The sequence below is a fragment of the Durio zibethinus genome, chromosome 14 (genome assembly GCF_047325235.1).
Source record: "Durio zibethinus cultivar Kanyao isolate XHJ-2024 chromosome 14, ASM4732523v1, whole genome shotgun sequence".
Taxonomy (NCBI): Eukaryota; Viridiplantae; Streptophyta; class Magnoliopsida; order Malvales; family Malvaceae; genus Durio; species Durio zibethinus.
The window spans coordinates 14,935,820-15,079,998 of NC_143175.1; the positions used below are offsets into that span (position 1 = coordinate 14,935,820).

General features: G+C 31.5%; 3 protein-coding genes, 3 non-coding genes and 2 pseudogenes across 15 annotated transcripts; 7 read left to right on the forward strand and 1 right to left on the reverse strand.

Annotated features, from left to right (window-relative positions):
• The first annotated feature begins 10,241 nt into the window (after positions 1-10,241).
• On the forward strand, positions 10,242-14,196 carry LOC149515072 (uncharacterized). The gene is made up of 5 exons (XM_089742973.1): positions 10,242-10,627; positions 10,711-10,860; positions 11,533-11,539; positions 13,838-13,927; positions 14,173-14,196. The coding sequence occupies exons 1-5, from the start codon at positions 10,242-10,244 to the stop codon at positions 14,194-14,196; spliced, it is 657 nt and encodes a 218-aa protein (XP_089599099.1).
• Positions 14,197-18,949: 4,753 nt separating this feature from the next.
• LOC149515073 (uncharacterized) lies at positions 18,950-19,379 on the reverse strand (annotated as a pseudogene).
• A 21,258-nt stretch (positions 19,380-40,637) lies between these two features.
• LOC149515074 (U2 spliceosomal RNA) lies at positions 40,638-40,833 on the forward strand. Its single transcript, XR_016327897.1, has one exon. It is a non-coding gene; the product is annotated as a U2 spliceosomal RNA (small nuclear RNA).
• Positions 40,834-48,446: 7,613 nt separating this feature from the next.
• LOC149515075 (uncharacterized) lies at positions 48,447-52,609 on the forward strand. Of its 9 annotated transcripts, XR_016327578.1 has the most exons (7): positions 48,452-48,871; positions 48,956-48,991; positions 49,117-49,355; positions 50,067-50,183; positions 50,290-50,418; positions 50,609-50,708; positions 50,836-50,873. XR_016327578.1 is itself a non-coding variant. In XM_089743587.1 (6 exons), the coding sequence occupies exons 1-5, from the start codon at positions 48,746-48,748 to the stop codon at positions 51,353-51,355; spliced, it is 576 nt and encodes a 191-aa protein (XP_089599713.1). In that variant the 5' UTR covers positions 48,447-48,745; the 3' UTR covers positions 51,356-51,387; positions 51,967-52,609. The 9 variants fall into 9 exon arrangements, 4 of the variants coding, with proteins under 4 accessions (XP_089599713.1, XP_089599712.1, XP_089599715.1 ...); XM_089743587.1 differs by lacking the exons at positions 50,067-50,183; positions 50,290-50,418; positions 50,836-50,873 and adding exons at positions 51,281-51,387; positions 51,967-52,609 and having other exon boundaries at positions 48,447-48,871; XR_016327576.1 differs by lacking the exons at positions 50,067-50,183; positions 50,290-50,418 and adding an exon at positions 51,281-52,609 and having other exon boundaries at positions 48,450-48,871; positions 50,836-51,045.
• Positions 51,630-51,821, forward strand: LOC149515076 (U2 spliceosomal RNA). The gene has a single exon (XR_016327900.1). It is a non-coding gene; the product is annotated as a U2 spliceosomal RNA (small nuclear RNA).
• Positions 52,610-75,299: 22,690 nt separating the features above from the next.
• LOC111294279 (uncharacterized) lies at positions 75,300-78,813 on the forward strand. Its single transcript, XM_089743591.1, has 5 exons — positions 75,300-75,733; positions 75,817-75,852; positions 75,978-76,216; positions 77,471-77,570; positions 78,145-78,813. Exons 1-5 carry the CDS (start codon positions 75,629-75,631, stop codon positions 78,217-78,219), a joined length of 555 nt encoding a protein of 184 aa, XP_089599717.1. The 5' UTR covers positions 75,300-75,628; the 3' UTR covers positions 78,220-78,813.
• On the forward strand, positions 78,476-78,671 carry LOC149515077 (U2 spliceosomal RNA). The gene has a single exon (XR_016327898.1). It is a non-coding gene; the product is annotated as a U2 spliceosomal RNA (small nuclear RNA).
• A 7,497-nt stretch (positions 78,814-86,310) lies between the features above and the next one.
• Positions 86,311-111,336, forward strand: LOC111293622 (uncharacterized; annotated as a pseudogene). Its single transcript, XR_016327581.1, has 10 exons — positions 86,311-86,707; positions 86,791-86,826; positions 86,952-87,190; positions 88,444-88,543; positions 89,114-89,472; positions 89,862-90,183; positions 90,618-90,825; positions 91,797-92,017; positions 93,385-93,571; positions 110,823-111,336. The product of XR_016327581.1 is annotated as an uncharacterized LOC111293622 (transcript).
• Positions 111,337-144,179: the final 32,843 nt, after the last annotated feature.

Genomic DNA, 144,179 nt, shown 5'->3' on the forward strand with positions numbered 1-144,179 from the left:
TTAATTACAAACAGAAAAACTCACAAAGAAAACAACTCACAAGAATTTGAATTACATACAAAAACATCGTCTTAAGAATTCTAATTAATGATACAGAACAATAAAAGTTCACCACTCTAGGAAATCCACCTAAAAGATGCAGAATTTGAAAAACAATCTAAAAGATTGTTTAAGGATTAAAACAAACTCTATTTTGAATTCTATCAAAGAATAATAAAAAATTTATAAGCTAGAAACATCACTCCAAGCATAGAAACTTTCATATTGCATTGCTAGAATCATGCCTAAAACAATGGGATTTGCATGTGAACATAATTTGCCCATTTACTCCTGCAAATTACATAACAATGAACCAACCCACAATCCTATTCATATTCATGATCTTATTTTTCAGCTAGTGTGAACGTAATTTTCCTACTCCAGCTCACCTTATTTATGCATTTGTTTAGTGAATTTAGACCAATGATAGATCAATCTTATTTTTGAACAAATCTGCCTTAATCTCAGTCCAAGTTTTATGTTGTGCAAACACTTCAGTGTCGATGAACCCAAAGCCCATCGTCCCTCATGATATTTCAAAGTAGTTCCTGCCCCTGCTTTGCTTGGATTACCTAAAGAAGACCTATCAATGTTAAGCTTGTGCCAATCATATGGTGACCATTCTGTTTGGAATTCTAGGTACTGACAACTAGGAATTTATGGTTACATTGAATTTAATCAAATCTTCCCATTTTATGCTGGTGCTGAACCTAGTGTAAGCTGCATAGATTCTACGCTCCCACCAGGCTCATAATAGGACATTCAGCAAACAGATTTTGAATCGTTTCTTCCTACTTTTGGCAAAATGGACACTATATTGGGACAGTCATACCTCTATTTCTAAGGAGGCATCTTGTTTGAAGAATTTTGTGAATACATTCCCAAATGAAAAATTGCAGTTCAGGAGGTACCTTTGTTTCCAAATCCATGTCCACTGTTCTTTTACGTCCCTGCTGATTTGGAAATTGGCGTTGGTAGCAAGCTGATAAGCACTGCTTAAAGTAAACTCTCATAAGTTGGAGAAATTCCAGTATATGAAATCATTCCCATTATCCTGGCAGGTGAAGGGAATACTTGTGATACACTGTGTGAGGTTCACAAGAAGGGCGACAGATAAAGAAGATTGTCCTATGGTTTCCCAATCAATCTTTAAATTGATTCATCGTGATAGAAGTTTTTTCATGTTGAAAGGGCTTTCAACCAAGGACCTAATACAGCCTTTACCTATCTAGTTATCATTCTAAAAGTTTATTTCTGTTTCATCCTATACAATCCACCGTATTCTTTTTTCTAAAAGATACTGGTACCTTTTCATGGATCTTTGAACAATAGATATGTAGGACTTAGTTAACATTTGTTTTTTGAAGGTACTTGTGGCTAAGGACTCGAACCCAGAGATCATTCTGATTGTGAATCACTCCCCAATAGAGTTAGGTGATGAAAGCTTGGTTGCGAGGCTTACTCTTCCTCAATCCCAAACCTCCTTTATCCTTAGATTTGGTGACTTCATCCCAATAATCCTGAGGAATTTTTTGTTGATTTTGTTAAGTGTAGTGCACATAGACATAGGAAGCGCTCTGCACTGCATGAAATATGTCGGGATCGCTGTTATACTTGACCGGATAAGAACCATGTTATCGGTAGGGGAAAGTAAATTTGCTTTCCAACTTGCTAGCTTAGATTTAACCTTCTCTACGATTAACTCATGTCTTGCTTTCTCACTCTTTTGTCATGCATGGGGAACCCCAAATATTTTCCAGACTCTTTCATTGCTTTGATGTTTAGACAACTTGTAATCCAATCCCTTTGTTCATCCTTGGTTTTTTTGAGAGAAGAATTCTTGATTTCTCCAGGTTGATTCTTTGTCTAGATTCTTACATGAATTCCTCCAGCACCTTTTTTATTGTGGCAGTGGATTTCTTATCCATTCTATATACAGAGGTGGGATAGCTATGGACCTCTCCTTGAGACGCTGATTGGGCAGCATTATTTCTTTTCATCAAGCCTCCTTGAAGGTAAAGTTGAGATACTCCATACATAAAATGAAAATGTATGGCTATAATGGATCATCTTGGCGAATGCTTCTCGAAGGATGGAACTTTCAAGCTTACTTCCATTAGCCGCTATTGTTGAACTTGAAATGATAATATAGTTCCTAATCAAATTAACCCATGATGCTAGAAATTTGAAGAACATGAGGATCTTTCTTATAAAACCCCATTCAAGTCAATCATAGACTTTTTCAATATCGACCTTCAAAGTCATGATCCCATGATGACCCTTTTTCTACTTCATCAAATGGAGGACTTTTTGGACAATGATGACACTTGCAACCGCTTGTCTTCCTGATAGGAAGCTCCTTTGCAGGGGTGATATGAATTTGTTCAACAAGGGTCGTAACCTCTAGACCATTATTTTAGTCACAATTTTATATAGCGGTATTGAAGAAGCTGATGGGACGGAAGTAGTTTGTGGAGGTGGGTGCTTGGTTTTCTGGAATTAAGGTGATCAACATTTTATTCATACCTTTCTATAGTTTTCCAGTGTTAAACGTTTTGACAATGGTCTCACATATTTTTTTTATTTTTCCTTGGACCAACACGGTTGAAAGAAGAAAGAATGAAGGCTATCAAGGCTCAAGGTCTTAAATGGTTTAAGAGGCTCTAAGGCCTTATGAATATCAACATCAAAAGCCGTTGCTTGGAGCTGGTCCGCAAAAATTACCTTATGGATATCAACATGGCCTACTTAAGGTGATTTGGCTCTTGGTTCCTGACTTCATTCACGTTGGACGGGGAAAACAATTTCATGAAGTGATCCATGATTATTGCTTTCATTCCTTCATGATCAGTGATCCAAACTCCATTGACATCATACAAGCCACCGATTTTATTTCTATATCTTCTTACAAGAGTTGTAAAGTTGGAAAAATCTTGTATTTCTCTCCCTTTTTATCGTCCAACTCACTCTTGATTTCATAGCCCACAAAAGTTCCTCATGTTTGAGGATTTCCTTGATAGTCTTCCATCAAGGTTCTTTGAAGATTAAGTAAGAAATCATTTCGTCTGTTATCAAGGGCTTCTGCAATGCCCTTCAATCTAGTAATAATTTTACATTTCTTGTGGTAGATATTGCCAAAGGTCACTTTATTACGGGCTTTGAGATACTTGATGAAATCATCGATAGTCTGGTTAAGTGGAAGGTGATTTGGAGCCCATTGGTTAGCCATGGCCTGGTGGAAGTCCATATGTCTATCCACATGCATTAAAAACGAAATGGTTTTTCTTCAAAACTAGGAAGGTAAGGTGTTTGGGGTATTTCATTAACAATTGTATGTCCCATTCCATCGCTTCTTCCTGATTCATTCGCGGTAAAATTCCACTTTATGCAAGAGAGTCTCCAATCCTTGGATCACTAGGTAGCTGGTATTTATCTTGATTGTGCTGCTCTGTCCACTAGCAGTTTCATCACTGAAACTTGCGTGTACCTCATGTGGACTTCCAACATTCTTTCTGCCGAGGAGGAGACTAGGACAGTTTCTATCTGTTAAGGAAACATCTCGAAGTTTTGCCGATGCTACCTGTTCAAGGGACTTGGTGTCTCTGAGAAGTGTGAGCTTTGATGAAGAAATGGCAAAACAGGAGGCGAACAGATTAGTAGAGGTAGGTTGCTCCAAAGTCTGGTAGATGGTGCCAATATGGTCTCCCTTGCTTCGTACATCTTGTGGATAACCTCTCTCCTTTGGGGAAATTGATCTGCAGAATCTTCCCTTTCGTTGATCTCACTTACAGCTTGTCGTAGAGGATCCTGGTTTACAACCTAGATAGGCCAAAGGAGAAGTTGATGAAGTTTGTGGAGAAGCTCTGCGATTTGCTTGCTGTATCCTTTCCCTTCTCGAATGCCTGTTATTGCAGATTCTCATGTGTTGGCTGGCATTGAGTGCCCTGAATTTTGGTTTTTAGAGCTAGTGTTGATTCCATGAGGAGGTCATTGTAAGTTACCTCATTTGGTTCTGGAAGATTTGGTGTTTTATGCGGTTGATGAATGTTCACCGTATACTCGTCCTCTTTTCCTTGTAAACAATTTGAAAAACCTACTTGGTGTCTTGTCTTTTCACTCTACGTGGTTGCATGCTTAGGGCTGCTAACTTGCATTCAAAAAGAAACATTGCTTCTCGGAGTGTATTTGTTCCACTAGCATTGTTATTATTTTTTTGCCTTAAATCCCTCATTGTTTCTATCTTGTTTAGCATTTACCTTGTTTACTTCTCCTTTTTAAGACATGTCATTATCTTTTTCATGTCAGTCAACAACCTGTTTTGTGTTAACCAATGGAAGTTTTCCCCTTTGTTTTTCATTCAAGTTTCTTGACAATAACCTTTCTTTGATTCCTTATATATTTCTTTGATTTTGTGACGGCAATTCTTTCACTTGGAGGGAAAGACTTGCTTTGTCTCATTCTTGATAGCTTCCTTTATTGTGAAACTGAGCTCTACAGCTATCGACCTAACCCTGGCCATAGGCGATGGCTTCAACTTTTGTCTGTTCCGTCCCCTTTGGACCAGCATCCATGGGCCACAATCCCCTTCCTCAGTCTTTTTTCCCTCCATGTTGATTGGTTCCTTTGGTTTCTTAATCTCTGTACTCCCTTCCTACGTTTGCATGGAAGGGAGTTTTAAATTCTCAGGACAATATTCTTTCTTATGCCCGATTTTCCCACACTGGAAGCATAACATACAGATCCCTTCATAAATATGGACTGTTGTTCTCCCTTCAACAGAAATAGATCTCTTCAATGGCTTGTCCAGATTAGCTTGAATACATAGCCGTGCTAACTTGCCTCTTTCTTCAGAGAGAATATGTTTATCCACTCTAAGTAGACAACTATGCTCTTTCCTATTCTAGTGAAGATTTCAGTAGCATAGTATTCTATGGGTAATTTGGGGAGTTTAACTGCTACCGATGAGAAAGATGCTTTTACAACTCTGACGTTACGAGTCCAATTTCAGATAGCCAGAAAATGTCCACCCATAAACCAGGGGCCCTTTTTGATCACATAATCATAATCTTTAGGATTCTGGAATATAATAAAAAAGTAATCACTACCATGATCAATAACAAAAAATTTACCTTGTGTCTTCCATATCTGGATTAATTTAAACACCAGGTACTGGTAACTAACATTTCTTTCGAGCACCTTTAACTATCAGTGTCTTGGCCCATCTGCTCTTGATTCTTGTTTTCTCCTCTTTTGTATTAAGCATGATGTTAATATGGTCAGAGTGGCTGATCCTGGAGTTCCTCTTCCGTATCTGTTTCCATGCTTTCCTTTTCTTGGTCGAAAAAATATTGTTCATACGCGCCATATGAAGCTTCAAGGAGAGAATCTTTTTAAGAAATGATTTTCCTACGTGTTGTCACCTTTGAATCAGACGTGAGAGCTTTACAGCGAGCAGGATGTGACTGCTTGATCTTCTTGGTGCTTTGATGCAGTTCTTATTCTCCTCGAGAGAGAGTTGCAATACAACCAAGCCTTCTTTTTTTTAGAATTGCGTCATGTTGATATTGAGTTCAATGTAAAAAGTTTTTACAAAATTTCACAGCCGGTTGAGCTAGACGATGAAGAAAATGAGGAGAAAAATTTACAGTCCAAACTTGCTTCTCAAAAAATTTTTATGAGGTGATTATTTATGACCTTTTTTCGTCAAAAATGCTTTGAAAATTTCAGAAAACAATTTTTAATGGGGTTATTTAAGGTATTTCTGGTCAAAAATACATTCAATAATCTCCTCATAAATTTTTATGACGTAATTACTCAAGGTATTTTTGATCAAAAACTTCTTGAATAATCCTAAAAAAAATTTAATAAGATAATTGAAGGCATTTTTTGACAAAAAATACCTTCAATAATCTATTCATAAATTTTTATGACGTGATTACTCAAAGTATTTTTCGTAAAAAAAATACCTTAAATAATCCCAAAAAAAATTTTTAATGGGATTATTAAATGCGTTTTTGGCCAAAAATACTTTTAATAATCTCTTCCTAAATTTTTATGAGGTGATACTTTAGACATTTTTCACCAAAAAAAAATCCAAATCAGCATGATTTTACCTAATCAGTCATTTGTTATTCTTTTTATGTGTTATAACGACACGTGTAAGATGCATATTTCTTTTGACCTATGAAATAAATCCTACATTATTACAAATTGCTAACATTTTATCCTTATTTGTATGAATTAAAACTTTTGATCCTGAATTAAGCAACCACTCAATGTTTGATTATGATTTAAGCATTTAGCCAATTCATGCTTTAGTTAAGGTAATGTCTTCTAACCTGTCTTGGTTATTTTCTACTATATATGCTAGCCCTAGAATAAAAGAAAGGAAATTATTGTGGGATAACCTTAAAGTAGTGGCCATGAACCATTATTTGCCTTGGCTAGTTACTAGGGATTTTAACGAGGTTTTATCCTCTAATGAGAAAAGAAGGGGCGCCCTAATTTCAAGTCACAGACTAAAGAAATTTCATGCCTACGTGAATGATTGTAACCTCTTTGATATTGGGTTTAAATGACTAAAATTTACTTGAATAAACATGAGAGGGGTTCAATACCTCATTCAAGAGTGGGTAAACTGTTTTTTTTAAGCCTGCTTAGAATCTTTTATACCTTAGAGCCATCGTATCTCACCTTCCAAGACCAAGATCGGATCATTGCCCTATCCTTACATCCTTCAAAGCTTGTAATTTCTCATTTGATGATAAACCGTTTTGGTTTCAAAAAATGTAGTTGGATCACCTAGAATTTCCTAGAACACTTGACCATGGGTGGCCTTTTCTTTCATCGACTCTGAATTTAACTATTGAGCAATTCACCAAAAACTTGAAGATATGGAATAGAGAAACCTTCAATAATGATTTTCACAAGAAATGAAAACTTCTAGCTAGACTGAAAGGCATAGAAAAATCCCTCGAGTAGAGACCTAATGACTTCTTCATAAACCTTCAAAAAGTACTCATGAGCGAGTACCAAGTCATCCTTAGAGAAGAGGAAACCTTCTTGGCTATGAAATCTAGGATAAAATGGCTTATAGAAAGGGAAATAAGCACTTTATTCTTTCATATTTCAACACTTGTTAGAAGGTAAAGAAACAAAATTAGAGGATGCAAATGGAGAATGGATTATGGGCAACACTGGGGTTAAGAAAATTGTTATGGAGCACTTCACATCCTTCTTCACAATCTCCAAGATGATGGGTCTCAAGGAATTGACCTATAAGGCTTTAAATGGGTTTCTCTCAATGAAGATGAAATCGGCCAACTCCAACTACCACTCCAAGACAAAGATATTTGCAGGGCTCTATGGAGTTTTAAACCTTTCGAAGCTTTAGGTCCAAATGATTTTCACCTAGGCTTTTACAAACATTGTTGGGACAAAGTTAAAGGCAAAATTTATGAGACCATTCGAGAAGTTTTTGTGAGTGGAAGGCTTCAAGAGGCTATGAATGACATGCTTATCTCCCTCATTCCAAAGGGCGAATCTCTTTATTTAATTAGTCAATATCACCTTATAAGCTTGCTTAATACCACTTACAAAATTGTCTCTAAGATTTTAGTGAAAAGGTTACGCCCCTTATTGAACAAACTCATATCACCACTTCAAGGAAGTTTCATTCTGGGGAGACAAGCTTTTGACAGTGTGGTTATTATTCAAGAAGTTTTGCATTCCATGAAAAGGAAGAAAAGACTATGGTGATCAAACTCGACCTAGAAAAGGTGTATGATCGCCTAGAATAGGGCTTCATCAAAGAATTCCTCTACTTCTTCAAGTTTCCTCCAAAATGGATTCATTTAATCATGAATAGCATCATATCCTCCTATCTCGTGTTGGGCTAAAAGCCTCTAATCCAATCACACAAGCGGAAGCGAAATCAAATAATAAATCAAACACACAAGAGACAATAATTTAACGTGGTTCGGTCTAACTGACCTACATCCACGGATGAGAAACAAGATCCACTAGTTGTAGAGAATTACAAACATACATCATATCATCAACCTCACTCAACAATCAATACTCATAAGACACTCTCAATCTCCTCTAGTCCTATGAAGTATTCTCAACCCAAACAAACACAAATCTAAACTCTTGTGCACCCTTTCAATACAACAAAATACATACCCATATGTTCCCATACATCATACCTATGTGGATCCTCTCAATCTCCTCTAGTCCACTCACAAACAAACATACACACCCATAAGAAATAGAGCCCCAATACTCCTATGGGGTGTCTATCCCACAAAACCCTACAACTCTCTTACATCTTTTTCTCATACTTAACCCTGTAGAGACTTCACCTATTTATAACCATACAAATTTGTCCATTAAGAATCCCTCTCCTCTTAGAATTCTTCTCCTGTAAGTCAAACTTGCCTATTAAGAATCCCTTTCCTTTTAGAATTCTTCTCTTGCAAGTCAAACTTACCTATTAAGAATCCTCTTTCTCTTGGAATTCTTCTTTTGCAAGTCTTCTTGTCCATCAAGCAATATCTGACAAATCTCGAACAAATCTCAAATAAATCTCTTATGGGATTTGAGTCAATATTCCCAACATCTCGTAGTGGTCATTAATGGAGAAAGGATGAAAAGTTTTCAAACTTCAAAAGGTATTCGATAAAGTGATCCCCTTTCCCCGTATATATTCATATTATGCATGGAGTACCTTAACGCTTTGATTCTGGATGCTTGACTAGGACGTGGTTCCCAATTAAGGTCTCTAGGAAAGGTCTACGTCTCTTATACCTACTCTTTGCTAATGATGTTGTTTTGTTCTCAAGAACCAACAAAAAATCTGTCATCACCATTAAAAAGATCTTGGATAGATTCATGGAAGAATTAGGCCATAGGTGAACTTGGAAAAATCCAGAATTGGTTTTTCCAGGAACACCAAGAGAGATCAGCAGGATTGGATAACTAAACTTTTGAATATAAGAAGTACTGATGAACTTGGAAAATATCTTGGTTTCCCTATGCATAGCAGAAACGTAAGAAATTAAGATTTTGATTTTATCATTGAAATAGTTAATTCCAAACTCGTAGGCTGGAAAGCTAGTCTCTTATTCCCCCGCTGGTAGAATGGTTTTGATCAGTCTACTATGGAAGCTCTCACGGCTTACTACATGCAATGCACGGCCTTCCTTACTTTTTCATGCTCTGAATTGGATAAAATCAATAGAAGATTTTTATGGGAAGGAAGAAGTAACAGGAAAAAACTTCATAGACTTAAGTGGACTGAAGTGACTAAAGCAAAGGAAGAAGATGGCCTCGATCGTAAATTGAGCAGAGCCATAAACCAAGAATTACTATCCAAACGATGTTGGAGAATGCTACATAACCAGAGTGAGCTGTGGGTTAGGGTGCTGAAGGAAAAATATCTTCTCAACAATGATAATAGGGGTAAGGTCTCGAATATGTCTGTCACTTAGAGATCTCTCAAAAGATGACATCACATTCTTGACAATGGCATTAGATGGACAGTCCATGATGGTGCTAGCACGAGCTTCTGGGAGGAAAACTGGACAGGTCTTGGTAAGGTTAGGGCCCTGTTATTGGTCCTATGAAATGCGAAGATGAAAACATCATAGTTAAACAATTCAAGCAAAGGGTGGATTCTGGCAACCAACACCCTGTTGCCATTGATCTCCCCTTGGAAGTTTTGCAAGCCATCCAAAGTGTTCCCTTTAGCCGTCCTGATGTTGGTAATGACTCCATGTGCTGGAATTATTCTAACTCTGGAGAAATCGATTTGAACAGTGCATATAAATTTGCCCTCAACCATGACATGCAAGGTGGTGGAAAAGAAAGAGACATGTGGACCTGGATTAGGAAACAAAAAGCTCCCCCTAACCTCAAATTCTTTTAGCAGGGGGAAAGAAAAGTCCTTCCCACCTGTGATTTCTTTTAGCAGGGGGATTGAATGTCCAGAATAGGTGCCCTTTGTGCAGTGATCAAGATAAGACAATAATACACTTGTTTGCTGAATGCCACATTATGAAAACCTGGAGGCCACCCTTAACTGCCCCATCTGTACATCTATCACCAGCATCACTTCGTGGGATAAATGGCTCAGGGACAACATCATCAACAAAACATGGCTGGCTAATAAATGAGCCTCCTAGAGCACGGCTTTTGTTTTCATGTTGTCAGAAATTTGGAAGACTCGAAACAAGATCATTTTTGAAAGGAAACCAGTGAACTCCAGAGTGACTGACAATGCTATCAATCATGCTACTGAATTTATTGCTTCGGCGGATCAAGTGAAAAGAGGACCTTTCCCTTCCACCATTGTTGTCCAATGGAGACCACCATCCAAAGGTTGGCTTAAACACAACACCGATGGCTCTTCAAAGGGCAATCCAGGCAAAGCGGGGGCAGAGGTTATCATAAGAAATCACGAAGGGAAATGGATCAAGCGGATGGCCAGATTTATTCCTAGAGCCACAAGTGTAGAAGCTGAATTATGGACCCTACGAGATGGCCTTGACCTGGCTAGGAAGGAAGGAATAACAAGGCTGGAAATAGAGTTGGATGCGATGGGGGTGATTAACTTGATTAACAACACTAGCATTTCCAATTGGCATCAAATACTCTTATTTCTGATTGCAGGACTCTGTTGAGGAACTTTCAACAGATCAGGATAAAACATACTTACCGTGAAGGAAACCGGTGCGCTGCAGCATTGGCTGGATATGCAGCGAGGAAACTAATTTTACTTTATAATCTGCGTCTAAAGACTCGTTTGTTGTTATGTTTAATGTTGTTCCTAGGTGTATTGGCCCTTTCATCTTAGCTGAGGCATATATCGGACTACGTGATTATGTACGCATGAATTTTCTTTTCAGATAAAAAAAAATTAACATGATAGACCCCATTGAAAAGGATATGGGTTTTTCCAAAGCATTAAGAATGAAGGAAACAAATGGTTTTCAGTTTTCTAACCAACCTTACCTAATCTTAGGCAGGAAAAATTTTCCACTATTTTCGATTTTTGCAATCAATTCAGAGACGGAAAATATTGCAAGTTTTTCTAACCTACCTTTCAATTCTTCCTGCAAGCTTCCCATTGCAAAAATAGTCTAATTGCAGCTTTTATAGAAATTAATTAGAGTTGCCTACGCCATTTGAGTAACTACATGGAAATGAGGTTTCTGAATTTTCTGATTATTATCTACTGTTTCTTAGTTTTCTTTGAATTGTAAAATGCAAGTTGCGTAGGGACAGAGGAATGCAGCTTTGTCACATAGAAAAATGGGGTGGAATAGCTTTTTTTTTTTTTTAACTTGTAAGCTATGTGCAAATGAACATGGTGGATTAAATCAATCCTTTTAAAAAATATATAATAATTTAGTTTAATAATCAAACTGAAATTGCAATTCTAATATTTTTGGCAGATATTGATTGTAATTAATTAGTTCTTTTTTCTTGTAGTTGGATGGTAAGAGAGATAATGGTCCTTCATACCCAATAAATTAGAACAAAACAGATTGAAATGAGGTTTTGAGAATTTTCGCAATTGACCAAGGATACATTTGGCAGTGTAATGAAAGGGATTTTCATCTCATGAAGTTGTTTTTGCTAGACTCTTGTTAAATGAACCCTAAGTAATGTAGATGGAGCCTTTAATATGCTTTCTCCCACTTTCCCACACTAATTAATTAAGAATTTTTTAACGAGGCATCAATTTATTAAGAAATTGAAAGAATCCACCAAAAGTTTAACCTCTACGCCACCCATTCTACCAATACAAATGTGCTCTAATTAAGTTCATCATGTTATTAAAATTATCCATGTTTATAAGTTTTCATTAATAAAATCTTCCTAATCATACTTCTAATTAACTTTACAAAATCTCCATGGAATAAAATTTTATTATTTAATTTATACAACAATGTTAAAGTTTTTAAATTTAAAAATGGATTTATATGATTGACACGTATCCATTAAAATGTAATAGTATAAAAAATAAATTATGGGAGAGCATGAATGTTTGAATGCAAATTGCATATAATAGTATGTTAATTAGTACATAATTGTATATTAAAAGGTAATCCAAAAATTTTATCAAGATTTAAGTCCTAATTAAACTATAATAATAGTTTTTTTCTGGCCAAAAGTGTAATAATAGTTTAAGAGCTCTTTCTCCATGCTTCATTTTACTTTTTTGACTCACACGATTTATCACCACACACAGATAAATCAAATTTAGAAAAGGCACCTTGATTGAAATTTGAAAAATACATGAGTAAGATTTTACAAAAAAAAAAAAGGCATAAATTATAAATTAAGTTGTCACCTTTTTAAATAAGGGAGATGTATCAATTTTAAGTAAACTTCTTTTTTTGTCTACTGCAAATCATACATCTTCTCTAGTACTCAAACTAAGCTATCAAAAATTCAAAATCCCTTTGATTTAATAAAATACAAACAACAAACTCCGGAAAAGAGACAATTAACATCATATTCATGACACCATGATATGGGATTTGGATGGATATAAAGTTTGAATGATATATAGTGCTGTCCTTTATGTCTTTAACCGTTTGGTTTAGTGATTAAATAATTCTTGGAAAAACATAGAGGTTTTGATTTTGAATCCATTCTTATTTTCTCATGAATCATATTTATCTTATGTAAAAACAAGAAAAAAAAAAAACTTAGTGTCATGACTTTTAAGTCATGTCTCATGACCATACAAAATAAGAATATTAAGGTCAAAATTGTTAGTGTTTTATGACTATTAAAAATTATCATTATATTTCAATTTTATTGAACTTATTTTTCTCAACCAATAATTTATTTAAAGAAATTAATAGTACACCTCTAGTAACCATTTTCGTAACAGTTGTTGAGGAGCTATTAGATGAATTTGAAAATAAAAAAAAGTTACCATCAATCTTTTTTAGTTAAATGTAATTGGTCACCTATTAAAATTTACTTTCTTAATAAAATTTTAAAATTAATTAAAATTTATTAAAAAGATAATTTTTGGGTTTACAAAAATAGTTTAGATTCGAGAGTCAATTATACCTAAGGAAGGATTAGCATCGCCATAATACTCGTTTAAAAAGTTACTAATTAATTATGTGTTATATTTTAATATTAACTAAAATGGTATTAATTTTGGTATTTAAAATTTATTTTTCTTATTTTTTTATTGTAGCAATTTTAGTTTTTTTTATTATTATTATCTTAGTTGGAAAAATAAATAAGAACCTTGCTTATTGAAAAATTCCCAAAAACATTCCAATATTTTTATAATCTCAAAAGGAACTTTCTCACCTAAAAAGCTTTTAAGAATCACTATTTGGACTTTTCAAGAATCTCTTTCTCGGTAGTTCATATTTATCTTTAATCTTTATATTTATAAGCATATTGTAAAATAAGATGTCTATAATTTAATCCAAATAATATTTTTTTAAAAATTCATTTCTTATTCTATTAATTAAAAAAGATAAGAAATCTTTGTCAAAAATTATTGCTCCAATACATTAGCAGCATTTTAGATAAATTTTTTTACTTAAAGATTTCTAAAGAATCGCTATTTGGATTTCTTTAGAATCTCATCTTCATAATTTCATTTATATTTATTATTTTTTAAATATCTTTTTTAGTATGATGCAGATGGTTTAATTTATGATGCTATTGCATTATATAAAATTTCATTTTTAGAAGTGAAGAATAAATGAGAATTTTTTTTGCATTGAGAATTATTCTAAATATTCCAATTCTTTAGAAAATTCTTAGGAATCATTATTCGGACTTCCCAAAATCCCATCATCAGAAACTCCCATTACTTTCAAGATTATGCAATGCCAATGATAAGGTGCAACATACATTAAAAAAAAAAACATATTATATATATTTTAAGAAAACATATCACTTATGCTCCTTATGTTATATTTTCATTACTCATTTTAATTTGGTCTTAATCACCTAATTATTCAACAACCATTATTAATAAAATTTTTAAGGGAACAAAGCAAATAAAATCCTTTTATTCAAAGTTTTTCTATATACCTCAATACTTTGGTGGTATTTTAAGAACTTTCTTACTTAATCATTTCGTAGAAATCTCTACTCGAACTTCTTTAGAATCACATCCTTAGAAATTTCATTTACTTATACCTTTCTTATTTAATTTTATTCTAATCCTAATTTTTCATTTATATTATTATTAATCATTATTATTATATTTTTAATTAATTAATTTTTTTAATATAATTTTTTTGAAAGATACAAATAGTTAATCATAGTATTCATGTATCACTATATTAATTTTATTCCTAAAAAAGTAATTATATATTATTTTATCATCATCTAATATAATTTTAGGAAAATAGATAAATGAAATTCTTTTGTATTGAATATTTTCCTAAATACTCCATTACTTTGGTGGTATTTTTTTAGAAAAATATCATATTCTAATCTTAATTTTTAATTTATATTATTATTAATCACTATTATTATATTTTTAATGAATTAATTTTTTTAATATAATTTTTTTGAAAGATACAAATAGTTACTCATAGTATTCATGTATCACTATATTAATTTTATTCCTAAAAGAGTAATTGTATATTATTTTATCATCATCTAATATAATTTTAGGCAAATAGATAAATGAAATTCTTTTATATTGAATATTTTCCTACATATTCCATTACTTTGGTAATATTTTTTTAGAAAAATATTATCACCTAGAGATTTTAAAGAATCATTACTTGGACTTCTTTAAAATCTCATCCTCAAAATTTTTATTTATTTATTTATTTATTATTATTGTTATTATTATTATTATTTTGCATAAATCTAAAGTGTATGAAAAATAAAATGTTCCAAACATAAATTAAAGTATGAAAGATTAAATTAAAACAAGCATAGAAATTGACGCAATAAGGAATTTAAAACTGTATAAAATTAAACTTGCAATTAAATTTAAACAACATAATATATATATATGCATAAACATGATTAAGATTAAATATACATGAAAGTAAACCTTTATTGGAAGTAGATTTTATGCTTTATACTTTAAATTTTCATTTATTATAAAATTCTAACTAAAAGATATTATCCCCCTTTCAAAACAAACAAAAGGTAGGCAAAAGATCATGAATACTACTACAACCTTGCAACCATAGTCCCCATGTCATGGCTTTTGATGCGTATGTGATTTTATTAACATATATGTAAATATATATATATATATATATTTTGTGAAAAAGGACCACCTTTGTACCACTCTACCAGCACACATGGAAGAAACTTAAAGATTCAGGTTTTCCCATAAGCCACAGCCATGTAATAGAATAAAACATAAGTAGTAGACAAATTAAAGCTTTACATTTTCCTCTACAAGTGACACAACTAGGCACAAGTTCCTCATCCAAGCCAACATTGCTATGAATTATTTGGATTTGCATTACAAGACCCAACCCAAAGCCTACTGTCTTAGGGTAAAGGTGTAATCGATTGAGTTCGAGTTGATATAGTATTAAACTCAAGCTCGAGCTTGATTTCAAATTCAAGGATTAAAACTTAGCTTAAACTCGATCGAGTTTCTTTTTTAACTTAAACTCGACTCAAGATAGAAATTGAGCTATTCGAACTCGCTTAATTAGGCTCGATTAACATGTAAAAATAAACTCGATTCTTATATTCGACAAAAGCTTGATTATTTGTACTCGAGCTCGAACTCGAGTTCGAGATATTTTATCAATTAAAATAATTAAAATATATTAAAATATAAAACTTGATTAGCCTCACGAGCTACTAAAGTCAGGTGTAAGAATGTTCAAACTCGACTCGATCGATAAATTGAGCTACTCGAACTCAAGCTCGACTTGATAATAATTGAGTCGAATTCAAATTTTATTCGAGTCAAACCCGAGTAGCTTGTGAGTACTAATGTATCATTTATACCTTTATCCTAGGAAAATACTTGCTGCTAATTGTAGGCAATAGAATTTATTAAATAGAATTTATTAAATAGAATTTATTAATGGCATTAGTGAAAAAAAGCATTTACTGTTAGATTGATGTGTTCAAATATCAACTCAAATATCAAAATTTTGATGAAAAACATTTTGGAGATATTTTTGAATTTCTTAAAGATACTATTTTGTGATAAATTCATTTGATACCCAAGTTAATAGATTTATAAATAATGAATGTTTCAATTGGATATGATATGATATAAAAATGTAAAAAAAAGCTGTAAGATTTTGTGAGATTTGGTTTGTAGACATCTCATAAGATAATGGGTGTCCACAAATGTGATTGGTTGATATTTGATTTGAGATTTTTAAATGTCAAACCAGAGTGCTTATTGATTTAGTTGAGATTTATTTTTGTTTGGCTAGTGATTGTTTGTATTAAGCTTGATTACAAGTGAGTTTAAATGTTATTTATTATTAATGTGATTATAATTTTTTACAATTATTAAATCTTTTTTTTCATTCCTAAATATAACCAAGTTTAATATGAAATCCATTAAATTATTATATTTTGTATGAATATTTTATTATTTGATTTTGCATTTGCTTTCTTGAAGACTAATTGATGAACTTTGTCGACGTAATGATATTAGAGCGAGACAAATTAAAATACTGCAAAGTTGAAGATTGAATATTTTGATGGAACAAATAATTTTAATATGTAACGTAATACTATAATTGATGTGTTTGTACAAAAAGGATTGGAGATACTTTTGAATCAAAAAAGCTGATAGGTATTAAGGATGATAGGTGGAAAGAAATTCAATGAATAATAGTTGTAAGTACAATATGATCTTTACAGTTAAAGTTAAGTATGATGTTTTGATGAAAAATATCCAAAAAGATTGATAGATAAAAGAAAAAATTTTATATGAATAGAAGAAGTTGACCAGATTGATTACTCATTTATAAAGAGCAAGTGAGATATTCAGGGAAGAAGATAAAAGCAATAATTTTGATTAATTTCATAACTAACTAATATGATATTATAACTATATGTTTGATGAGGATATTTTGAGTATGAAAGATGTGGGTGCTTTAATTATAATTAAGAAGTGGGCTGTTGAAGGGTAAAAGAATACCTTTGTTCGTTTATAGACTAATCTCTTATCAACTTAATATATCATTCGTGGACCATTGGGCCACCTGGTAACTTGCAATTGGATTTGGGGGCTCTCGCGTGTTGCCCAGTCTATGCACTATAGTTGGGGCCTAGCGCTCTCAACAATCCAAGTCTGAAAATTTTTAAGTATTATCTCGTCGTGGTACAGAAAGAATTAATATGGTATTTTATTTTCAAAATAAAATGGATTTATGAATTAAAATTATAATGAAATATGCCTTGTTGAGTATAACTCAAATTTTTTAAAAAAATAATAGTATTTTTTAAATAGTAGAAACCCCATTTATAAGGATGGAGAAATTTTATGAATATGGTATTTCTTTCACAAAGCGTTTTAATGTAAAAGTTCTATCTGAGATTAACAATTCTCGAGTTAGTCAGGCACGGGCCTATGCAAGTTTTACCCACCCTTGGGTCACGATTGAGGTTTATATTATGAGACTTTTCTGGTAACTTTTAATTATAGAAATGCTGGCCGCCAATATTTCACATTATCTTAATTCGTTTTATGGATATCCAAAACACTTTTTAGTTTGATGTTTGACACCTTTTGAAAATTTTTTTATCATTTTTCAGTTCAAGATAGTAACAGGTTTAGGTTTGCTACCTGGGATTGAGCTCAGCCATTTGTAAATTTGCTACCAATTTCATTGATCAGTTATTTGCGCAAAATTTAGTTTTAATAAATTTGTTTTTTAGAACAATATAAGTAGATGAAAAATTAGATCCCAATCCCAACTGCTCATATTATGCTCTCTAAATAACATCAAATATGTATGTCAGACTTCACCAGTTATTTTTCATTTCACAATCAAATTTTTTAAATGTTACACTTTTATTACATATTGATATATGAGCTTAATAAATTAGTCACAGATCACTACCTAACAAAATGCAAGTCAATAAAGAGATGTTTCTATTTGTATTTTTCTCTTTGTAAAGGTCTTGATCAAGGGTTATAGGAGACTTCACTTTCCTTATAGTTTTCAATCTCAATACTTTTATTTTGCTTATTATAATTATACATATAAATTTGGTTTACTATATATTTTTACTTTTTATATATTTTATTATTATTTATCATTTGTCTTTGATTATTTTTTACTTTTTACTCATCTTTTATTAAAAAAAAAAAGCTTCTAGTTTTTTTTTATTCTACAGTTACATGTATAGAGAAATAAAATTTTGAGCTAACTTAGGAAATTTGACAGAGAACAGTGAGTTTGAAATTCATCTATTTCATTCTTTTTTTTTTTAAATGACTTATTTAATTTTTTATATAATGATTTTATGAAAATATCTAGTCCGCGAGCTGGATATAACGTAAAGTGAGCAACCCTATTTCATTTGTATTTTAACAATTTTTTATTATTTTGGTAGCTTATTTGATACAAATTGAAAATTGATCATTAAATTCAGAGATTAGTATTTTTCATGCATTAGTAACGAAATTTAAAATTTCCATAAATATAACTATATATTTAATTTAGTAGTATTTCATATTATCAATCTCCTAAATCCACAAACATCACACATGACAATAAAGTTAACCATTATTAATTTATACATTATCCAAACGGCGTAACCAAACCCACGAGTTTGACCCGAGTTTGACCTAAAAGCCCTAGAGCCATGTGCGTTGACGAAACACTGTAAACTCGGCTAAATCACAGCTTCGACCCAAACAGCTTCGACCCAAACCCCGTACACCCATAAGCCACTCACCCTACTCAGCCTGACCACCACTCTTGCCACCCTGGTTGCCACCGCGAGCTTCCTTCACAATATTAATATTCGTTCCACCAGTGTGATCAAGATTCAAGATTGTGTTTGCACCAGCACTGCCGTCATACCCTCCACCATTTCGGCCATCTCGGGGCTGCTCCGGCGAGATTGAGCTTCGTTCAGCGCTACAGTAAAGTCCCTCATAGCTTCTTCATGGTTTCCTCGTCAAGATTCTGATGACTATTATTCTTGTCAATGTTATCACCTCCAGCTTCAACGACAACGTCTAGAAAATTATCAGCCAATTCTTTCATGGCTTTATACTCTGAAAGCACTCTCTTCTTCTCTGCAAGTGCACTTTCCACAGATATTAGCCTTGCTTGCATGCGTATTTTCTCCTCTCGCATCATTTCCAACTCAGCTTTCATGACCTCAAGTGGATCCTGTATTGAACAGACAATATATATATATATATATATATAAATTTATATTAAAACATGCAAAAAAGCTAGCGAGTTGGATGGACGTTCAACAAGGCAATAAATCAATAATTATATTTTTGCCAACCCAGAGTAGTCTTTGTAAATTTGCAGGAAAAAAAGAAGCTATTTCAGAAGTTTTTAGAAAAAGTATTTCATATCCACCAAAAATAATCTAATTCTACAAATTAATAGCCATTCCAAATCCACTAAAAATAACCTAACTGTTTAAATTGCTATTCAAGATCCACCAAGAACACCTGACTATACATTTATATCACAGATTGAACAAAGAAAGAAAGTAGTTATTCCAATCAGAATAACCAAACGCAAAAGATTGGAATAGCTACAAAATTATAGATAGAAAACTTACCATGGGTACTACAAAAATATTCAAAGATTAAAGAGTTTAAAGCTGGCTTAGAGAGAGAGAGATGGGGGTTTCAATGGGGTTGTGTGGTGAGTGGAAGTGTACTTCCGGCTGAAAACATTAGTAGGGTACTTAAAAAGGAAATTGTTATTTTGGCGCCTCTTTTGCAACTAAAGGCAAGCATGTCGTAGGAGCAGGCCTTGCTTGTTCCAAACAGAAATAGACGTGGAAATAACAAACTCTTTTGTTACATTTTAGTGCAAGGAAATAGCCAACTCTTTATCATGTCATTTTATTCATAGTAAGAGGAGGCCTAAGACAAGGCCAAATTTTTAATTATCGAGTTCGGGTCTTGACTTCGGCTCTATTTCACTTCACATCCTGGCATCATCTTTCTTTCTATGCTTTTCCTTATGCTGGTTTGAGGTGTAAATGGGATTTGAGTAATCCAAAAGACAAAGGACGATCTTGATACAAATTAAAAAAATAGTGTCTGATGTTCTTGGTATTAATGCTGCCGTTTTCCATGATTTCTTTCACCTGTATTTTCCCAAATTTTAATCTAGGAAGAGCATGTGGGTTGGATAAGTAAAAATGGGCCTCTATTGTGGCCTGTTATCTGCAGAAAATCGGTAAGAATTATGAGACTACTATAGTGATTATAGACCTAAGCAATCGGTATCTTTATTTTATTTAGGGAAGAGGGAATTCAATTTTTTTTTTTAACAAAAGAGGTTCGGAAATAAAAGAAGAAGTTGTAGGTGTTGTATTTTGAGTTAAAAAATTGTTTTAATTAAATAGGAATTGATTTGGGACTTGAGATTTGTTTAATCTTATGTAATTTTGGGACGAGTTTCATTGATCAATTTATTTGCTCAAATTTTAGTTTTAATAAATTTGTTTTTTAGAACAATATAACTAGACAAAAAATTAGATCCCAGTCTCAATTGCTCAGATTATGCTCTCTAAATGATATCAAATATGTATGTCAGACTTCACTAATCATTTTTTATTTGACAATTAAATTTTTTAAATGTTACTCTTTTATTATATGTTGATCTGTGAGTCTAATAAGTTAATTAATAAAGAAATATTTTTATTTATATTTTTTTTATGAGTAAAATGAGTATAATATTTAAATTTAGTTTCGTTTATATATATATATATATTCTATCTTTTATTAAATTTAGAACAATTTAGTTTGTATTTAAATTTACTTTTTTTTCTAAGATAATTTTAGAAAAGTTGCATAGGGGTGCCGTGCTTATAAGGGGAGAGCATTCTCCCAACTATAAAAAAAAATTAATGGAAAATTGCAGTAAAACACTAAGCTATGGCTGTAAATAATCCACGACATCCCTCCTCCAATATTCCAAGGCCAGATTTTGTACATACGTTCATAGCCGCTATCCAGCTAATTCACTAGAGAAGATTAAACATCCACCTTCCACTTTTGAATGTAATAGCATAGAATTGGGCTTTGATGTTACAGAGGGCAAAGCATCCCTTGTCTCCTGCAAAGTATAAAACAAAGGGTTTTTTACACCAGCCAAATCTCCCATTCAAACCGACCTCCACCAGGACCATGACCTGCATCAGCCTTCACCACATGTTCTCTTTTCTTTCCCATTTTTCAAATTTACCTTTCATTCCACCAATTACGCATATGTTCCTCTTGTTATATTGAAAGTTAAGAACAGGTGTGGTTGCCTTGAGGAAAGCAGTGGACTGAGCTTTTGATATGCTAGTTATAAATATTTTACGTTCTGTTTTGGAATGAAGTGATGGTAGTGACGGTTTGATTTTTGGTGTTTGATCGTTTGTATTTGATTTGAGAATTTTCAGAGACCGCGCTCATAGATTTAGTTGAGATTCACTTTTGTTTGGCTAGTGTTTGTTTAGATTAAGTTTGATTATGAGTGGGCTTTGGAAGGGTAAAAGTATACCTTTCTCCATTTATACAGGCTAAGCTCTTATATCATCTTAATATATGATTCGTGGACCATGGGCCCACCTGATATTAACCTTATTTCTTTACGAGTAGAGCCCACCCCGCAGTAACTTGCTATCGGATTTGGGGGCACTTGCGCGTTGTCCAATCAAATAACAATACAATCCAAATCTCAATTTTTTCAACTCTTGTCCTTAGGGGTGTTAATGATATATTAGTACTCATAAGCTATTTGGGTTCGGTTCGAAAAAAACTTGAATTCGATTCCATTATTATCGAATCGAGCTCGAGCTCGAATAGCTCAACTTATCGATCGAACTGAATTCGAGTATTCTTATATCTGACTCGAGTAACTCGTGAGCCTAATCAAGTTTTTATATTTAAATATATTTTTATTATTTTAATTAATAAAATATTTCGAGTTCGAGTTTGAGTTCGAGCATGAATAATCGAACTCTTGTCGAGTATACGAATCGAGTTTATTTTTACATATTAATCGAGCTTAATCGAGCGAACTCGAGTAGCTCGAATTCAATCACGAATCGAGCTCGAGCTTGAAAAATAAAACTCGATCTAACTCGAGCCGAGTATCGAACTCCGAGTTGTGAGTCGAGCTCGAGCTTGAGCTTCTCACTATTCGACTCGGCTCAACTCGTTTACAGCCCTACTTGTCCCGTCGTGGTGTACAAAGAATTAATATGATATTTATGGAGTTACGAATTAAAATTAGATTGAAACATGCCTTGTTGAGTATAAATCAAATTTTTTATTAAAATAATAGTAGTTTTTAAATTGTAAAAATCAATTTAATTTGGGATGGGGGAATTTTTATGAATATAGTATTTTTTTTTCACAAAACGTTTTAATATAAAGGTTGAGTTTAGGATTAATAATTCTCAAGTTAGTCATGCATGGGTCTAAAGGTGTAATTAATCGAGTTTAAATCGATACAGTATTAAATTAAATTTGACTCAAAATTCAAGATTTAAAATTCGACTATAATTAGATCAGGTTTTATTTTTTTAGCTTAAGTTCAACTTGAGATTAAAATCAAGCTACTCGAATTTACTAAATTAAATTCGATTAACATGTAAAAATAAGCTTGATTCTTATATTCGATAAAAGTTCAATTATTTATATTTGAATTCGAGTTCAATATATTTTATTAATTAAAATAATAAAAATATATTAAAAATAAAAATTTGATTAAGCTCACGAAGTACTCGAATCAAATATAAAAATACTCAAACTCGATTTAATCAATAAGTCAAACTACTCGAGTTTGAATTCGATTCGATAATAATCAAGTCAAATTTAAATTTTTTTTTAATCAAATTCAAATAACTTGTTAGTACTAATATATCATTGATATCAACACATAAGCTTGCATAGGTTTTACCTAGCCTAGAAGGCCATGGTTGAGGTTTTTATTAAGAGACTTTTCTCAAAACTTTTAATGATAAATATGCTGCCTGCCAATGTTTTTGACATGGTCTTAATTCACTTTATGGTTATCCAAAACACATGTGCTTTAGAGGAGAGCAGGCATGGTGAAATAACAGATTTTTGCAGAGAAAAATTTATGACCATGTAACACAAGCAACAAGTTTGTAGGCGGGAATAGGAGTTGGTTTGGAACTTGGGATTCATTCAACCTTATATAATTTTGTGACGAAGTTCATTGATCAGCTTATTTGCCCAACATTTAGTTTTAATAATTTTGTGTTTTTAGAACAATATAGGTCCCAACTGTCCAGATTATGCTCTCTAAGTAATATCAAATATATGTATATCAGACTTTACTAATTATTTTTTATTTTACAATCAAAATTTTTAAATGTTACTTTTTTACAACATGCTAATATGTGAGTTTAATAAGTTAATCAGTAAAGAGATGTTTCTATTTGTATTTGTATTTTTTATTTTTTTATTTATATTTGTATTTTTTTGAGTAAAATGAGAATGACTAGATTCAAGTAAGTTGCAGACCTAATATCCAATATTTACTATCAAAATTAAATTTACTAATTCTGGAAAAGTAAACACTCACGTCATGAGTCTTAATTAAAGCAACGTTGAAGGCAATCCAAACCTTTTTTTTATTTATTATATAAGGGATAGGGGATGATGAGAAGGGTGGGGTTCAAATTCACACTTTATATATTCTTTTAAATCTTTTTAAGAATTAGATCAAAAAGCTAAAGATCATTTCAAACTTTTTTTTTATTATAATTAAATTGGTGCAATTGAAAAATAAAACAATGACAATCATGATGACGTATGTTTTGTGTCAAAATCAAGGGGGAGATTTTGAAGCTTAAGTTCAAACTACACCTTTCATACAAGTTGGGTTTTGTCGTTCAACATTATAATGACTTTTCTGGCTGCTTATGATTTTTTTTTTTTTTTTTTTTGCTGTAGGTGTGTTATATAGGTAAGTATTATACATTAAAAGGTTGCTGGATTATTAATTTGTAAGTTTAATCATATAAAAAAGAAATAGCATTAGTATTAAATACATGACATCGAATGAGATTTCATAAAATATTTATATCTTTACTTCCATTAATTGCAAAATTTTTATTGAAAAAAGCTTATAATTTATTTAATTTTTCTTTTAATTTCTTCCGTTTGTGCTTTTTTTGGTATACCATATGTTCTTTTTTCTATTTCATTTTAAATATTTTCTTTCTTTTTTTTTCTTTTCGTTTCTTTTTCATTCTTTTTTTTTTTCCTTTGACCAGAGAGGGATCAAATTTATTTAAGCTTTGGTAAAAACGATGTGACAATGTAGGGAGGTAATAGTAATTAACTAAATGGATGAAGTTTTTTTTTTTCGCCGACGGACGGAAAAAAAGAGAGTTAATTATAATTAATTATTAATTATTTCATTCTTTCTTTGTCGAGCTCAAAAAGAGTGATGCATTGGAGAAGAAAAAGAAAAAGAGAGCCAAATGACATGTAGGGAATATATAAAATACCCAAAAATATAAATAAACTAAAAACACATTTGTCAACACTCTTGCTGTATATATAGATATAATACTATGTGATCAGCGTTCAATAATAGGTTTAATTAAAAATAAAAAATATTTAACTAAATCCATATAACTCAATTTCTTTTATTATTAGTTCATTGTACTATAATTATAATTATTAGATACGAAAAGAAGATGAAAAATAACACATTATTCTTTTAGCAAATAATAAAGATAAAATTTAATTTAATTAATTTATACAATTATTTTTAAACAATAACATTTATTAAATTTTTATTTCAAAATTTAATACTTGTAACATATTTTTCATTCTCAAACTATTATATCTTTTATACAAAAAAAAAAATCAAAAATAAAAAATTTTAAAAAGGTTTTACAAATCAATACACTTGAACAATCTTTTAATGTAACATGCTCTCACATTAATTTTCTTGTAGTTGTACTATCACATTTATTATCTAAGGTTGATTTTGTTAAAAGAAAAAAGGTATAAATAAAAGAGGTTATGAGTTGATAAAACTTTGAAACTTTTTCAAATTTTTTTCCTTCCAAAAAATAGTTTATCGCGGAAAAATTTGTCATCTGCAAGTAGATCATAAAATTAATGTTTGTTGACTACTATGTGTTTCTGGTGTCAAAACTTGAATATAAAAACACACACACAAGATGACAAGATTATGTGAAAAAATAAGAGGGTTCATTTCTTTTAGAACATCTTATTTTCAATTTGGAAAAACCAGAATTCAAAGTTCTAAGTAATGTTCATTAGGTGTCTTAAGTATATACATGTTTGTCACAATTGAACCATGGCAAACTAATTATCATCTTCGAGACTTCACCTGAAACCCATTTATGATTGGTGACTTAAAAATTTGCAACATATTTTGACAATTATCAAAAGACAGTTGGCTTTGTGCTGGACATGGAATGTCGATTACGGTATATTTAGCCCAACGAGAGTCAGAGAGAACGCAATTGACTTGCTCCCGAAACCAAAGGTTAGTTAATGGTCAATGATCTTACCTTAAGCTAACAGATATGGTAGGGTCATGATAGCTTGGAACAATCTTATTTTATATCTGCTTGCAATTTAAGTTTTTTATACCTTTAGGAATTTGTTTCCTTTTATTGAAGTACTAAAAGCTAGTAGTGCAATTAACTTTGTTTTGCCTGGATTTAGGTTTCTACTGTAGGATTCATTTTTGGGTCTGTCTATTTTTGCACATTTTTTTGGATAGATGTGTAAGGGATAAGTAATTGATCAGTTTGAACAATTTAATTAAAAAAAATTAATAATTGATTTAATTGAATTTTTTAATAAATAATTGAATCAATCAAAAAATTTTAAATAATTGATTATAATTAAACTAACCAAAATCAGTTTGATTCAATTAAATAATTAAAAAATTTTATAATTTTTTTATTATGAATAATTATTTATCATAAATTTAATTTAATAAAACTTAAATTCAAGTACCATTCAAAGTAAATCATTAAAAAATTTAATAATTTTAATAATATTTTATAAGAAAAAAATAAATAAAATACTTATCTCAATTTTTTTTTATTTATTAAAAATCAATTAATTCAATTATTATTAATTTTAAAAATAAAAAATCAATCAAATTAATTAAATTAATCAATTTAAAAAATTAATTATAATCAAATTCATTCGATCTTAATCAATCTCTTCTATTTAAACCGACTTTTGCTCACATTGTATGCGCGTATTTTGCCTCTTGTTGTGGCCACAAAGCCCTTGACCCCGTGGAAGCACATGGATACAACAGCACTCCTACCAGAGAATTAAATGTTTTGCCGGAAAAGCACATGGATACAGCAGCAGATACAAATATTCACAGTCAGCGATTAATGCTCCTTGACTCCGTGGATTGTGGATGCTGCTAAAATGTCGGAAGGGGAGTCAGAAGAACTGAAACAAAGGTCAGTCTTGTCGAAGGATTCAGTTGCGCTAGAAATAGATAGATTTGACGGATCTGTGGATGACTCTCAAAAACAGAATCGATGCATTGGAGAAGAAAAAGAGAGAGAGTCAAAAATGACTTATAGGGAACATATAAAATACCCAAAAAAATAAATAAACTAAAAAAACATTTGTCCACACTCGTGCAGTATATACTATATATAGATACAGTACAATGCGATTAACGTTCAGTACTAGATTCAATTAAAAAATAAAAAATATTTCACTAAATTTATATAACTCAATTTCTTTTATAAACAGTTTACATTCTCTTATAATTATTGAATATGAAAAGAAGATAAAAAACAAATTATTCTTTTGAATAGTTTATATTGTACTATAATTATTGAATATGAAAAGAAGACAAAAAAACAAATTACTCTTTTAATAAAAAATAAAAAAATTTAATTCAATTAATTTTTATAATTATTTTTAAAAAATGACATTAAATAATTTTAAATTTTAATAGTTACAATATTTTTTTATTTTCAAATTATGATATTTTTTATATCAAAAAAAAAATTAATCCTCATTTACATTTTGATTATTATATGTTCAAGAAAATAAATTGAAGACAAAGACAAAGAAGGAATTAGAATTACTACTCTGATTTGAGTTCACATAAGATCATGCACATAAACGTCAGCTTAGTGCATTTTAAACGTGCAATTACTTTAATGATTACTATCATTACTTTCTAGTCTTTACCCATATATATACGAAATTTTGTGATAGTTTAAAACTTTTGTTGAATGAGTTTATGATTTTTTAGTTTTTATGCAATTTCAAAATTTTGACATAAGAACTTTTTTTGGAGTCAAGAAGTTCTGTCAAATTTTAGATACGAAAGTTAAGTTTTTGGCCAATAGGTGATTGGGTTGTGAAATTTTGGATGTAAATATAGTTATTACACATGATGGTGAATTGTTTTTTTTCATTAGCTAATCCCTTATATTTTAGGTTTTCATCTGTTGGTATTTATCTCATACGGTCAAAGATTTCAGAGCAAAGCCTTTGACACAAAATTTGACAAAGTTTCCTTAGAAATTGAGCATGTTCCTTTTTGGTACCTGTAGAAGAAAGTCTATTCTAAACTCCCAAGAAGGTTAAACAAGGCATAGCAACTTCCATCTAGAACACTTGATTAGTGTAGTTAATATCATCAACCCAAGTTTTAAGTTGTCCTTAATTACTCATTACAACAATTTAATCTCTCGTATTATCAAGTTTTTCAACCACAGGACATCATAAATTCATAATGCAGTTAATGAACTTGTAAAAGAAAAAGAATCATGAATTTTCTAGCCTTTTCACACCAATGAACGTGAAAAAAAAAAAAGAAACAAACAAATAATTACATTAAGAAATTCAAAGTACAAGCTAAATCTCATTTAAGTTCACAAATTCTTGCCACCCTATTAAAGCTCGAACTCCAAAGTTTCAACCTCAAAATCAACTCCAATGTCTTTCACTAACTAAGGTCGCAACAACTTACTATTATTTGCAATAAACTTGTCTTTAAATTAATTGACAGAATAGTTAATCCAATTATTTCAGAACACATCAGGCTGTAGTTCGTAAATCTTTCCATATAAATGTTATTAATAGGACCCATCATCATCCTACTTGCGGTGGTTCCCATTGTAATCGCCACTATAACCACCATCGTTGCTGCCTTCATCGCCGTCACCGTTTGTTCCATTAGCAACGGTCTTCATAACTTCCTCACCAAGATTCTGAGCCTTTTCAGAGGCATTATTAATCTCTCCTACACACAACAACCATCAAAACCTCCGTAAATGTATACAGACATTTGATCTTTTTTTTCACCGAAATCTGTTTAATTATATGTTTCCAACCGTACAATTGATTGGCTTTTGTTCAACTGGTTCAATGGCCGACATGGTCTAGTTTTCAAAGCATTTATTTTTTCTTTATGTTCTTTCTTTTTACTATGATCATTGGAAAATCCTCCATTATCGCCGTCACAACTGCCATTTTGTTCACCAGAGCAACAATTTCATCGATCGTAGTTTTTCTTTCAAGATTCAGATCGATTTCGGGAACACTAGTGTCTCCTGCATAAACAACAACCATAAAAGGAGTTTAATAATGGGTTCTGTACAGAACAAGTAACCGGCTTTCAATCAAACCAGCCAGGCCAGTCATGTTCTAAGAACAGTAATTTTTCCAGAGCTTTTTTTTTTTACCGTTACGTCGACAAATCCTCCATTGTTGCCACTGTCACTGTTTATCATAGTTCCAATAGCTTTCATTATTGATTTTTCATCAAAATTCAGGGCATTCTCGTTATTCTCAATTGCTCTAATGAAAGCCATGCAATCATCCAACAATTTTTTCTTTGCCGCTTCCTCTGCAAGCATATCTTGATTTTTTTCTCCTAAGCATGGAACGCTCCATCACCTTCTTCTGAAGTGCATGTTGCTGAGCCCTCAGTGATTCTTCCATCTGCCTTCTTTTCTGTCTTTCTCTTGCCAATACATTTTCGGAGCTAGAGCAATCACGTCTTGGGGATCCTGTTAGATATTCAAGTAAAGCAGAAAAAGCCATATTCATTAACAGTTAAGATTGTTGTTGTTGATAAATGAATAAACACAAATAACAAAACTGAAATTATAGGAATAGAAATCTAACCATTTGGGAAAATATTCGACAAAAAGACCAAGGTGAATTGAGAAGAGTTGCTAAAACTGAGGTCCAATTCAGTACTAAAAAAAAAAGATACAGAGGGAGTTTTTAAGGCCACTTAGATATTTGTGGCCAGCATCGCCCAAGGTGGGGGGCCCATCTTTTGGAGTTTGGCTGTGGAGCAGGTGAGACGCGTCACTTCTCTCAAAGAGACGAACAACGCATAATATGATAGCACAATTAGCATAATTATAATATTGTAGGATTAAGAATTGTAGATGATATGATATAAAAGTTATTAACAAACCAACTATCATCCTACTTGAAGCGGTTCCCATTGTTAACTGCCGCCATAACCTCCAGCGTTGTTGCCTTCATCACTGTCACCGTTTGTTCCATCAATAGCGGTCGTCTTATCTTCCTCAGTATGATTCTGAGCGTTATCAGTGGCATCATTAATCTCTCATGCACACAACAATCATAAAACCCTAAGCAAATTTATATTGAAATTTAATCTTTTTTTTTTCACCGCAATCGGTTTAAATATATGTTTCTGACCATACAATTAATCGGCCTTTATTCAACTGGTTCAAATGCCAGCATGGTCCAGTTTAAGTTCTTTCTTTTTACCGTGATTGTCAAAAAATCCTCCCTTATGGCCTCCACAACTGCCAACTTTGTTCACCAGAGCAACATTTTCATCGATCGTAGTTTTCCCTTCAAGACCCAGATCAATTCTAGGAACACTAGTGTCTCTTGCATAAACAACAACCGTAAGAGGAATTTAATAGTGCGTTCTATACAGAACAAGTAACTGGCTTCCAATCAAACTAGCTAGGCCAGCCACGTTCTGAAAACAATAATTTTTCTAGCATTTTTCTTTTTACCATAATCGTTGGTAAATCCTCCATTGCCACCGTCGTCACTGTTCATCATAGTTTCAATAGCTTTCATCATTGCTTTTTCATCAAAATTCTGGGCATTCTCGTTATTCTCACTCGCTCCAATGAAAGCCATGCAATCGTCCAACAATTTTTTCTTTGCTGCTTCTTTTGCAAGCATTTTCTGATTTTTTCTCCTAAGCATGGAACGCTCCTTCACCTTCTTTTGAAGTGCAAGTTGATTAGCCCTCAGTGATTCTTCCATCGGCCATTTCTTCTGTCTCTCTATTGCTAACACAATTTCTAGAGCCAGAGCAATGACTTTTTAGGGACCCTGTTAGATATTCAAGTAAAGCAGAAAAAGCCATATTCATTAACAGTCACACTAACAGTTAAGACAATTGTTGATAAATGAATAAAAACAAATGACGAAACTGAAATGATAGGAATAGAAATCTAACCATTTGGGAAAAAGATTCGGCACAAAGACAAGGTGAGCTGAAAGGAGTTGCTAAAATTGGGGTGCGATTCGGTATTGAAAAAGAAAGAAACAGGGCAGATTTTAAGGTTGGGTTTTAGCATTGGACAAAAGGAAAAGATTTAGAAGAAATAATTTAGTTGAAATTCGTAAAGTTTTTTTAAAAGTAATTAAATTAAAATTAAAATTAATAAATTAAAATTTTTAATAATATAAATTATGTAAAATTTAAAAAATTTTAAAAAATTTTGATATTTCAAAAAATTTTCTTTCAGAAGTGGTTAATTAAAAATAAAAATTAAAAAATCTAATTACATATATCAAGTGTATAAAATTTAAAAAAATTTTAATAAATTTTGATATATATTTTAAGATAAATATTTTTAATAAAAATATTGATAAAATTTTTATTATTAAATAAATATTGATTAAATTTAAATTATAAATAATATTTTTAATAATATTTTACATATTATTAATTTTTATATTAATTTTTATTAATTTATTAGTTTAAATTTTTTATTAAAATTTTTCTTAAATTATTTTTAATAAAAAATTTTACAAATTTTATCACAAAATGAAATTTTTTACTGGATAAAAAATGCCAAATGCCTAGATAAATGTGGTTAGTAATCACCCCAGGTGGGGACTCATCTTTTGGAGTTTGGCTATGGACAAGGTGAGATGTGTCACTTCTCTCAAAGCGACACGAACGACACAGAATAGTCCCACGTGGATTTGAGACAAAAAATTGAAAATGCAATTGGAACATTCCTCATTTTGTTATCTACAAATCATAAAAAAAAGGGAGGAAAAAATTATTTAATGAACATTGCAAAATTAGACTTTTTTTAATAATTAAAATCAAATTTATCTGTATGTTATAAGGTCAATATTAAATTTGATCATTATATTTTAATTTATAGCCTCTTTTATTTATACTTTTTTTTTTCTATTTTAACAAAATCAACCTTAGATAATAAATGTGATAGTATAACTACAAGAAAATTAATGTGATAGCATATTATATTAAAAGATTTTGCAAGTGTATTGATTTGTAAAACCTTTTCAATTTTTTTTATTTTCAATATGTTATTTAAAAGTTTAGCTAGTGTACGTTACTCATAATAACATTTTTTATAATTGTAATTAGTAAATTTGAATATTATAGTTACATAATTAAATATACATATAATAATTTGAATGCCATGTATTGATTCAAACCTATGTATATATATAATAATTACATCTTATTCTTATCAAACTTGCTAAATTGCGTCTTGAATTTGAAGAGAACAAAATCTAAATCTAAATTTTTTAAGAAAAGATTTTGAATTTTTACTAGACACTCTACAATTATCTAAAAATTACACAATGGATAGTGTTAAAAATTCACTATAATTCGTACACAATGAATTAGATAATGAATTTTATATCGATATAAAGCTCTTTAAGTTTAGTTTCTAAATCTTAAACGGTTTGTGATTTGAATTTGTATAACTCAAGATATGATCGAATTAGTGAGTAAAGTACAAAATAGGATACAACAGAGCAACTTGTCGATCCCCTGAGTTACAGGATCGATCCCCTAGCTGACCCAATCGATCGGGTACCAAAATCAATCGATACATTTTGTTGTAACGGTTAAAAATTGAGTGAAATTCAAGAACCAATTGATCCCTTCGTCTTAAACAAGCTCTAACGGCTAGTTTCAAAGGAAAAAAAACATAGTTTTTCATTTTCCAAGCATTCCCAATGGCTATTTCCTCTATTTCTCTATAAATTGGGCATTCCAACACACCAAGAAGGTTGATGAAGCAAGAGAGCAAGTGTTAACAAGTTATATTTTCATTTTCTCTTAGAATCAAAAGTTTTTAGAGCTTAAATTCAATATTCTTTGTATTTTTTGTATCCAAAATATTGTTGCGTTTTATTCATCATTTTCTTTGTACTTCATTAAGCAAACACTCAATCTTGAGAGGTATTTTAGTTTGCAAAAATTATTTTAGTTATCTTGTAAGCAAGAGGTGAGGTAACATCTTAATATTGTAAAGGTAGAGGTTGCTATCTAAACCTTAAAAAAAGATAAAGATTTAATACAAGATAGATTTGTATATTATAAGAGTTTTTATTCAATAGTGGATTGAAGCTTTGGTGTGGATAACCAAGAAAAGAGGACGTAAGTGCCTTATGGTGAAGGACCGAACCTCTATAAATCATTGTATTTGATTTTTCTATCCCTATCTCTTTATAATTTATTGTTGTTTATATTTGATTTTAGGTTCATTAATTTTTATTATTTGCATTATATTTTCATCAAAAGTGCTTATTGTTTTAATTCTCATTTAATAGTATTGAAATCATTTGTTTGAGAAAAATTTAGAGAAATATAATTCACCTCCTTCTTGGATCATCATCTCATCTAAAAAGCTAACAAATATTAAACTCATTAAATGAGACTGAATAAATAAATAAAGTTCGATAAAAAAAATAGGATCGGACTTGGATTTTACCATTTAAGACTTGAGTTCAGATAGGTTTAAAAATTACAAAATATTTTTTATTAAAATGAGACAAAGTTCATTTGCTTTATTTTTTTATAATAAATAAGATTGATTTGTTTTATTACTTATAATATGATAAAGTAAATTTTTTCTTTGTATAAAAAATGATCCAATTTTAAGTTACATTGAATAAATTAAATTCAACTCAAGCTCAAATGAATTATAAATTTAATTAAAATTAATTAAATTAGTTCAATTAATAATTTATAAAAAAATCTCTTTTCTTTAATTTTAAATACTAATCTTTTAGGCTGACTTGAACTTTATTATTATATAGAAAAAAGAATTTAAACAAAAAAATAATGTTCAAAAAATTAAGTTGGACTGGATTTGCATTTACTTAAAATGCTAAAATATCATATTATATCATGCTTGAATCCAATCTAATCCGATCTGAATCAATCCATAAGTAGGTCTAAATAGGAACTATCTTTTCTTCTACCTAATTTGTTTTTTTTTTTTTTTTTGATGTTGTTTCATATAGGACATTTGGAAAACAAATGTATAACGATATTTGAAATAAATTGGCCCAAAAGAAAATTTCTATGATTTGAGAGAGATTCAATAAAAAATAACAAAAAGAAAGACAAAATGGCAACCTTTTTTGGAGGATTACTTGATTAGATTAAAAGCTAAATGATGATCTTTGATTTTTCTGTATTAGAAGTAGACTTTTTTTTTTTGTTGGTCAATCGAACCTTTAATTGTGCGATCTACTTCAAATAAAAATATTAAAATATGTTATGGACAAAGAAAACCAGTAAAAGATTAAAAAAAAAACAAAAGAAAAAAATTTGCAAATTTTATAGTATTTGTTAGAAAAGAAAATGTTGCTTGGAGTCATAGTTGGTCGGTGCAATAATATGAAGGATAAAATTTGACTGGAAAGTCCTATACCTAGCAAAAAGGATAAAATTTCATTGGTTTGCAAAAAAATTAACATTTCATTTGTAATTTTTATTATAATTTTGTAATTGTTCAATTAATAAAAAATTATATAAAAATTTATTATTTATAAATGTGATATATTTTATATAAAATTTTAAATTGTGATTCATTAATTATAATGTAATAATTATAAATAATATATTTTTTAATAAAAATAATTGTTTGTCTATTTGGAGATACTATATATGGATCAATAATTGTTTGTCTATTTGAAGAAATTGTGTAAATTCATAGGAGTCAAGTAACTATTTGCAATGATTAGTCTAAATGTAGGATTGTGACTACATGTCTTTTCATCATACATACATGCTAATATTTATACATACACATATAACATGAGTCTTTCTGTGTGTGTATATATATATATGTATGTATGTATTTGAGTAATGATATTACTCTTACCATTATCTTGTTCTAGATTAGCTTAGAAAAATACTGAAAAATATACAGTTATAACCATAAAGGAATACTTTTTTTGTTTCGTTATTTTTGTATTTTTTTTAAATATTTTAAAATTATATCTTTTTTAAATATCTAAAATTTTTATTTTTATATTTTAAAATTTTTTAATTTTTTGACATTAAAAATCATAAAATTTTAATTTTATAAAAAAATTAAAAAATTAAATATATTACAATCAATTTTTTAAAAAAATTTCATGAAAATCAATAATTCCTAAATAATTTGAAACGAAAGGTTTTATTAGCTTTATGTTTTTGAATTCCAAACGAGTCTAATGTGTTTCGTCATTATAGCTAAATCTTAAAATAATTTTATTTTATTTTTTAAATGTATATGATTAAAAATATAAATTAAAAAATTTTACACTAATATAAACAAATCTCTTCTCTCTCTATATATATATGCAGGCTTATATATTACTATGAACAGGTAAAAAAGACAACCATAATCATAAATTACGATTATTATTGAATTTAAGAATTCATTCAGTTGATTTGTATAATCATCCATAAGTGATAACATAAAATCAATAATTAAAAATATAAATTAAAAAATTTTAAACTAATATAAATAAATCTATCTTTTCTATATATACGCATGTAGGCTTATATATTACTATGAATAGTAAAGGTAAAAAAGACATAACCATAATCATAAATTACGATTATTATTGAATTTAAGAATTCATTCAGTTGATTTGTATAATCATCCATAAGTGATAACATAAAATAAGATTAAAATTCAAATTTTAACATTTATAATTTCTTTTTATCTTCAACTACAACCTTTTTTATACCAAAAGAAAATTACAAATATTACTAGACTTAATATCTTCCAATCCCAAGTTTAGTTATATATATATACAGACATATATATTTTAAATTTTTTTTCATTTGAGACAAATTTAAAAAAATTTCTCACTTGAAAATTTTATAGAAATTGATCATTTGTAATTTCTAACAATTTCATCATTAGATAAATATTATTTATTCCTAAAATTTTATTTTATTTTTCTATTATTATTATTTTTTATAATTTTTATAACTTTCTTAGAAATTTAATCATATAGAGAAAACTAAAAAAAATAATAAATAAATAAATAAACAAATAAAACCATAAATAAATAAAATAAAATACCAAATAAAAGGAAATTGGTTCAGCTTAGTGGCTAAAAAATTTGGCTATAGGAATAGATGAATGGTTGAAGCAGCTTGGGGTAACGTGTGGCTCAACTGGAGCTAAGATTGCTGAGAACCGACGCACTTGATAATTTAACAGGTCAAGCGCTTGGATCGGGTCAGCTTGAATAGAAACACACAAATCTTGGTATTGATTAAGACAAAAACAATGTATTTTTAGATAGTATAAAAGCTTAATTTTTTCTTTTTTCTTCAAAATTTCCCTCTCATTCTCTCTCTCCTCATCTTTTTCTCTATTATCTTTTTAGAAAACTGGTAGGAACATCGATTGAATATCCTCGTTGGATTCTAAAAACCTAAGTAGGAATGTAGGTTGAGTCGTCAGAAGGTCACTGATTTTTTAAAATTCAACGTCGAGAAATAGAGATGATGCTGAAAACTTCACTGAAAACTGAAAAAAGCTTGTTGAAATTTGAAAATTTTCAGATTTTTCCAAAACTTGCTGAAATTTTCAAAATCACTGATTTGTAATTTTGAAACTTCTTAAATCTTTTTACAACCCCAATTTCTCACAAATCACATGCTTCAAAGGATAAAATCTTTTCAAACCTCACTTCCAAAAGGATTTTTTCTTTCTTTGTTCTTTTCAAACCTCACTGATTTTGTTTTCTATCATTGTGTCCCCCTCTGTTGATTCGTGGGTTAATTTATAAGAACACTTAGAGAAGTTTTTGATTGATTGTGATTCCATCTTTGATTAGATTTTTGTATTATTATGAAACTAGAATTTATCCTCTTCAAATTGAATCCAACTCTAATTTTAATAACAACATTTTTCTCATGGCAAAACTTTTTTTTATTAAATTGAAAAGACAAATAAACTATAAATAAAATAAAAATGAATTTTAAACTCCGAACAAAATGAGATATCTACAACTGCCTCTCTTTGCCCATTTTCTGTAAAACAAGAAATATGTAAAGATATAGATATCTATTAAGTCGGGTGTAGCTTAACAACAATTATAAAATCTTGAAACTCCAAAAATTCACAATTTGAAATATTCAAGAACTTCGCAATTTGACAATTAGTAATGCAAGTTACAACTCAAAATTTTATAATTTGAGTTCAAAGAACCACCATTTTGAAAATTAAAGGTTCACAATTCAAAGATTCGCAAGATTTCATGTTTGCATGATTTTCAGATTCATAAGGATTTAAGATTTGAAAGAATTTGATTCTTAAAATTTTAGATTCGCAAAAACTCAAATTCACAAGAATTTTCAAGTTTGTAAGACACAAAGATTTGCAAGGATTCAGATTCGTAAGAATTTTTAATTTCGCAAGAATTCAGATTCGTAAGAATTTAGATTCACAGGAACTTAGATTCGTAAAAGTTTTTAGGTTCGCAAAATACAAAGATTCACAAGAATTAAAGATTTGCATTTGAGAACTTCACATCCAAAGTTTAATTTAGATATTCATAAAAACTCAAATTTGTAAGAACTCAAATTTGTAAGAACTCAAACTCGCAAAATTTTCAATTTGGCATTTGAAAAATTCACATCCATTATTCCTAATTTAAGAAATTCAGGATTTCATCCAAAATTTCAAATATTTGGATTCAAAATACTTTGGAGATTCACACAATTTTCAAGATTCTCATTTGAGCTTAAAGATTTACATTCAACAACTTTTAGAGCTTCACATACTAAAATTCTATAAATTCACACCCTAAAGTTAAAAAATTCTCATTCAAAAACTTTAGAGATTCACAAAAAAAAATTCAAGATTCTCATTTGAAAAATTTAGTATTTCACATAAGATATTCCTCTTTTAAAAATTCAATGCAATAATATGAAGGATAAAATTTGATTGGAAAGTCTTATACCTAGCAGAAAGGATAAAATTTCATTGGTTTACAAAAACAAAAAAAAAACATTTTATTAGTAATTTTTTATTATAATATTGTAATTGTTAATTATAATAAAAAATTATAATAAAAAATTATATAAAAATTTATTAATTTATAAATGTGATATATTTTATATAAAATTTTATTAAATTTTATATAATTTTAAATTGTGATTAATTAATTATAATGTAATAATTATAATTGATATATTTTTTAATAAAAAATGATATATTTTATTTTCTATTACTTTGATATTTAACACTAATAATAAATTTATTTAGAAGAAAAATTACAGTAACAACAAAACAATGTTTATGGATTAATAATTGTGGTAAATTCATAGAAGTCAAGTAACTACTTGTAACAATTAGTCTAAAAGTATGGCTGTGATTTCATGTCTTATCATCATACATACATGGTAATATTTATATATACATATACAATGTGTGTATCTATATATATATATATATATGTATATAGTGTGTGTGTGTGTATTTGAGCGATGATATTACTCTTATGATTATCTTGTGCCACATTAGCTCCGAAAAATAGTATTGAAAAATATATAGTTATAACCATAAAATAATACTTCTTTCATCTCATTTTGTTTTTATTTTTCTTTAAAATATTTTAAAATTATGTCTTTTAAAAATATTTTAAATATTTATTTTTTTAATTTTTATATTTTTAAAATTTTTATGATTTTTTAATTTTTTGATATTAAAAATCATAAAATAATAATTTTATAAAAATTTAAAATATTAAATAAATTAAAGTCAAAATTTTTTAAACTTTGTAAAAATCAATAACACCTAAATAATTTAATATGTAGGATGTATTAGCTTTATATTTTTGAATTCCAATCGAGTAAATGTGTTTTGTCACTATAGCGAAACCTTAAAAAAATTTAATTTCATTCTTTATATGTATTGAAATCAATAATTAAAAAATATAAATTAAAAAATTTAACACTAATATAAATAGATCATTCCTCCCTATATATGCATATAGACTCATATGCTACTATGAACAATCAAGGTAAAAAAGACATATAATCATAATCATAAATTATGATTATTACTGAATTTGAAAATTGGTTTAATTGATTTGTATAATCATTCTTAAATGGTAATATAAAATCTTAACACTTAAAATTTTCTTTCCCTCTTCAACTACAACCTCTTTTATACCAAAAGAGAGTTACAAATATTATTAGATTTAATATCTTCCAATCCCAAGTTTAGTTATATATCTATATTTATAAGCCTTGGTGGCTAAACTTGGTTTATCATTCACCTACAAGCACTAAACTTCAACAAATACCATAATTTAATGTGGAAAAATACTAAATATTCTATAGTGAAACTAAACTAACAAAATAGCAACAAGCCTAGCTGGAACACAAAGAAAGATATAGAGAGAAAAAAAGTGCTTTGTGACATTTGGGAACAGAGGCATAGTACGAAGGATATTGGCTCATAACCAAAAATTAGATGAACATAACAACCCTAAAATGGCTTTGAATTTTAAATTCCCAATAAGGGCTTTGTCCAAAATGACATTTGATTTAGTTTTTTTAAGGAGGCGGATGGTCGATGTGAACGTCACGGTAGCCTGCTACTAGCCATTGCATTGTGGTTCTCATAAGGGTCCTCAAATGTTGAATTTGGCTTGGAGCCACCCTACCAAACTTATGCTTAAAATGCTTGTTAACCAGGTTGGGCTTAGGCCTTATGTTCTAAGCCAGCAAGAAAAATAAGCAAACCTATCTAGTTGATAATAAACCTAAAATTTCAAACATTTATTATTAGGTTGTTGCTCAGTTAATGTAGATTAATTTGCTTTATAGCCCATTATTTGAATCAACTGCTTTGCATACCGTTATTTGCAGCATTTTTGAGTAGGCAAATGTATTATTTACCTTTTTTCATGTTTTTTTTTCCTTATCATTTTCAGCTATTCCTCTTCTAGATTTGGTTTTTGAAATGCTTTATTATACAAAATTATTTAACATTGGATTTAGATGTTTGTTTTATTTTTCACAAAAAAAGAGTTAAAACTGTTATTTGCGAAACATTCTTCAATCATAATTCTTGTAGAATAACAATTAGACTATCGTTTCAACATGTGTGTTGTATTTGTGAAAACATGTTTAAATGTTAATATAAAATATCTTGATAAAGAAAGGAGATTGATATCTCACATTTTCCAATATTAAAAATGGTTGTTTAAAAAACAAGGCTTGCAAATGATCTTAATGCAGTTGAATTTGTGTATTAATCTACACATTATGAATAGTTGTGATGAACTTGGTTTGATTTCTAAAATATTGAAATTCGGCTCAGCTATGGTGCACCATTTTACCACTTCTGTCACATTCCAATACATTAAATTAAAGACGTTTTGTTAGTGTTTTACAACTAAGAGACCTTGTTTTTTCTATGCAAACAATATAATTCTCCTAAACCAGAAATTTATTTCTTTTTTATTGTTCCAAACTAGGCAACCATGTTAAACCTATTATAATAATGATTAAGAGAGAACATTATCTCTTAATTACTCTCATGATTGAGAATGGAGTTTCCATACCAAAAGAAAATGCTTTAACTTTATAATGGAGAGCATACATACGAACCTCAGATGAAAATATGCCACATAATCTGTAATTTCTACATTTCCTTGGCTATGCTTTAATTTGATCCATAACAAGTAATAAGTGGCCCTCAAACACCCTACTTAGGAATGGTTCTCTTTTTATGTGCACATTGTGGTTGGTATATTATAGTTGGTTTACTTAAATCCCTCACCACAAAGCGAAAAGTAAGGAGCAAGAACAGGCTTACAAAAGAAGTAGATTTATAAAAGCAAAAACATACCTTTCTTAGCCTTTTGGCTAAAATCAAGTGTAGAATATATTTTTATCAATTTAATATTTGATATGTGGGTCATTAGCTCACAGGATGTTAAATTTATTTTTTTAGAGAGAAAGTTTGCCCATAATAGCTTGCTATGGGGGTTTTCACTTGTTGCCTAAGTGGTGCACTAAAGCTTAGGCCTAAAGCACCCCACCCAATACAAGTTTAATTATTTTGATTTGTAAATGTAATCATATCTATGTCTAAAACCCTAACAGTCATCTTATTACTGAAGTAATATGCCCTGGAGATGTTTTTCTTTTCCCAGTTAGTCTAATTCATTTCTTATTCAAAATAGGTAACTAATGTGACTACTTTGCTAGTCTCAGTAGCCAAAATCCTTGTGTGATGATAGGAACGGTCATCTATCTTCATTGAAAATGAATAAAGGCATCTGTGATACCCCTAATCTTAAATAAAAAAATGTGTGCATATGATATGATATATATGTAAAGATTTAAACCTAAATCTATGAGTATTACATTATGAGAGTCACTAAATATTACTGTTATAAAAGTCACTAAATGCTACATGATGGGAAGCCACCTCTAGAATCCTAATGTTTGGTATGATCTTAGTTCTGTAGTTAAATTCGATTTGATAGGGACGTTAAGTTTTATAGGTAGAGAGATTGTGACATCTCCAATCCCATATTGGAATAATATGTGGATATAGTATGATATATATGTAGAGATCTAAGCTCAAATGTCAAGCCTTAAAGGTGTATAGATCTAAACCCAAATATCAAGCCTAAAGGTAGAAAGATTGTGATATCCCCAATCTTACATTAAAAAAATATGTGAATATGATATGATATATAAGTAGAGATCTAATCTAATCCTATATTAGAAGAATGTATAGATATGATATATATATACATATATATATCTAAACCCACATTAGAAAAATAAAAAAAAATTATGAATATTATATGATATATATGTAGAGATCTAAATGTGTGGATATGATAATGATATATGTGTGTAAAAATCTAAACCCAATCCTATATTGAAAGAATGTATGGATATGATATGATTTATATGTAGAGATCTAAACCTAAATGTCAAGCAAAAGATTGTGATGTCTTTAATCTCACATTTTGTGAGACGCTTTTTATGAGACCCATATTAAAAAAATATGTGGATATGATATGATATATATGTAGAGATATAAACATTCCAATGTAGGGATATATAATGTGATATGATATGATATATATGTAGAGATTTAAATATTCCAATGTGACAACTTTTATGGGATCCACATTGATGTGTGAATATGATATGATATATATGTAGAGATCTAAACCCAAATTGTGAGAAGCTTTTTGTGAGACAAAATTGTGAGATTTTCAGATCATAACTGACAATACTTGATAGATTGGGTGTGGGTCTCCACAGTATTAGAGAAAACTGATGTCTAATATCTTAACATGTGCCTTGCATGTCCAAATTGTGATGGCTTATGGCTAACATGTTTCTTCTAGATTCAAAAATATTAGACAAGGTTAAAATTGTGTTAAGGTAATGAAACTCAAAACGTCTCTTTTTATTTTGCTTTATATATGAATATCTACAAGGACATGCTTTTTACATTCTCACTATTTCTTCACCAATAACCATGGTCTAAAGGGGAGATTTTAGGATAAAAAGAAAGCTTAAACTCAATAATGGATCATTGAGACTAACCCCAGATGAAAATTATCAAAGCTAATCCATAACTCATATCACCATTCTTTCATGTACAAATGAAACCTATTCTTTTATTCAAAGGAAACTTAGCTCCAACATCAAAAAATCTTCAATTGCCTTCATTTTTAAATGGTTATCCATCGGCTCATTCCTTCTCGTAATCAGTAATTTTAATCTAACCTCATCCTGATTGGCTTCTATATTTGCTGTCATTAACGACTTAGCTGAGTCCTTAATCTCCACTTTCATATTTGCCAATTTAATTTTCATCAACTTAACCTAGCACCTGGATTAGGGTTGCTTCATTCTCATAATCAGTAATTCTAATCTAGCCTCGTCCTGACTGGCTTCTATATTTGCTGTCATTAACAACTTAGCTGAGCCCCTAATCTCCACTTTCATCTTTGCCAATTTAATTTTCATTAACTTAACCTAGCACCTGGATTAGGGTTGTCGTAGCTTTTTTCCAACAACTATGAAGCTTTTTCTTTTTGCTTGTAAACGACCATCAAATAAATTTAAGTGAGATAGAGAAGAAATTAATGCTTGAGTAGAGAATTTTTTTAATGAAATAATTAGTACAAACTTTTTACAAACACAATTTATATTAAAATTATTAAAAACTCAAACAATTATTACTATTACTTTGTTTGGTTTTCTATTAACAAAATAAAAAAAAAAGTTACATGCACTAATTTGCCTTCAAACTTCACATAGGACAACAAAATCATATTAATAGTTAGACCTTAATTATTAGAACTTTGACATATATGAGAGAAGACAAAGACAGCAAAATTTTGGGCCCGAAGGCTATGTAGGTTGCTTCTTAGATAAGTCCTCTTTTATACAATTAAAAACTTAGGAGATATTTATTAAATTAAGGGTAATTATGGAGATATAAAATTAAGATTTTTTAATTACTATTTTTTAAAATTAAATGTAAATCGAAAATATTACCTAAAAATTTGCTAAATATATCTATTTTTTACCATGACAGTTCAACCATATCAAATTTTAGTTCATGCAATTATTTTTTAAAAATGATATTAAAATATTTAAATTTCAATTCTTACAATTTTTTTATCCTTAAGTTACAGTTTTTTCTTCGTATAAAAATTTCTAAAAATTTAGTAATCTTTAGAAAATATCAGCAATTTTCATAGTGTCAATTGAAGGAAAGAAATTAAACTCACCGAGACTAACGATTTCCCACTAGAAAATGGAAACTTCTTCCTACCTTATTTCTCGTAAAACTTGAAAGTGTGTGGATTCGAGCTATAGATATATAAATCAATGTATAGAAAAGTACATGTATTTTATTTTCTTCACTTGGTTTACAAAAAATAACAATAAAAAAGGCTAGTTGAGGCTTTAATCTCTTGTGATTTATTGTAGAAATTAAGCTTTGACTTGATTTGTAAATTAAGAACTTCTTTTTCCTAATTTTTATCAAGTCATTTAAATCAAGATTTGAAAGCTAATATAAATTTAACTCATATGTATGCAATATGGGTTGAATTTTTTTTTTTGTTCAAATGGTTAATTTAAAAATTTATACGTAGAACATATTAATGATTTTGTTTTCCTTTCCTCAAACCATGTAATTAAGTTCGGATACTTGATGAAATGCTCAAATTAATTCCTTGGCCAAAAAATAATTACTTACTATATATTTTGATTGAATTCCAAGAAGATAAAACCATTTAAAATTTGATATTGTTAAACATTTCTTGTATTATTAATATTAATTAGTGATCATTGGACCAAAAAGAATATTAATTAGAGATCATGTGTTGTTACATGTTAGATTTGTTTTTTATTACATTTTTAATTTTTAAATATTAAATAAAAAATTTGATATAGATTTTGAAATATAAATAATTAAACTTTAATTAATTTATAAGATGGTGGTGTTAAATATTAAATTGCTATTAACTCAATTTGAATTTTAAAATGAGGGAATATCTAGATTTATTATATGAGAAGAAATTATTTCTTATTATGTAACTTAAAAAAATATGAATAAAAAATAATTATAAAAATATATAACATAATTATTATATAAAGTAGAACAAATTAAAATAAATAAATAACTAAACCAAGATTGAACCAATCTTACAGAAGGAATATGTTTCGACCTAAAATTCTCACTATCTTTCTTGTAATTAAGATAGAGATCTTGTAGATAGTACGTTTAATTATATTATATTTTGTAAAAAAAAAATTTTTTTTTTATAAAAATTAAAACTAATTGTATAGCTTGAGACCCCATATGGAGCTAACATTCTTCTACTATATTTGTATGGCTTGGGAGCCTATGTAAATCGATTACCATCCGTTTCTGATTCCAGTTAGGTCAGCATGGATCGATTAAAGTTCTCTAGGGAGACAAAGACAAGTACTCCCGTGTTAAGTTAATCTTGATTCAAAGTATTAATTGAACTTGACCTTGTCGAGTCTTGAACAGTTCAAAACACCAAAAATGTAACCTATCCAATCCAAATTTACAGTGAAGACAAAGCTCCATAGGTTTTGGTAATAGACCAAAGAAAGAAAAAAAAATGCAACCAAAAGCAAATTGTGTTTTTGTAGTTTTTCTCAATCGACTAACCTTTTCTCAACTCTTTGTTCTTTGCTTATCAAAACCATTTTTGATTTCAGTGTTTTCATATCTTTTCTTTTCTGGGGAAAGAATAAATGGAGATGTGATCAGCTCATGACTAGAAAAGAAACTTATAAGATTAATTTAACGAAAACAATAAATAGTAATTATGGAAATGGAATTGAACAAATTTTATCAAAACCTTTTGCCTGGCATAGCGTGATCTTGCAACCCATCTTGTCATTTCATCGATCAGTGCAAATTCGATTGTGTACGAATTTACTTTTCTAGCTTTGGTAGCTTTCACTTTGTATTATATAATGTGATGGCGAGGCATCGATTTGGAAGCATCAAGATGCTTAAGCTCAGGCCATGTTTGGCATGCCTTGACTTTAACAAAAATAAGTAAGGCTTTGGTCATTATCAATTACATTATTTATATTTATTGTCAATACATCAAATATAATTTCACTATACATGAACTATATGATCTTTAAAAACTATAATATCACTCTAATTTTTCATTTGTGATTATCTACCATAAACCTAAAAATTTATGAATCTCACAATTTAATTTATAAGCATAAGGATGGTGCACACATTCTTTTGTTATGCCGAATCTCATGGGCTATATGGGGGTTGGTTTTAAACTGGTGAGGATTAAGTTAGTTAATTCTATGAAGAGTCAAAGAGATGTTGAGGCAATGTGTAGGAATTGCATTTGGTGGAAAAAAAAGAGATGGATTGTGGTGTATGGTGCAACCTTTTGGTCTATTTGATTGGCTAGGAATGGGACTGTGTTTCAAAACAAAAAATGGGAAGGGTAAAAGGTTCTTTTTCTAATTAAACTAAGGTCTCTATTATGGATGAAAGCAATGGAAACAAGAGGAAAAATTAAGGAAACAAATTGGTAGGGAAGACCTACAAAAAAAAAAAAAACGTTATGGAAACGAGTCTATGGAGTAGGGAAGGACTACAATGTGAATGTCCAAGAGAAAATGTGCTGCAGTTCAACATTGATGGTTCGACTTCCTTTTGGCTCTGTTGGTTGCGGAGGGTTGCTTAAAGATGCAGGTGGTAATATTAGAGGTATTTTCTATAGCCCATTGGGGATTCAAGATTCCAACATAGTAGAACTGGAGGCTATCAAAATAGTTATAAAAATTTTTGTAGGATCTTTATGATGTAACCAGAAGGCACTGGTTATAAAGTCAGACTCAATAGTGGTGATAAATTCAATCATAAAAAAAAAAAATAGGCCATGAAGGCAATGAAAATAACTCGAGGAGATTGATCAACTAAGAAAAGTAATAGGACAAGTTGATTTTGTGCGTGTTTAGAGAGAGGTTAATAGTTTTACTGACTTGTTGGCAAAGATATGAGTGAATTCATCAACCTTTTTCTAGACTTGGCTTTGAATGAGTTTTAAATATATTGTCATGTTATTCTTGTTTTAGTTGTTATTGTTGAAATGAAAGTTAAGTTCCAGGTGTTATTACTACCAGAAAACTCCAGTGGGTTTCATGGTGGTTGTAGAAATCGAATTTTATCCGAAATATTTTAACACAATAAACCCAAACTCATTTTTGAATATGGCCTGGAACCATTTATTCAGGTCTATTATGTAGACCATTTTAAAACCCCAATTAAAGGCCTAATTGTAAATTTGATTTACAGCCCAATTATGGCCCATTTAAGGCCTAATAGGCAACTCATTTTTAAAAGCTTGTTTAAAAGCCTAACCAGAGCCCATTTTACAACTTGAAAAAAGGCCCAAAGATAGCCCATTACAAGACCAAATTTGCACCAAATATATGGCCCATTTATAGACCCGAAGCTATTTTATTTATAAATCAAATATGGTCCTTATGTAAGGAGCCGAAGCAAAGACTTATTTTGATTCTGGTCACATGAGTACATTGACGACAAAAAGGTGAATATTCAACTGAGAAAAAAGAATTAGTTAGAGAGATAAAGAAAATAGAAGCTGGTAAGCTACCTATAGAGGAAAAAAAATGACTCAGTGGCTTGTAGGATAGTAGGGTGGAATAGAAAAAATAAAAAAATGGAAGAACTTGGAGGGCAAGTAAAACTGGTCGGTGAAAAGTTTTAAAATGGGAGAAGTTAAAAAAAAATGGAGGTCTTTTAACAAAGAAAAAAAAAACAAAATAGAACAAACCTAACATATAAAGGAAATGAAAACCTTACCAAGAAAAAAGGAATAAAATAACTTGAAGGACAAAGGGTCGATGGAGAGTTTTAAAACAGGGGAAGCTAGAAAAAAAATAGAGGTCTTTTAACAAAAAAAAAAAACAAAATGGAACAAACCCAACCTAAAAAGGAAACAAAAAGCTTACCAAGAAAGGATGAGACCTTGTTGAAAAAGAAGAAGGCAAAAACTGTTACGAAATCAGAAAAAGATAGCTCATTTTACTCTCTTTCGGGTATTTCACATGCATAACTTCACTTTTATTTTTTATTTTTAGCTTTGATATGCTTCTTCATGTAAAGTTTAGAACATAAATGGTTGTCATGTTCATTGCACGGGTTTTTTTAAGCATAAAAAAGCTATTTTTCTACTTATATAGAATTAGAGTGGTAAAAAATATAAAGACTATCTTGTCTAAGTTCATGAAATAGTTTTTAGATGATTGCTCATTTTTTTGCTTTTGTATGGATACTAATTTATTTCGGAACCCAAATATTTTATAAGCAAAATCATCTAGAAACTGTTTCATGAGCTCAAATGGTTGGGAAAGACTTTAATTGTCTTAATATTGTTAAATTTGTCATGACTTTGATTTTAGCTCATAAAAAATAATTATTTTATGAATACGTATGTACAAACGAGCATAACTATTTACGTTTTTTGATTAAAATAATACTAATTTAATAATAAGAGATTGTCATTATAAGTATTACTTTATTTTGAAATAGCTTATATAAACTAAAATAATTTTTTTATAATAACAAAAGATCATAATGATTTGAAATAAATATTTATATAAATAACCATGACTACTTGATCTAGTTCGATAAATTTATTTACTTTTAAAATTTTTTATTTATTAATTGTCAAAATATTAATAAATTAATATTATTTTAATATGTATAAACTTGTTTGAACATAAACTATTATTTTATAACAGAACAAAAAATCACAACAATTTAAAATAAATAATTGTTCAAATAATCATAACTATTTGATGTGTCAAGATATGTTTGAAATAAATAAAATTTTAAATTTTAATTTAAAAAATTTTTAATCTTTAATTTATATTTAAATAAACTTTTAACATAAATTAATATTTTATTTAAAATAAGATTTATTTAAATATAATAAAAAATAAAAAATTATTAAAATACATTAAAAACGTAAAAAATAATTCTTGCGAATTTTTTAGTATTTTATTTTATTTTATTGTTAAATATTTTCTAGTTGTAGTTCTGGTTAAAAGTAAAAATGTAAAATAAAGAGAGAAAAAAAAAAAAAGGAAAAATCGTGAGCGTGGGGCGGGCAAATTGAAAACATGTAGGGACAGGACTTAGCCGAGAGTGGCTGGATCTGGAATTCTGGAGGAGATTGGAAATTTGAATTGAGATCCTAGATTTGTTGGTTTCAGTTGCAAGTGAATGGTAGAGAAGTTGTTTTACTGTTTTACAATTAGATCAGATCTGGGAGAAATGCTGCGGCTGAGGGCATTTCGAGCGACCAATGAGAAGATTGTCAAGATAGCGGTGCATCCGACTCATCCATGGTTGGTAACCGCCGATGCCTCTGATCACATCTCCGTATGCACTGGGAGCATCGCCAGATCATTTACAAACTGAAGGCCGGTGGGGTCGACCAGAGACGTCTTGTGTCCTAAATTGGAGAAGCTTGCTGAGGGCGAATCTGGTTCGCAATCTATTTCTATTTGTAATTTTCTTTTTCTTTTTTGGGTTTGATTTGATTTGATTTTACAAAAATTTGACTTTACAGTGCCTGAAAGGAAACCTACAGAGGCCATCCGTGGAGGTAGGTATTTAATAAGTAGTAGTGCATTTTTAGCCCTCTTTTTCCTGTCTTCAAATTGAAAATTTAAAAGTGAATTTGAAATGTCGACCTTTTTATTTTGATCAATTGTTAAAAGTGTTAAGCAGGTGAGCTTTTTGGATGATGACGTGCGGTTTTGGCAACTTTGGCGTAACCGTTCTGCGGCTGCGGAGGCTCCTTCTGCTGTGAATCAACTTACTTCTGCTTTTGCCTCTCCGGCTCCATCAACAAAAGGACGGCATTTTCTTGTCATCTGCTGTGAAAATAAAGCCATCTTTTTGGACTTGGTCACCATGCGTGGCCTTGATGTACCCAAACAAGAGCTTGACAACAACTCGCTTCTCTGGTCAGTGGTCTTTCACTTTGCTCATTTTTGAAATATCAGTTTCATCACCATATTTTATGTACTCATATTTATTATTGTGGAAAAGAAAATGCATTTCTTTATGTCAAATAATTTGCTGAGCCCAAATTCCACAATTGAAGCTTCCTATTCCATGTTATCTGCTGGCTTTAACTTCCAATGCTTTCATCTTTTCATATCCTTGGATGACCTGCATAGCATTTTGATTTCATTTGTGTGCCTCCTCACTTTTGAGTTTTTCTGCTGCCGCTACCTTCCTCTAACTTCTGATTACTTTTTCTTATCATTGAAAACAATAATCTTGTAGCGGGCATGAGGTGACGTTGTTGATTTGCCTTCTTCAATTAAAGCGCCTCATACCCCGTCAGGCAAGGTGCCTTTTATTAAGTGCATGCCTTTTGTGCGTAGAAAGGCAAGGGGCACATAAAAGGCCTGCTGCACCCTTTGGGTCTTTATGGTTTTTAATCTCTTTTATTAGCTATGTTTATAGTGGCTAGAAAAGGTCAGTATCAATCCTGGGGGTATATAGTCCACTCACAATCTTTTGTTGAAAATTTAAGTCAAGGAAACATCAAGCTACTATGTGATGACAACTTTTCTATGTATTCACTTAAACTTTTTGGACCTATTTGTGTGCATATTGTCTAGATGCACTTACTATGAGAAAGTTTTCATTTTTATGATATCAAATAGGCACATGATGCTGGAGTTATTGCTGTTGAGCTTTCTAGAATGATTGGAGGTGCTCCTCAGCTTATTACAATGGGTGCAGAAAAGACATTTGCTATATGGGACACAATCTCTTTTGAGGTTTTTTACTATCCCATGAGAAGTATTAACCGTTGTGAATAGCACTTCCTGTAACTGAAATTTTGCAGTAAAGAGTTGGCATGTTTTCTCTTTTCATTCTTGTTAGCTTCTCTGCTAAGGAGTTGCAGCAAATTAAACCCGTTCCAAAGCTTGCATGTCATAGTGTAGCATCTTGGTGTCATCCTCGAGTTCCTAACCTTGATATTTGGACTTGCGTCAAAGATTCCTATATATGGTATGCTAATTTTTTTTTATTTTCTCAATGGCACCCACTAAAGACATCTGTCAGTCTTTTTTTTATATGTTGGCTTTTGTTACAGTATATTGGTGGAAGGCTATATGCAGTAAATATTGACCATTCAAGGCAGTATCGTTTGTTTAATTATTGCAAGGGTATCATACTTACTATTTTAACCTTTTTGCAGGGCTATTGAGCACCCAACTTATTCAGCACTTACAAGACCATTGTGTGATCTGTCTTCACTTGTTCCTCCTCAAGTAGTTGCACCAAACAAGAAACTTAGGGTATGTGGCTGTTTTTGTAGTTGTGATCCTATAACCTCCATTGGTGGGGATTTTATTTTTATTTTATTTTATAAAACTTAATTAGTAGTTTTAGTTTAATGTTATACGCTCTTAATGTTATGTTCAGTGTCAATATTGCAGAAAACTTAAATCAGTAATCTAATGAACTGTAGAAGAAAGAGATTTACATAGAGAAGAAAATGGTCAAGCTTTTTGAGTAAATTCTAATTGCTTGTACAAGAAGCTCAAGCAAGGATATAGAAGAAGATGTTGGGACCTCATTGGCCTAACCTTTGGTAGCTGCACTTTGGTTTTTGTAGATGGGTTTAAATTCCTGGTGAATATCTCTGAAAATTTAGAAACTAAAGCACTAGAAAGATAAAAATATCATCCATTTACTGCTTACTCTGAAATTTAAATGTTATATTTATTCTTTGTCCATGAAATTGGCCTTTGTATGATTGTCATTCTTTTTGACATAGCTTGATGTTTCTTTTCCTTTCTTTATCCTCCCCACCACCTGATCTCTTCCCAAAGTTGCTTGTTTTGACTTTTATAAGTTTCTACTGCAGGTTTATTATCTTTTAATTACTCTCATGATTGAGAATGGAGTTTCCATGCCAAAAGAAAACGCTCAAACTTTATAATGGAGAGCATACATACGAACCCTAGATGCAAGGTTGCCACCTAATTTGCAATTTCTACACTTCCTTGGCTGTGCTTTAATTTGATCTATAACAAGTAATAAGTGGCCCTCAAACACACTATTTAGGAAAACACCCTATTTAGGAAAGGTTCTCTTTTTATGTGCAAACAGTGGTTGTTATATTATAGTTGGTTTACTTAAATCCCATACCACATAGCGAAAAGTAAGGAGCAAGAATAGGCTTACAAAAGAAGTAGATTTATGAGAGCAAAAGCATGCCTTTCTCAACCTTTTGGCTAAAATCAAGTGTAGAATCTAATTTTATCAATTTAATATTTGATACGTGGGTTATTAGCTCACATGATATTAAATTTATTTTTTTAGAAAGTCCACCCACAATAGCTTGCTATAGGTGTTTTCGCTTGTCGCCTAAGCGGTGCACTAAAGCTCGGGCTTAGAGCTCTCCATCCAATACAAGTTTAATTATTTTGATTTGTGAATGTAATCATATCTATGTCTAAAACCCTGATAGTCATTTCATTACTGAAGTAATATGCCCTGGAGATGTTTTTCTTGTCCCAGTTAGTCTAATTCATTTTTTGTTCAAAATAGGTAACTAATACGGCTGCCTTTGTTGGTCTCAGAAGCGAGAATCCTTATGTGATGATAAGAATGGTTACCTATCTTAATTGAAGATGAATAAAGGCATCTATGATGCCTTCAATCCCAAATAAAAAAAATGTGTGAATATGATATGATATATATGTAAAAATCTAAACTTAAATCTTTGAGTATTACATTATGAGAGTCATTAAATATTACGGTTATGAAAGTCACTAAGTGTTATCTAGAATCTTAATGTTTGGTATGTTCTTGGTTCTGTGGTTGAATTCGGCTTGACAAGTGTAGACATCAATTTGTATCTGGGTCCATTGAGGTTCGGGCCCGATTGGACTCGTCAATGTTCGAGCCCATTTAGGCTAATTGGAATTCAACTGTAGACACCCGTTCGTGTTTGGGCTCATTGAAGTTCGGGCTCAATTGGGCTATTAAGGTTTGGGTCCAATTGAGCTCGTCAATGTTCAAGCCCATTTAGGCCCATTTTGTTTCAGTAGCTATAGAAATCCATTTGTGTGCGGACCTATTGAGGTTTGAGCCCAATTGGGCCCATTAATGTTCGGGCCCATTTGGGTTCAGGCCTAAGTGGAGAGCTTGTTCATTATTATTATTATTATTATTATTAATTTGTTTTCTTTTTTTTTTTTTTCTTTCCTTGCTACTTTTTTTTTTGTTTCGATCCACACGTGCATAATGGAATTGGGATCAGAATCCTTGGGTCAAACACAAGATCAAATTGTTGGAATTTTAGACTAAAAATCACGTTGGACATAATGCAATCTAAAGATTCAAGCTTGAGATTGATTTTTTTTGTTTTCTAAAATCATTTTTAGGCTTATCTATAAATTGGATCAATTTTAACACTGAAGAACACACAGGAAAGACAGAAAATTATTGGGAGAATTTTAGGAAAAGTTTGGTAGTAAGGGTTTTTGGGATTCAAAAATTGAGATTTTGGATTTGATTCGGAGCTTTGGTGGGGTTTTAGGTTTTTGGGGGTGAATTTAAAGTTGTAAGAGGTTCACGGAAGGTTTAAAACGGGTTAGGAATTTTTTTGGATTTTTTTCAAAATTTTTGGGTTTTTTAGGCTTTTTGAAGAACTTTAAATTTTTAGGTGAAATTTTTCGACAAAGTTGAAGTTTCCGGAATGATTTCCAAAATTCAATATGTTTTTTTAGAAATTGGTATGTTTTTCAGTTTTCAGTTGAAATTTTCGATGACAATGTCAAAAATCGGTGAGATTTTTTGTTTTCGGTTAAATTTGTCGGATGATTTTTTAGAGAGAGGTTAGAGATTTTTGGGTTAGAGAGAAAGGTTTTGGGATTTCTAAGAAAAAAATGTTGAAGGGTGCCTTATAGATCGCCTTTACATGACGTTATTTTGGCCGTTTGGGATCTACATGAACCCGATTTAGGATTCGTGTGTTGATCTTGGTATTGACTCGACTCGTTCGTAAGTTTTTTCTTTTACATTTTATTTTTATTTTTTGATTTTTATTTTATTTTCTCTCATTTTTTTTATATGTTTTGGTTTATTTTTTCTTTTCTCTTAAAAATAAAAAAATATAAAAAAGCTATAAATATTTGTCATTAGTATCTTAAAAAAATAATAAATTTTTTTACAAAAAAAAAAGAAAAACCTTTTGAAAAAAATAAAAAATATATATTTTCAAATAATGATAATTTTTATCATTTAAACTATTAGAAGATTGTTTTGAAGTAAGCTTTATCAAATTATTGGGAGGTTTCAAAATAAATTAATAAATTCGACGACAGAGCTTTTTCAAAATGGGATATTAGTCTCTATAAATACTTCTGAAGTGAAAAAATTATCTTATATTGTTATCAAACTATTTGGATAATTTTAAAATTAATTTTTAATATTAAATTATTTTATAAATCATAAAAATGATTAAAGCTTGGATAATTTAAAATCAAACTGATACTATTTTTTGGATGGACGTTGTGGAGTGTTACAATCTTTCTTATGCATAACTGACTCTCGAATTTAACATTTGTTTTCGTAGACAAAAACATATTTCAGGTGGTCAATCATGCTTAAACAAAAAAGATTGGTGACGACTCTTTTAACCCATGTTTGGCGATAGGTCTACAAATTTATATATTATGACAGCTTGGTGATTTCACTGGGGATATTAAAAGTCAAGTCAGTAAATGATTTCTTATTATCTAAGCCTTAATAAATTTAAAATTATTTTATTTCTTTTCATTGCTTGTATTTGCTTTATTATTTATTTTCATTGTGTGTACCTGCTTGTTTATTTGTTTTTCTTTTTATTCATTGCTTATATTTGCTTAATTATCTATTCATTGTATATGTACCTGTCATTCATTTGCATTGCATAACATAAGCTCTCTACCTTGGCTCTACCTTTATGAGGGAGTGAAGTACCTATGTGATCGTGAGATTTTATGTCTCCGTATAGGCCTGTGAAACATTCTTACTGAGATTGAACTTTTTTTGCTTGAAACCTATGATAGGTGAGGATTGAGGTGTCTTACTAGTTTGTAATGGATCATGATGTAAGGAACAATTGAGAAACTTTTTAGAAATAATCCTAAATCATGTATAGTTAACTTTAGAAGCTCCACTATAGATAGAGCCTTATTTTTTCACCTTTTGTAAATAATCCAAAATTTTAGGTTATGTTATCTTAATTGCCATGTTTACTATATGAAGTGATTAACTAACCTCTTTGTTTTTTTTATTTCTTTTCTTGCACATTCATGAACACTTTATATATTGCATAGTGTTTTATTTGCCTTAAATCTATTTCAACAAAAGTCTTCATGGATTTCACAGAATGTCAGGTTTGTGCTTCATATATGCTGTTCAAATGTGACTATCCCATAAAGGTAAAGATAGAATCAGAAAATAAGCAGCAAAAAGAAAGAGACTGTTTGCCACTTGGTCATGTCTCTACACTGTCAGGAGAAGTTCACTTGCTTCTCAAACATAATGAGCTAAAAAGCCTATCGGATATATGAAATAGTATAACCCCTTAAAGGTAAGAGGCTTTTTGTGAAAAGTTTGGGCACATTGCATATTCATGTTAGTAGAGGTTGATTACTCACTAATCAGGATAATGGTACAATTTTGGGATTCGACCTACTGATGCTTCATTTTTAAGAAAGTTGATATAGTACCAATAATAGAGGAATATTCAACTTTGGTTGGTACTAATCAGGATAATGGTACAATTTTGGGATCCGACCTACTGATGTTTCATTTTTAAGAAGGTTGATCTATTACCAATAATAAAGGAGTATTCAACTCTGGTTGGTATGCATCCATTTTACCCAGACAGAATATAAATGAAGAAATATAAATAGGAAGTCGTAAAAAGCTAGGTCAGATGCTAGAAGTGGGAAAGAAGACTATAAATTCATACATTTGAGAAAAAAAGATCACAAAGGTATTTCATGGGAGGTTCTTCAGGATTTCATCATCAAACATCTAGATGATGATCAGGGAATGAATGCATTTGCTTTAGCCATATATAGATTAGTCATTTTTCTTAAAGTTTTAGGCCATATTGAGGTAGAAGTGATGGATCTATTTGAGCAGATTGAAAGGGGATGTAATCCTTCACCAATTATATTGGCAAAAACTATCAAATCTCTAAATTTCTGTAGGCAAATGGACAAAGCACGTTTCATGGGTTGTATAACCTTATTATTTGTATGGATGAAAAGTCATTTTGAATGCAAAGAATTGTTTTTACCAAACTTTACTTTCATACTTGAAGTTCGATTTGGGAATTCTGTCAAAGCACTTGGTTAGAAGCAAAGACTAAAAAATAGTGGAAATGTTTGCTACAAAGGCTTACAGTTGGATAGGTAAAATGGCTAGCTCCGTGGATGGGCAAGAAACCTATGTTATACCAATGTGGAGATGAGATAGGGGTCACATTTTTAAGTCTATGACAGTTGACAAGTTATGCACCATTGATGATAAGGAGACAGCATGGAGTTGAATAATTTACTCTTATAACCTGCAGCTCAGCCAGTTTGATTGCTCATATGGGAAGTTTGAAACTTTTCATAAGATTGATTGCATGATTAAGGCTTGAAAGAAGCGCAAGAAAGTAAGCCCAGGGTCATTCACTGATCGAATTACTCAGGGATATCGGATTTGAAGAAATAAGAGAGGTTTTGAGATTTCATTTGTGCCTCAGGATGATCACTTACCAGTGGGTCAAGAGTCAAATAAAAAGCTTTCAAAGTTAGAGCATGAGATGGAAAAGAAGAAGTTGAGACAAGAGATCTTGAAACTACAAGAAAAAAAAACCAGTGGTAAAATAAAGTAGAGAAATTAGAAAACCAAGTCCATAAGATTTTTAAAAAATACAGCAAGACCCAGAAAGTTATTAGAGAATGGGATGATACCCTCAAGGAATTGAAGAAGCTACAACAAGAGTATAAGAGATTGCGTATACAAGTGCAAGCTAAGGAAATAAATAACACAGAGTTGGTTTGTGAAAATGAAGAGTTGAAAGAAAATATGCCTAAATGAAAAATGCTTTTATGAAGATTGAGCAGGAGAAACAATGTCTTTCAAACTACATTTTGACGTTGACATCAAAGTTGAATGAGCAAAAAAAATCATGTCAGAATCCTCATGGAAAGGCACAGAGAGTTATCCTATCAGGTGTGGTGCGATAAAAAAAAAAGGTTGGAGAGGCAGAGTATATAAAGCACCTCACAACTCAGATAGGCAGGCTGTGATCCAAGCAACGAAATGACAGAAAAGGCTAAGGCACTGAGAACTTTGATTACACCAACAAAAGAGCATGGGTAAAAATTGTTAAACTTCTTGATGAAGCTAAATACCAGTATGAGTAAGTTAAGCATTTCTATAGAGGAACAATATTAGGTTTGATGTAAAACAGACTTCTGTGGAATGAATGAAAGTTTTTTTTTGTTGAATTTTTTTTAAAGAGCAAATATTTACTTTTTTGTTCTTTTCCATGCATTTGCATTACACTTATTCATCCATTCATTATCATAACAACATCATTGAATTTTCAATTGTGGTATTAAGGTACAAGAATAGTTACACATCAATACAATACTCAAGCTCGAGTTAGAAAAATGGAGCAGGATAATGCAAGCCACCTTGAAAAGATAGAAAAAGCTCAAGAGGCACTAGAGGAAAAGCTGAGCCAAATTCTAGATGCTCTGGAAATGGTACCAACTTAGCATATCCTTCAAGCTTTGGTCTACAACAAAATCAAACTACATTATTCCAACCTTAACAAGTAGCTTTTTCGAAATACAACTATCTAGAAATGATCTATGCATTAGGTCATGAGAATATCCAAAGTTATGTAATCTTATTTTTGTCGAAAAAGTAACTGAGCCCATCAACTCACTACTACAGATAAACTAAAGGAGAAAGAAAAGCCATAGATAGTTGTGCCTTTAGAAAGTTTTAAAACTGATCAAGCCATAAGCCGACTTGAGGAAAGATTAAGAGTGGTAGAGGGAATGGATTTTTATGGGTTCATGGATGTTGAAGGATTTTGCTTAGTACCAGACGTGGTAGTGCCACCCAAGTTTAAAGTATCAGAGTTTGAGAAATATGATGGTACTAAGTGCTTTATCACACATATCACCATATATTGTTGCAAAATGATCGTATATGCTTATAATGAAAAATTGCTAATGCATATGTTCTAGGGCTGTTTAACTGGGTTTGCTGTAAGGTGGTATGTTTAATTAGATAAAACTCGAATAAAAACATGAAAAGATTTGACCCGATTCTTCATCAATCAGTATCGTCATATTATTGATATGGCCTTAGACTATTTTTTTTTATAGGTAATAAAAAAGAAGGTATCTGAATCATTTAAACAATATGCCTAAAGATAACGAAATGTAGCTGTTCAAGTATAACTTCCCTTAACGGAGAAAGAGACTATTATGCTATTTGTGAGCATTCTAAAGTCACCCTATTATGAAAGAATGATCGAAAATACGATTAAGAACTTTGTTGATATGATGATTTCATGAGAGATTATTGAAAACGTCATTAAAAATAGTAAGCTTGAAGGAGGTAAGTCTTTCAAGAGAGCACCCAAGAAAAACAAAAGTGAGACTCAGGCTGTGAGTCTTGAGGGGCAGTAATTTAGAAGCTACTTTCAACCTACTTACCCCACATACCATCATACGGTAAATCATAGCTCTGTAACTCCCTACCAATCAACCACTCGACCATCTTATCCATCTTTACCAAGATTTTCTGTTCACCTAATCAATGTTACAAGTAATACTAGGGAACCTCGAACCAAGGAAAGGTTCATTTTTTATCCTATACCCATAACCTACATAGAGTTATATCAAGAGCTCTACAAGAACCATCTAATCACTGTTGTCTTTACGAAATAGCCTGAACCTCTTTATCCTAAATGGTATGACACCACCGCCCATTGCGATTACCATTATAGTGTAACGAGCTATTCTACTAAAAACTACCTTTTTTTAAAACAAAAAGTGCAACATCTAATTAAAAAAAGATTGATAAGTCTTGATACTAGTAAGAGTTCAGCAGCTAATGTTAGTGGAAATTTCTTGCCTAGTCATACAATCAATGCCCTAAACAAAGATAAAAAGTATGTAAAAAGAAGGTAAAAGAGATTAAAATGCCATTCAATCAGCTCTATAATGCCTTATATGAAGTTGGGCTGATACAACCAGTGACTTCATGCACTTACGTGGGATGATGGATCCTTACTCAAAGGTGTAAGTATCATAGAGGAGCTTTAAGGCATTCTATTGAAAAATGTCGACAATTTCACCGTGAGGTGCAGAAATTAATAGAGTCTTACCAGATAAAGTTATATGAGGAATCAGGAGCTTAAAAAAATATTAGGGTGACTATGATGATAAGTGGGTGCCAAAACCTATCATTGTACGTTGTAAGGAGAAGCCACTATCAACTGAGAGCAAATTTGTTCCTAAACCAGTAGCTTTCAGAGTCTTTTGCCCATTTTCTTATAAAAATAATAAGACAATGCCTTGGAAATATGAATAAGGTGTTATACTCCAAAGACTTTGGAAAAAGTAAGGAAATGAAAGGAGAAACGAACTAAATCAAAGATCTCAAAGAAGGATACTCCAAAGTTTGTGCCTGAAAAAGAAGCCTGTGAGTTTTTGAAACTAGCCAAGCATAGTAAGTACTTTATGGTGGAACAATTGAATAAGATGTCAACCAAAATTTTTTTATTATCACTTCTCTTAAACTTTGAACTGCATCGTAATGTCGTGTTAAAGGTATTGAATTAGGCTTATGTAGTCAATAATATTTTTGTGAAATATATGAATCATCTAGCAAGCAATCTAGTGTGCCACACCATATCTTATTTAGTGATGATAAGATTTTGTTGGAGGGTAGAAGAAGCACCAAGGCATTAGATATCACTGTTAAATGTAAAAGTCATATAGTAGCTAAGGTCTTTATTGATAATGGGTCAGCTATTAATGTTATAGGTGTGTTCACTTTGGCTAAGTTACCCTTTTTAAGACAGTCAGATGGTGGTCCGAGCATTTGATGAGACTAGGCGAGAAGTCTTGGAAAACATTGAACTGCCCATCCAGAATGGACCATTTGTCTTCAATATAAAATTTCAGGTTATAAATATATCCTCATCTTACAGTTACTTATTGAGAAGACCATAAATTCACAAGGCAGGCTTTATACCTTTTTTATTGCACTAAAAAATTAAATTCAATGTAGAGAGGCAATTGGTGATTGTGGCCAGAGAAAAAGATTTGCTGGTGACCCAACCTATAAATGTCTCATATATGAAAGTAGCAGAAGAGTCATTAGAGTGCTCTTACAAATCTTTTGAACCTGTTAATGTAGTAGGTGAAAGGCTCAAATTTAGTTAAATTATGATTGATCAGATGGTTAACAAATGTTGGAGTATTGGGTTCGCCCTAGGTAAGAATCTCCAAAGGATGAGAGAGTTACCAAAACTTGAAGACAATAGTGGCAAAGCAGGATTGGGTCATGAGACAAAAAAAATATCAAGCCATAACAGAAAGGCGAAGAATGAATTGATAGTTGTTTCGTACTTAAATAAGATTTTCACTCATGAATGATATATGCTTCCAAAAGCTAAAGAAGACCCAAAAAAGGAACCAAAATTGGATGAAGCTTTTGCCAAACTATCCATTCACATGGTGGATGATGGAAGCCAAAACAAAAAAGCCTTGGTTTACATCTGCCCGTTGGGATATGAATTGCAAAATTGAAGGGTCATCCAAATACCTATCGTTTTTTATTTTTCAATGTAACCACATTTCTTGATTGCTTATGCCCAAAAGCATTGGGATAAATTTTTATGTTTGGACCTTTATTTTCATTATTCCAATAAAAGTATAAGCATGTATTTTGTGCATTTTTTCCATTTCATCACCATCAAAATTTTTGGCCAATATTTTTTATTTTATTAATTTATAGGTTCCTTAATGAATATGAAGGTAATCATGACAATGATTTTAGGTTTAACTTTGAAAATTCAGTTAACACTGATGAACTTGATACTAAAGAAGATTAAGAGGAATATACTTTGTCCCTGGATTTAATAAGGTTAGTTGAACAAGAAGATAAATCCATTGAGCTTCATCAAGATGTGGTTGAACTGATCAATTTAGGTGATGTCGAGAATAAAAAAGAAGTCAAGATTGGTACTTCACTCTTAGCGATTGATCGATAGCAGTTAGAGGATTTGCTTCAAGATTTTATGGATGTATTTGCTTAGTTTTACTCAGATATACTTGGACTCAGCACTGAAATAGCAGAACATAGGCTACTATTGAAGCTAGAATGCAAATCGATGTAATAAAAGCTAAGTAGAATGAAATCGAAGATGTTGAAAATCAAATAAGAAGTTAAAAAGTAATTTGATGTAGGCTTCTTGCAAGTGGCTAAATATCTTGAATGAGTGGCTAATATAGTCTTTGTCTTAAAAAAAGATGAAAAGGTACAGATATGTGTAGATTATAGAGATCTAAACAAAGTTAGCCCTAAAGATAATTTTTTCTTACCTCACATTGATACTTTGGTGGATAATTCAGCCCGACATTCGGTATTCTCTTTCATGGCTGGATTTTCTAACTATAATCGAAAAAAAATAACGTCGGATGACATAGAAAAGACCATCTTCATCATTATATGAGGAACTTTTTATTACAAGGTTATGCCTTTTGAACTAAAAAATACCAGAGCAACTTATCAAAGGGTAATGGTAACATTTCTCTATGATATGATGCATAAAGAGATTGAAGTGTATGTTGATTATATGATTAAAAAATCCAGAAAGGGAGAAGATCATGCAGCTAACCTTAAAAAATCATTTGAAAAGTTGAAAAAGTTTTAACTTAGATTGAATCCAACTAAATGTACATTTGAAGCCATGTCAGAGAAGCTGTTAGGTTTATAGTCAGTGAAAGAAGGATAGAAATGGATCCAGATAAAATTCGCGCTATCCAAAATTTATCTTCACCAAGCACACAAAAGAAAGTTTGAGGCTTCTTGGGTAGATTGAATTATATATCCCGATTCATTTTTCAACTCACTCTTAAATGTGACCTTATTTTTAAACTCTGTCGAAAGAATAATCTTAGGGAATGGAATGAACAATGTCAAGAAGCTTTCGATAAGATCAAGTAGTACTTATCAAATCTTTTAATATTAGTACCATCTATTCTAAGAAAATCATTGATTCTATATTTAATGGTACATAAAAGCTCAATGGGATGTGTGTTGGGTCAACAAGATGAATCCAATAAGAAAAAAAATTATTTATTACCTGAGCAAGAAATTCACAGAATATGAGTCCAAGTATTCCTCATTAGAGAAAATGTGTTGTGCTTTGGCTTAAACAGCTGAAAGACTCGAGCAGTACATGCTATACCATAAACTTTGCTCATAGCTAAATTAGATCCCATCAAATACATCTTCGAGAAGCTTTCACTATCAGAAAAAATCACAAGATGGCAAGTGATGCTTTTGGAATATGAGATAGTATATGTAAGCCAAAAAGCGATCAAGAGAAGTGTCATCGTTAAATTCTTGATAGACAAGGTCGTTGATGATTATGAACCCATGAAGCTTGATTTTTTGGATAAAGAATTAATGATCATCTCAGAATTAGAAAAAAATTATAATGAGAAAGAAACATGATAGATGTATTTCGATAGGGCCGTTAATGCCATAGGGCATGGGATTAAAGCAGTTTTGATATCTCCAATGGAGCACTACTATTATGTTATAGTAAGATTAAATTTCAACCACACTAATAATGTAGCTGAATATGAGGCTTGTATCATGGGGCTGTAGGCTACTTTGGATAGGAAAATTAAAACATTAAAGGTGTTTGGGGATTCAGCTCTAGTCATTTATCAATTGAAAGGTAAAAAATAAGGGATTCCAAACTCATCCTTATCATAAATACATTTTAGAGCTGTACAAACGGTTTAAAACAATTCAGTTTGAACACTTACTTCAGGAAAAAAATCATATTGCAGATGCCTTAGTTATCTTGGTCGTAATAGTACATATTGATAACACTGCAGAGATTCAACCTATCAAATTGGATATCAAAGACATGCCAGTACATTATGCCAACTTGAATGAATAGAAAGATGGTCATCCTTAGTATCATGTAATATTTAAAAAATTAGCAATATTCGGATCAAGCAATAGAAAATGATAAGTCTTACGAAGATTGGCCATGGGATTCTTTCTAAATGGGGAAATTTTGTACAAAAAAGGCAAGAACCAAGTGTTATTACATTGTGTGAGTGTATCTAAAGCCAGAAAAATTATTGAAGAGGTGCACGATAGTGTATGTGGAGCACATACAAATGAAAATATGATGGCAAGATAGATTATGTGAGCTGGATATTACTGGTTGATGATGAAAAAAGATTGAATCGATTATTCTCGAAAATGTCATAAATATCATATTTATGCGGACAAGATTCATGCTCCGTCTAGTGTTTTGCATGTTATAGCACCACTTTGGGCATTTTCTACATGGGGGATGAATGTCATTGGGTCTATCACATCAAAGGCCTCAAACAAAAATAGATTCATTTTTGTGATGATTGATTACTTCACTAAATGGGTCGAAGCTATCTCTTTACAATCGTGACTAGATCCATGGTCTGTAAATTCATCAAAAAAGAAATTATTTATTGATATGAGCTCCTAGAAAGATAATCTCAGGCAAAACAAAGAATTTGAATAGCAAGATGATGTAAGAAATATATGCTCAGTTCAAAATCAAACACAACAATTCGACTCCATACTACTAAAAAATGAATGGGATAGTAGAAGCTGCAAATAAGAACATCAAACAAATTTTGAAGAAGATGACTAAAACATACAAAGATTGGCACAAAAATTATCTTTTGTTGTACATGCATATCGAACTTCTGTGCGCACCTCTATTAGGGTAACTCATTTTTTCTTGGTTTATGAGATAGAAGTTGTGTTGTTAGTAGAAGTAGAAATCCCATCTCTAAGGGTCTTAAGGAAAGTGGGATTAAAAGAAACTGAATGGATCCAGGAATGCTATGAGCAATTGAATTTTATTGAGAAGAAGTGATTAACGGCACTATGCCATGGCCAATTATACGAAATAAGAATGATGAGAGCTCATGACAAAAAAGTCAGACCTCGTTAGTTCCAAGAGTAAGAATTAGTGTTGAAAAGAATTCTTTCAAGTCAGTATGACAATAAAGAAATATGAACATTGAATTGGAAAGGGCTATATGTGGTAAAAAGAGCTTTTTCGGAAGGAGCTTTAATCTTGTAAGACATAGATGGAGATGAACTTCCTGCTCTTGTCGATTCTGATGCAATAATGAAGTACTTTGCTTGATAAAAAAAAACAACAAAAATAAAACAAAACAAAACAAAATAAAAAAGAATGAGAAGTTCAAGTCAAAAACCCGAAAAGGTAACTTAGATCCAAAGAAAAAAGTTTGAATTGAAACTCTGAAAGGTAACTTAATTGGCATCACTTGGGAAGGCATATCAGGGACAATAAATTTTGAAGAGCTTTGAAGTGTTGGGGCATCAAGTTTAATTGAGTTTTTTTACATAAAGTCAAGATTTGTTGTCATGGTTATCTAATCATTTGTCTTGGGGCATTGCTACCCCAAATAGTTGTTCCTAAATAATCTCCTTTTATCTCTATACCATCATTTATAATTTATTGTTTATCCAAATAAATGAAAGCCATCTTATTATTCTCTTTGTCCTATACATTGCTCTTCCTCTTTATATCTTACCATGAATGAAAGAAACGCATAACTTACATCCTCATACTTTGAAATTGGGATAGTGAATAATAATTGAACAAAATAGTAAGAGGTGTGTTTTATTTTAAAGGATTAAAGGAGACAAATACCAAGGATGAGACCCTATTGAATAAAAGCAAAAATGGCTTCCATAGCCCTCTTGGGGAAAAAATAAACATCCAGGTAGATGAAGAATAGTTTCTCTACCAAAAATATGCCTCTAGGCTGATGGTTTTTTTGCCAAAGAAGCATGAAAAATAGTTGCTTTACCAAATATGTATAGTGAAGATAAAGATTCAGGATAATGAAAGATGGTTTCTTTGCTAAAAGTGCAGTAATGAGAATACGAAATTATTAGTACCACAATTGATATTTCATTTAAGACATGCACTTGCACTATCCACTTATTTGATATCGACTTAGGTCAGATCATCTTCAGACCCGCGATGTCAGTTCGATCATTTATTTTTTACCTTAACTCAGTCTTAGTCACTTTATTTTGACTTGCGACATCATCCTAGTCATTTGATCTCGACTTATGTTAGATCATCTTCAAACTTACGATATTAGTGCGATTATTTATTTTCGATCTCGACTCAATCTTAATCGTTTTGTTTTGACTTACGGCATCATTTCATTCATTTGATCTTGATTCAGGTCAAATCATCTTTAAGACCCGTGACATCAGTTCGGTCATTTTTTTTTACCTTGACTTAGTTTTGATCATTTCATTTTGATTTGTGACATCGTCCCAGTCATTTGATCTCGATTCAAATCAGATTATCTTCAGATTTGTGACATCAGTCTGATCATCTATTTACAACCTTAACTTAGTCTTGGTCACCATTAGACTTATGACGTCATTTCAGTCACTCAATTTCGGTTCAGGTTAGATCATATACTTTTGACTCAAGGGTTATCTCGATCGATTTTACTCACTAATTTGCTTAAACAGAGCGGGTGTCTAGGTTTTTGTATCATCTTCATCTAATAAAAATATGTAAAAAAAGGATAGCTATAGACATCCATTCGCGTTCGGGCCCATTGAGGTTTGGGCCCAATTGGGCTCATCAATGTTCGAGCACATTTAGGCTCATTCGAATTCAGCTATAGACACTCATTCGTGTCTTAGGCCATCGAGGTCCAAGCTAGATTGGAAGTTTGGGCCCAATTAAGCCCGTCAATGTTTAAGCCCATTTAAGCCTATTTTGGTCTAGTAGCTATAGACACCCATTCGTATCCGAACCCATTGATGTCCGAACCCGATTGGACCCATTGAGTTTCGAGCTTGATTAGGTCCATTAAGGTCCGAGCCTAATTGGATCCATCAATATTCAGGCCAAGTTAGGCCCATTTAGGTCCAAGCCTAAGTGGAGAGTTGTTCATTATTACCATTATTATTTTTATTACTATTATTATTATTACTATTATCATTATTATTACCATTATTTTTTTTCTTTTTTTCTTCCTTGTTACTTTTCTTTTCTGTTCCGATCCACATGTGTACAATGGAATCGGGATCAAAATCCTTAGGTCAAACACATGATCAAATTGCTAGAATTTTGGACTAGAAATCACGTTGGACAAAATGCAATCCTAGGATTCAAGCTTGGGATTGATTCTGTCTGTTTTTTAAAATCATTCCTAAGCTTACCTATAAATTGGACCAATTCTAACATTAAGGAACACACAGAAAACATAAAGAAAATTATTGAGGAATTTTGGGAAAAGTTTGGCATTAAGGGTTTTTAGGATTCGATTCATAGCTCTGGTGCGATTTTAGGTTTCTAAGGGTGAATTTAAAGTTGTAAGAGGTTCAGGGAAGGTTTAGAACGATTTTCAATCCTGGAAGATACATGTTTCCAAAAGTTGAAGAAGACCCAAAATAGGAACCGAGATGGAATGAAGCTTTTGCCAAGTTATCCATTCATATGGTGGATGATAGGAGCCAAAACAAGAAAGCCATGGTTTACCTTTACCTATCGGGATATAAATTGTAAAATTGGAGGGTCATCCAAATGCCTATTGTTCCTGATTTTTCTTCAATGTAATCACATCTCCTAATCACTTATGCTCAAAAGCATTATGATAAAATTTCATGTTTAGGCCTTTTATTTTTTATTATTTCAATAAAAGTAGGAGCACACATTTTGTTCATTTCTTCTATTTTATTCATTCCACCATCAAAATTTCTTGCCAATACTTCATATTCTATTTCAGATCCCTAAATGAATGTAAAGATAATCATGACAATGATTTGGGATTTAACTTTAAAATTTTAATTAATACTGATGAACTTGATACTTAGAAAGATTCTGAGAAATTATTTTACCTTCGAATTTAATGAGGCTAATTGAATAGAAAAATAAATCTATTGAGCTTCATTAAGAAATGATCGAATTTGTCAATTTAGGTGATCCCAAAAACAAGAAAAAGGTCAAGATTAGCACTTTGTTTTCCAGTTGTTAACTGACAGTAGTTAGAGATTTTCTTTAAAAATTTATGGCTGTATTTGCTTGGTTTTATCAAAATATGCCTGAACTCAATACCGAAATAGTAAAGCATAAGTTACCATTGAAACCAGGATGCAAATCGATGCAGCAAAAGTTAAGAAGGATAAGACTAGAGATGCTGTTAAAAACCAAAAAAAAAATTAAGAAGCAATTTGATACAGGCTTTTTACCAATGGCCAAATATCTTAAATGGGTGACTAATATCGTACCTGTTCTCAAAAAGGATGGCAAATTGCGGATGTGTATAGACTATAGAGATTTGAACAGAGCTAACTTTAAAAATAATTGAAGCTAGTCAAACACATTGAGTACTCTGTAATAGAGTAATTGAATAAGATGCCAATCAAAATTTTTTTATTTCACTTCTTTTGAATTCTAAACTGTATCATAATGCCTTGTTAAGGGTATTGAATCAAGCTTATGTGGCCCATAATGTCTTCATGAAATATGTGAATCATCTGACAAGTAATCTAATAGTGCCACACCATATCTCCTTTAATAACGATGAGATTCCACCTGAAAGTAAAAGGAGCACCAAGGCATTGCATATCACTATTAAGTGCAAAGGCCATATAGTCTTGTTGATAATGGATCAGCCATTAATGTTATGCCCATGTCCACTTTGGCAAAGTTACCCTTTGATATGTCTCATATCTAAAACAGTCAAATGGTAGTCTGAGCATTTAATGGGACTAGGTAAGAAGTATTGAGAGATGTTGAGCTACCTATATAGATAGAACCATGTGTTTTCAATATAAAATTTCAAGTTATGAATATTTTTCCATCATATAGCTGCTTATTGGAAAGACCATAGATCCACAAGGCAAGCATCGTTCCTTTTTCATTGCATCAAAAGATCAAATTCAATGTGAAGGGATAATTGGTAATTATGGCAAGAGAAGAGAATTTGCTAGTAACCCAACCCATAAATGCCTCATATGTAGAAACTGCAGAAGAATCATTGGAATGCTCTTATAGATCTTTTGAACCTGTTAATGCAGTAGGCAAAGGGCTCAAATTCAGTCGGATCATGATCAATCATATGGTTAATAAGGGTTAGAGTATTGGGTTCAGCCTGGGCAAGAATCTTCAAGGGGTGAGAGAATTCTCAAAACTCAATGACAACAGTGGTAGAGTAGGATTAGGTTATGAGATGAAAGAAATACCAAACTATAACAGGAAGGCAAAGAATGAGTCGATAACTATTCCTTACTTAAATGAGATTTTCAATCCTGGAAGATACATGTTTCCAAAAGTTGAAGAAGACCTAAAAGAGGAACCAAGATGGAATGAAGCTTTTGCCAAGTTATCCATTCATATGGTGGATGATAGGAGCCAAAACAAGAAAGCCATGGTTTACCTTTACCTATCGGGATATAAATTGTAAAATTGGAGGGTCATCCAAATGCCTATTGTTCTTGATTTTCCTTCAATGTAATCACATCTCCTAATCACTTATGCTCAAAAGCATTATGATAAAATTTCATGTTTAGGCCTTTTATTTTTTATTATTTCAATAAAAGTAGGAGCACACATTTTGTTCATTTCTTCTATTTTATTCATTCCACCATCAAAATTTCTTGCCAATACTTCATATTCTGTTTCAGATCCCCAAATGAATGTAAAGATAATCATGACAATGATTTAGAATTTAACTTTAAAATTTTAATTAATACTGATGAACTTGATACTTAGAAAGATTCTGAGAAATTATTTTACCTTTGGATTTAATGAGGCTAATTGAATAGAAAAATAAATCTATTGAGCCTCATTAAGAAATGATCGAATTTGTCAATTTAGGTGATCCCAAAAACAAGAAAAAGGTCAAGATTAGCACTTTGCTTTCCAGTTGTTAACTGACAGCAGTTAGAGATTTTCTTTAAAAATTTATGGATGTATTTGCTTGGTCCTATCAAAATATGCCTAAACTCAATACCGAAATAGTAGAGCATAAGTTACCATTGAAATCAGGATGCAAATCGATGCAGCAAAAGTTAAGGATAAAACTAGAGATGCTATTAAAAACCAAAAAAAAATAAAATTAAGAAGCAATTTGATGCAGGCTTTTTACCAATGGTCAAATATCTTGAATGGGTGGCTAATATCATACATGTTCCCAAAAAGGATGGCAAAGTGCAAATGTGTATAGACTATAGAGATTTGAACAGAGCTAACTCTAAAGATAATTTTTTTTTGCCTCTCATTAAAACTTTGATGGATAATACGGTCCAACATTCAGTATTCTCTTTCATGGATGGATTTTTTAGCTATAATTAGATAAAAATGGCTTTGAATGACATGAAAAAGACCATTTTTATCACCATGTGGGGAACCTTCTGCTATAAAATTATGCCTTTCAGGCTAAAAAATGCTAGGGTAACTTATCAAACGGCTATGGTGATACTCTTTCATGATATGATGCATAAAGAGATTGAGGTATATGTAAATGACATGATTACCAAGTCCTGAAAAGGAGATGATCATGTAGTTAACCTCAAAAAATTATTTGAAAGGTTGACTCAATCTGAATTTAACTAAATGTACATTCGAAGCCAAATCAGAGAAATTGCTAGGATTTATAGTCAGTGAAAAAGAGATAGAAGTGGATCTAGATAAAATTTGAGCTATCTAAAATTTATCTCCACTAAGCACACAAAAGAAAGTTTGAGGTTTCTTGGGCAGATTGAACTATATAACCCTGTTTATTTCTCAACTCACTTTCAAATGTGACCTCATTTTCAAACTCCTTCGAAAGAATAATCTTAGGAAGTGGAATGAATAATCTCAAGAAGCCTTCGATAAGATCAAGTAATACTTATCAAACCCTCCAGTATTAGCCTCTTTTATTTCAGGAAAACTATTGATTTTATACTTAGTGGTACATAAAGGCTCAATGAGTGTGTGATAGGCCAATAAGATGAATCCAGTAAAAAAGAAAGAGCTATTTACTATATGAGCAAAAAATTTACAGAGATGAGTCCAAGTATTCATCATTAGAGAAAATGTGTTGTGCTTTAGCTTGAACAGCTAAAAATCTCAGGCAGTTTATACTATACCATACAACTTTACCATTATTAAACTAGATCCCATCAAATATATTTTTGAGAAGCCTTCACTATCAGGAAGAATCACAAGATGGCAAGTGGTGCTTTTCGAATATGACATAGTATATGTGAGCTAAAAAGTAATAAAAAAAAGTGTTATAGCTGAATTCTTGACAGACAGGGCCACTAATGATTATGAGCCCATGAAACTTGACTTCTCAGATAAGAAATTAATGATCATTTCAAAATTAAAAGAAGATAAGGATGAAGAAAAAACATGGCAGATGTATTTCGATAGAGTCACAAATGCCATGGGGCACGAGATTGAAGCAGTTTTGATATCTCCAATGAAGCACTACTATTCTGTTATAGCAAGATTCAATTTCAACTGCACCAATAATATCGTTGAATATAAAACTTGTGTTATAAGGCTACACGTGACTTTGTACAGAAAAGTTAAAATATTAAAGGTATTTGAGGATTCAACTCTAGTCATTTATCAATTGAAAGGTGAATGGAAGACAAGGGATTCTAAACTCATCCCTTGTCATAGATATATCTTTGAGTTGTGCAAATAATTTGAGACAAACACTTACCTTGAAAGAAAAATCAAATTATAGATGCCTTGGCTACCCTGACTGTAATGGTACAGATTAGTGACATTATAGAGATTCAACCTATCAAATTGGATATCAAAGACATATCAGTACATTGTGCTAACTTAAAAGAAGAGAAAGATGGCCACCCTGGTATCATGATATTGTACGATACTTAAAAAATCGGTAGTACCCAAATCTAGCTACAAAAAATGATAAAAGAATCTTGAAAAGATTGGTAATGGAATTTTTTTTAGATAAAGAAATTTTGTATAAAAGAAGCAAGGATAAAGTGTTACTCCATTGTGTAAATGCATCGAAAGCTAAAAAAATATCGAGAAAATGCACAATGGGGTATGTTGGTCACATACAAATGGGCATATGATGGTAAGATAGGTTATACGAGTTGGGTATTACTGGTTGATAATAGAAAAAGATTACATCGACTATGCTCGAAAGTGTCATAAGTGTCAGATTTATGTTGATAAGATTCATGTTCCACCTAGTGCTTTGTATGTCATAGCACCACCTTGGCCATTTTTTATGTAGGGCATGGATATCATTAGCCTCATCACACTAAAGGCTTCAAATGGGAATAGATTTATTTTTGTGATGATTAACTACTTTACTAAATGGGTCGAAGCTGCCTCTTTCACAGTGATGACTAGATTAGTGGTTTGTAAATTCATTAAAAGAGAAATAATTTACAAATATGAGCTTTCAGAAAGAATCGTATCTTACAATGCAAATAATGTAAATAGCAAAATGATGTAATAAGTATATACTTAATTCAAGATCAAGCACCATAATTCAACTTCTTATCACCCAAAAATGAATAGAGCGGTGAAAGCTGCCAATAAGAATATCAAGAGAAACATGGAAAATATGACTAACATACAAGGACTGGCATGAGAAATTACCTTTGTGCGTACCTCTACAGGAGTAACTTTTTTCTTATTACCTACATGCATATCGAACTTTTGTGCGTACCTCTACAGGAGTAACTTTTTTCTTATTAGTTTATGAGATAGAAGCTGTGTTACTAGTAGAAGTAAAAATCCTATCTCTAAAGGTCCTAAGGGAAGTAGGACTAGAAGAAGCTGAATGAATTTGAAAATGCTATGAGCAATTAAACTTTATTGAAAAGAAGAGATTGACGGCGTTATGCCATGGCCAACTATACCGAAAAAGAATAATGAGAGCTCATGATAAAAAAAATCAAACCTCGATAGTTCCGAGAAGGGGAGTTGGTGTTGAAAAGAAATTTTCCAAGTTAGAATGATGATAGAGAAAAATAGACTTCAAATTGAGAAGGGCCTTATGTGGTAAAAATAGCCTTTTCAAGGAGAGCTTTGATCTTGTCAAAAATGGATGAAGATAAACTTCCTGGTTTTATCAATTCTGACACAGTAGAAAAAATTATGCTTAACTTAAAAAAGAGAGAGAGTTCAAATCAAAAATTCGAAAGGGCGATTTAAATAAAAAAAATATGAAAAAATAAAAATAAAAAAAATAAAGGGAAGGGTAGTTTGGATCCAAAGTTTTGAAACTCTGAAAGGTAACTTCAATTGGCACTACTTGGGAAAGCATATCAGGGACAGTAAATTCCAAAGAACTTTAAAGTGTTGAGACATCAAGTTTTAATTGAGCATTGAAAGGAGATCCAAGATTTATTGTCATAGTTATCTAATCATTTGTCCTGAGGCACTGCTACCCCAAAATAGCCATTATTGTGCATTTTTTTCTTTCACACCATCATTTGTACCTGATCATCCCAAATAATGAAAGTTTTCTTATTATTCTCTTGATCTTACACATTGTTCTTCCTTTTTATATCTTGTCATAAATGGAAGAAATACATAACTTGCATCCCCATGCTTTGAAATTGGAATAATGATTAATAATTGAATAAAGTTATAAGAAGTATGTTACCTTGAAGGATTAAAAGAAATAAAAGCAAATGATGAACCTTACAAAAAAATCAAAAATAAAAAAAAATAGAGAAGAGGTAGAAATTGACTTCTATGACTTTTTTCAACAGATAGGCAAATGAAAAGGTTTTTTTGCTAAAAACATGCCTCCAAGCTGATGAAAAATAGTTTCTTTACATGCCACCAGGCCAATGAAAGATGGTTTCTTTGTAAAAAATGCACCTCTAGATTGATGAAAAATAGTTTCTTTAGCAAATGTGAAGGAGGATTTCTTCATTAATGTGCACAACGAAAGTAAACATACAAGATGACATCCGATGGTTTTTCTACTAAAAGTGTATAAAAACGGGAATACAAAAGTCTTTGTACCATAATTAAAGATTCATCTACATCCTAGATAAGGCATGCATTTACATTAGTTGCTCACTTGATCTTGGCTCAATCTAGATCATCTCTGATGATTCATGGTTCTTTCGCAATCATTTATTTTTTACCTCAACTCGGTCTGGTCGTTTTATTTTGGCTTGTGGTTCTATCCCGATTACCTGATCTTGACTCAGTCCAGATCATCTCTAATGACTCTTGGTTCTATTTTGATAATTTATTTTTGATCTTGACTCGATCCTAATCACTTTATTTTGGCTTATATTTTATCCCGATCACCTGATCTTAGCTTAGTCCAGATCATATCGATGATTCATGGTTTTATCTCAATCATTTATTTTTAACTTCGACTCGATCTTGGTCGCTTTATTTTGGCTTGTGATTTTATCCTATCACTTGATCTTGGCTCAGTCCAGATCAACTCTGATGATTCGTGGTTCTGTCCTAATCATTTATTTTCGACCTTGACTCGTCTTGATCACTTTATTTTGACTTGTGGTTTTGTCTCAGTCACTGGATCTTAGCTCAGTCCAAATCATCTTTGATGATTCATGATTTTATCCCAATCATTTGTTCTAACCACGACTTAGTTTTGGTCACTTCATTTGACTTGTGGTTTAGTCTTAGTCACCTGACTTTGGTTCAATCTATGTCATTTTTCAAATTTAGGATCAGAGTGGGTGTTTAGGTCTTTACAACATCCTTGTCTAACAAATATGTGCAAAGAAAGATAGCTGTAGACACCTATTTTGGTTTAGACCTAATTAGGTTCAGGGATTTTCGTTTTGATTCAGAGTTTTTGTGGGTTTTTAGGTTTCTGGAAGTGATTTTAAAGTCATAAAAGGTTCATGAAAGGTTTAAGACGACCTAGGAATTTTTTTAAATTTTTTAATAAAAATTTTAGGTTTTTTTGGGTTTTCTAAAGAACTTTGAATTTTTCGATGGAATTTTTCAGTGATGGTTGAAGTTTTTGAACAGATTCTAGCAAGATTTTTAGAATCTGGCAAGTTTTCCAAAAACTGGTAGGATTTCCAATTTCTGGTCAAATTTTTTGGCAAAGTTTTTAAAAACCGGTGAGATTTTCAGTTTTCAGTTGAACTTTTCGATAGGTTTTCTAAAGAGAGGTCAGAGGTTTTGGGTGAAAAAGAGAGAAAGCTTTGGAGTTCTGAGTAAAAAATGTTGAAGGGCGTCTTATATATCTCCTCTACACGATGTTGTTTTGCTAGCCTTGGATCTACGCGTCAACCTAAAGACTCGCACGTCGACCCGCATTTTGACCTGACCCGATCGCAGGTTTTCTTTTTTTCATTTTATTTTATTTTTTAATTTGATTTGTTTTTATTATATTTTTAACCCATTTTTTTCTTTTTTTCATAATTTTCTATTTTTAAAAAATAAAAAAATTTAAAAAAAAGAAAAGATTATTTCTGCAGTCTTTGTTCCTAAAAAAATCTAAACAAAAAAACAAAAAAACAAAAAAAGGGGAAAATTTTTCTATTAAGTTATTTGGTAAATTATAAAATGAGCAGGGCTTGGATAATTCGAAATCAAACTGGTGTCATCCCTTGGATGGGCGTTTTGAAGGTGCTACAACATTTCTCATACGCAATCGACTTCTGAACCTAACTTCTGTTTTGTATATCAGTATCAATCAAGTGGTCAATCACACCTAACCAAAGAAAATTTGTGGTGATCCCTTTCCATTTCAAATCTAGCAGTAGGTCCACAGATTTATATATTATTACACTAATTTATTTTGGAACCCAAATTATTTTATAAGCAAAATTGTCTAGAAACTGTTTCATGAGCTCAAATAGTTGAGAAAGGCTTTAATTGTTTTAATATTGTTAAATTTGTTATGACTTTGATTTCAGCTCATAAAAAATAATTATTTTATGAATAAGTATGTGCAAACGAGCATAACTGTTTGAGTTTATTCTTATTAAAATAATACTAATTTATAACAAGAGATTATTATTATAAGCATTATTTTTTTTGAAATAATTTATATAAACTAAAATAATTTTTTTATGATAAAAAAAATCATAATGATTTGAAATTAATATTTATACAAATAGTCATTACTATTTGATCAGTTCGATAAACATATTTATTTTTAAAAATTTTTACTTATTAATTATTAAAATAATAATAAATTAATATTATTTTAATCCGCATAAGCTTATTTGAACATAAACTATTATTTTATAACAAAAAAAATCACAATAATTTAAAATAAATAATTATTAAAATAGTTATAACTATTTGATGTGTCAAGGCATATTTGAAATAAATAAATTTTTAAATTTTAATTTTAAATTTTTTTAATCTTTAATTTATATTTAAATAGATTTTTAACATAAATTAATATTTTATTTAAAATAAGATTTATTTAAATATAATAAATAATAAAAATTCTTAAAATACATTAATAACGTAAAAAATAATTCATGCAAATTTTTTAGTATTTTATTTTATTTTATTGTTAAATATTTTCTACTTGCAGTTCCGGTTAAAAGTAAAAATGTAAAATAAAGAGAAAAAAAAAAGGAAAAATCGTGAGCGTGGGGCGGGCAAATTGGAAACCTGTAGGGACAAGACTCAGCCGAGAGTGGCTGGATCTGGAATTCTGGAGGAGATTGGAAATTTGAATTGAGATCCTAGATTTGTTGGTTGCAGTTGCAAGTGAATGGTAGAGGAGTTGTTTTACTGTTTTACAATTAGATCAGATCTGGGAGAAATGCTGCCGCTAAGGGCATTTCGAGCGACAAATGAGAAGATTGTGAAGATAGCGGTGCATCCGACTCATCCATGGTTGGTAACCGCCGATGCCTCTGATCACGTCTCCGTATGGAACTGGGAACATCGCCAGGTCATTTACGAGCTGAAGGCCGGTGGGGTCGACCAGAGATGTCTTGTGTGTCAAATTGGAGAAGCTTGCTGAGGGCGAATCTGGTTCGTAATCTATTTCTATTTGGAATTTTCATTTTTGTTTTGGGTTTGATTTCATTTAATTTGAAAAAAATTTGACTTTACAGTGCGAAAAGGGAAACCTACAGAGGCCATCCGCGGAGGTAGGTATTTAATAAGGAGTAGTGCATTTTTAGCCCTCTTTTTCTTTTCTTGAAATTGAAATTTTAAAAGTGAATTTGAAATGTCGACCTTTTTCTTTTGATCAATTGTTAAAAGTGTTAAGCAGGTGAGCTTTTTGGATGATGACGTGCGATTTTGGCAACTTTGGCGTAACCGTTCTGCGGTTGTGGAGGCTCCTTCTGCTGTCAATCAACTTACTTCTGCTTTTGCCTCTCCGGCTCCATCAACAAAAGAACGGCATTTTCTTGTCATCTGCTGTGAAAATAAAGCCATCTTTTTGGACTTGGTCACCATGCGTGGCCTTGATGTACCCAAACAAGAGCTTGATAACAAGTCACTTCTCTGGTCAGTGATCTTTCACTTTGCTCATTTTTGAAGTATCAGTTTCATCACCATATTTTATGCACTCATATTTATTATTGTGGGAAAGAAAATGCAATCCTTTATGTCATATCATTTGCTGAGCCCAAATTCCGCAATTGAAGCTTCGTATTCCATGTCGTCTGTTGGCTTTAACTGCCAATGCTTTCATCTTTTCATATCCTCGGATGACCTGCATAGCATTTTGATTTCATTTGTGTGCCTCCTCAGTTTTGAGTTTTTCTGTTGCCGCTACCTTTCAGTAACTTCTGATTACTTTTTCTTATCATTGAAAACAATAATCTTGTAGCGGGCATGAGGTGACCTTGTTGATTTGCCTTCTTAAATCAAAGCGCCTCATACCCTGTCAGGCAAGGTGCCTTTTATTAAGTGCATGCCTCTTGTGCGTAGAAAGGCAAGGGGCACATAAAAGGCCTGCTTCACGCTTTGGGTCTTTATGGTTTTTAATCTCTTTTATTAGCTATGTTTATATTGACTAGAAAAGGTCAGTATCAATCCTGGGGGAATATAGTCCACTCACAATCTTTTGTTGAAAATGTAAGTCAAGGAAACATCAAGCTACTATGTGATGACAACTTTTCTATCTATTCACTTAAACTTTTTGGACCTATTTGTGTGCATATTTTCTAGATGCACTTATTATGAGAAAGTTTTCATTTTTAGGATATCAAATAGGCACATGATGCTAGAGTTATTGCTGTTGAGCTTTCTAGAATGATTGGAGGTGCTCCTCAGCTTATTACAATCAGTGCAGAAAAGACATTGGCTATATGGGACACAATCTCTTTTCAGGTTTTATACTGTCCCATGAGAAGTATTAACAGTTGTGAATAGCACTTCCTGTAACTGAAATTTTGCTGTAAAGAGTTGGCATGTTTTCTCTTTTCATTCTTGTTAGCTTCTCTGCTAAGGAGTTGCGGCAAATTAAACCCATTCCAAAGCTTGCATGTCATAGTGTAGCATCTTGGTGTCATCCTCGAGTTCCTAACCTTGATATTTTGACTTGCGTCAAAGATTCCTATATATGGTATGCTAATTTTTTTTTTATTTTCTCAATGGCACCCACTAAATAGATCTATCAGTCTTTTTTTTATACGTTGGCTTTTGTTACAGTATATTGGTGGAAGGCTATATGCAGTAAATAATGACCATTCAAGGCAGTATCGTTTGTTTAATTATTGCAAGGGTATCATACTTACTATTTTAACCTTTTTGCAGGGCTATTGAGCACCCAACTTATTCAGCACTTACAAGACCATTGTGTGATCTGTCTTCACTTGTTCCTCCTCAAGTAGTTGCACCAAACAAGAAACTTAGGGTATGTGGCTGTTTTTGTAGTTGTGATCCTATAACCTCCATTGGTGGGGATTTTATTTTTATTTTATTTTTTATAGAACTTAATTAGTAGTTTTAGTTTAATGTTATACACTCTTAATGTTATGTTCAGTGTCAATATTGCAGAAAACTTAAATCAGTAATCTAATGAACTATAGAAGAAAGAGATTTACATAGAGAAGAAAATGGTCAAGCTTTTTAAGTAAATTCTAATTGCTTGTACAAGAAGCTCAAGTAAGGATATAGAAGAAGATGTTGGGACCTCTTTAGCCTAACCTCTGGCAGCTACACTTTGGATTTTGTAGATGGGTTTAAATTTCTGGTGAATATCTCTGAAAATTTAGAAATTAAAGCACTGGAAATATAAAAATATCATCCATTTACTGCTTACTCTGAAATTTAAATGTTATATTTATTCTTTGCCCATGAAATTGGCCTTTGTATGATTGTCATTCTTTTTGACATAGCTTGATGTTTCTTTTCCTTTCTTCTTTCTGCCCACCATCTAATCTCTTCATAAAGTTGCTTGTTTTGACTTTTATAAGTTTCTACTGCAGGTTTATTATCTCTTAATTACTCTCATGATTGAGAATGGAGTTTTCATGCCAAAAGAAAACGCTCAAACTTTATAATGAAGAGCATACATACGAACCCCAGATGCAACTATGCCACCTAATCTGCAATTTCTACATTTCCTAGGCTGTCCTTTAATTTGATCCATGACAAGAATAAGGGGCCCTCAAACACCCTATTTAGGAAGGGTTCTCTTTTTATGTGCACACTATGGTTGGCATATTATAGTTGGTTTACTTAAATCCCACACCACAAAGTAGAAAGTATGGAGCAAGAATAGGATTACAAAAGAAGTAGATTTATAAGAGCAAAAGCATACCTTTCTCAGCCTTTTGGCTAAAAGCAAGCATAGAATCTATTTTTATCAATTTAATATTTGATACGTGGGTAATTAGCTCACATGATATTAAATTTATTTTTTTAGAGAGAAAGTCCACCCACAATAGCTTGCTATGGGGGTTTTCACTTGTCGCCTAAGCGGTGCACTAAAGCTCGAGCCTAGAGCACCCTACCCAATACAAGTTTAATTATTTTGATTTGTGAATGGAATCATATCTATGTCTAAAACCCTGACAATTGTCTCATTACTGAAGCAATATGCTTTGGAGATGTTTTTATTTTCCTAATTAGTCTAATTTATTTATTGTTCAAAATAGGTAACTAATGCGGCTACCTTTGCTGGTCTCAGCAGCTAGAATCCTTGTGTGATGATAAGAATGGTTACCTATCTTTATTGAAGATGAATAAAGGCATCTGTGATGCCCCCAATCTTAAATAAAAAAAATGTGTAGATATGATATGATATATATGTAAAATTTAAACGTAAATCTGTGAGTATTACATTATGGGAGTCATTAAATATTATAGTTATGGGAGTCACTAAGTGCTACATGATGGGGAGTCACCTCTAGAATCTTAATGTGTGGTATGATCTTGGTTGTATAGTTGAATTCAGCTTGACAGGGATATCAAGTTTTATAGGTGGTAAGATTGTGATGTCTCCAATCCAATATTGAAAGAATGTGTGGATATAATATGATATATATGTAAAGATCTAAAACTCAAATGTCAAGCCTTAAAGGTGGTATAGATTTAAACCCAAATATCAAGCCTTAAAGGTAGGGAGATTATGATGTGTCCAATCTTACATTGAAAAAATATGTGGATATGATATGATATATATGTAGAAATCTAAATTCAATCACATATTAGAAGAATGTGTAGATATGATATGATATATATTAGTGTAAACTTACATTAGAAAAATAAAAAAAATGTGTGGATATGATATGATATGATATATATGTAGAGATCTACATGTGTGGATATGATATGATATATATGTGTATAAATCTAAATCCAATCTTATATTGAAAAAATGTATGGATATAATATGTATATATGTAGAGATCTAAACTCAAATGTCAAGCAAAAGATTGTGATATCTTTAATCTCACATTTTGTGAGGCGTTTTTTGTGGGATCCATATTAAAAAAATCTGGATATGATGTGATATATATATAGAGATCTAAACATTCCAATGTAGGGATATATAATGTAGTATGATATGATATATATGTAGAGATTTAAATATTTTAATATTGTGCCTTTTGTGGGATCCACATTGAAATAATATGTGAATATAATATGATATATATATATATATGTAGAGATCTAAACTCAAATTAGTGAGGAGCTTTTTGTTGGATAAAATTGTGAGATTTTTAGATCATATAAATTGGGTGTGGGTCTCCACAGTATTAAGGAAAGCTAATGTCTAATATCTCAACATGCGCCTTACATGTCCAAATTGTGATGGCTTATGGCTAACAGGTTCCTTCTATATTCAAAAATATTAGACAAAGTTAAAATTGTCTTAAGATAATGAAACTTAAAGCTATCTCTTTTTATTTTACTTTGTACATGAATATGCTAGAAAGATATGTTTTCTACATTCTCATTATTTATTGACCAATAAATATGGTCTAAAAGGGAGATTTTAGGATAAAAAGAAAGCTTAAACTCAATAATGGATCGTTAAGACTGACCCTAGATGAAAATTTATCAAAGCTAATCTACAATTCATATCGTCATTCTTTCATGTACAAATGAAACCTATTCTTTTATTCAAAGAAAACCCAGCTCTAACATTAGAAAAGCTTCAATTGCCTTCATTTTTGAATGGTTATCCATCAGCTCATTCTTTCTTATAATCAGTAATTCTCATCTAGCCTCATCTTGATTGGCTTTTATATTTGTCATCATTAACAACTCAGTTGAGTCCCTAATCTCCATTTTCATCTTCGCCAATTTAATTTGCATCAACTTAACCTAGCATTTGGATTAAGGTTGCTTTTTTCTCATAATCAGTAATTCTAATCTAGTCTCGTCCCGATTGGTTTTTATATTTGTTGTCATTAACGACTCAGCTAAGCCCTTAGTGTCTACTTTCATATTTGCCAATTTAATTTTCATCAACTTAATCTAGCACTTGGATTAAGGTTGTCACAGCTTCTTTCCAACAACTATGGGGCTTTTCCTTTTTGCTTGTAAACGGCCATCAAATAAATTTAAGTGAGACAAAGAAGAAATTAATGCTTTAGTAGAGAATTTTTTTTAATGAAATAATTAGTACATAATTTTGCAAACACAATTCATATTAAATTATTAAAAACTTGAACAATTATTACTATTACTTTTTTTGGTTTTTTATTAGCAAAATTAAAAAAGAAAAGTTACATCCAGTAATTTGCCTTCAAACTTCACATAAGACAACAAAATCATATTAATATTTAGACCTTAATTATTAAAATTTTGACATATTTGAGAGAAGACAAAGACAATAAAATTTTGGGCTCGAAGGCCATGTAGGTTTGCTTTTTAGCAAAGTCTTCTTTTATACAATTAAAAACTTGGGAAATATTTATTAAATTAAGGGTGATTATGGAGATATAAAATTAAGATTTTTTAATTATTATTTTTTAAAATTAAATGTAAATCAAAAGTATTACCTAAAATTTTGCTCAATATATTTATTTTTTACCATGACAGTTCAACCATATCAAATTTTAGTTCATGCAATTATTTTTTAAAAATGATATTAAAATATTTAAATTTCAATTCTTACAATATTTTTATCCTTAAGTTACAATTTTTTCTTTGTATAAAAATTTCTAAAAGTTTAGTAATCCTTACAAAATATTAGCAATTTTCATAGTGTCAATTGGAGGAAAGAAATTAAACTCACCGAGATTGACGATTTCTCACTGGAAAATGGAAACTTATTTCTACCTTCTTTCCTGTAAGACCTGAAAGTGTGTGGATTGAAGCTATAGCTATGTAAATCAATGTATAGAAAAGTACATGTATTTTATTTTCTTCACTTGATTCGAGAAAAATAACAATAAAAAAGGGTAGTTTAGGCTTTAATCTCTAGTGATTTATTGTAGAAATTAAGCTTTGACTTGATTTGTAAATTAAGAACTTCTTTTTCCCATTTTTTATCAAGTCATTTAAATCAAGATTTGAAAGCTAATATAAATTTAACTCATATGTATGCAATATGGGTTGAATTTTTTTTTTGTTCAAATGGTTAATTTAAAAATTTATACGTAAAACATATTAATGATTTTGTTTTCCTTTCCTCTAACCATGTAATTAAGTTCGGATACTTGATGAAATGCTCAAATTAATTCCTTGGCCAAAAAATATTTACTTACTATATTTTTCGATTGAATTCCAAGAAGCAGATAAAACTATTTAGAATTTGATATTGTTAAACATTTCTTGTATTATTAATATTAATTAATGATCATTGGACCAAAAAAAAATATTAATTAGAGATCATGTGTTGTTACACGTTAGATTTATTTTTTATTACATTTTTAATTTTTAAACATTAAATAAAAATTTGATATAGAATTTGCAATATAAATAATTGAACTTTAATTAATTTTATAAGATGGTGGTGTTAAATATTAAATTGATATTAACTCGATTTGAATTCTAAAATAAGGGAATATCTAGATTTATTATATGAAAAGAAATTATATCTTATTATGTAACTTAAAAAAATGAATAAAAAATAATTATAAAAATATATAACATAATTATTATATGAAGTAGAACAAATTAAAATAAATAAATAAACCAAGATTGAACCAATCCTACATAAAGAATACACTTTGACCTAAAATTCTCACTGTTTTTCTTGTAATTAAGACAAAGACCTTGTAGATAATATGCATAATTATATTATATTTTGTAAAGAAAAATTTTATTTTTTGTAAAAATTAAAACTAATTGTATAGCTTGAGACCCTATATGGAGCTAGCATTTTTCTGTTATACTTGTATGGCTTGGGAGCCAATGTAAATTGATTACCATCCATTTCTGATTCCAACTGGGTTGGCATGGATCGATCAAAGTTCTTTAGGGAGAGAAAGACAAGTACTCCCGTGTTAAGTTAATTTTTGTTCAAAGTATTAATTGAACTTGACCTTGTCGGGTCTTGAACAGTTCAAAACACCAAAAATGTAACCTATCCAATCCAAATTTACAGTGAAGACAGAGCTCCATAGGTTTTGGTAACAGCCTAAAGAAAGACAAAAAAATGCAACCAAAAGCAAACTGTGTTTTTGCAATTTTTCTCAGTCTACTAACCTTTTTTCAGCTCTTTGTTCTTTGCTTATCAAAACCATCTTTGATTTCAGCATTTTCATATCTTTTTTTTCCTGAGGAAAGAATAAATGGATATATGATCAGCTCATAACCAAAAAAAAAACTTACAAGATTAATTCAACGGAAACAATAAACGGTAATTATGGAAATGGAATTGAACAAATTTTATCAGAACCTTTGGCTTGGCATAGCGTGATCTTGCAACCCCTCTTGTCATTTCACCAATCAGTGCAAATTCGATTGTGTGCGAATCTACTTTTCTAGCTTTGGCAACTTTCACTCTGTATTATATAATGTGACAATGAGGCATCGATTTGGAAGCATTTAGATGCTTGAGCTCAGGCCATGTGTGGCATGCCTTGACTTTAATGAAAATAAGTCAGGCTTTGGTCATTATCAGTTACATTATTTATATTTATTGTCAATGCATCAAATCTAATTTCATTATACATGAACTATATGATCTTCAAACCTATAATTTCACTCTAATTTTTCATTTGTGATCATCCTACCACAAAACCTAACAATTTATGAATCTCATAATTTAATTTATAAGCATAAGGATGGTGCACACATTCTTTTGTTATACCAAATCTCATTGGCTATATGGGGTTAGTTTTTAAGTGGTGGGGATTGAGTTAGTTAATTCTAAAAGGAGTTGAGGAGATGTTGAGGCAATGTGTAGGAATTCCATTTGGTGAAAAAATAAAAAAAAAAGATGGATTACGGTGTATGGTGCAACCGTTTGATATATTTGATTGGCTAAGAATAAGACTGTGTTTCAAAACAAAAAGTGGGAAGGGTAAAAGATTCTTTTTTTAATTAAACTAAAGTCTCTATTATGGATGAAAGTAATGGAAACAAGAGGAGAAATTAAGGAAACAAATTGGTGAGAAGGACCTACAAAAGAAAACGCTATGGAAACGAGTCTATAGAGTGAAGAAGGATTGTAATGTGAATGTACAAGAGAAAATGTGCTACAGTTCAATGTCGAGGGTTCGACTTCCCTTTGGCTTTGTAGGTTGTGAAAGGGTGCTTAGAGATGCATGTCATAATATTATAGGTATTTTCTATGGCCCGTTAAGGATTCAAGATTCCAACATAGTAGAATTGGAGGCTATCAAAATAGTTTTGCAAATTTTTGTAGGATCCTCATGGTGCAACCAAAAGGCACTGGTTATAAAGTCATACTCAAAGGTGGTGATAAATTCAGTCCTAAAAAAGGAAAATAGGCCATGGAGGCAATATAAATAACCTGAAGAGATTGATTGGCTAAGACAAGTAGTAGGACAAGTTGATTTTGTGCATGTCTAGAGAGAGGCTAATAGTTTTGTTGACTCGTTGGCAAAGATATGAGTGAATTCATCAACCTTTTTCTAGACTTGGCTGTGAATGAGTTTTGAATATATTGTCATGTTATTCTTATTTTAGTTGTTAGTGTTGAAAGAAAAATTAAGATTCAAGTGTTATTACTACCAGAAAACTCCAGTGGGTGTCATGGTGGTTGTAGAAACCAAATTTTGTTCGAAACATTTTAACACGATAGACCCAAACTCGTTTTTCAATATGGGCTAGAATCATTAATTTAGGTCCATTATGTAAACCATTTTAAAACCCCAAATTAGGGCCTAATTGCAAATTTGAATTGCGGCCCAATTATGGCCCATTTAAGGCCTAATAGGCAACTCATTTTTAAAAGCTTGTTTAAAAGCCTAACCAAGGCCCATTTTACAACTAAAAAAAAAGCCCAAAGATAGCCCATTACATGACCGAATTTGCAACAAAATATGGCCCTTTTATAGACCCAAAGCTATTTTATTTATAGATCAAATATGGTCATTATGTAATGAGCCCAAGCAAAGGCTTTGTTTTAATTTTGGTCACATGAGTACATGTAAGACAAAAAAGGGGACATTCAACCGAAAAAAATGAATTAGTTAGGTGGATAAAGAAAACATAAGCTGGTAAGCTACTTACAGAGGAAAAAAATGACTTAGTGGGGATAGTGGGGTGGAAAAGAAAAAAATAAAAAATGGAAGAACCTGGAAGGCAAGTAAAATGGGTTGGTGGAAAGTTTTAAAATTGTGGAAGGTAAAAAAAATGGAGGTCTTTTACCAAAGGAAAAAACAAAACAAAATAAACCCAACATAGAAAAGAAAGGAAAACCTTACCAAGAAAAGAGGAATAAAATAACTTAAAGGACAAGTTAAAGGGGTTGGTGGAGAGTTTTAAAACGGGGGAAGCTACAAAAAAAATGGAGGTCTTTTAACAAAGGAAAAAACAAAACAAAATAAACCCAATGTAAAAAAGGAATGAAAAACTTACCAAGAAAGGAAAAGACCTTGTTGAAAAGGAAGAATGCCAAAACTGTTAGGAAATTAGAAAAAAGGTAGTTCATTTTACTCTCTTTCGAGTATTTCCCATGCATAACTTCACTTTTATTTTTTATTTTTTTCCTTTGATATGCTTATTCATGTAAAGTTTAGAACATAATTGGTTGTCATGTTCCTTGCATGGTTTTTTTAGTATAAAATAGCTATTTTTCTACTTATATAGAATTATAGTGGCACAAAATATAAAGATTGTCATGTCTAAGTTCATGAAATAGTTTCCAGATGATTGCTCATTTCGAGCTTTTATATGGATACTAATTTATTTCGGAACCCAAATTATTTTATAAGCAAAATCATTTAAAAATTGTTTCATGAGCTCAAATGGTTGGGAAAGACTTTAATTGTCTTAATATTGTTAAATTTGTTATGACTTTGATTTTAGCTCATAAAAAATAATTATTTTATGAATAAATATGTACAAACAAGCATAATTATTTGAGTTTATTTTGATTAAAATAATACTAATTTAATAATTAGAGATTGTCATTATAAGTATTATTTTATTTTGAAATAGCTTATATAAACTGAAAAAAAAATTTTTATGATAAAAAAACGATCATAACGATTTAAAATATATATTTTTATAAATAATTATGACTATTTCATCTATTTCAATAAACATATTTACTTTTAAAATTTTTTACTTAGTAATTTTTAAAATATTAATAAATTAATATTATTTTAATTCGTATAAGTTTGTTTGAACATAAACAATTATTTTATAACAAAATAAAAAATAACAATAATTTAAAAGAAATAATTATTCAAATAGTTATAACTATTTGATGTGTCAAGATATATTTGAAATAAATAAATTTTTAAATTTTAATTTAAAAAATTTTTAATCTTTAATTTATATTTAAATAAACTTTTAACGTAAATTAATATTTTATTTAAAATAAAATTTATTTAAATATAATAAAAAAAATTATTAAAATACCTTAAAAACGTAAAAAATAATTCATGCGAGTTTTTTAGTATTTTATTTTATTTTATTGTTAAATATTTTCTAGTTGCAGTTCCGGTTAAAAGTAAAAACGTAACATAAAGAGAAAAAAAAAAAAAAAAGGAAAAATCGTGAGCGTGGGGCGGGCAAATTGGAAACCTGTAGGGACAGGACTCAGCCGAGAGTGGCTGGATCTGGAATTCTGGAGGAGATTGGAAATTTGAATTGAGATCCTAGATTTGTTGGTTGCAGTTTCAAGTGAATGGTCGAGGAGTTGTTTTACTGTTTTACAATTAGATCAGATCTGGGAGAAATGCTGCGGCTGAGGGCATTTCGAGCGACCAATGAGAAGATTGTGAAGATAGCGGTGCATCCGACTCATCCATGGCTGGTAACCGCCGATGCCTCTGATCACGTCTCCGTATGGAACTGGGAGCATCGCCAGGTCATTTACGAGCTGAAGGCCGGTGGGGTCGACCAGAGACGTTTTGTGTGCCAAATTGGAGAAGCTTGCTGAGGGCGAATCTGGTTCGCAATCTATTTCTATTTGGAATTTTCATTTTTTTTTGGGGTTTGATTTGATTTGATTTGACGAAAATTTGATTTTACAGTGCCCAAAGAGAAACCTACAGAGGCCATCCGCGGAGGTAGGTATTTAATAAGGAGTAGTGCATTTTTAGCCCTCTTTTTCCTTTCTTCAGATTGAAAATTTAAAAGTGAATTTGAAATGTCGACCTTTTTCTTTTGATCAATTGTTAAAAGTGTTAAGCAGGTGAGCTTTTTGGATGATGACGTGCGGTTTCGGCAACTTTGGCGTAACCGTTCTGCGGTTGCGGAGGCTCCTTCTGCTGTCAATCAACTTACTTCTGCTTTTGCCTCTCCGGCTCCATCAACAAAAGGATGGCATTTTCTTGTCATCTGCTGTGAAAATAAAGCCATCTTTTTGGACTTGGTCACCATGCGTGGCCTTGATGTACCCAAACAAGAGCTTGACAACAACTCGCTTCTCTGGTCAGTGATCTTTCACTTTGCTCATTTTTGAAATATCAGTTTCATCACCATATTTTATGCACTCATATTTATTATTGTGGAAAAGAAAATGCACTCCTTTATGTCATATCATTTGCTGAGCCCAAATTCCACAATTGAAGCTTCCTAATCCATGTCGTCTGCTGGCTTTAACTGCCAATGCTTTCATCTTTTCATATCCTTGGATGACCTGCATAGCATTTTGATTTCATTTGTGTGCCTCCTCAGTTTTGAGTTTTTCTGCTGCCGCTACCTTTCAGTAACTTCTGATTACTTTTTCTTATCATTGAAAACAATAATCTTGTAGCGGGCATGAGGTGACCTTGTTGATTTGCCTTCTTAAATTAAAGCACCTCATAGCCCGTCAGGCAAGGTGCCTTTTATTAAGTGCATGCCTCTTGTGTGTAGAAAGGCAAGGGGCACATAAAAGGCCTGCTGCACCCTTTGGGTCTTTATGGTTTTTAATCTCTTTTATTAGCTATGTTATAGTGACTAGAAAAGGTCAGTATCAATCCTGGGGGAATATAGTCCACTCGCAATCTTTTGTTGAAAATGTAAGTCAAGGAAACATCAAGCTACCATGTGATGACAACTCTTCTATGTATTCACTTAAACTTTTTGGACCTATTTGTGTGCATATTTTCTAGATGCACTTACTATGAGAAAGTTTTCATTTTTATGATATCAAATAGGCACATGATGCTGGAGTTGTTGCTGTTGAGCATTCTAGAATGATTGGAGGTGCTCCTCAGCTTATTACAATCGGTGCAGAAAAGGCATTGGCTATATGGGACACAATCTCTTTTCAGGTTTTGTACTGTCCCATGAGAAGTATTAACAGTTGTGAATAGCAGTTCCTGTAACTGAAATTTTGCATTAAAGAGTTGGCATGTTTTTTCTTTTCATTCTTGTTAGCTTCTCTGCTAGGGAGTTGTGGCAAATTAAACACGTTCCAAAGCTTGCATGTCATAGTGTAGCATCTTGGTGTCATCCTCGAGTTCCTAACCTTGATATTTTGACTTGCGTCAAAGATTCCTATATATGGTATGTTAATTTTTTTTTTATTTTCTCAATGGCACCCACTAAATAGATCTATCAGTCTTTTTTTTATACATTGGCTTTTGTTACAGTATATTGGTGGAAGGCTATATGCAGTAAATAATGACCATTCAAGGCAGTATCGTTTGTTTAATTATTGCAAGGGTATCATACTTACTATTTTAACCTTTTTGCAGGGCTATTGAGCACCCAACTTATTCAGCACTTACAAGACCATTGTGTAATCTGTCTCCACTTGTTCCTCCTCAAGTAGTTGCACCAAACAAGAAACTTAGGGTATGTGGCTGTTTTTGTAGTTGTGATCCTATAACCTCCATTGGTGAGGATTTTATTTTTATTTTATTTTTTATAAAACTTAATTAGTAGTTTTAGTTTAATGTTATACACTCTTAATGTTATGTTCAGTGTCAATATTGCAGAAAACTTAAATCCGTAAACTAATGAACTGTAGAAGAAAGAGATTTACATAGAGAAGAAAATGTTTCAGCTCTTTCAGTAAATTCTAATTGCTTGTACAAGAAGCTCAAGTAAGGATATAGAAGAAGGTGTTGGGACCTCATTGGCCTAACCTCTGGCAGCTACACTTTGGTTTTTGTAGATGGGTTTAAATTCCTGGTGAATATCTCTGAAAATTTAGAAACTAAAGCACTAGAAACATAAAAATATCATCCATTTACTGCTTGCTCTGAAATGTAAATGTTATATTTATTCTTTGCCCATGAAATTGGCCTTTGTATGATTGTCATTCTTTTTGACATAGCTTGATGTTTCTTTTCCTTCTTCGTCCCCACCACCTGATCTCTTCCCAAAGTTGCTTGTTTTGACTTTTTTAAGTTTCTACTGCAGGTTTATTGTATGTTTGCACATCCTTTACAGCCTCATCTTGTTGCTACTGGGACCAATATTGGTATCATTGTCAGTGAATTTGATGCTAGATCTCTTCCTCCTGTAGTTCCTCCCCCAATGCTAGCGGGAAGTCGAGAACATTCTGCTGTCTACGTTGTCGAAAGGGAATTGAAACTGTTAAACTTTCAGCTGTCCAAAACAGCAAATCCATCACTTGGAAATAAAGGCTCTTTATTTGAAGCTGGGAAGTTGAAGGGAGATTCACTTGAACCCTTGCATGTGAAGCAGATTAAAAAGCACATTAGTACACCTGTTCCTCATTATTCATATTCAGTTCCTTCAGTAAGCAGTTCTTGAAAGTAAGTACTCTTTCTTTTGCCTCAACACAATTGTTGATTTGTTGTTGCTTTATTGAGTGCCAATTTCAACAATAAGTGTAGTAGATGATTTTGGATGTAGACATACATTAAATTTGTTTGGGGTTTGTTTACAAGCTAATCACGTCTAGTTTGGACTGTTAGTTCCTCTTCTGCTCTCCTCCCAGCCTAGAAGAGAGACAAAGAACATCTATGCTCTTGTACCAGTCAGCTATAATTGCATCCTACTTTCCCATGTGCATGCACATATTTTATGCGTGGAGAGAGAAATTTCAGCTGGAATATGCTCTATCCATTAACTCTCATACTGAGCAATTTTACCATTCTACTTTTATAACAGGCATCATTCTTACTGAAGAACTTATGTGCAGGTATCTTGCAGTTGTCTGGCCTGATATTCCTTATTTCTCTATCTGCAAGGTTAGCGATTGGTCCATTGATTCAGGAAGTGCAAGGCTTCTGGCATGGGATACATGTTGTGACAGATTTGCTATATCAGAGTCTGCGTTACCTCCTAGAATGCCCATTCTCCCCAAGAGAAGTTCATCAAGAAAAGCAAAAGTAGCTGCAGCTGCAGCTCAGGCTGCAGCAGCAGCTGCTACTGCTGCTTCTGCTAATGTCCAAGTTCGCGTTTTGCTGGATGATGGAACTTCAAACATATTAATGGGGTCCATAGGTAGCCTAAGTGAACCGGTATTTTAATCTTCTTGCTTAGTGTATACTGTTACTTCATTTCAGTATAATTAGACTCAATTCTTGATGCATTGGTTCTTCAAATATGAGGAGAGATGGTTTCTTAGTGCCAAGTTATATTTGACAATCTTTTCCACAAATTATGTTGTCTTTCAACAAATGGTGTTGTTTTTTTTTCACTAGGGGAGAATTTCTAGATCATGTTAGGCGTGTTTATTATCTGTGAAAAAATAATTGGATAGATGATATTTTAGGCTGCTGCCAACTGTTGTTGGGATTTTCAATGACTTGCTGAAAAAATTTATAGTTCCAGCATTAAATAGTACCGATAAGATTTCATATTGTTAGATTTGGATGTGTTTCTTAGTACTCTCCATTTTTGCTGCATTGTGCACGGTTAGACTCCTCTCCTAACTTAAAAGTTTCTCTACTAGGTCATTGGCCTGCATGGAGGGGCCCTACTTGGTGTTGCCTATCCGACATCTCGTAGGGTTAAGCCTATGCTGCAACAGCTATATCAACAATTCAGTCTATGCTGTTGTCAGGATTTGGAAGTACCAGATCTTTTGCTACTTTTGATGATGGATTTTCTTCTTAGAGATCTCCTACTGAGGCAGTGCCTCAAAACTTTAAGCTTTTCAGGTGAAAATAATTATTGTGTAGCCTGTGTGCCATTAACATAATTCTGTCTGGTATAATAGTACAGCTTTTGGTTGGGCTTCCAAGCATCATGTATGGCTTTAGTTTTGAGAGCTTACACTTGGTGCCGAAATAGTTGACTTTGAAAACTAGTCTACATTACTCTTCTCTGAACCTAGTTGAATACTGGGTAGCATACCTTTTTTTAGGATTCAAACTTACGTAAAGAAAGCATAATTGCTGAAACTGTGAGATTGTCCTCCATCAATTGAAATGATTGAGATGCTTTTGTTCAGAGCTGTTAATCCTATACCTACGAGGGCTTGAGATCCAAGATAAGAAATTACCAAAACTGACTTACAAAAACTCCTTTAAGTAGAAGGTATGCCTCAGGTTGAAAGTTGACAGTGTTTCTGTATTCTGTCCATCAATTTACAGCATAAGCTTGACTCTTTAGATTTTATTGTGACATTTATGTTTGAATTCTTCTTACATCTTGGTTGTCTGCATCATCAAGCCTGTGAGACTAATTTGTGGAATTTTAAAATGTTTGTATACAAAATATGTAAATGTAATGCTGGACTTGGTTGATCTTACTTCACCATCTATCTTTGTGTAAGAGAATATATGTGATACGAACCCAAATGACATTTTTGGCTGGGATATATATTTAGATATTTTTGGTAATTTGTCATACAAGATTTTTAGAGTCCTGAACCAGCTACCATGAACTCTTGTTCAAACTGAACTCCTGAACCAGTCTCTGTGTATGTATTGTATGTGTGTGCATATAAATTGTATAGGAGCAGTTCCAAAGGTTCTGTTACCCTAGTCCCGAATGAGTGCTTTGAGAAATGTGTTGCCTAATATCTACTGCACTTTTACGTGTATTTTAATTTTACCATCTGATGACAAAGATAATATGCCATTTCCTTTTCATCAACATAATAATTGATTGAAGTTATAATGTGCAGTTGGGAGACTTTTAAAGCAGTAGGTGGTCTTCTCCCTCAGCCAGAGTGGACTGCATGGGACCAAACTGTTTTGAGTATTGTGCTCTTGCTTATCAGTGTTATATTGTCATCTGTTCCTTGTGCCCCCAGTATAGATACCTTGGAGATGTTGCAATTGCCTATGCCACTGGAGCTGTTTGGCAACGGAGACAATTGTTTGTGGCTACACCAACTACAATTGAGTATGATATAGTTACCTGTTTAGAAATTTGTTTACATTAAATTGAAATTCCTGGTTTTCTTCACTCTTTATTTTCTGCATATTTCTGTAAATTTTTTTTAATGAAAATATGCTTTACTCTAGTTATAGGCCCTCTTTGAAATGGAAGTGATTAAATGGACAAATAAGTTTATGGTAAGTTACTTATGTTACTCATTAAGTTGAGATTTACATTGGTTTGCTGAATAATGGAATATAAAATTTTGCAATTCAGCTTCTCCTGTCTGATGAAGGCAGTGAAAGACTTTATTCTTCACTCTTCATTATGCAGTTCCAACATTTGCTATGTAGAATTTGATATTATGGTTTGTAGGTATTTCATTACAAAGGTGCAGTATTATAATTTCTGTTAACTCCTCCACCCAAGAGTAGTTTTGTTGGATTTAGGTTGTTCATGGAGTTTATTGTTTGCGGCACAAGAATAATAGCCACAATCCTTGCCACCTTTCCTTTCCTGTCTAGCTCTCTTTTTAGGTTAAACCTCAATAGAATTGAACCTTTATTTACTTCTAAGCCCCAATCCTAATTACTATTAGCTGTAAACCCTAAAATTCCAAAACTTTATAAACCATAAGTAGGAAAAAATTTTTTTTCCCCTTGATATGTCCTAGATCAATGTTTTATGTCAAGCTACTACATCTATTGCTTTGAAGTATTTTAAAATAACCAAATATATCTTTCAAGTACATCTATCTAGTTGTGTTGTATAACTTCTTTGTAATTTCTAATTTTACATGGAACATGCTAATATAATATTTTTATCATGTAATTTAATTTTGATAAGATGAACATGTTAATATAATATTTTCATCGTGTAATTAAATTTTGATAAGATTGTACTATTAGTTACTCTGAATAAATGGTAGAAGTGTTGAGAATGTATTTGCAACAGTTCTCACTGCATGATACTAAATTCATTTTGAATTATTTCATGTATTGATTTCAATTAGAGATTGCACTACCCACTGCATGGGATAATTGGTTTTTCTCACTAATATTTTGCCTTTTATGGGTCGTATTTCTAAATAGAATTGAATTCCTTGATTGATACCTATTCTAGGGTCACAATTGACGGCATAAAAAGCTATATTGCCACTTCTATTAATTTACCCCCTCATTTCCTCCTTTGAGCAATATAATGGAATCAACACCATCAACACCAATTTAAAGTCTTTAAGTCCTTCAAGGCATTGAAAGCTGTTCATAAGGGGCCTTTTCTTGCTGGTTAATGCACCTATTCCTTATTTTTTAAAGTTACTGGAATGCCAAGAGTGCGGACAAGCTGAGCAATAATTGTGCAATGCATATCTTTTGGGCTGCTTTTTTCAGATGTGTTTTTGTGGATGCTGGAGTTGCACCCATAGACATAGAAACAAGAAAGATGAAAGAAGAGATGAAACTAAAAGAAGCACAGGCAAGAGCAGTTGCTGAGCACGGAGAGTTGGCTCTAATCATTGTAGAAGGTCCCCGAATTGCTACACAAGAAAGAATAAGATTGAGACCACCTATGCTGCAGGTCAGAATTCTTATATCACTTGTTTATAATTTTTTCTGCTGGCTGTCATTAGTGGAGGTGGTGTTATACTGTTATGCATACTTCCTTTCAATGTTGTCAAGGTGCCTAGGCTCTAAGCACAGTGTAAAACAAGCAAAGAGCCTTGTTCCCTTTTAGAGGACCGCTTTTAATCAGACACATGGCTTCTGTGTCTAGGCACATTTTTTTTTCCAAGGTGAAAGGCACAGAAAAAGCACACCCGACTTTAAAGTGTCTTTTGTTTCTTTAGTTTTCAATTTCTTTTGTTAGATATTCTTTGAATAGTAAAAAAAAAAAATCAGTTGTATTTACATTAATAAAAAATTAAATAATATTATTGATGCACAACATTTTGTTAAAGATGGAAGTGAAGAAAACTTAGAACTTTGTTTGATGACTTTAGTTATGATACTTCTTGATCTTTGGAACACATTAGGCCATGTAATGGAGTACACTTTTTAATGTTTATTAACAAAATAATAGACATTATACATGCAATTTTGTTTGTCCTTTATATTATCTTTTAGAAATCAGCACCTTACTTCACTTGGGCGAGCACTTTTTTGAACTTTCTCCTAGCATGTAGAGTGCACCTTGCATTTTTGACAACTGTCATAACGTATAGATCCGTGGATCCATTGTTAGACATTGATATAAGGCCACCAATCTTTTTTGTTTAGGTGCGATTGGTCACCTAACTAAATCTGTTCCATTTTAAAAAGAAGTCCCAAGCTTGACTTAGGTATCTTTAAAAGGTAGATTCAATATCTACGAAACTAGAATTAGGTCCGAGAGTACGGTTACATGTGAGGAAGGTTATAACACTCTTACAACGCCCATCAAAGGATGGTACCAGCTTGATTTCATATTATCCATTGAGCCTTAAAAAATCTCACAAGAGAGTTAATTATTGAAAATTGTTCTCAATTAACTCTAATACTTTTGACAAAAAATTAAGAGAATTCTCACTTTAAAAGTATACAAGAAAATCACTGTTTCTTTTATAGAGATTTCATTGTCGGATTAATTAACATTTATTTGAAAAGTTTAAATTCCAAGGAAAAATTGATACTTCAACTTTTTCCCAAGAATTTTTTTTTTTATTTTAGGAAAAATGGGTGCATTATTTAAGGAAAAATTAATACTTTTAACTTTTTGCTCAAATATTTATGAAATATATTTATTTAAGGAAAACTAATACTTCAATATTTCTTTAAAACACCTTTTAAAATTTTTTATTTTAGGAAAATTAATCTTTTAACTTTTTTTCAATATTTTTTAAAATTTTTTATTTTTAAAAAAAATTGATACTTAAAAGTTTTTCTCAAATTTTTTTTTTTTGAAAATTTTTACTTTTTAAGGAAAATTGATTTTTTAACTTTTTGCAAAGTTTTGGAATTATTTTTATTTTTATTATATTTTTTTAGAACAAAGATTTATCAAAAAAATAATTTTGCTTTTCTTCTTCATTTTCTTTGACAATTTCCTTTTTATCTCTTTCTCTCTATATAATTAATCAAGAAACTCAACCTTAAGAAGATTGATGGGTTTTTCCAGATTCGAGTGCCTCATCGACATTGTCGCTGTCGTAGGTTGTCACTACCACCTTCTTTTTTCTTTTTTTGTTTTTCCTTTTGATGTCGAGAATTGATGGTTAAGATGTTACAGAGTATCTGCAAATAGAAAAAGCTTACAAAGAAAACTCACAAGAATTGGAATAATGACAGAATATGAGTATTGGATTAGAAGGGATAAAAGTTCACCAAAATTAGACACTAAGGGATACAAAAACACCACTCTAAGAATTTTAATTAAGGATATAGAACAATAAAAGTTTACCACTTTAGAAAATTCACTTAAGAGATACAAAACTTGAAGAACAATCTAAAAGATTGCTTAAAGATAAAGAAAACTCTATTTTACCTTCTACCAAAGAATAAGAGCAAATAAATTGGCTAGGCACATCCTTCTAAACATGAGAATTTTCAAATTAAATTGTTAGAATCATGCGTAAAATAAAGAGATTTGTATGTGAACAGTAATTTGTAGTGTGATCGTAATTATCTATCCATTTACTCTTGCAAATTACTTAATAATGAATCTAACCATAATCTCATCCACTTTCATGCTCTTCTTTTTCAGCTAGTGTGAACACAATCTCCCTATTTCAGCCCATCTTATTTTTGCATTTATTTAATGGATTTGGACCAAGGATAGGTCCATCTTATTTTTGGATAAGTCTGCTTTAGTCTCAGCCTAAGTGATATGATGTGCAGACACTCTAGTGTCAATCTCTTCTTGATGGAAAAGACGTCTTCAAGTCTGAACTAGTATTCTCATCATGGTAGGATGACAAATCAGCAACATTGAAGGTGAAAGAGACTTCATAAGTGTCAAGAAGTTCTATCTTGTAGGCATTCTACCTAATTCGTTGGATAATTCTAAATGGACCATCAATCTTAGGTTGTAATTTGTCAAACTTCCCTGGAGGAAACTCTCTTTCTGTAAGTTGATCTATACCAAATCACCTTTTTTAAACTTCACATATTTTCGATGCTTGTTTGCTGCCTTTTTAGATTTCTCATTTTGTTGCAAAATCTTAGCTTTCACTTATCCATGCGATTGTTTGATACCCTTGGTCATTTCTTCTGCATCTCTACTAAATTGTTGATTAGTAGGGAGAGGAATTAAATCTAAAGGGCTTATTAGATTCTTACCATACACCACTTCAATAAGGCTGCAACCAGTGGTTTGGCTTGGTGAGAGGTTGTAGACAAACTTTACTTGAGGTAAAACAAGATCCCCCTGTTTGATATTCTTTCCCACACTCATAAGGTTGCCCAAGCTATGATTGGTTACTTTCATTTGATCATCTGTTTAAGGATGATGAGAAGAACTATTCTTGAGATTGGTGCCAAGCTTCCTTTAAAGGGTGTGCCAAAAATGACTAAGAAACTTGAAATCCTGATCAGACACCATAGATCTAGAAACTACTTGTAGCCTTACAATTTTCCTTAAATACAGATAAGAAACATGAGCAGCATCTATAGTTTTGGTACAAGGAATGAAATGGGCCATCTTGAAAAAATGATCCACAACCACCATGATAGAGTTTTTGTTCCTTTAAGTTCTAAGCAGTCCAACTACAAAGTAGAAACTAACATCTTCCCAATGAGCATTAGGCACAGGCAGTAGAGTATAGAATCCAGTGTTTTAACCATGACTCTTGGCAATGTGGCACATTCTACATCGTTCAAGGTGTTTCATCACATCCCTCCCCATTCTCAGGCAATAAAACTTGTCCTGCAAAAGAGCAAATGTCTTGTCCTTTTCAAAGTGTGCACATAGTGTACGCTCATAAGCCTCATTGATTAAGCCTGTCTCAAGGAACATGAGGGAATGCAAAGGTTGTTAGCCTTGAAGAGATATCCATCATGCAACAAAAGCTAGTTGTGTGGTCCTTGCTTGCATTCTTCCCAAATTCGACCAAAGTAAAGATTCGTCTCATAGAGCCTTTTGATCACATCAAATCCAATAACTTCAACAGCCATAGTCATCAATAAAGAGTGCTTTCGACTCAAAGCATCTACCACCACATTTTGAGTTCTCGATTTGTGTTTGATAGTGAAGTTGTAGGCTTGAAGGAACTCCATTCAAGCTGTATGTCTTTTATTGAGTTTGTGTTGGCTATTGATAAACTTTGAGGTCTCATTGTCTGAATATAGGATAAATGGCTTGAGAAGGAGATACTGACTCCAATGGAATAAAGCTTTATATATGGCATAGAACTCTTTGTCATAGGTTGAATACTTCTTCTTGGCTTCATTGAGCTTTTTACTAAAAAGTGCTATAGGCTTTCCTTTTTTACTTAAAACACCTATTCCAGAATTGGATACATCAATTTCCACCTCGAACACTTGATCAAAGGATGGTAGGGACAAGATGGAAGCTTCAGTGATCCTTGTCTCGATGAGCGCAAAGCTTGTTGGGCTTTTTTGGTCCACTTAAAAGCTTGATTCTTCAAGCATTTGGTGATGGGAGCCAAAATGGAGCTAAAACTCTTAATGAAGCGCCTATAAAAAGATGCAAGGCCATGGAAGCTTCGAATGTCATGTAGAGATGCTGGTGTTGGCCAATTTAAAATTGCCTCAACCTTGCTGGGATCTATCTTTATTCCTTTGACACCACAAACCCTAGAAACATAAGGCTCGAAATAAAGAAACTGTAATTTTTAATGTTAGCATAAAGTTTTTGTTATCTCAATATGCAAAACAGTTGGTGTAGATGATTCAAGTGTTGGTCTTCATCTTTGCTATACACCAGAATATCATCAAAATATACTACTGCATATCTGTCAATGCAAGGTTTAAGGATATGATTCATAAATCTCATGAAAGTACTAGGAGCATTGGATAAACCAAAAGGCATTACCATCAATTCATAGAGACCATCCCTTGTCTTGAAGGCTGTGTTTCACTCATCTCTAGGCCTCATTCTGATTTGATGATAATCACTGTGTAGGTCTATCTAGAAAAAAATAGTTGCTCCATGTGATTGGTCCAGCAAGTCATCTAAGTGCGGAATAGGAAAGCGATAGTCAACTGTGATTTTACTGACTACCCTACCATCCACACACATGTGCCATGATCCATCCTTCTTAGGCACCAGAAAGGTTGAGATTGCACAAGGGCTCATGCTTTCACGCACCAATCTATTTCTCACCAATTCATTAACTTGGCGTTGCAACTTCGCATGCTCTTTAGGACTCATCGTATAGATTGTCTTGTTGGGTAGAACAGCTCCTGGGATAAGGTCTATGCAATGTTGAATGTCCTTTATTGGTGGTAGACCAACTGGTAACTCCTCTTGAACATCTTGAAATTCTACCAATAATAGTTGTATCATTGTAGAGGGCTTCTCACTATCTTTATTCTCCTCAATCAACACTAGTGCATATATAGTACCACTTGTCTTAATTTCCTTTTTCTAATTGGCCTTAGTAAACAAGCTGCTTCCTTCCCCTTTAGTTGGTTTTGACATCACCATGGCCTTGGTAGGCCTAGAATGATTTTGCATCCATCCTTCACAAATGTGTAAGTGTTGCGGTATTCATCATAAATAACCCTCCTATCATAATGCCAAGGTCTTCCGAGTAGTAAATGGCAAGCATCCATCAGAGTTACATCACATCACACTTTGTCTTTTTATTGCTTTTCTATGGAAAAAGGAACCAAACACCTCTTTTTAACTTTGATTTTATTCTCTTTCTGCAGTTAAGACAGCTTATATGGTTGGGGTGATTCATTGTCTTAAGGGCTAATTTTTACACCATAAAGGTAGAAACAATGCTTTCAAAACTTTCACTATCAATTATAACATCACATAGTTTCTCATGAGCAATACACCAAGTGTGGAACACGTTTTTATGCAACCAATCTTCTTCCTTAGCAGGTGCGGTACTCAAACTGCATTGTATGTCTAAGGATGCTCCATAATTGCCATAGGTCACCTCTTCCTCCTCTTCAAGGTTTTGATCCTCTTTAGCCAGCTCTTCTTCATTTTCCTCCAAGTCTTCATCTACTAGAGCCATAATCTTCCTATTTAGGCATTCTGAGGCAATGTGTCCAAGCTTTTGACATTCAAAACACCTTTTGGTTTGTGCACTAGATTGAGGCTTGTTGTTGAGGTTCCATCTTTCTTTTGGGGCTGCTTTGGAATAGGTTTAAAAGGAACAATAATCTTGGATGAGCCACCTTTATTGATATAGCCTTCTTGGGACCCAAATCTCAAGTTGCTTTCACGAGCCTCCTTTTGTTGTCTCTTCACCTTAAGGGCAAGCTTGCATACATCATTGAAAGTCCAATAAGGTTGTAGCTACACCATATTAGCTATTTTAATCTTTAATCCTCCAAGATACCAAGCAATAGTTTGCTTCTCCTGTTTCACCAATTTGCATTTTAACATGAGGTGGTCAAACTTAGTCATATATTCCTCCACTGAAAGATCTCTTTGCTTCAAGTTATGGAACCTAAGGAAGACATCTTATCGAAAATTGTCTGGGAGATACTTTTTCTTTAACTCTCTTTTCATCTTTTCCTAATTTGTAATTTTTTTCTTGCCTTTTCTTTCCCTTTGCTTCTTTAGATTTTCCCACCAAAAGGATACATGTTTTCTAAGTTTGATGGTCACTAGCTTCGCCTTGCGATATTCAGAGGCATCATGGTATTCAAATATGCGTTCCACCGTATATAGCCAATCTAAGAACTCTTAAGGTTGCATCTTCCTCTCGAACTCAGGAATCTTGATTTTCGGATTGAATATGTTAGGTTGAAGTTGGTTTTTACGTAGATAGTCTCTGACTTGCGGCGGGTGAAGTGGGGTGCTATCATCAGAATCACTGTTGTTTTCATGGTATGGATTGGCTTTTCTATCATGCTTTTTGTTCCTTTTTCCTTGCCTCCTTATCTCTTCTTATTTTTCTTGTATATGCAGCTGTTGTTATAGTTGAATGATCGATTGCCATATCTCTTCTATGAGGGCATCCCTTGGGTCAATATTGGTAGTTGCTGCAACGTTGGTGTTGGCTTCAATCTCTTCTGTTAGTGCTTGACGAAAACGACCTACCATAGCTCTAATACCAAATTGATGCCGAGAATTGATGATTGAGATGTTGAAGAGTATCTGCAAACAAGAAAAGCTCACAAAGAAGACAACCCACAAGAATTAGAATAATGACAGAATATGATTATTGGATTAAAAGAAATAAAAGTTTACCACCAAGATTAGACACTAAAGGATACAAAAATACCACCCTAAGAATTCTAATGAAGGATACAGAACAATAAAAGTTCACCACTTTAGAAAATATAGCTAAGAGATACAGAACTTGAAAAACAATCTAAAAGATTGCTTAAAGATAAAGAAAACTCTATTATGCTTTTTCCAAAGAATAACAACAAATAAATAGGCTAGGAACATTCCTCATAGCATAGGGATTTTCAGATTGAATTGCAGAATCATGCCTAAAATCAAAGGATTTGCATGTGAATATGATAATTTGCAGTGTGAATGTAATTATTTGTCCATTTATTCCTATAGATTACATTCTAATGAATTTGACCATAGTCTCATCCACTTTTATGCTTTTCTTTTTCAGCTAGTCTGAACACAAATCTTCCTATTCCAACCTACCTTATTTCTGCGTTTATTTGGCGGATTTGGACAAAGGATAGGCCCATTTTATTTTTGGATAAGTCTGTTTTAGTCTCAGTTCAAGTTGTATGATGTGCAGACACTTTGATGGTAACTTTCTCCAACCTCAAAATTTTAATCAAGAATCGTGCACTTAGAACTTTATTCTTTGATCATCGCTTCCGTTGACGTGAGTCACAACCACCATTGCTTTCTTTGTATTTTGATTGTCTATTATTAGGTTTCATATATTTTTGGTTTTGAGTATTTTTTGGTTGATTGATTTTTGGTAATGGGTGTTTGGGCTTATATCTTGTTTGAAGTTGAGTTTTTTTTACTTGTTTAATTTTGTGTTATCGTGCAATATCTCGAGTAGGTTTGCAAGTGGTGTGGGATAGTTATGATTTCGTGATACTAAATATAGTAATTGAGTTGTTGGGCGATTTTAATGGTGGTAGGATTAATAGTTTGGTGGTGATGAATTTTTGGTCGGTGACTCTTTCTGCAAATGTTTTTTGCTAGATTTTTTTGTTTTTTGATTTTCTCGTGGAGAAGGTGGGTTGTGGGTTGGGGTTATTAAAGGTTGTGGATGGGAATGACAACCATGCACGGTGGAAGGTTTTGATGCTAGAAATTGATGGTGAGTTGTTGAAGATTAATTGTAAATAGAAAAACTCACAAAGAAGAGAACTAAAAGAATTTGAATAATGACAGAATATTGTTATTGGATTAAAATGATAGAAGTTCACCAACAAGAGTAGACATTAAGGAATACAGAAAGATCACCTTAAGAATTCTAATTAAGGATATAGAAATATAGAAGTTCACCACTTTAGGAAATTCACCCAAGAGATGCAGAACTTGAGAACAATTTAAAAAATTGCTTAAGGATAAAATAAACTCTATTCTGCCTTCTATAAATAATAACAAAAAATAAATAAGCCAGGAACATCCCTCAAAGCATGGGAGCTTCAAAGATTGCCTTTTTTTGGATTGCTAAATTGATGGGATTGCTTTTAATCTTGTTTTGTTGAAATGTTGCCTAAAATTATGGGATTTGCATGTGAACATAATAATCTATAGTGTGAACACACTTATTTGCCCATTTACTCTTGCAAATTACAACCTTACACATTGATAATATGCTTAATATTTGGTGTGTAGGTTCATCCATATCATAATCCTATCCATCTCATAATCTCCTTTTCTAGCTAGTGTAAACATAACTTCTATATTCCAGCCCACCTTATTTCTACATTTGTTTAGTGAATTTGGACCAATGATAAACCCATCTTATTTTTTGATAAGTTCTCTTTAGTCTCAACCTAAGTTGTAAAATGTATTGGTACTCCGGTGTCAATCTTCTTTGGTTGGGAAAGACTTGTCCTCAAGTTTGAATTAGTTTTTTCACCATGGTAGGGTGACAAATCAATAATATTGAAAGTGAAAATCAATAACATTGAAAGTGAGAAATATTTCATAAGTGTTAGGAAGCTCTATCTCGTAGGCTTTTTCCCCAATACGTTGAAGATTTCTAAATGGATCATCTGTCTTAGGTTGTTAACTTGTCAAACTTTCTTAGAGGAAATCTGTCTTTTCGCAAGTTGACCCACATCAAATCACCTTCTTTAAACTCCACATCTTTTCTATGCTTGTTTGTTGTCTTTTTGTATTTCTCATTTTGTTGCAAAATCTTAGCTCACTTAGTCATGCAATCGTTTGATACCCTTAGCCATTTCTTTTTTTTTTTGCATCTTCACTAACTGGTTGATTATTAGAGAGAAGAACTAAATTTAAAAGGCTGATTGGATTTTTACCATACACCACCACAAAAAAGCTATAACTAGTGATTTGGCTTGGTGAGTTGTTATAGACAAACACTATTGAGGTAAAATAAGATCTCATTGTTTGATATTCTTTTTCACATAACTTTTTAAAAGGTTGCCCAAGTTGCGGTTGGTTATTTCTGTTTGACTATCTGTTTGACTATCTGTTTGAAAATGATGAGAAAAACTATACTTGAGATTGGTGCCAAGCTTTCTAAAAAAAGTGTGTCAAAAATGACTAAGAAACTTAGAATCCTGATCAGACACGATGGATCTAGAAACTCTATGTAGCCTTACAATTATCCTGAAATACAAATCAGAAACATAAGAAGCATCTATAGTTTTGGTTCAAAGAACGAAATGGGCTATCTTGGAAAAACGATCCACAACTACCATGATGGAGTTTTTGTTCCTTTGAGTTCTTGGTAGTCCTATTACAATGTCTAAACGTCCAAACTAACATCCTCCCAAGGCGTAAAAAGCACAGTCAGTAGAGTGTACAATCTAATGTTTTGACCATGACTCTTGGCAATGTGGCACACTTTACATCGTTCAAGGTGTTTCATCAAATCCTTCTCAATTCTCGATTAATAAAACTTGTCTTGCAAAAGAGCAAGTGTCTTGTCCCTTCCAAAGTGTCCACCTAGGGTACCATCATAAGCCTCATTGATTAAGGTTTCTCAAGGAATATGAAGGAATGCAAAGGCTGTTAGCCTTGAACAAGCATCCATTATGCAACAAAAATTGGTTATGGTCCTTGCTTGCATTTTTCCCAAATTTGGCCAAAGTAAGGGCCTGCCTCATAGGGTCCTTTGATCACATCAAATCCAATAACTTCAACAGCCATAGTCCCCAATAAGAAGTGCTTTCGACTCAAAGCTTCTGTCACCACATTTTGAGTTCCCAATTTGTGCTTGATGGGGAAGTTGTAAGCTTAAAGGAACTCAAGTTGTATACTTTCGGTTGAGCTTATGCTGGCTATTGATGAACTTCAAGGCCTTATGGTCTAAATATATAATAAATGGCTTGGCAAGGAGATATTGACTCCAATGGAATAAAGTTTTATGTATGGCATAGAATTCATTGTCATAGGTTGAATACTTTTTCTTGGCTTTATTGAGCCTTTCACTAAAAAATGCTATAGGCTTTCCTCATTGGTTTAAAATAGCACCTATTCTAGAATTGAATGCAATACATTCCACCTCGAACACTTGATCAAAATTTGGTAGGGATAGGATAGGAGCTTCGGTGATCCTCATCTTGATGAGTTCAAAGCGGTGTTGGGCTTCTTTGGTCCACTTAAAAGCTTCATCCTTCAAACATTCAGTGATGCGAGCCATAATGGAGTTAAAACCCCTAATGAATGGAGTTAAAACCCCTAATGAAGCCCCTATAAAAAAATGCAAGGCCATAGAAGCTTCGGATATCATGCAAAGATGCTAGTGTTGGCCAATTTAAAATTGCTTCAACCTTGCTAGGATCCGTATTTATTCCTTCCTTTGACACCACAAATCCTAAAAACACAAGGGTAGAAGTAAAGAAGCTGCACCTTTAAAGTTAGCATAAAGTTTTTGTTTCCTCAATATGCAAAACAATTGATGTATATGATTCAAGTGTTGGTCCTCATCTTTGCTGTACACTAAAATATCATCAAAATATATTACTACATATCTACCAATATGAGGTTTAAGGATATGATTCATAAATCTTATGAAAGTACTAGGAGCATTAGATAAACCAAAAGGCATTACCATCCATTCATAGAGATCATCCTTTGTCTTGAAGGCTATTTTTCACTCATCTCCAGGCCTTATTCTGATTTGATGATAGCCACTACGTAGGTCTATCTTAGAGAAAATATTTGCTCCATGTAGTTGGTCTAGTAGTCATCTCAGCGAGGGATAGGAAAGCAATAGTCAATTGTGATTTTTTGATCGCCATGCTATGTACACACATGCACCATGATCCATCCTTCTTAGGCACCAAAAAGGCGAGACTGTACAAGGGTTCATGCTTTCACGCACCATTCATTTTCTCACCAATTCATCAACTGGGCGTTGCGACTCTTAATGCTCTTTAAGACTCATCTTATAGGCTACCTTGTTGGGTAGAATAGTTTTTGGGATAAAGTCTATGTAGTGTTGAATGTCCTTCATTGGTGGTAGAATAACTAATAACTTTTCTTGAACAACATATTAAAATTCTACCAATAATGGTTTTGTGATTGCAGGGGGCTCTTTATTATCTTCATTCTCGTCAATCAGCACTAGTGCATACATGGTGCCACCCATCGTAATTGACCTTGGTAAACAAGCTACTTCCTTCCCCTTTGGTTGGTTTTGATATCACTATGGGCTTGGTAAGGCCTAGGATGATTTTGCATCCATCCTTCACAAATGTGTAAGTGTCGCGGTAACCATCATAAATAACCCTCCTATTATAATGCCAAGGTCTTTCAAGCAATAAATGGCAAGCATCCATTGAAGCTACATCATACTACATTTCGTCCTTGTATTACTTTCCTAAGAAAAAAGGAACCAAACACCTCTTGCTGATCTTGATTTCATTCTCCTGCCAAGACAGCTTATATGGTTGGGGGTAATCTATTGTTTTACGGCTTAAATTTTGCACTATAAAAGTAAAAACGTGTTCAAGACTTTCACTATCAATTATAACATCACATACCTTCCCATGAGTAGTACATCGAGTTTCGAATATGTTTTTATGCAACAATTTTCTTCCTCAACAAGTGCAGTACTCAAGCTGTATTGTATGACTAAGGATGCTCCAAAATTGCCATAGGTTACCTTTTCCTCCTCGAGGTTTTGATTCTCTTCAATCAGCTCCTCTTCGTTTTCCTTCTCTACTAGTCACAATCTTCCTATTTGGGCATTCTGAAGCAATGTGTCCAAGCCCTTGACACTTAAAACACCTTCTGGTTTGTGCACTAGACTGAGGCTTCCTAGTTGAGGTTTTATCTTTTTTTTTTTTTTTTTTGAGCTGTTTTGGAATGGGCTTAGAAGGAACAACAGTTTTGGATGAGCCACCTTTATTGATGTAGCCTTCTCTGGACCTAAATCTCAAGTTGCTACCACGGTCCACCTTTTGTTGTCTCTCCACCTTAAGGGCGAGCTTGCATACATCGTTGAAAGTCCAATAAAGCTGTAGCTGTACCACATTAGCTATCTCAATCTTCAATCCTCCAAGATATCGGGCAATAGTCTGCTCTTTTTGTTCCACTAATTCGCATTTTAACATGAGATGGTCACACTCAGCTGTATACTCTTTCATTGAAAGATCTCTTTGTTTCAAGTTATGGCGCCTAAGGAAGACATCTTGTTGGAAGTTGTTTGGGAGATGCTTTCTTTTCAATTCTCTTTTCATTTTCTTTAAGTTGCAATTTTACTCCTGCCTTTTCTTTCCCTTTGTTTGTTCAAATTTTCTCATCAAAAGGATGCATGCTTTCTAAGTTTGATAGCCACTAGCTTCACCTTGCGATGTTTAGGGGCATCATGGTATTTGAAGATGCATTTAACTGTGTATAGCCAATCTAACAACCCCTCAGGTTGCATTTTTCCTTCAAACTTATGAATCGCTATCTTCTAGTTGAACATGCTACGTTGAAGTTGGTTTCTACGTAGGTAGTCTCTTACTTCCCGTGGGTGAGGTGGGGTGCCATTGTCAAAATTACTGTTGTTTTCATGGTATTCATCCTCTTGATTCCTCTTTTTTTACTGCCTTATCTCCTCTCTTTTCTTGCATATGCAACTATTGTTGTAGTTGAAGGATTTGTTGCCACATTTCCCCTATAAAGGCATCCCTTGGGTTAGTATTTGTAGCTTTTGCAACGTCGGTGTTGGCTTCAACATCTTCTGTTGGTGCTTGATGACGATGACTTGCCGTAGCTCTTATACCAATTTGATGTCAAGAAATGCCTGTAATTTGTGGTTCCATGATTATATAAGTTATGCATATTAGAACATATTCCTGGGGGTGGTTTCTTGATTAGAAATGCCAAGTTATTTTCATGTCATGCCCTATATTCATGTAAAACAATTATAGTCATCCAAAATTGCAATTTATATTATCAAATATTGGTTTCCGTTACACTTATATTACTGTTTGTAGTTACATGACTGTGCATGCCTTGTCCTTAGCCATCCTGGCATTCGTTGACGGTGTCTCGTTGCTTATAGAGATGCTATTAGGGCAGTGAAATGCTATAAAATTTTTCTTCTCTACTTCAAACGAGATTACAATTTTGTGCAATCTCATATTGTTTTCCTCTGCAGGGCAAGCCGGCTTGGCAGAGAACATCATGATGATGTAGCAAAATTTATGCTTGGAATGGGCTATGCCACTGAAGCACTTCATTTAACTAGCATATCTAAGAGGTTTGCCCAACCTATTTTGTGTTTGATTTCCTTTATGGATATGATTCCTATGGCTGGTTTTTTTGCAATTTCAACTTTGAAATAAGCTTCTGTTTCTACCATAAAAAATTTCTATGTTAGATTTCTCTCTTACACACACACACATATGCCTTTGCTTTCTATTTGCTATTCCTTGTGCATTGTTATCTGTACAATGGAGTTTTACAAGTCCATGCATCATACATGCTTGTATTTCTGCATTGTATTGACACATAGACACACACACACACACACACATTGATAAGGGTATTTTTCTTGGTCAGAGGGGACCAGGTTGAATGGGGTACTGTTACATGAGATAGCAGGAAAAAAAACTAGAGGCATCAAGTGCAAGAATAGGCAATTGTTGAACGGTTCAAATGTAATAGCAGGACAATGAGCTGGAGATGTATGGTTTCTGCTCTTTTGAGTTGATTTTATTCAAGCACTAAGGGTGTGGTACTTTTTGGACAAGGAATCAGAGTGGTTTAGAAAAATAGAAAAGCCATTGTCTCAAGGACTGAATTACTGTGGAATTTTTTCTTCAACTAGAGAAATTAAAATCTTATTCGGTTATAGGAGTATGTTTAATCTCATTTCCCTAAATAAGGTATTTCAAGGCACATGAACGCCATGTCAATGCCAGATCTGATTTTCTTTTAAAAAATAAAAATATTAATAATTGATACATGGGTGTGTAGTAAACCTTGAGCTGAAGCGTCTACAGTCCCAGTTTATTAACTGTATCTGTATCAAGTTTATGAGCACCTACTCCCAGAGGCACCCTGCTTACTGCCTTGTCTGTCTATGGTGAAACTCATCTTCTTTCCTTAGCACCAAAAGCAACTCCTTAACAAATGCTGTTGAATCACCTGGTCTTGCCTTCTGTCTTTATTCTCAAAAGTTGACTCAATAAAACCTTTTCTTTCTGTACAAATTTTAATTCTGTTGAATTTCCCTACTCTTAACAACCTCATTTCTTTTGCAGAGATGCAACTACCTTGCACCCAACGTACTAACAACCACCTATTGACTCCTGGATATAGAATTAAAACAAACCGCATTACTAGCATTATGGACAAACACTACATATCCCCAATCCCCAATTGGGTTTAGCCCATAAAGAAAACTTTTTTCAAATTTTTTTTAATTTATTCAAAATTTGATTCCACTACAATTAGCAATCAAGTCAAAAGGCTTGAGCAGACTCTTAGTTTCTTCGAGGACTAATTATCCCCATTGAGAACTCCATCTGTTAGATATCCATTTGCCATATCTTTTATTCTTTTATTGCTAAAGTCAAGACTTCTTCCACCTTCTTTGTCAACCAATTTTTTCCTTGTGAGATTTTGCCAACCCAAACAACCGTTAATGTGTGTTTGATAAGCCATTGAAAAATTTCAAACCATTGAAAATTAAAATTTTCTATGGTTTTATTTTTTTCAATGTGTTTGATAAATCATTTTTAAAAATCACTTAATGGAAGATTTTCAATAAAAGTATTGAAAATGCTAAATAGCTTTTATCTACTTAATGTATCAATTCATTCAAGGAAAAAAAATATGACTTAATTACATTAATCTTATATTCTTTCCTTTTAACTATTTATTCTTTTCTTTCTAACTTTTAACTATTGAAAATAATTATAAAATTGTATTTCTTGTTTATAAAAGATTAATAAGAAAATTACTAAACATTTAATTTACAATAGCATGCTAAACAATTTTTATATCATAAATTCAGTGCTTAAATTTTTTAGAACTAAAAATTTAATACTTAAATTTTCAACAACCTTCAATTTGCATTCTTTTTACCTTTTTTTTGTCAAGACCAATAATATCCTTGAATGCACTTCATTTGAAAATTTTCAATTCAGTTGATTTATGGAGATATGGAGCAAAAGAAGAATTTCTTAATATGAACTTTGATGCTCTAAATTAATTGTTGAACAGAGATTGTATCTGGTTTCTGTCAAGATCTTTTTAAAATATGAGAAGGTGTTGATGTGACTTAAAATACCCCATTTAAGTAAAGTAGAATAAAAATACTTGTATTAGGTAATTAAGAGTTTAATTAATCCCAAGTAAGAAAATTCAATAGTGTGTCAATAAAGTGATTAGAGAAGTTAATTCTTTTGAGGCAAATGATGTGATGATATAGGAGCAATTATTGATGTGGAAAGGATCAAATTACCATTCCACTTATCTTGGTGCTCTAAGTTTACCATCCACCTTGAAATCGGTTCAATTTTAGTATCTATGAAGTATGGACATGGGTCTAACACATGTATTTATGTTGGATTCGTGTTGAACACATGTTTTACATTGCTTGAAACATGTTGGATACACATGGATACAGCAAAATAATTCAAAAAATAAATTGGCATATTGATCTATGTAGTTGGAGATGATGGGATCCTGGGAGTCGAAGGAAGAAAATGATATTTATAGTAGGCCACTAAAGTATAATATTGGGCAGGATCAAATGGACTTTTGGTAGGAAACTATTAAAAGGTTAATTATCAAGTTACAATTTTTAACCCTAAAAGCTATTGGGCCAGATTAAGTTTAGACGTATGCAAACCCAATAATTGTATGTGCATAATAATAAATTTACATGAAGAAACTGTGAAAATAAAATATTTTCTTAAGATATTTATCAAATTTAAAAAGCTTTTTATTGCATATAATCTCCATTTTTATTTAAAATTAATGGAATTATAACTAATAATATGTAACAAATGTTATAAAATATTATATAATATTCATTTATCCAAAAACATATATGTTTATATATATATAATATTTCTTTAATGTATCATTGTCTTTATGTACATGTAGCATTTACTTTAAATTTGGCTCTGAAAAGGTAAAAGATGTATGTACTGTCATTTGAATTGTGTGTGATTGTTATCTCAATTTGAAGTAATGAGCTGGCACTAAATATGTCTTACAAAAGGAACACTTGTTTTTTGGCAACATAAATTCTTAATAAAAAAATATGATGTGTCAATTGAGTTTGAAATATAATAAGTGCATATATATTTCCTTTTTTTCGCTGTCTTTTTCTTTTCTTCCTTCGCCTTCCCCTTTTTTTTCTCTTTTTTCTTTTTCTATTTTCAATAATACACATGCTACTTGCATCCAAAATTTTCATCAAGTATTTGATTTGTGGCCTTAACTAACCTTCACAATCAGAAATTTCACCATAATCTGCCATAGCTTTCATTAAAATTTTCTCAAAAGCCATTGCTTTTACTTTTTCTCTATAGTTGCTGCAAACCAACAGTAGTTATCCACCATCATCATTTGCATCCACATTAATAAGAGCTTGTGGCTCTCTCTTTTTGTCGTTTATTTTTGCATTAGTAGATATTCAAACTGACTCTAATGTTGAATTTATTGTGGAATGCAATCATATGTAAAATCAATTCGCAATCAAGGAAAAATAGTCATGGGGTATCAACCTATCGATGTGCTTTTCCTTTGGTTTATCATCTCTAGTTTCTGAAGTCTATTCTAGCCAACAGAAGTAGCATCATGAAAAATGAATTTGAAATATTGCATTTTTATAAGTTCTTTTCCATCATTGAATCCCACTGTTTGCTCAAGAAGGTAAAGGAAGAAAGTTGATGGTGGAAATGCTATATGCCTGTTAGAGTTTACATTGAAGCACTCTCTATAAGTATATTATGCAGTTTTTTGTGTTTGTGCCAATTAGATTGCAGCAAGAGTCCTATGTTATTCTTGCATTGCATTCTGATCCATGGTTTCTTCAATTACATTGCTATTCTATGTTTTATAGGTTGGAGTTTGATTTAGCCATGAAGAGTAATGATTGAAAAGAGCTCTACCATGTCTTCTTACAATGAGCAACAACAAGGACATAGGACAGGATAATCCCAGGTTTGGTTTGAATGATATCCTTAATTTGACAGCTAAAAAGGAAAATCTGGTTAAGGCTGTTCAAGGAATAGTAAAATTCGCGAAAGAGTTTTTGGACCTTGTTGATGTAGATGATGCTACTGGCCGGGCTGACATTGCTCATGAAGCTCTTAAAAGGTTAGCTACTGCAGGTTCAGTGAAAGGACCTTTATAGGGTCATGAGTTAAGAGGACTGCTCTTCGCCTTGTTAATCATGGAGAGTTGACACACCTGAGTGTAAGTTGCAATGTTCATATCCTCTCTTTCAAACTGGTTATTTGAGCTATTTGATGCTTGCTTGCTAAAAGGTTTTAAGAATTATATGCTACATAAGTACTTAACTCCAGTTACCTTTTTTTATTATTTAAAACTTTCTGTTCGAGGCCTTCATCTCATGTCTGAACCATCTTAATTATTTCTCTCTTTTCTTTTCATGTTTTGACCAACCATTATTTTTGTATATAGTTGGTGTTATTTCTAATAGTTTCTTGTATACCCAAATATCTATCTTAGTATTCTCACTGTAAGGCAATTTTCTAGTTGAAGTAAATTAAAGCTATCAATTGAAATTAAGGCTATATTTGGTACGCAATATTGTTATAGTATAGAATAATATAATAGTATAAATAAGATTAGATTAAATTATATCTTATGTTATGCTTGTTTGTGTAAAGATAAAGAACAAGATAGAATATTATTTTACCTTTTATCATGTTTGTTATGTGTAAGATTAAGATTAAGATAGGATAATATTTTTTATTGATCAAAATTAACCTTAATATATTAATTTGATTTTTATGTAGTTATAAATGATATAATTTCTCAATTATTTTTTTAGAGATCATCTATTAATTAATTAAAAGTTGCCTAAATACTTTGTCAATTGATAAATTCCTTCAATAATTTTGGCTTAAAGAAATACATCAAATAAATAATAAATAAATTTAAATTTAAATAAAATTATATATTATTTTATATTTAAAAATTATTAAAAAGCTTATAGCTTATAGTTAAAAAAAATCAAAGTTTGAATTATGAATTACTTGCTTATTTTGAAGAAACTTTGAAAAGTGAAGAATATTTTCTAATATTTGATAATTTAAAGTTTAGGTTTTTAAATTTAAGGGTAAAATAAAAAATTCATTATTTAAAAATTTTGATAAATTATCTGATCCTATATATTGAAAATAATCCTTTACTTTTTCAAAAGATAAAGTTATCTTATTGACATAGGATATCTAATGCTTTCGATAATTCAATCCTTTTATTTAAGTGCATAACAAACATATGATAGGATGATTAGTATCCTATCTTTTTAACTAATCATATGTGCCAAATGCAGCCTAAATTAGTTGTATTAGATTAGTCCTAGATTTTTTATGGATAACTATGGTATAAAAATCATTTTGCACAATTTTAATTTTTTGTCGTGTTTCATACTTATTTGCTTTAGATACATTTTTTAGAGAATTCACCAATTCTCTGAGGAATTTGTGGGATTACTTGTGAATGCTCTTGATGTTGGGATTGCATGAATGATTTAGATATTATTTCTGCAATTGTTATTGGTGCTTGGCATTGTTAATTGCATGCCAACTTGTTTTTATATTTATGAGCAAACTTAGGGGGTTGCACTCAAAGCCTAATGTTTTTGAAATTTTATGTTTTGCTTAGAAAATGACTTTGCTGGAGTCAAGCTTTAAAATATAAAATACTGTTTTAGCAAGTTATTAAATAGAACTGAATTTGAATATCTTGAATCCAATGTTTTAAACTTGCTGAAACAAGGAAACAAGATAACTTGCATTGGCTTTTAATTTTTCAGAGTGTTAAGTGTAACTTATTTTGGTTTTAATTTTTCACAGTGTTAAGTAAGTTATAAATGACTTTGGAGTATAAAATATCAAAATTTATTTTTGGACAATTATGGGGGTAAAAACCATTTGTATAATTTCAAAAAGGGGTATAAAAACTATTTTGCACAATTTTAATTTTTTCGCGTGTTTCATACTTATTTATTTTAGATACATTTTTAGAAGAATTCATGAGTGCTCTGAGAAATTTGTGGGATTACATATGAATGCTCTTGATATTGGGATTGCTTGAATGATTTGGTTGTTATTTGTGAAATTAATATTGGTGCTTGATGTGATTAATTACGTGTCAATTTGTTTTTATATTTATCCACAAACTTAGGGGGAGCAGTCAAAGCCTAATGTTTTTGAAATTTTATGTTTTGCTTTGAAAATGACTTTCGCTAGAGTCAAGCTTTAAAATATGAAATATTGTTTTAGCAAGTTTTTATATGGAATTGAATTTGAATATCTTGAATCCAATATTTTAAATTTGCTCAAATGAAGAAACATGATAATTTATTTTGGTTTTAATTTTTCACAGTGTTAAGTGATAAATGACTTTGGAGCATAAAATATCAAATTTTATTTTTGGATAATTATGGGCGTAAAAACCATTTGTATAATTTCAAAATGGGGTATAAAAATTATTTTGCACAATTTTAATTTTTCCTTGTGTTTCATACTTTTTTGCTTTAGATACATTGTTTGGAGAATTCACGAATGCTTTAAGGAATTTGTGGGATTACATGTGAATGCTCTTGATGTTGGGAATGTGTGAATGATTTGGATATAATTTCTGAAATTGTTATTGGTGCTTGGTATTTTTTAATTACATGCTAACTTGTTTTTATAGTAATGTGCAAAATTAGGGGAAGCACTCAAAGCCATATGGTTTTGAAATTTTTTGTTTTGCTTCGAAAATGACTTTTGGTGGAGTAAATCTTTAAAATATGAAATACTGTTTTAGCAAGTTACCAAGTGAAATTGAATTTGAATATCTTGAATCTAATATTTTAAACTTGCTCAAACAAAGACACATGATAATTTATATTTGTTTTAATTTTTCACAGTGTTAAGTGTAAGTTATAAAGGACTTTGTAACTTAAAATATCAAAATTTATTTTTGGACAATTATGGGCATAAAAATCATTTGCACAAATTAAATTTTTCATCGTGTTTCATACTTATTTGCTTTAGATATATTTTTTGGAGAATTCACAAATGCTTTAAGGGATTTGTGGGATTACATGTGAATGATCTTGATGTTGGGATTGTGTGAACGATTTGGATATTATTTCTGAAATTATTATTGGTGCTTGGCGTTGTTATTTAATGCTATATTGTTTTTATATTTATGCGCAAACTTAGGAGGAGTACTAAAAGTCTAATGTTTTTGAAATTTTATGTTTTGCTTCGAAAATGACTTTGGCTGAAGTTAAGCTTTAAAACATGAAATATTGTTTTACCAAGTTTTTATGTGGAACTAAATTTGAATATTTTGAATCAAATGTTTTAAACTTGCTCAAGTAAAGAAACATGATAACTTAGATTGGTTTTAATTTTTCGCAGTGCTAAGTGTAAGTCATAAAGACTTTGGAGCTTAAAATATCAAAATTTATTTTTGAACAATTATGGGCATAAAAATCAATTGCACAATTTCAAATTGTGATATAAAAATCATTTTGTACAATTTTAACTTTTCCTTGCGTTTTATACTTATTTGCTTTAGATACATTTTTAGGAGAATTCATGAATGCTTTAAGAAATTTTTGGGATTTCACATGAATGCTGTTGAAATTGGGATTGTGTCAATGATTTGGATATTATTTGTGAAATTGTTATTGGTACTTGATATGATTAATTGCATGCCAACTTGTTTTTATATTTACATGCAAACTTATGCGAAGCACTCCAAGCCTAATGTTTTTTAAAATTTTATGTTTTGCTTCGAAAATAAATTTCACTGGAGTCAAGCTTCAAAATATGAAGTATTGTTTTAGCAAGTTTTTAAATGAAATTGAATTTGAATATCTTGAATCTAACGTTTTAAACTTACTCAAACAAAGAAACATAATAACTTGCGTTGGTATTAATTTTTCATAATGTTAAGTGTAAGTTATAATGGATTTTTGAGCTGAAAATATCAAAATTTGTTTTTGAACAATTATGAGCATAAAAAGCTCTGATGAGTTTGTGGGATTACATATGAATGCTCTTGATGTTGGGATTGCGGGAATGATTTGGATGTTATTTGTGAAATTGTTTTCATGCTTGATGTGATTAATTATTGCATGCCAATCTGTTTTTATATTTAGGCGCAAACTTAGGGGGGGCATTCAAAGCCTAATGTTTTTGAAATTTTATTTTTTGCTTTGAAAATGACTTTTGCTGGAGTTAAGCTTTAAAATATAAAATATTATTTTAGCAAGTTTTTAAATGAAACTGAATTTGAATATCTTGAATCCAATGTTTTAAACTTGCTCAAACAAAGAAACACGGTAACTTGCATTAGTTTTAATTTTTCACAATGTTAAGTGTAAGTTGTAATGGATTTTGGAGCTAAAATTATCAAAATTTGTTTTTGAACATGAGAATTTGCAAGTTTTTAATAGAAATGAATTTCAATATCTTGAAGCCAATGTTCTTAAACTTGCTCAAACAAAGAAACCCGATAAGCTGTATTGGTTTTAATTTTCGACAGTGTTAAGTGCAAGTTGTAAAGGACTTTAGAGCTTAAAATATCAAAATCTGTTGTTGAAAAATTATGGGCATAAAAATCATTTGTATAATTTGAAAATTGTGATATAAAAGCGATTTTGTGCAATTTTAACTTCCGTTGTGTTTCATATTTATTTGCTTTGGATACATTTTTAAGAGAATTCATGAATGTTGTGAGATTACATATGAATGCCCATGATATTGGGATTGCGTGAAATGATTGGGATATTACTTGTGAAATTATTACTGGTGCTTTGACATGATTAATTGCGTGTCAACTTGTTTTTATATTTTTATGCAAAGTTAGGTCAAAGCCTAATGTTTTTTAAAAATTTTATGTTTTGCTTTGAAAGTGAATTTCGTTGGACCCAAGCTTCAAAATATGAAATACTGTTCTAGCAAGTGTTTAAAATGAAATTGAATTTGAATATATTCAATCCAACGTTTTTAAACTTGATCAAGCAAAGAAACATGATAAGTTGCATTGGTTTTAGTTTTTTACAGCGCTAAGTGCAAGTTGTAAAGCACTTTGGAGCTTAAAATATCAAAATCTGTTATTGAACAATCATGGGCAAGAAAATCGCTTGCACAATTTCAAATTGTGATATAAAAATCATTTTGCACAAGTTTTTAACTTTTCGTTGTGTTTCATATTTATTTTCTTTGGATACATTTTCAGGAGACTTCATGATTGCTGTGGGATTGCATATGAATACACTTGATATTTGGATTGCGTGAATGACTTGGATACTATTTGTGAAATTGTTATTGGTGCTTGACGTAATTAATTGTGTGCCAATTTGTTTTTATATTCGTGTGCGTTATAGGTCAAAGCCTAATGTTTTTGAAATTTTATGTTTTGCTTTAAAAATGACTTTCGTTAGACTTAAGCTTTAAAATATGAAATACTGTTTCAACAAGTTTTTTAAATGGTACTGAATTTGAATATCTTGAATCAAACATTTTTAAGCTTGCTCAAAGAAAGAAACATGATAACTTGCATTGGTTTTAGTTTTTCACAGTGTTAAGTGTAAGTTGTAAAGTACTTTGGAGCTTAAAATATCAAACTCTTTTTGAACAATCATGGGCATGAAAACCACTTGCATAATTTTAAATTGTGATATAAAAACCATTTTGCACAAGTTTTTAACTTTTCGTTGAATTTCATACTTATTTGCTTTGGATATATTTTTAGGATAATTCATGATGCTATGGGATTGCATATGAATGCTCCTGATATTGGGATTGTGTGAATTATTTGTAAAACTGTTACTAGTGCTTGATGTGATTAATTGGGTGTCAACTTATTTTATATTTGTGCACAAACTTAGATCAAAGCCTAATGTTTTTGAAAATTTATGTTTTGCTTTGAAAATGGCTTTTGTTGGACTCAAGATTTAAAATATGAAATATTGTTCCAACAAGTTTAAATAAAACTGAATTCGAATATCTTGAATCCCATATTTTTAAATTTGCTCAAGCAAAGAAACTTGATAAGTTGCATTGGTTTTAGTTTTTCACAGCGTTAAGTGCAAGTTGTAAAGGACTTTGGAGCTTAAAATATAAGTCTGTTTTTGAAAAATCTTGGGCATGAAAGCCAATTGCTCAATTTCAAATTGTGATATAAAAATCATTTTGCACAAGTTTTTAACCTTTCGTTGTGTTTCATGCTTATTTGCTTTGGATACATTTTAAGGAGAATTCATGAATGCTATGGGATTGCATATGAATACTCTTGATATTTGGATTGCGTGAATGACGTGGATACTATTTGTGAAACTGTTACTAGTGCATGACGTAAATAATTGCGAGCCAACTTGGTTTTATATTTGTGCACCAACTTAGGTCAAAGCTTAGTGTTTTTGAAATTTTTATGTTTTGTTTTGAAAATGGCTTTTAGTAGACTCAATCTTTAAAATATGAAACACTGTTCCAGCAAGTTTTTAAATTGAACTGAATTTGAATATCTTGAATCTAATGTTTTTAAACTTACTCAAGCAAAGAAACATGATACGTTGCATTCGTTTTAGTTTTTCACAGCGTTAAGTGCAAGTTGTAAAGGTCGTTTGAGCTTAAAATATCAAAATCTGTTTTTGAACAACCATGGGCAAGAAAACCACTTGTACAGTTTCAAATTTTGATATAAAAACCAATTTGTACAAGCTTTTATATAAATGCTCTGAGGAATCTGTGGGATTACATATAAATGCTCTTGATATTGGGATTACATGAATGATTTGGATATTATTTGTGAAATTGCTACTGGTGCTTGATGTGATTCATTGCATGCCAACTTATTTTTATATTTATGCGCAAACTTAAGGGGAAGAGTCAAAGCCAAATGTCTTTGAAATTTTATGTTTTTCTTTAAAAGTGGCTTTCGCTGGACCCAAGCTTAAAAATATGAAATACTGTTCCAGCAAGTTTTTAAATGAAACTGAATTTGAATATCTTCAATCCAACGTTTTTAAACTTGCTAAAGCAAAGAAAGATGATAAGTTGCATTGGTTTTAATTTTTCACATCATTATATGCAAGTTGTAAAGGACTTCGAAACTTAAAATATCAAAATCTGCATTCTGAACAATCATGGGCGTAAAAAGCACTTGCACAATTTCAAATTGTGTTATGAAAACCATTTTGCACAAGTTTTTCACATTTCATTGTGTTTCATACTTATTTGCTTTGGATACATTTTCTGGAGAATTCGTGAATGCTGTTGGATTACATATGAATGCTCTTGATATTGGGATTGCGTGAATGATTTGGATACTATTTTTGAAACTGTTACTGGTGCTTGACGTGATTAATTACATGCCAACTTGGTTTTATATTTGTGCGCAGACTTAGGTCAAGGCCTAATGTTTTTGAGATTTTTATGTTTTGTTGTGAAAATGGCTTTTGGTGGACTCAAGCTTTAAAATATGAAATACTGTTTCGGAAAGTTTTTAAATGGAACTGAATTTGAATATCTTGAATCCAATGTTTTTAAACTTGCTCAAGCAAAGAAACATGATAAGTTGCATTGGTTTTAGTTTTTCAAAGTGTTAAGTGCAAGTTGTAAAGGGCTTTAGAGCTTAAACTATTAAAACTGTTTTTGGACAATCATGGGCAAGAAAACCACTTGTACAATTTCAAATTGTGATATAAAAACCTTTCGTTGTGTTTCATACTTATTTGCTTTGGATTGTGTGAATGATTTGGATACTATTTGTGAAACTGTAACTGGTGCTTGACGTGATTAATTGCAGTCCAACTTGTTTTTTTATTTATGCACAAACATAGGTCAAAGCTAAATGTTTTTGAAATTTTATGTTTTGCTTTGAAAATGACTTTCGCTAGAGTTAAGTTTTAAAATATGAAATACTGTTCCAGCGTTAAGTGCAAGTTGTAAAGGACTTTGGAGCTTAAAATATCAAAATCTATTTTTGAACAATCTTGGGGTATGAAAACCACCTGCACAATTTTAAAAATGTGATATAAAAACCTTTTTGCAGAAGTTTTTAATTTTTCATTGTGTTTCATACTTATTTGCTTTGGATACATTTTCAGGAGAATTCCCGAATGCTGTGAGATTGCATATGAATGCTCTTGATGTTGGGATTGCATAAATGATTTGGATACTATTTGTGAAACTGTTACAGGTGCTTGACGTGATTATTTGTTTTGGATACATTTTCAGGACAATTCATGAATGTGGTGGGATTGCAGATGAATGCTTTTGTTATTTGTATTGCATGAATGATTTGGATACTATTTGTGAAACTGTTACTGGTGTTTGACGTGATTAATTGTGTGCCAACTTGTTTTTATAGTTATGCGCAAACTTATGTCAAAGCCTAATGTTTTTTTAAATTTTATGTTTTGCTTTGGAAATGACTTTCGCTGGACTTAAGCTTTAAAATATGAAATACTGTTCCAGTAAGTTTTTAAGTGGAACTGAATTTGAATATCTTGAATCTAACATTTTTAAACTTGCTTAAGCAAAGAAACATGATAAGTTGCATTGGTTTTAGTTTTTCATAGCGTTAAGTGCAAGTTGTAAAGGACTTTGGAGCTTACAATATCAAAATCTGTTTTTGAACAATCATGGGCATGAAAGCGACTTGTACAATTTCAAATTCTAATATAAAAACCATTTTGCATGACTTTATAACTTTTCCTTGTGTTTCATACTTATTTGCTTTGGTTATATCAGTAGAAGTCATGAATGCTGTGGGATTCCATAAGAATGCTCTTGATATTAGGATTGCTTGAATGATTTGGATATTATTTGTGAAACTGTTGCTGGTGCTTGACGTGATTAATTGCATGCCAACTTGTTTTTTTATTTGCGTGCAAACTTAGGTCAAAGCCTAATGTTTTCGAAATTTTTATCTTTTACTTTGAAAATGGCTTTCAGAGGACTCAAGCTTTAAAACATGAAATACTGTTCCAGTAAGTTTTTAAACGGAACTAAATTTAAATATCTTGAATCCAAGGTTATTAAACTTACTGAATTAATAAAACATGATAAGTTACATTCATTTTAGTTTTTCATAGTGTTAAGTGCAAGTTGTAAATGACTTTGGAGCTTAAAATATCAAAATCTGTTTTTGAGCAATCGTGGGCAGCAGAACCACTTGTACAATTTCAAATTATGATATAAAAATCAATACAACAAGTTTTTAAATGGAACTGAAATTGAATATCTTGAATCCAATGTTTTTAAACATGCTCAAGCAAAGAAACATGATAAGTTGCTTTCAAAATCTGTGTTTGAACAATCATGGGCAAGAAAACCACTTGTGCAGTTTCAAATTTTGATATAAAAACCATTCCAGCAAGTTTTTAACCGGAAGTGAAATTGAATATCTTGAATCCAATGTTTTTAAACTTGCTCAAGCAAAGAAACATGATAAGTTGCATTTGTTTTAGTTTTTCACAGCATTAAGCACAAGTTATGAAGGACTTTGGAGGTTAAAATATCAAAATCCGTTATTCAACAATCATGGGCAAAAAATCCACTTAAACAATTTCAAATTGTGATATAAAAACCATTTTGCACAATTTTTTAACTTTTTGTTGTGTTTCATACTTATTTGCTTTGGATACATTTTCTGGAGATTTCATGAATGGTATGGGATTGCATGATTGATTTCGATACTATTTGCGAAACTGTTACCACTGCTTGACGTGATTAATTGCATGCCAACTTCTTTTTATATTTGTCCACAAACTCGGGTCAAAGCATAATGTTTTTGAAATTTTATGTTTTGCTTTGAAAATGACTTTGGCTGGACTTAAGCTTTAAAATATGAAATACTGTTCCAGCAAGTTTTTAAATTGAACTGAATTTGAATATCTTGAGTCCAATGTTTTTAAACTTGCTCAAGCAAAGAAACATGATAAGTTGCATTGGTTTTAGTTTTTCACAGCGTCAAGTGCAAGTTGTAAAGTAATTTGGAGCTTAAAATGTCAAAACCTTTTTTTGAACAATCAGGGGCATGAAAACCACTTGCACAATTTCAAATTGTGATATAAAAACCATTTTGCACAAGTTTTAGCTTTTCGTTATGTTTCACACTTATTTGCTTTGGATACATTTTCAGGAGAATTCATGAATGCTGTGGGATTGCATATGAATGCTCTTGATGTTGGGATTGCATGACTGATTTGGATACTATTTGTGAAACTGTTACAGGTGCTTGACATGATTAATTGCTTGCCAACTTGGTTTTATATTTGTGACGAACTTAGGTCAAAGCCTAGTGTTTTTGAAATTTTTATGTTTTTCTTTGAAAATGGGTATCGGTGGACTCTTGCTTTAAAATATGAAATGCTGTTTTAGCAAGTTTCTAAATGGAACTGAATCTGAATATCTTGAATCCAATGTTTTTAAACTTGCTCAAGCAAAGAAACATGATAAGTTGCATTTGTTTTACTTTTTCACAGCGTTAAGTGCAAGTTGTGAAGGACTTTGGAGGTTAAAATATCAAAAGCCGTTATTGAACAATCATGGGCAAAAAAACCACTTAAACAATTTCAAATTGTGATATAAAAACCATTTTGCACAATTTTTTTAACTTTTTGTTGTGTTTCATACTTATTTGCTTTGGATACATTTTCTGGAGATTTCATGATGCTATGGGATTGCATGAATGAATTCGATGCTATTTGCGAAACTGTTACTGCTGCTAGATTTGATTAATTGCATGCCAACTTCTTTTTATATTTGTCCACAAACTTAGGTCAAAGCATAATGTTTTTGAAATTTTATGTTTTGCTTTGAAAATGACTTTGGCTGGACTTAAGCTTTAAAAAAATGAAATACTGTTCCAGCAAGTTTTTAAATTGAACTGAATTTCACTATCTTGAATCTAATGTTTTTAAACTTGCTCAAGCAAAGAAACATGATAAGTTGCATTGGTTTTAGTTTTTCACAGCGTCAAGTGCAAGTTGTAAAGTACTTTCGAGCTTAAAATGTCAAAATCTTTCTTTGAACAATCAGGGGCATGAAAACCACTTGCACAATTTCAAATTGTGATATAAAAACCATTTTGCACAAGTTTTTAGCTTTTTGTTGTGTTTCACACTTATTTGCTTTGGATACATTTTCAGGAGAATTCATGAATGCTGTGGGATTGCATATGAATGCTTTTGATGTTGGGATTGCATAAATGATTTGGATACTATTTGTGAAACTGTTACAGGAGCTTGACGTGATTAATTGCTTGCCAACTTTTTTTATATTGTGACGAACTTAGGTCAAAGCCTAATGTTTTCGAAATTTTTATGTTTCGCATTGAAAATGGGCATCGGTGGACTCTTGCTTTAAAATATGAAATGCTATTTTAGCAACTTTTTAAATGCAACTGAATCTGAATATCTTGAATCCAAAGTTTTTAAGCTTCCTCAAGCAAAGAAACATGATAAGTTGCTTTGGTTTTAGTTTTTCACAGTGTTGAATGCAAGTTGTAAAGGACATTGGAGCTTAAAATATCAAAATCTGTTTTTGAACAATCATGGGCAAGAAAATCACTTGTACAATTTCAAATTGTGATATAAAAACCATTTTGGCAAGTTTTTTAAATTGAACTCAATTTGAATATCTTGAATCCAATGTTTTTAAAGTTGCTCAAGCAAAGAAACTTGATAACTTCCTTTGGTTTTAGTTTTTCGCAGCATTAAGTGCAAGTTGTAAAGCACTTTCGAGCTTAAAATATCAAAATATGTTTTTAGAACAATCATGGGCAAGAAAACCACTTAGACAATTTCAAATTTTGATATAAAATCCATTCCAGCAAGTTTTTAAATGAAACTGAAATTGAATATCTTGAATCCAACGTTTTTAAACTTGCTCAAGCAAAGAAACATGATAAGTTGCATAGATTTTAGTTTTTCACAGCGTTAAGTGCAAGTTGCAAAGGACTTTGCAGTATATCAAAATCTATTATTGAACAATCATGGGCAAAACCACTACTTGCACAATTTCAAATTGTAATATTGAAACGGTTTTCCACAATTTTCTTAACTTTTCATTGTGTTTCATACTTATTTGCTTAGGATACATTTTCAGGAGAATTCATAAATGCTATGGGATTGCATATGAATGCTCTTGATGTTGAGATTGCGTGAATGATTTGTATACTATTTGTGAAACTGTTATTGGTGCTTGACGTGATTAATTGCATGCCAAATTGGTTTTATATTTGTGTGCAAACTTAGGTCAAAGCCCAATGTTGTTTAAAATTTTTATGTTTTGCTTTGAAAATGGCTTTCGGTGCACTCATGCTTTAAAATATGAAATGCTGTTTCAGCAAGTTTTTAAATGAAAACTGAATCTGAATATCTTGAATCTAATCTCTTTAAACTTGCTCAGGCAACGAAACATGATAAGTTGCTTTGGTTTTACTTTTTCACAGCGTTAAGTGTAAGTTGTAAAGGACTTTAGAGCTTAAAAATTCAAAATCTGTTTTTGAACAATCATGTGCAAGAAAAACACTTGTACAATGTCAAATTGTGATATAAAAACCATTCCAGCAAGTTTTTAAATGGAACTGAATTTGAATATCTTGAATCCAATGTTTTTTAAACTTGCTTAAGCAAAGAAACTTGATCAGTTGCATTGGTTTTAGTTTTTCACTGCATTAAGTGCAAGTTGTAAAGCACTTTCGAGCTTAAAATATCAAAATCTGTTTTCGAACAATCATAGTCAAGAGAACCACTGTACAATTTCAAATTGTGATATAAAAACCATTCTAGCAAGTTTTTAAATGGAACTGAATTTAAATATCTTGAATCTAATATTTTAAAACTTGCTCAAGCAAAGAAACATGATAAGTTGCATTGGTTTTACTTTTTCACAACGTTAAGTGCAAGTTGTAAAGGACTTTGGTACTTAAAATATCAAAATTTGTTTTTGAACAATCATGGGCAAGAAAACCATTAGTGCAATTTCAAATTGTGATATAAAAACAATTCGAGCAAGTTTTTATTTGGTACTGAATTTCTATACAACGTTTCTAAACTTGCAAAAGAAAAGAAACATGATAAGTTGCATTGGTTTTAGTTTTTCACAGCATTAAGGGCATGTTGTAAAGGACTTTGGAGCTTAAAATATATCAAAATCTGCTTTTGAACAATCATGGGCATGAAAGACACTTGCAAGTTTTCAAATTGTGATATAAAAACCAATTTGCCCAAGCTTTTAACTTTTCATTGTGTTTCATACTTATTTGCTTTCGATATATTTTCATGAGAATTCATGAATGCTGTGGGATTGCATATTAAGGCTCTAGATATTGGGATTGCGTGAATGATTTGGATACTATTTGTGAAACTGTTACAGGTGCTTGACGTGATTAATTGCTTGCCAACTTGGTTTTATATTTGTGACGAACTTAGGTCAAAGCCTAATGTTTTCGAAATTTTTAAGTTTTTCTTTGAAAATGGGCATCGGTGGACTCTTGCTTTAAAATATGAAATGCTATTTTAGCAAGTTTTTAAATGCAACTGAATCTGAATATCTTGAATCCAAAGTTTTTAAACTTGAGCAAAGAAAAATGATAAGTTACATTGGTTTTAGTTTTTAACAGTGTTAAAGGCATTTTGTAAAGGACTTTGGAGCTTAAAATATCAAAATCTGTTTTTGAACAATCATGGGCATGAAAGCCACTTACACATTTTCAAATTGTGATATAAAAATCTATTTTGCACAAGCTTTTTAACTTTTTGTTGTCTTTCATACTTATTTGTTTGGATACATTTTCAGGAGAATTCATGAATGCTGTGGTATTGTAGATGAACACTCTTGTTATTGGTATTGCGTTAATGATTTTAATAATACTTTTGAAACTGTTACTGGTCCTTGTTGTGACGAATTGCATCCTAACTTGTTTTATATAATTGTGCGCAAACTTTGGCCAAAGCTTAATGTTTTTCAAATTTTATATAATGACTTCTGCTGGACTTAAGCTTTAAAATATGAAATACTGTTCCAGCAAGTTCTTAAATGTAACTGAATTTCAAGCAAAGAAACATGAGAAGTTGCAGTATATCAAAATCTGTTATTGAACAATCATGGGCAAAACCACTACTTGCACAATTTCAATTTGTAATATTGATACGGTTTTGCACAAGTTTTTAACTTTTCGTTGTGTTTCATACTTATTTGCTTTGGATACATTTTCAGGAGAATTCAAGAATGTTGTGGGATTGCATATGATTGCTCTTGATATTGGGATTGCGTGAATGATTTGGATACAATTTGTGAAACTGTTACTGGTTCTTGATGTGATTAATTGCACGGTAACTTGGTTTTATATTTGCTCGCAAACTTGGGTCAAAGCCTAATGTTTTTGAAAATTTTATGTTTTACTTTGAAAATAGCTTTTGGTGGACTCAAGCTTTAAAATATGAAATACTATTCCAGCAAGTTTTTAAATGGAACTGAATTCGAATATCTTAAATCCAATGTTTTTAAACTTGCTAAAGCAAAGAAACATGATAAGTTGCAACGGTTTCAGTTTTTCATAGTGTTAAGTGCATGTTGTAAGGGAATTTGGAGCTTAAAATATCAAAATCTGTTTTTGGACAATTTCAAATTGTGATATTAAAACCATTCCAGCAGGTTTTTAAATGGAACTAAATTTGAATATATTGAATCCTATGTTTTAAAACTTGCTCAAGCAAAGAAACAAGATAAGTTGCATTCGTTTTAGTTTTTTACAGCGTTAAGTGCAAGTTGTAAAGCACTTATGACCTTAAAGTATAAAAATCTGTTTTTGAACAATCATGGCCAAGAAAACCATTTGCACAATTTTTAAATTTTGGTATAAATACCATTCCAGCAAGTTTTTAAATGGAACTGAATTTCAATATCTTGAATCCAATGTTTTTAAACTTGCTCAAGCAAAGAAACATGATAAGTTGAATTGGTTTTAGGTTTTTGACAGCATTAAGTGCAGTTGTAAAGGACTTTAGAGCTTAAAATATCAAAATCTGCTATTGAACAATCATGGATAAGAAAACCACTTGCACAATTTCAAATTGTGATATAAAAACCGTTTTGCACAAGTTTTTAACTTTTCGTTGTGTTTGGATACATTCTCAAGAGATTTCATGAATGCTATGGTATTGCATGTGAATACTCTTAATATTTGGATTCCGTGAATGATTTGGGAGCTATTTTTGAAACTGTTACAGATGCTTGGCATGATTAATTGTGTGCCAACTTGTTTTTATATTTGTGCGCAAATATAGGTCAAAGCATAATGTTTTTGAAATTTTATGTTTTGCTTTGAAATTGACTTTTGCTGGACTTAAGCTTTAAAATATGAAGTACTGTTTCAGCAAGTTTTTAAATGGAACCGAATTTGAATATCTTGAATCCCACGTTTTTAAATTTGTTCAAGCAAAGAAACATGATAAGTTGAATTGGTTTTAGTTTTTCACAGCGTTAAGTGCAAGTTGTAACAGACTTTGAACAATCTGTTTTTGAACAATCTTGGGCATGAAAGCCACTTTCACAAATTTAAATTGTGATGTAAAAACCATTTTGCACAAGTTTTTAACTTTTCGTTGTGTTTCATACTTATTTGCTTTGGATACATTTTCAGGAGAATTCATGAATGCTGTCGCATATGAATGCTCTTGACATTGGGATTGTATGAATGCTTTGGATACTATTCGCGAAACTGTTACTGGTGCTTGACGTGATTAATTGGTTGTGCGCAAACGTAGGGCAAAGCTTAATGTCTTTGAAAATTTCTGTTCTGCTTTGAAAAAGACTTTCGTCGGACTCAACCTTGAAAATATGAAATGCTGTTCCAGCAAGTTTTTAAATGGAATTGAATTTAAATACCTTGAATCCAATGTTTTTAAACTTGCTGAAGCAAAGAAACATGATAAGTTGCATTGGTTTTAGTTTTTCATAGCATTAAGTTGTAAAGGACTTTGGAGCCTAAAAATATCAAAATCTATTTTTGAACATTCATGGGCATGAAAACCACATGCACAATTTTAGCTTTTAGTTGTGTTTCATACTTATTTGCTTTGAATACATTTTAAGGAGAATTCATGAATGCTATGTGATTGCATATGAATGCTCTTGATATTGGCGTTCTGTGAATGATTTTAATAATATTTTTGAAATTATTCCTAGTGCTTGACCTCATTAATTGCGTGCCAACTTGCTTTTATATTTGTGAGCAAACTTAGGTCAAAGCCTAATGTTTTTTAAATTTTATGTTTTGCTTTCAAAATGACTTTTGCTGGACTTAAGCTTTAAAATATGAAATACTGTTCTAGCTAGTTTTTAAGTGGAACTGAATTTGAATATCTTGAATCCAACATTTTTCAACTTGCCCAAGCAAAGAAACATGATAAGTTGCATTAGTTTTAGTTTTTATTAGCGTTAAGTGTGACTTGTCAAGGACTTTGGAGCTTAAAATATCAAAATCTGTTTTTTTTTTTAACAATCAATGCATGAAAGCCACTTGCACAATTTCAAATTTTCAGGAGAATTCATGAAAGCTGTGGATTACATATGAATAGTCTTGATATTTTGATTGCGTGAATAATTTGGATACTATTTGTGAAACTGTTACTGGTGCTTAACGTGATTAATTGCGTGCCAACTTGCTTTCATTTTTGTGCGCAAACTTAGCTCAAAGCTTAACGTTTTTGAAGTTTTATGTTTTGTTTTGAAATGACTTCTGCTGGACTCAAGCTTTAAAATATGAATTACAGTTGCAGCAACTTTTTAAATGGAACTTTTTAAAATATCAAAATCCATTTTTGAACAATTATGGGCAGGAAAACCACTTGTACAATTTCAAATTGTTATATAAAAACCATTTTACACAATGTTTTTTCACTTTTTGTTGAGTTTCATACTTATTTGCTTTGGATACGTTTTCAGGAGAATTCATGAATGCTCTGGGATTGCATATGAATACTATTGAAATTGGGATTGCGTGAATGATTTGGATACTATTTGTGAAACTATTACTGGTGCTTGACATGATTAATTGCATGCCAACTTGTTTTTATATTTGTGCGCAATTTATATCAAAGCCTAATGTTTTTGAAATTTTATGTTTTACTTTGAAAATGACTTGCGTTGGACTCAAACTTTAAAATATGAAATACTGTTCCAGCAAGTTTTCAAAATGGTCCTGAATTTTAATATCCTAAATCCAATGTTTTTAAACTTTCTTAAGCAAAGAAACATGAGTTGTGTTGATTTTACTTTTCACAGCGTTAAGTGCAATTTGTGAAGGACTTTGGAGCTTAAAATATCAAAATCTGTTTTCTGAACAATCATGGGCATGACAACGAGTGCAAAATTTCAAATTGTTATATAAAAAACCATTTTCGCACAAGTTTTTTAACTTTTCGTTGTGTTTTATACTTATTTGCTTTGGATATATTTTCAGGAGAAATCGTGAATGCATATTGGGATTGCGTGAATGATTTGGAAACTATTCTTGAAACTATTACTGGTGCTCGACATGATTAATTGCATGCCAACTTGCTTTTATATTTGTGTGCAAACTTAGGTCAAAGCCTAATGTTTTAAAAATTTTATGTTTTGCTTTGAAAATGACCGGCACTGGACTAAAGCTTTAAAATATGAAATAGTTTTTCAGCAAGTTTTTAAATGGACTTGAATTCGAAAATCTTGAATCCAACATTTTTAAACTTGCTCAAGCAAAGAAACATGATAAGTTGCATTGGTTTTAGTTTTCACTACCTTAAGTGCAAGTTGTGAAGGACTTTGGAGCTTAATATTAAAATCTGTTTTTTGAACAACCATGGGCATGAATTCTACTTGCACAATTTCAAATTGTGATATAAAAGCCATTTTGCACAATTTTTTTAACTTTTCGTTGTGTTTCATACTTATTTTCTTTGGATACATTTTTAGGAGGATTCGTGAATGCTGTGCGATTGCCCATGGATGCTCTTGATATTGGGATTGCGCGAATGATTTTGAAAGTATTTGTGAAACTGTTACTGGTGCTTGACATGATTAATTGCGTGCCAACTTGCTTTTATATTTGCGTGCAATGACTTTTAAAATGACTTGCACTGGACTCAAGCTTTAGAATATGAAATACTGCTCCAGCAGGTTTTTAAATGGTCCTGAATTTGAATATCCTGAATTAAACGTTTTTAAACTTCTTCAAGCAAAGACACATGATAAGTTGCGTTGGTTTTAGTGACTTTGAAAGAGCGGCTTTGTGAATCAATTACTGCACATTCTCTCATTCAATTGCATCATAATCAATGGGATAAACAAAACATTGTTTAAATAAGTATTCCGAGTAGGAGTTACCTTGATTGTCCTCGCCAGGAAGAACTTGAATCTTTCTAGGTTGCAGTCAATGTAGAGAAAGATTCTTCTTCTCAGCATGAACCATCTGCTCCTCTTCCTTAAAAACCTTGCCTTGGGGTTTCTGTCTAAGTCTTAGCTTGCACGTAAAAGAACTAAATTTGAATATCTTGAATCCAATGTTTTTAAACTAGCTCAAGCAAAGAAACATGATAAGTTGCATTGGTATTAGTTGTTCACAGTGTTAAATGCAAGTTCTAAAGGAGTTTTGAGCTTAAAATATCAAAATCCATTTTCGAACAATCACGGACAGGAAAACCACTTGCACAATCAAAACCATTTTGCACAAGGTTTTTTAACTTTTCATTCTGTTTCGTGCTTATTTGCTTTGGATACATTTTCAGAAGAATTCGTGAATGCTGTGGAATTGCATATGAATGATTTGGATACTATTTGTGAAACTGTTACTGGTGCTTGACGTGATTAATTGCGTGCCAACTTGTTCTTATGTTTGTGCGTGAACTGAGGTCAAAGCCTAATGTTTTTGAAATTTTATGTTTTGCTTTGAAAATGACTTTCATTGGACTCAACCTTTAAAACATGAAATACCATTCTAGCAGGTATTCAAATGTACCTGAATTTGAATATAGTTAATCCAACGTTTCTAAACTTGCTCAAAGTGAAGAAACGTGGTAAGTTACGTTGGTTTTAGTTTTTCACAGCGTTAAGTGCAAGATGTGAAGGACTTTGGAGCATAAAATACCAAAATCTGTTTTTGAACAATCATGGGAATGAAAATCGCCTGCACGATTTCAAATTGTGACATAAAAACTATTTTGCACAAGTGTTTCGTACTTATTTTTGCTTCGGATATATTTTCCTGGAGAATTTGTGAATGCTATGGGATTGCATATGAATGCTCTGGATATTGAGATTGTGGGAATGATTTTGATACTATTTTTGAAACTGTTACTAGAGCTTGATATGATTTTGATACTATTTGTGTGCCAACTTGTTCTTAAATTTGTGGGCAAACTTCAGTCAAAGCCTAATGTTTTTGAAATTTTATGTTTTGTTTTGTAAATGACTTTTGCTGGACCCAACCTTTAAAGTATGAAATACCATTCCAGCATGTTCTTAAACAGACCTAAATTTGAATATATTAAATCCAACGTTCCTAAACTTGTTCAAAGCAGACAAACGTGATAAGTTGCATTGGTTTTAGTTTTTCACAGCGTTAAGTGCAAGTTCTGAAGGACTTTGGAGGTTAAAATATCAAAATCTGTTTTTGAACAATAACGGGCATGAAAACCACCTGAACAATTTCAAATTGTGATATAAAAAATCATTTGCACAAGTTTTTTTAACTTTTTGTTGTGTCTCGTTGTTATTTACTTTGGATACATTCTTCAGGAGAATTCATGAATGATGTGGGATTGCATATGAATGCTCTTAATATAAGGTTCACGTAATAATTTGGATACTGTTTGTGAAACTGTTACTGGTGCTTGACGTGATTAATTGCATGCCAACTTGTTCTTATGTTTGTGCCCAAACATGGGTCAAAGCCTAATGTTTTTGAAAGTTTATGTTTTGCTTTGAAAATGACTTTGGCTGGACTCAACCTTAAAAATATGAAATACCATTCCAGTAGCTTCTTAAACAGACCTGAATTTGAATATCTTCAATCCAACGTTCCTAAACATGCTAAAAGCAAAGAAACATGATAAGTTGCATTGGTTTTAGTTTTTCACAGCGTTAAGTGCAAGTTGTAAAGGACTTTGGAGCTTAAAATATAAAAATCTGTTTTCGAACAATCTTGGGCTTGAAACCACCACACAATTCCAAATTGTGACATAAAAACCATTTTGAACAGGTTTTTTGACTTGGATACTAGAGAAGTAGTGAATGTTGTGAGATTGCATATGAATGCTCTTAATATTGGGATTGCGTGAATGATTTGGATACTATTTGTGAAACTGTTACTGGTGCTTGAAGTGATTAATTGTGTGCGAACTTGTTCTTATGTTTATGCACGAACTTGGATCAAGGGCTAACGTTTTTGAAATTTTATGTTTTGCTTTGAAAATAACTTTCGCTGGACTCAACCTTTAAAATGTCAAATACCATTCCCGCAGGTTCTTAAATGGACCTGAATTTGAATATCATGAATCCAACATTCGTAAACTTGCTCAAAGCGAAGAAACATGATAAGTTGTGTTGGTTTTAGTTTTTCACAGCATTAAGTGCATGTTGTGAAGGACTTTGGGCCTTAGAATATCAAAATATGTTTTGATATAAAACCACCTGCACAATTTCAAATTGTGATATAAAAACCCTTTTGCATGAGTTTTTTAACTTTTTGTTGTGCTGTGGGATTGCGTATGAATGCTCTTGATATTGGGATTGCGTGAATGATATGGATACTATTTGTGAAACTGTTACTGGTGCTTGACGTGATTAATTGCATGCCAACTTGTTCTTATGTTTGTGCGCAAACTTGGGTCAAAGCCTAATGTTTCTGAATTTTTATGTTTTGCTTTGAAATTACTTTGGCTGGACTCAACCTTTAAAATGTCAAATACCATTCCCGCAGGTTCTTAAATGGACCTGAATTTGAATATCGTGAATCCAACATTCGTAAACTTGCTCAAAGCGAAGAAACATGATAAGTTGTGTTGGTTTTAGTTTTTCACAGCATTAAGTGCATGTTGTGAAGGACTTTGGGCCTTAGAATATCAAAATATGGTTTTGAACAATCATGGGCATGAAAACCACCTGCACAATTTCAAATTGTGATATAAAAACCCTTTCGCATGAGTTTTTTAACTTTTCGCTGTGCTTTATACTTATTTGCTTTCGATACATTTTTCAAGAGAATTAATGAATGCTCTGGGATTGCGTATGAATGCTCTTGATATTGGGATTGCGTGAATGATATGGATACTATTTGTGAAACTGTTACTGGCGCTTGACATGATTAATTGCATGCCAACTTGTTCTTATGTTTGTGCGCAAACTTGGGTCAAAGCCTAATGTTTCTGAATTTTTATGTTTTGCTTTGAAAATTACTTTGGCTGTACTCAACCTTTAAAATATGAAATACCGTTCCAACAGGTTCTTAAATGGACCTGAATTTGAATATCTTGCATTAAACATTCCTAAACTTGCTCAAAGCAAATAAACATGATAAGTTCCATTGGTTTTAGTTTTTAATAGCGTTAAGTGCAAGTTGTAAAGGACTTTCGAGCTTAAAATATCAAAATCTGTTTTTGAACAATCATCGACAAGAAAACCACTTGTACAAATTCAATTTGTGATATAAAACCAATCCAGCAAGTTTTTAAATGGAACTGAATTTGAATATCTTGAATCCAATGCTTTTAAACTTGCTCAAGCAAAGAAACTTGAAAAGTTGCATTCGTTTTAGTTCTTTCACAGCGTTAAGTGCAAGTTGTAAACCACTTTCGAGCTTAAAATATCAAAATCTTCTTTTGAACAGTCATGGGCGAGAAAAGCACTTGCACAATTTCAAATTTTGATATAAAAACCATTCCAGCAAGTTTTTAAACAAAAGTGAAATTGAATATCTTGAATCCAACGTTTTTAAACTTGCTCAAGTAAAGAAACATGATAAGTTGCATTGGTTTTAGTTTTTCACAGCGTTAAGTGCAAGTTGTAAAGGACTTTGCGGCTTAAAATATCAAAATCTGTTATTGAACAATCATGGGCAAAAACACGACTTGGATTGCATGTGAATACTCATGATATTTGGATTGCATTAAAGATTTGGATAATATTTGTCAAACTGTAACTTGTTTTTCTATTTGTGCGCAAACTTAGGTCAAAACATAATGTTTTTGAAATTTTATATTTTGCTTTGAAATGACTTCTGCTAGAGTCAGGCTTTAAAAAATCAAATACTATTCCAGCAAGTTTTTAAATGGAACTGAATTTGAATATCTTCAATCCAACGTTTTTAAACTTGCTCAAGCAAAGAAACATTATAGTTGCGTTGGTTTTAGTTTTTCACAGCGTCTATTGCAGGTTGTAAAATACTTTGGAGCCTAAAATGTCAAAATCTGTTTTTCAACAATCATGGGCATGAAAACCACTTGCAGAATATCACTTTGTGATATAAAAACCATTTTGCACAAGTTTTTAGCTTTTTGTTGTGTTTCATACTTTTTTGCTTTGGTTACATTTTCAGGAGAATTCAAGAATGTTGTGGGATTGCATATGAATGCTCCTTATGTTTGCATTGTGTGAATGATTTGGATACTGTTACTAGTGCTTGACGTGATTAATTGCGTGCCAACTTAGTTTTATATTTGTGTGCAAACTTAGGTCAAAGCATAATGTTTTTGAAAATTTTATATTCTGTTTTGAAAATGGCTTTCGGTGGAATCATATTTTAAAATGGAACTGAATTTGACTATCTTGAATCCAGTGTTTTCAAATTTGTTCACGCAATGAAACAAGATAAGTTGCTTTGGTTGTAGTTTTTCACAACGTTAAAGGCAAGTTGTAAAGGACTTTGGAGCTTAAAATATCAAAATCTATTTTTGAACAATCATGGCCAAGAAAAAAACTTGTACAATTTCAAATTGTGATATAAAAACCATTCAGCAAGTTTTTCAATGGAACTGAATTTGAATATCTTGAATCCAATGTTTTTAAACTTGCTCAAGCAAATAAACTTGTAAGTTGCATTGGTTTTAGTTTTTCACAGCATTAAGTGCAAGTTGTAAAGCACTTTCGAGCTTAAAATATCAAAATCTGTTTTTGAACAATCATGGGCAAGATTTTAAATTTGCTCAAGCAAAGAAAGATGGCAACTTGCATTGGTTTTAGTTTTTCACAACGTTAAGTGCAAGTTGTAAAGCACTTTCAAGCTTAAAATATCAAAATCTGTTTTTGAACAATCATGGGCAAGAAAACCACTTGCATAATTTCAAATTTTGATATAAAAACCATTTTGCACACGTTTTTAAACTTTCATTAAGTTTCATACTTGTTTGCTTTGGATACATTTTCAAGAGAATTCATGAATGCTGTGGGATTGCATGAATGATTTGGATACTACTTGTGAAACTGTTACTTATGCTTGAAGTGATTAGTTGTGTGCCAACTTGGCTTTATATTTGTGCGCAAACTTAGGTCAAAGCCTAATGTTTCTGAAATTTTTATGTTTTGCTTTGAAAATCGTTATCGGTGGACTAATGCTTTAAAATATGAAATGCTGTTTCAGCAAGTTTTTAAATGGAACGGAATCTGAATATCTTGAATCCATTGTTTTTAAACTTGTTCAAGCAAAGAAACATGATAAGTTGCTTTGGTTTTTGTTTTTCACAGCGTTGAGTGCAGGTTGTAAAAGACTTTGGAGATTAAAATATCAAAATCTATTTTTGAACAATCAAGGGCAAGAAAATCACTTGTACAATTTCAAATTTTGATTAAAAACCATTCCAGCAAGTTTTTAAATGGAACTGAATTTGAATATCTTGAATCCAATGTTTTCAAACCTGCTCAAGCAAAGAAACTTGATAAGTTGCATTGGTTTTAGTTTTTCACAGCATTAAGTGCAAGTTGTAAAGCACTTTCGAGCTTAAAATATCAAAATCTGTTTTTGAACAATCATGGGCAAGAAAACCACTGGTACAATTTCAAATTGTGATATAAAAACCATTCCAGCAAGTTTTTAAAATGGAACTAAAATTGAATATCTTGAATCCAATTTTTTTAAACTTGCTCAAGTGAAGAAATATGATAAGTTGCTCTGGTTTTAGTTTTTCACAGTGTTAAGTGCAAGTTGTAAAGGACTTTGGAGCTTAAAATATCAAAATCTGTTATTGAACAATAATGGGCAAAAAAACCACTTGCGCAATTTCAAATTGTGATATAAAACCCATTTTGCACAATTTTTTAACTTTTCGTTGTGTTTCATACTTATTTGCTTTGGATACATTTTCAAGAGAATTCATGAATGCTATGGAATTGCATAAATGATTGGGATACTATTTGTGAAACTGTTACTGATGCTTGACGTGATTAATTACATGCCAACTTGTTTTTTTATTTGTGCGCAAACTTACGTTAAAGCATAATGTTTTTTAAATTTTATTTGTGAGCCAACTTTTTAAATGGAACTGAATTTGAATATCTTGAATCCAACATTTTTAAACTTGCTCAAGCAAAGAAACAAGATAAGTTGCATTGGTTTTAGTTTTTCACAGCGTCAAGTGCAAGTTGCAAAGTACTTTGGAGCTTAAAATGTCAAAATCTGTTTTTGAACAATCATGGGTATGAAAACCACTCGCACAATTTCACATTGTGATATAAAAACCATTTTGCACAAGTTTTTAGCTTTTCATTGTGCTTCATACTTATTTGCTTTGGATACATTTTCAGGAGAATTCATGAATGCTGTGGGATTGCATATGAATGCTCTGCATGTTGGGATTGCGTGAACGATTTGGATACTATTTGTGAAACTGTTACTGGTGCTTGATGTGATTAATTGCATGCCAACTTGGTTTTACATTTGTGCACAAAGTTAGGTCAACGCCTAATGTTTCTGAAATTTTTATGTTTTACTTTGAAAATGGCTATTGGTGGACTCATGCTTTAAAATATGAAATGTTTTTTCAGCAAGTTCTTAAATCGAATGGAATCTGACTATCTTGAAAAGTGCTTTGGTTTCTGTTTTTCACAGCATTGAGTGCAAGTTGTAAAAGACTTTGGAGCTTAAAATATCAAAACCTGTTTTTGAACAATCATGGGCATGTGCACAATTTCAAATTGTGATATAGAAACCATTTTGCACAAGTTTTTAACTTTTCATAGTGTTTCATTCTTATTTGCTTTGGATACATTTTCAAGAGAATTCGTGAATGCTGTGGGATTGCATATGAATACTCTTGATATTTGGATTGCGTGAAAGATTTGGATACTATTTGTGAAACTGTTACTGGTGCTTGACTTGATTAATTTAATGCCTACTTGTTTTTATATTTGTGCACAAACATAGGTCAAAGCCTAATGTTCTTGGAATTTCATATTTTGCTTTGAAAATGACTTTCGCAGCACTCAAGCTTTAAAATATGAAATACTATTCCAGCAAGTTTTTAAATTGAATTGAATTTGAATATCTTGAATCCAATGTTTTTAAATTTGCTCAAGCAAAGAAACACGATAAGTTGCATTCGTTTTAGTTTTAGTTTTAAATATCAAAGAAATACAGTACTTTGGAGCTTAAAATATCAAAATCTGTTTTTGAACAATCATGGGCATGAAAACCACTTGCACACGTTTTTTAACTTTTCGTTGTGTTTCATACTTATTTGCTTTGGATACATTTTCAGGAGAATTCAAGAATGTTTTTGAAATTTTTATGTTTTACTTTGAAAATAGCATTCGGTGGACTCAAGCTTTAAAATATGAAATACTGTTCCAGCAAGTTTTTAAATGGAACTGAATTTGAATATCTTGAATCCAATGTTTTTAAACTTGCTCAAGCAAAGAAACAAGATAAGTTGAATTGGTTTTAGGTTTTTGACAGCATTAAGTGCAAGTTGTATTGGACTTTGGAGCTTAAAATATCAATATCTTTTATTGAAAGATCGTGGATAAGAAAACCACTTGCACAATTTCAAATTGTGATATAAAAGCCATTTTGAAAAGTTTTGAACTTTTCATTGTGTTTCATACTTATTTGGTTTGGATACATTCTCAGGAGAATTCATGAATGCTGTGGTATTGCATGTGAATACTCTTGATATTTGAATGATTTCGATGCTATTTTTGAAACTGTTTGTGTGCAAATACAGGTCAAAGCCTAATGTTTTTGAAATTTTGTGTTTTGCTTTGAAAATGACTTTTGCTGGACTCAAGCTTTAAAATATGAAGTACTGTTCCAGCAGTTTTTAAATGGAACCGAATTTGAATATCTTGAATCCCACGTTTTTAAATTTGTTCAAGCAATGAAACATGATAAGTTGCATTAGTTTTAGCGTTAAGTGCAAGTTGTAATGGACTTTGGAGCTTAAAATATAAAAATCTGTTTTTGAACAATCTTGGCATGAAAGCCACTTTCGCAATTTCAAATTGTGATATAAAAACCATTTTGCACCAGTTTTTAACTTTTCATTGTGTTTCATACTTATTTGGTTTGGATACATTTTCAAGAGAATTCATGAATGCTGTGGGATCACATATGAATACTCTTTATATTTGGATTGCGTGAATGATTTGGATACTATTTATGAAACTGTTACTGGTGCTTGACGTGATTAATTGCATGCCAACTTGGTTTTATATTTGTGCGCAAACTTAGGTCAAAGCCTAATGTTTTTGAAATTTTTATGTTTTGCTTCCAATGGCTTTCGGTGGACTTAAGCTTTAAAATCTGAAATACTGCTCCAGCAAATTTTGAAATGAAACTAAATTTGAATATCTTGAATCCAACCTTTTTATACTTGCTCAAGCAATGAAACATGATAAGTTGCATTGGTTTTAGTTTTTCACAATGTTAAGTGCAAGTTGTAAAGTACTTTGGAGCTTAAAACATTAAAATCTATTTTTCAACAATCTTGTTCATGGAAGCCACTTGCACAATTTCAAATAGTGATATAAAAACCATTTTGCACAAGTTTTTAACTTTACGTTGTGTTTCATAATTATTTGCTTTGGATACATTTTCAGGTGAATTCATCAATTGTGTGGGATTGCATATGAATGTTCTTGATATTGGGATTGAGAGAATGATTTGCATACCATTTGTGAATTTGTTACTGGTGCTTGACGTGATTAATTGTGTGTCAGCTTGTTTTCATATTTGTGTGCAACCTTAGATCAAAGCCTAATGTTTTTGAAACTTTATGTTTTGCTTTAAAAAAAAATTTCGTTGGAATCATGCTTTAAAATATGAAATACTGTTTCAGTTTTTAAATGGAACTGAAATTGAATATTTGAATCCCACGTTTTTAAACTTGCTCAAGAAAAGAAACACAATAAGTTGCATTGGTTTTAGTTTTTTCGCAGCATTAAGTGCATGTTGTAAAGGACTATGGAGCTTAAAAAATAAAAATCTGTTTTTGAGCAATCTTGGGCATGAAAGGAACTTGTACAATTTCAAATTGTGATATAAAACCCATTTTGCACAAGTTTTTAACTTTTCATTGTGTTTCGTACTTGTTTACTTTGGATACATTTTCTAGAGAATTCATGAATGCTATGGGATTACATACGAATGCTCTTGATATTGGGTTTGTGTGAATGATTTGGATACCATTTGTGAAACTGTTAATGGTGCTTGACGTGATTAATTGCTTGCCAACTTGTTTTTATAGTGTCTCCAAACATAGGTCAAAGCCCAATGTCTTTGAAACTTTATGTTTTGCTTTGAAAATTATTTTCACTGGACTCAAGCTTTAAAATATGGAATGCAGTTTGAGCAAGTTTTTAAATGGAACTGAATTTTAATACCTTGAATCTAACGTTTTCGAAGGTGCTCAAGCAAAGAAACATGATAAGTTGGATTGGTTTTAGTTTTTCACAAAGTTAAGTGCAAGTTGTAAAGGACTTTGGAGCTTAAAATATCAAAATATGTTTTTGAACAATCATGGGCAAGAAAACCACTTGCACAATTTCAAATTGTGATATAAAAACCATTCCAGCAAGTTTTTAAATGCAACTGAATTTGAATATGTTGAATCCAACGTTTTTAAACTTCCTTAAGCAAGCAAAACATGATAAGTTGCATTGGTTTTAGTATTTCATGGCTTTAAGTACATGTTGTAAACCACTTTCGAGCTTAAAATATCAAAATCTGTTTTTGAACATTCTTGGGCAAGAAAACCACTTACACAATTTCAAATTGTGTTATAAAAACCATTCCAGCAAGTTTTTAAATGGAACCAAATTTGAATATCTTGAATAAACATTTTTAAACTTGCTCAAGCAAAGAAACATGATAAGTTGCATTGGTTTTAGTTTTTCACTGCGTTAAATGCAAGTTGTAAAGTACTTTGGAGCTTAAAATATCAAAATCTGTTTTTGAACAATATTGGGCATGAAAGCCACTTGCACAATTTCTAATTGTGATATAAAAACCATTTTGCACAAGCTTTTAACTTTTCATTGCGTTTCATACTTATTTCCTTTGGATACACTTTCAGGAGAATTCATGAATACAGTGGGATTGTAGATGAATGCTCATGCTAATGGTATTACATGAATGATTTGGATACTATTTGTGAAACTGTTACTAGTGCCTAATGTAATTAATTGCCTGCCAACTTGTTTTTATATTTGTGCACAAACTTAGCTCAAAGCCTAATGTTTTTGAAATTTTATGTTTTGCATTGAAAATGACTTTCGCTGGACTTAAGCTTTAAAATATGAAAAACTGTTCCAACAATTTTTTTAGTGGAACTGAACTTCAATAACTAGAATCCAACGTTTTTAAATTTACTCAAGCAAAGAAACATGATAGGTTGCATTGGTTTCAGTTTTTCATAGCGTTAAGTACAAGTTGTAAAGGACTTTGGAGCTTAAAATATCAAAATCTGTTTTTGAACAATCATGGGTATGAAAGCCACTTGCATAATTTCAAATTGTTATATAAAAAAAAATTTTGCATAAGTTTTTAACTTTTTGTTGTGTTTCATACTTATTTGCTGTGGACACATTTTCAGGAGCATTTTTTAATGCTGTGGGATTGCCTATGAATGCTCTTGATGTTGGGATTGCTTGAATGATTTCGATACTATTTGTGAAACTGTTATTGGTGTTTGACGTGATTAATTGTATGCCAACTTGGTTTTATATTTGTGCGGAAACTTAGCTCAAAGCCTAATGTTTTTGAAATTTTTATGTTTTCCTTTGAAAATGGTTTCCGGTGGACTCATGTTTGAAATATAAAAAATACTGTTTGAGCAAGTTTTTAAATGGAACTGAATTTGAATATCTTGAATCCAATGCTTTTTCATAGTGTTAAGTGCAAGTTGTAAAGGACATTGGGGCTTAAAATATCAAAATCTATTTTTGAACAGTCATGGGCAGGAAAACCACAAGCGCAATTTCAAATAGTGATATAAAAACCATTCCAACAAGTTTTAATTGGAACTGAATTTGAATATGTTGAATCCAATTTTTTAAATTTGCTCAAGCAAAGAAACATGATAAGTTTCATTGGTTTTAGTTTTTCACAGCGTTAAGTGCAAGTTGTAAAGCACTTTCGAGCTTAAAATATCAAAATCTGTTTTTGAACAGTAATGGGCAAGAAAACCACTTGGACAATTTCAAATTGTGATATAAACACCATTCCAGCAAGTTTTTAAATGGATCTAAATTTTAATATCTTGAATTCAACGTTTTTAAATTTGCTCAAGCAAAGAAACACGATAAGTTGTATTGGTTTTAGTTTTTCACAACGTTAAGGGCAAGTTGTAAAGGACTTTGGAGCTTAAAATATCAAAATCTGGTTTTGAACAATCATGTGAATGAAAGCTACTTGCACAATTTTCAAATTGTGATATAAAAACCATTTTGCACAAGCTTTTAACTTTTCGTTGCCTTGCATACTTATTTGCTTTGGATTGGTTTTAGTTTTTCACAGTGATAAGTGCAAGTTGTAAAGGACTTTGGAGCTTAAATTATCAAAATATGATATTGAACAATCATGGGAAAGAAAATGACTTGCACAATTTCAAATTGTGATATAAAAACCATTTTGCACAAGTTTTTAACTATTTGTTGTGTTTCATACTTATTTGCTTTGGATACATTTTCAGGAGAATTCATGAATGCTGTGGGATTGCATGTGAATGCTCTTGATATTGGGATTGCGTGAATGATTTGGATACTATTTGTGAAACAGTTACTTGTGCTTGATGTGATTAATTGCATGCTAACTTGTTCCTATGTTTATGCACGAGCTTGGGTCAAAGCCAAATGTTTTTGAAATTTTATGTTTTGCTTTGAAAATGACTTTCACTAAACTGGAGATTTAAAACATTAAGTACTATTATAGCATGTTTTTAAATGCAACTGAATTTGAATATCTTGAATCCCACATTTTTAAACTTGCTCAAGTAAAGAAACATGATAAGTTGTATTGGTTTTAATTTTTTACTATGCAAGTTACAAAAGAATTTGGAGCTTAAAATATAAAAATCTGTTTTTGAATAATCTTGGGCATGAAAGCCACTTGCACAATTTCAAATTGTGATGTAAAAACCATTTTGCATAAGTTTTTAACATTTCATTGTGTTTCATACTTATTTGATTTCGATACATTTTAAGGAGAATTCATAAATGCTGTGGGATTGGATATGAATGCTCTTGATATTGGAATTGCATGTATGATTTGGATACTATTTGTGAAACTGTTACTGGTGCTTGACATGATTAGTTGCTTGCTAACTTATTGTTATACTTGTATGCAAACATAGGCCAAAGCCCAATGTTTTTGAAGTTTTATATGTTGCTTTGAAAATGACTTTCGCTAGACTAAAGCTTTAAAATATGAAATACTGTTTTAGCAAGTTTTTAAATGAAACTGAATTTGAATATCTTGAATCCAACGTTTTTAAACTTGCTCAAGCAAAGAAACATGATAAGTTGCATTGGTTTTAGTTTTCACTGCCTTAAGTGCAAGTTGTGAAGGACTATGGAGCTTAAAATATCAAAATCTGTTCTTTGAACAACCATGGGCATGAATACCACTTGCACAATTTCAAATTGTGATATAAAAGCCATTTTGCACAAGTTTTTTTTAACTTTTCGTGGTGTTTCAAACTTATTTTCTTTGGATACATTTTCAGGAGGATTCATGAATGCTGTTGGATTGCCTATGGATTCTCTTGATATTGTCATTGCGTGAATGATTTTGAAAGTATTTGTGAAACTGCTATTGGTGCTTGATGTGATTAATTGTGTGCCAACTTGCTTTTATATTTGCATGCAAACTTAGGTCAAAGCCTAATATTTTTAAAATTTTATGTTTTGCTTTTAAAATGACTTGCACTGAACTCAAGCTTTAAAATATGAAATACTGCTCCTGCAAGTTTTTAAATGATCTTGAATTTGAATATCGTGAATCCAACGTTTTTAAATTGGTTTTAGTGACTTTGAAAGAGCAGCTTTGTGAATCAATTACTGCACATTCTCCCATTCAATTGCATCGTAATCAATGGGATAAACAAAAATTTGTTTAAATAAGTATTCTGAGTAGGACTTACCTTGATTGTCCTCGCCAGGAAGAACTTGAATCTTTCTAGGTTGCATTCAATCTAGAGAAAGATTCTTCTACAGCATGAACCATCTGCTCCTCTTCCTGAACAAACTTGCCTTGGGGTTTCTGTCTAAGTCTTAGGTTGCACGTAAACTTAGGCCAAAGCCTAATTTTTTGAAATTTTATGATTTGCTTTGAAAATGACTATCACTGGACTAGCTTTTAAAAAGAACTAAATTTGAATATCTTGAATCCAACATTTTAAACTAGCTCAAGCAAAGAAACATGATAAGTTGCATTGGTTTTAGTTTTTCACAGTGTTAAGTGCAAGTTGTAAAGGACTTTTGACCTTAAAATATCAAAATCCGTTTTTGAACAATCATGGGCAGGAAAACCACTTGCACAATTTGAAATTGTGATATCAAAACCACTTTGCACAAGGTTTTTTTAACTTTTCATTATGTTTCGTACTTATTTGCTTTGGATACATTTTCAGGAGAATTCATGAATGCTGTGGAATTGCATATGAATGATTTGGATACTATTTGTGAACTGTTACTGGTTCTTGACGTGATTAATTGCGTGCCAACTTGTTCTTATTTTTGTGCGTGAACTGGGGTCAAAGCCTAATGTTTTTTAAATTTTATGTTTTACTTTGAAAATGACTTTTGCTGGACTCAACCTTTAAAACATGAAATACCGTTCCAGCAGGTTTTCAAATGGACCTGAATTTGAATATAGTGAAACCAACGTGTCTAAACTTGCTCAAAGTAAAGAAACATGGTAAGTTGCATTGGTTTTAGTTTTTCACAGCGTTAGGTGCAAGATGTGAAGGACTTTGAAGCATAAAACATCAAAATCTGTTTTTGAACAATCATGGGAATGAAAACCGCCTGCACAATTTCAAATTGTGACATAAAAACTATTTTGCATAAGTTTTTTAACCTTTCATGCTTTTTTTTTTCTTTGGATATATTTTCCATGAGGATTCGTGAATGATGTGGGATTGCATATGAATGTTTTTCATATTGGGATCACATCAATGATTCGGATACTATTTGTGAAACTGTTACTGGTGCATAACGTAATTACTTGCGTGCCAACTTGTTCTTATATTTGTGGGCTAACTTTGGGCAAAGCCTAATGTTTTTGAAATTTTATGTTTTGCTTTGAAAATTACTTTTCCTGGACTCAACCATTAAAATATGAAATACTGTTCCAGCAGGTTCTTAAATGGACCTGAATTTGAAAATCTTGAATCCAACATTTCTAAACTTGATCATAGCAAAGAAACATGATAAGTTGCGTTGGTTTTAGTTTTTGACTGCGTTAGGTTTAAGTTGTGAAGGACTTTGGAGCTTAAAATATCAAAATCTGTTTTTGAACAATCATTGGCATGAAAACCACCTGCACAATTTGAATATCTTGAATCAAATGTTCCTAAACTTGCTCAAAGTCAAGAAAAATAATATGGTGCATTGGTTTAAGTTTTTTACAGAGTGCAAGTTGTGAAGGACTTTGGAGCTTAAACTATCAAAATCTGTTTTTGAACAATCATGGGCATGAAAACCACCTGCACAAAATTGTGACATAAAAACCATTTTGCACA

Coding starts and splice junctions, on each gene's coding strand:
- LOC149515072 (XM_089742973.1), top strand. CDS start 10,242: ATGTTGTCAGAAATTTGGAAGACTCGAAACAAGATCATTTTTGAAAGG. Junction 10,628..10,710: donor ATAACAAGGCTGGAAATAGA/GTTGGATGCGAT, acceptor TTCTGATTGCAG/GACTCTGTTGAGGAACTTTC. Junction 13,928..14,172: donor TATGCAATGCCAATGATAAG/GTGCAACATACA, acceptor ATCATTTCGTAG/AAATCTCTACTCGAACTTCT.
- LOC149515075 (XM_089743587.1), top strand. CDS start 48,746: ATGCCTCTGATCACATCTCCGTATGCACTGGGAGCATCGCCAGATCAT. Junction 49,356..50,608: donor GACAACAACTCGCTTCTCTG/GTCAGTGGTCTT, acceptor ACCTTTTTGCAG/GGCTATTGAGCACCCAACTT. Junction 50,709..51,280: donor CACCAAACAAGAAACTTAGG/GTATGTGGCTGT, acceptor TTTCTACTGCAG/GTTTATTATCTTTTAATTAC.
- LOC111294279 (XM_089743591.1), top strand. CDS start 75,629: ATGGAACTGGGAACATCGCCAGGTCATTTACGAGCTGAAGGCCGGTGG. Junction 75,734..75,816: donor GCTTGCTGAGGGCGAATCTG/GTTCGTAATCTA, acceptor TTGACTTTACAG/TGCGAAAAGGGAAACCTACA. Junction 76,217..77,470: donor GATAACAAGTCACTTCTCTG/GTCAGTGATCTT, acceptor ACCTTTTTGCAG/GGCTATTGAGCACCCAACTT.